The sequence below is a fragment of the Macrosteles quadrilineatus genome, unplaced genomic scaffold, assembly GCF_028750875.1.
Source record: "Macrosteles quadrilineatus isolate MER2022 unplaced genomic scaffold, UCM_ALF_1.0 Scaffold_1__1_contigs__length_201487025, whole genome shotgun sequence".
NCBI classification, from domain to species: domain Eukaryota; kingdom Metazoa; phylum Arthropoda; class Insecta; order Hemiptera; family Cicadellidae; genus Macrosteles; species Macrosteles quadrilineatus.
The window spans coordinates 149,590,033-149,734,211 of record NW_026542594.1 but is presented as its reverse complement, the minus strand read 5'-3'; the positions used below and the strand labels follow the sequence as shown (position 1 = coordinate 149,734,211).

General features: G+C 33.4%; 3 protein-coding genes across 4 annotated transcripts; 1 reads left to right on the top strand and 2 right to left on the bottom strand.

Annotated features, from left to right (window-relative positions):
- Positions 1-89,721: 89,721 nt before the first annotated feature.
- Positions 89,722-111,437, top strand: LOC128987361 (methionine adenosyltransferase 2 subunit beta-like). Its single transcript, XM_054408170.1, has 6 exons — positions 89,722-89,985; positions 93,847-94,011; positions 95,063-95,250; positions 101,757-101,909; positions 106,397-106,590; positions 111,014-111,437. Exons 2-6 carry the CDS (start codon positions 93,893-93,895, stop codon positions 111,275-111,277), a joined length of 918 nt encoding a protein of 305 aa, XP_054264145.1. The 5' UTR covers positions 89,722-89,985; positions 93,847-93,892; the 3' UTR covers positions 111,278-111,437.
- Positions 111,438-112,266: 829 nt separating this feature from the next.
- LOC128982992 (G protein pathway suppressor 2) lies at positions 112,267-140,237 on the bottom strand. 2 transcript variants are annotated; one of them, XM_054402107.1, is made up of 10 exons: positions 140,120-140,237; positions 136,075-136,187; positions 129,397-129,616; positions 128,169-128,304; positions 126,476-126,566; positions 125,128-125,181; positions 124,527-124,748; positions 123,743-123,873; positions 122,685-122,762; positions 112,267-113,332 (listed from the first exon to the last, which is right to left on the bottom strand). In XM_054402107.1, the coding sequence occupies exons 2-10, from the start codon at positions 136,172-136,174 to the stop codon at positions 113,222-113,224; spliced, it is 1,143 nt and encodes a 380-aa protein (XP_054258082.1). In that variant the 5' UTR covers positions 136,175-136,187; positions 140,120-140,237; the 3' UTR covers positions 112,267-113,221. The 2 variants fall into 2 exon arrangements, with proteins under 2 accessions (XP_054258082.1, XP_054258081.1); XM_054402106.1 differs by lacking the exon at positions 140,120-140,237 and adding an exon at positions 139,825-139,890.
- A 2,717-nt stretch (positions 140,238-142,954) lies between these two features.
- On the bottom strand, positions 142,955-143,809 carry LOC129001523 (uncharacterized). Its single transcript, XM_054428850.1, has one exon. The coding sequence runs from the start codon at positions 143,807-143,809 to the stop codon at positions 142,955-142,957; it is 855 nt and encodes a 284-aa protein (XP_054284825.1).
- Between the last annotated feature and the right edge of the window lie 370 nt (positions 143,810-144,179).

Sequence of the window (144,179 nt, the reverse complement as noted above, 5' to 3'; positions counted from 1 at the left end):
GGCTGAATTGATTTTCAATTGATCTATTTAAATAACATTAGGTTTAACGAGTACCTAGGTTTGCTGCTACAAGGAAACTAATAAAGTGTGTGTTTTAAGTAAAATAATTATTGCTTAGCATAAAATGAATATATATGCCAAGTTTGATCTAAAGATATCCATAAACAAGCAAACTACAACATTTTACAATATTCTCCATAAGAATAACATGGGAATTTTAAATTGACCATTTTTTTAGTTTTCTCCGTAACCAATAACCGTACAAAAACACTTTGATATACTGAATTGTTTGTTTTTTTAAGCTCTTTAAGAAGGTTTAGAGGAAAATTGGAAAATTTTGTGTTTTGAGGGTCAAAAGTGAGAAAAACCAATTTTTACCCCATAAAACCCCCCATAAAACCCTGTTCCCATGGTCCGATCATGCTGGATCGCGAACTCATTCAAGTTCATCCCGCCTTACACCTTTAAACCAAATTTCATCAAAATCGGATAAAAATTACTCAAGTTATCGTGTTCACGGACACATATATATATATATATATATATATATATATATATATACATATATAAAAATTTGAACGAATGGTGTTTTTGGCCTCTGGGGACATCAAAATGAAAAAGTAAATCGGTCCCGGGCCTAAGTGTTACCATGAGACCTACGGTAATAGCTACTTCCCTATAGGGAAATTCGCTAAAAACCTTTACTGCCCTCCCTGTAGTAACAAACCTTGGTAGTCGTTAAACCTAATGTTATTGAAATAAACAAAATTGAAAATCAAATCAGGCAAATGGGAATTCGCTTGGTCTGCAGGTTTGCTGCGGTGGGGGTATTTACAAATAATATTGATGATTAATTTTTAACAAGAACAAACAACTGTAAATCTAGTTAAGTGTTAAATTTAAGTATTTCAATAAAACAGTCAAGGTACCGCTCGAGACGAATTGGTTCAACAAAGTTTTGAAAGATTCAGTCAGACGGAACTATCAAATACTCTCCAGGGTAAAAAGTAGTTTCCTGAAACTCAACTACTTACTGAATTATTTACAGACCTTTGTTTCATTTTAGAGCATCCTATTTATCACACAAATGGTAATATACAATTAACCTCTAAAAACTGTGAAGAGTTTTAGGTAGCTAATTTAGTAAGCTAACTTATTATCATCTAAATTATTACTACTTGCTAGCCCTTTGTAACTTGTACAATATGAGAAAAAATTCTAGTAGCAATGGTAGATTTCCCCATAACTTGGCTATATACGACTATTTTTTTTTTAGGGCAAATGAAAGGTTAAAAGGGGGGGGAGTTGTCTGTTTTTACAACCAAATATGCTACATTTTCTCCATTCCAAAAAAATATAATTTCATGCGATTTCAGTGGTATTAGTAATACATCTATCTACTATAAATATACTTCAGTAGTATTACGCACAATGTCTAGTCGAAGTGTATAAAATCTGATCGTTATTATTTTATTTCATACTTTGCCAAAAAGCTTCAGGTATTGTATAAAATTCCTGCATATCCCTGCCTCACCATATCTGCCTACTTCACCTGTGACATATAATGGTGGTAGTATTTACTTATTTTTTTCTTCAAAGGAAGTTCTTTTCCAAAATAACCGTGCAAGAAATAATTGCCTTACAGAATTGCTAAATGTCTAAATGTTTAACGCAATACAAATGCTAATAACTTTATTTAGTTTTCTTATATGTCTTTACGGTCACAATAATCAACCTGTTGTTTAAGAATTTAAATTTAAAGTTCATAACATAAACAAAACGACCAATATGTTTAGTCTAAAAGTATGAATTTTATGTCGCAGTCCTCTTCGAAATAGTCATGAAATAGCATTATACAGTAAATCGAACACCAATACTTATGCGAAAGCTTAATGTTCAACATTTACACTTTTGATGGGCTGTACAAGGTAACATCTTTGTGACAGACTGTTCAAAGAATATCAGTTTAGATGAAACGATGATTTTTCAATGTAGTTAATAGTGGGACATTTATGAACTGAAGACTTTAAACATATCGTCATTCAGCAGCATTGCATCACGTACCTTTGTCAATGATTAAGTTAAAATGAGGGGAACCCGTGAACAAATTAAGAAATTTTAATAAAGTGCAAAACTTGTCTGAGAGTCAAACATATTGGTAAAATATCATCTTGCCTTTCCAAGACAATACAGGATGGTGAAAAAATCTAGAAACAGCTTATATTTTTAACTAAATCCGTTTGAAAATTCAAGCCTTTCACATCAACTTATATTCATGAAACTAATTTTTGCAAGCATTGCAATTTTTAGACCTCCACCAGTTAACGACCTATGAGGAGTAATTACGTAATCTTTAAGTAAGCATAGGTTAATATGCACATAATTTTAAAGGGCTGGTCAAGTGGAGTTCTTTGCCGGAAACCGCGTCTCAAAAAGTTAATCCGTTACAAAATGGCGGCTGTCCAAAGTTCTTGCAGGGGGGTTCTGCGGGAGGAATTGGTAAAAAAGCATGTCTGAATCGTAGTCAAAATTAGCTATAGAGCTGAAACCCGGTTAGTTTGTTTTGAATATTGAATTTTGAAAAGAAAAAACAATTTGAGCCGCGGTTTCCGGTGATGAAATCCACTTGACCAGCCCTTTAAAATGATGTGCATATCAATCTATGCTTACTAAAGGATTATGTACCTGCTCCTCATGGGTATTCCCCTGGTGGAGGTTAAAAAATGGTAATGCTTGCAAAGAGTAGTTTCCATACATATAAGTTAGTTGATGTGAAAGTTTTGAATTTTCTTACGGATTTAGTTTAAAAGATATTAAGCCGTTTCAAGACTTTTTTGACTATCTGTATTTTTGAAATAGCATTAAACTACAAATGTTCAATAAAGTTAAATGTTTAAACTAAAAGTGGCTTAAATACCTGCAATTAAGTAATTCGCCAGGTATTTTAACCACTTTAAGTACTGTACAGTAATTCGGAGGCTAACGTCCATCAATATCAAATTAAATTATTTGCTTATTGATCTATGTTTAATAAGTTTGAAAATCGTTATCAAACCCTTTTATTTTGCAATGCCTTATGTAAGCCCCTAACCTCTAATCATAATTTTGAGTTTAAATTAAAATATTCTTAAAGAATAACATAGATGATTTATTTATTTAAAATTAGCACTGAATCATAGTGACAGTGCAAGGAAAGAAAAAATAACAGTAACGCAGGTTTAATATAATTTACTTTTTATAAACAAAATTTAAAAATTTAAAATCACATATTTTACACTAAAATGTACTTATTTTACACTAAATTACTTATTTAGCCGTTCGATTGGGTAGTTTTCAAATAAATGTATTCAAAATTGAATGCAAGCATTAATGGATACCGGAATCACATACATTATTATAACACAACCGTATATTGTTCAATCAAATTAGTTGAATTTAATTCTTATAAATGATTGATAAATAAAAGAACGGAATTTTTATTCAAAGAAATTCAAGACGTGAAGAACCAAGACACGACTTCAATATTACTTATGTTTAAATATAGCCCTCTAAGCAATCTTCCTAAAAGTAAAGTTTTGTTGAAAGTTGATAACGATGTGTGAACTCCTAACTCGCGATCTTGCTGTGAGAAATGTTTCAATCCAGCAAACTTGTCTCGCTGTCTAATCGGTCTCCTCCCTTATATGATTCTTACACAATCCATATCTGAACTTCTACTCGTATAATATTACAACAAAATCTAACGTTGTCTGTCTGTGAGTGTGTGTGTGTGTGGGTTTTACATTTCATTTCTTACTTAAATAACACATTCTTTAAATCGTATTCTACCACGAGATCCAATGGCTTTAAAATATCATACAAATATGTTTGATGAGGTCAACTCCACCGTGTGATCAACTGTTTGTATAGGTAATCTGCCATGTATGTTTCGCGGTGAACCAAATACAAACAATCAACAGACCACGAACCGCAGACCGCAGACCGGATTATAAAGACAATAGGTGGTATTCAATGTCCACTGTTCACACTGTTATATTGTTGTTGATAATATGTATTATAACAAGTAAATGAGATTAGTATTCACACCTTACTTAGTAACTGTCCAAATTCCATAATTGGATTATTTCATTTCATTTTCGTTGTTTAAGTTTTTTTTTACAATATCACTAAATAAAGCTCAGTTTTATAATTGTTAATTTACTTAAATCAGTTAATAAGAGCACATTCTAGAATATATTTATAAATATCAAAGGTGTATAATGTATAAAAATAACTAGTGGCGTTTGAGTGGATTTTTAAATAACTAAAACAACTCCAATAAATTGATAAACGATTACTTTGTTGCTTACCGCTTTGAATGCATACAATACTCAACCAGAAATTACAAGTACTGTACTTCTTTCACAATTTTACAAATCTAAACCAACTGATAATTTCATGTGTCACTATTATACATGAGATGGTGGAAACTAAAATGTTTAAATATTTGTTCAAATGTTATGCCACTATATGGGTTTTACTTATAAAAATAACAAGTTTAATTTTATAAAAGAAATAAGAGCAAGCAGTGTAAAAATTGTATACGTACCTCAAAGCCAAATCGTCAAACCAAATCATAACTAGGTTATACATGGTTATTTTTTGTAACTATAAACATTTCTTTTCAATTCCAAAAATAAACCTTCAATGGAGTTCAGAAGGAATCCGTTGGTAAGGTAGCAATTATCATGGTTGGAAAATCATCTCCGCGTTATCACTTTTTCTGAATTGCAGATGCTTGAAGCAGTTCGTTATATCATAGTATTTCTTCAACACACGAACCTTTCTTACGTACAGAAGTATTTTTGTATTTATATATAATCATAAATTATTCAAGCTATAGCTTAGTAAAATATAAAGCATAGGTACGATTAATTATCTTATCCACTTTGGTATTCTCAAATACTTTCGATTAAAAAAACGCTCACTATATAACAATGCTCACTATATCATATATCAAAGGATAGCCAATGGCATTGATTAATTATTACTTGCAGCTCGCTTGATCGTACACATTCCACTGATTAGCTGATTAAGTCTTCACTTAAACATGCCAATTGATAAACATCAAAAACAAAAAAGGTAATTAATGTTTATAGATAGTTACTTAATTCAGTTTTAAGTTAGTAGTTTATCTGATATTTAGTACAATTTAATAATAACTGCAGGGCAAAGAGTGAGAACATTGGACATTAGGAGCTACAAATGTGTGCATGATCTTGTCTGTGGTCCGTGGTCTGTTGATTGTTTGTATTCGGTTCACCACAAAACATACATGGCAGATTGGTAATGTGAGCGTTAAACCACATAGAGCAGTTCATACCGTTTTAAATGTTTATGTTCACTGATTTTTGTGGTGAATATGGTTGAATATGATTTTTTAATGCTGCAAGCAAATGGTTTAACTCTCGTTCAAATGGCGTATAAAAAATACAAACAAACTTTACCTTGGGAACGAAGCCAACGATTGTTTGTATTCACCCTGTGTTCATTTCACAGCTTGTGTGGCATCTTCAGGGAGTCTTCTATTATATTAGGTGAGTCGGTGGCTCAGTCGGCAGCGTCACGGACTTCGGTCGGGCCCATCAGGGCAGCGATGTCGTGGGTTCGGATCCTGGTCACTGCCGAAAACATTTTATCAGTACAGTTCACATTTGTACTGTACCGGGTACCGACGTACCGCCTCACCCCTCGCTTTAGTGGATACGTGCCACGTACAGGCAGTTAGTCTATGTGGACGGGCAAATGCAAGGTTAATAGAGGCCGCCATCCTCTTAAAATATGTATATACTACAAATTATTGTCTATTGTCTACTAAGTCATATTAAACTTGTTATTCGTATTGCCGTCGTGCCGAACAGACACGCGGTGGAGTCAAAGCAGAAAATCTTTCCTTCTCCGTTTCATGTCTTGTATGGGGGCTGTTGAAATTAGGGGCACTGGACTGTTGTGGGTTGGGCCTTTCCAGATGAATGGCCTGGCGGATGTTTGGCCAGTGTTGTTGGTTTGTTGTTGTGTGTTCCAGTTTTGGTAATTTCAATGTCATAGATATTTTTCAAAAACTGATAGGTGATGTAATCTTATTTTTTTGTTTAGGAGACTGTTCAAACCATTGGCCTACTTTTTACATGTTTGTATAAATGGTTGCTTTATTGCACTTTACCTGAATGGTTTTCAGTGGGTTCTGTTTAGAATAGTGGAAAACAAAAAAAGTTTTTGTATGAGTCTGATGTCATACGTGTTTTGCTGCCATTGATGTGGAATTTTTATGGTGACTTGTATTGTATTCTTATAAAATATTTTAAGAAAGTATCTGTTGAAGTGTGGCCTGTGTATTAGTTGTTGCAGGGTGGTTCACAAGAAATGAGTACAACTCTCCCATTTTCAATGTTTCTGCATTTTGTGTTTGGTATTTTGTAATTTTGAAATGGATTTGCTTATTAAATAGTATTACATATAGTTACCTATCAGAGATGTTTGCCGTCTCTTTTTTCAACAAAAACAATAACTCATGATGTAAACTAATTTAAACATGCAAAAATATAGCATTAAATTTGTAAATACTTTTCTGGGTCCTAATCAAAGTACATACTGTACGGAGTAGGAAGTAAGCAATATTAAATAATATATCAACAGTGTTGTGTATCAGTACTGGCCGTCGGGGATTGTAGGAGAGAGTGAAAGGAAATCATCGCTTACATTGAACATTAGATGATGATTTACACATCAAGGCTCTGGGGGAAATCTATCTGCTCGATATCACGTGTAAAACGCTTAAAACTATAATTGAAAGGCGATTCGTTATTTTTGTCGGAAAGCATGTTCATTTAACTGTGTAAAATAAAAACTGGTTTATATTCCTAGAAATGAAAAAAACCTATGAATAAAACAGAAACATTTGCGCTCTTATTATGGTGTTGTCTAGCATGCTAAGCAAAAGGAAATTAGTAATGGTCACCCCTTTCCTTGGAGAAATTGGATGTCTTCATTTTAATAAATATTCAACAACGATGTTGAAATTAAAAACAGGAAACACAGAAAATATTTTGTCCAGAAAATACAAATACAAGCACCCCCCTCCCCCCCCTCAACTTTAATTTAATCACATTCCAAAACCTTCTGTTTTTAAAGCGCAATGACATTCAAATCAACAGTCTTTCGATCATCACCCATATAGTCATTCGTTTTTTTGACTTAAAACTGCGTTGGGAAGGAAGTATTGCTTGTATAGAAAATATTGTTGTTTTTGCTAACTGCATTCATAATTTTAGATATTTCCGAAATATCGATTATCCTTATGATTTGCCAGATTATCTGCAATATACCCAATGCGCTTCCATATTGCTCCATTATATTTCATAAATACAATATATTGTAATAAAGATGGAGATGTTACGTTCCATAGCATGGCAAATCACATTCATACCACCTATACATCGGAATAATCCATTTAGGCTATAACTTCTCTAAATATAATTCGAAATATTATTTCTATAAGCACACATCTGACAAACACCCAGAAACCAAATCTGGCAGTTAGCTAGATCTATAGTGCATTCAATGTCGGATATCATTAGTATGTCACCTCAAACAACTATTCCGTCTCATAAAAGCACTTGTTCAACTATTGCGAATTCAGAGAATCAACGACAAAGGAATAAATAACAGTAGGCAACATATTGCAGCTGTTTAATGAAACTCAGGACCTTTTATTGCCCGGTTGGTCAGAGTTACGATTAATGCCACGACAATGCGGCATCTGACCTGACATAACAACTCTAATATTACTTTGAAGTTATGCTGGAACAATGAAACAGAAACGTAATTAATTATCACCGCTGTCTTTTCATTTTTAATTTTGGTTTGTTAGTATGGTTTCTTGAACTGTTTCCTATTAAAAGTACGAAAATTACTACTTGATTTTGAAAAAAACAAGTTAACATTAAATCAGTTGATTGTATTTTTAAGGATTTATCAACATGGGTGAGTTCAATATTTTCTACCAAAATAGTATTAATTTATGTTACTGAATACATACTGCATTATGGTATCATGGTGTATCTATGTTCACGTCAAAATATCAAAATCAGTTAACAGTTTAGTTGAAGATTCTAACTTGACACTAGAAGAAAAGAAACACCATTATAAGAATACAAGATGTTCAAAAGTATATCCCGAAATGATTTTTATAGAAATTCTACTATTTCCATCGGCCTCGTAGTTGAACGAAAATCAATTTGTCCTATTGAGGTAGTTGAACTACCCTCAGAGAGTCTTTTTGGAGTAACACAACTAACATGGGGGTTTAGTAGAGTTAAACTTTTAAACTATGTTAAAGAGTTAAAGTTTATATCTACTATTGCATACATTTCTTCTGACTATTGAGATTAATGTCAGAGATTGGCTAAGGTGTGTTTAAGGTGAAACGGTTCAGCAAAATTCAATCGAACGAAACTATCATACACTGACTCATATAAAATGTAGATTCTTGGAACCTTACAAGAATTCATTCAAAATATAGAAAACTAGCAGTTACCCAGCACGCGTTGCTGCGCTTAACAACTATTATTTTAAATGGTAATTTGTTCTTTACGATGAATAATAAAAGTGTATACCAAAAATAAAAATTGAATATTTTACTTAATAACCAGTGGATAAATAATAATGTTTTTTGTTTTTTTCATTAGGTGTATTAATATATAAGTTTTTAGGCGTATCTACCACCACTGTGGGTACAGAACAAAAGATAATAATATTAACGCATTGCCATCCCATTTTGTTAATAATACTTTGATAATGGTTTTTATGTTTACATATTTAACATTGGAGAAATTAAATGTCACGTCGTTGAGTGCACAGGTGTGCTGCAATTGGGGTTTACTATATTTGGACTTATTCAAAAAGTAAAATAGTTTTCTGTGCTGCACTCTGTGGAACCATTGTGGCACTATTTCAAATCATGACTAATACAGCATGTTGTGATTATTACAACCTAAAAAACAGTTGCCGGGTAACAGCTAGTTATATTTATTTGTAAACATTGTAGTTCAAAAAGTCTGACATTGGCCCACTTAAAACCCTCAGGGGCGGAGCCCTTTTGACGGATCTGCACCAAACTTCACACAATTAACTATCCTTGAAAAATATTAAATAATGCCTGAAAGTTTCATTACAATCTGGCAAGCGGTTTTGGAGTCCATAACGTACATACATATATACATAGCTCCTCTTTTATAGATATAGATTACATTTATTTAAAAATCAAGATAACATTTATGAAGGGATCTTTATAAATCGTTTAACGAACCTTGATTATAAATTTCAATTATTTAGCAAAGCAATTAATTACCTGTAGCACGTAACGCTTTTAGGTGTCATCTCATCATACTCATGCTTCACAATCACAACGCTAGATTATTAGTAGTGCATGAATTCCTTTACTTATATTACAATACTTTGAAGAAGATTAAATCAAATTGAGAATTTGAGGACATTTCATTATTAATATAATGAAAAAGTCTATCCATGACAACTTTGTTGAGTAAGTAAACCTCAATCAATTGCACCAGTTTTTCAGCAGTGAGTGAAATTTAACATCAAAATGTATCTCTTATTTGTATTTACACTTCAAATCTATAAGTATAAAAGAGGATGTTGGTTTGTATATTTGTATATATGTTTGGCAGTGATAAACTCAGACACCGCTGGACCGATGGCCACGAAACCGGGTACATACATGTAGAATTTCATGAAATAGGTTTATACACCATCAATTTTGTGATAACTTTCAGGGCTTAGCTCTGGGACTATCTTAAAAGTACCCATGTCAGGGATATTGAAAGACTATTTTAAAAGAATCAAAGAAGATTATTGACATCTGTTTCAAATAAACCAACACATTGTTTTCTATGATGTTCAATAGAATTATAATGTTAAAAGGTTTGCCAACAGATTGCAGCACCATTATTTTTTCCCTGTTGCAAAGCATGGGTAAAGCAGCTAGACAGAATAAAGCCTGTAACTTCATAAAAACAGTGCAAATTTTTCTTCTCTAAACCTTTTTTAGTGCTTTCTGTTACCACTAGCCAGCCTAAAGTAAAATCATTGACTATTGGATACTGAAGTTGATATTGATAAGTACTCGTTTTATTTATAGTCAAAGGCAAAATAGTGATAGTTATTTGATTTATATAAAATAGTGATAGTTCGGTAAAAAAAATATAAAGGATGAAATTAAAGCAAACATGCGTACTCACCCGATTCCCAACAGATTTTGATAAAAAAAAAAGAGATAAAATCATGCCAACTAATCAGGTATCATGTTTAAATATTTTCTCCTGTCAAAACAAACTTGTCTATCTAATTTATCTTTGTAATATCTAGCTATAAAAACTTGGATTTAATCCTTAATAACACTGTTACTGCAATAAGATAGAATGGTAGTAACTTCCCTTCATTTCGCAAATTTATTAAATAAAGTTCCCTGCGTAGTGAAGCTTAACGTAAATATAATTTGGCGTACGATTTTACTGCAAGGATAAATTCTACACTTTTACAAAATACAAAAAATATTTAATTCAATAAAATTGAATCAAGCCAAAAATAGTCTTTGTATAAGCTATTTGCACATTACAAATTTTTGCTGCAAAAGAAACAATTTTCTTTGGGTCTTTTTACAAACCCAAAAGAGTCTACTACTGAAGTTACTTAAACTACAAATTTAATAGAATGATATTTGAAAAAAGTCCACGTAACATAAAGAAAATGCAATGAACAATGCTTGTTAGGTAGGTGACTGATCAATAATCAAGAGCTGTCTTTGAAAGCTCGCTAGATATTGGCCTCATTGTTGCGTCTGTCAGACTTATCAAATCAGTCCAACTCTGCTGGTCTGTCATTAGACGTTCAATGGTTCAATTATCTTTCACAACGTAAAGTGTTTCCAGAATTCTTTTACAAGTAAATATTCAATTAAAGTCAATACGTCCTAATCAGGGATGCAATTGGAATTTATTTCCGATTAAAATGATTTAAGAATGTTTTAAGAATGAAGAGCAATGTTTTAAGAAGATATTTGGGCGTTTTGTTAAAGACTGGAAAACCATTAATAGGTTTACATCAGTTCATTTTATGGATTTATTTTTATTAAATTTAGCACTTTTTTATAAGCTATCAACCGTTTAGAAAAATACTCTTTCCTTCCTTTTAGCAGCAAACCCAAGTATTCGATAATCCGTTGTTATTTAAGTACGAAATAAATTTGTCAAGTCTAAGGAAATATTTAAGGGTTAATACATTCAGAAAAATGGAGATTCGCTTAGTTTGCAGGTTTGCTGCAGTGAGGGTATTTTTACTTGTAAAATAAAACTATAATTTCCACAACACAATGTGATGAGTGGGGCATAGTTTTCACAGTAGACAGTTCGTTTATTACAGTACAGAGATTATATTTACATAAAATAAATTTTTGGCAGCTTTTAAATTTTCACTTTCCCAGCTCAAATAATGATTGGAAATATTTATTATTTGTCTAATTAATTGGCTTGTTTTACACCTTGAAGGTTGTGTTAAAACAAAATAGTTATTTAAAGTAATTTTAGTCAGTTATCAAATTAAGGGATGAACTCCAATATTATTACTTTTGGTACCATTTAAGTAACCTACCTAAAAGTAAAGTTTAATGAAACTTGTTTCAGCATAAGAAACTTGTTTTATCGTATATTTGATTAGTACCGACTCACTTAATACACTTCGTATATAGTAAAAATCTAACGCTCTCCGTTAATAATTCTTTTTGAGGCGTTTTAATAAATTCCGTACTTTCCTACATCATACTCTAACATTGTTCTAAAATTAGTTTTCATACTACCAGTAGATTCCTAACGTATTAAACAGTATACAACTTTATTTATGCACGTTAAATTCTTTAAGAAGTTAAACTAATTTGCTTGAAGCTCTTGCCACACTTGGGTTATATGCAGACAACTCATTTCACTAGGGAAGCCGTAATGCACCTTCATTGTCTATGTGCTCCATAATTGGAACTCTGTTCCTCGTCCACAAGATTGGTCATCTATCATTCCTCACTTAGACGACCAATCACTGCATGTGCCTAACCTCAGCTTAGAAATGGTAAGGTTCACTGCTTTTAAGGGAGGTTAGGTCACCTACTCTCAGGACTACAACAATAAAATAAGCACTTGTTGACACAGATTCTAATTTTTTTTTACATTATATACAGTACCGCGGACAAAGGACGTTATGGTCTATGTATTGATTCTTACTATCATTACCAGTAAAATAACTAATATTCTAGCAATAAAACTAAGTTTTGTCTTTAAATAACTAAACATAAATTTTAAATAACTAAAACACAACTCTACGACTAAACAAAAAATACATATACTACATGTTGTGTTATTTTATGTATAAAATTAAACTAAGACATTGCTTTGTCAAGTAAGGATGATAATAAATAACACTTGATTGAAATATTATTCAATGATGTGTTCAAATTGTGACGTATGGGCCACTGAGTAATAATTGGAGCGATCAACAGCTAAGCGCAGCTTACATAGGGCATTACTTGATGATTTACACATCATGCGTCTATGGGGAAATCAACCTCCTTGCTCATCAATATGATATAATACTACAGTGTGGTACTGACTGTGAATAAATACCAAACAGATCAGTAGGTCTAGTATGAAACTGATGCGACACTTCCTTATGAAACTTCATAACAATTTCCCCAGAATATTTGGATACGATACGCATAAGATTTGTGTTGTACTGAATCAAAAGATAACACTTCTCGTAGAAACCCCAATAAGCACGTCGTGTCGTCAAACATCGTAGATCGAGGTACAGCGGTCACGGACGACCTGGATGTAATTTACAGCTGATATGTGACAGAGACCTAACACCGAGGTTTGGATGGCTTTAGGGTTCCATCTTGATATATTGTGCGTTCAACTCACTCACGCTATTTGAATATGTTGTCCTCAAGGATATCAAAAGTTTAACATATGAAAAGGAAAATCTTCACAAGTACAAATTTATCGAACACAAATAGTTTAAACACAATGTGATGTTCGTTTGAAATAATTTTACACTAGAACACATAGTTTCTGAAAGAAAAAAAAACAAAATCTAAATTACCTGTTTAAAGTAGTCTAAATACGATTTGGTTTGATCTAGTGTTTTAAATGTCACTGCGCTCTATTCTATTGGTTATGCATTTTAGTTCGACATTCATAGATGTATTTAGATACACTCTCATTTAAATGTCACTGCGCTAGAATACTAGTCGTTATGCATTTTAGTTTGACATTTTTAGATGTATTTAAATACACTCTAAATTAATTTGGAAAATTTAACAATTTGATCCTCACACACATCATTGGAGGGCAATACATACGCGTTAAGGCTTTATGAAAAATATAAAAAATATAATATTTTGAGTGTGTAACTATTGTGAAATTTATCAGACCATGCTACATAGCGTAATATTATGCTTTAAATGTATGCTTCTTTTCAGGAACAATGAGGACGTTAGGATCTTGTGTTTCTGACAACTGGAAGTGTAAAAGGCAGTTTGGAGGTTCTTATGGCTGTTTCGTCAATTCTTTATAGCCCAAGTTTGAGAACTACACGCCTCTGTAGTTTACCTTATTGGTAACTTATTTCCCAGCAAAACATTCTTCAACAGTAACACAAGGTTATATAAATAAGCTAAAGTTAGCTATATACACATTGATAAATATTATTGATTTACTGAGCACCAATTTCGTATTCCATTCAATACATAAGTGTGATGTTTTATCAATATTTGTAATTACTTGTTCTTTAGTAGTTAATTAATAATGTGTTTGAAGATTTGGGAGTTTACCAAAACCGCATAGCAGTTCAATATTACGACGAAGGTATCTAAATACAAAACTGTTGTATCAAGTTAGATTTCTTCCCGTATCAAATTGAGTAAAGAAAAGGATTTTGAAAAACCAAAACCAATTAGGTCTGATATAAGAGGATCGTGTATCACTTCATTGTTTGCACCGTTCAAAGGATTTGATCAAATCTTGGTCCGTAGACTCTTTTGTGCTCTGATTAAGCATTGGAGAGGAGCTACCTCTCGGATAGTTATTAACAAATATACATCTGTGTAAGCCTCTTTTTCGTACATATGTCTCTTTTTTGTACATATTCTTTTAAATATACTTATTTTATGAACCAAACGGTAGTTACCAAACGGTATTTAAAATAAATTTTTTTATTCAAACCATTCCAAATACTTATTATTATTTTCTCAATAAAAGATTTATAGTTTATAACTTTGATGGTATTTGACCAAACCCATTGTGTGATTATTATAAAATTCTAAGCAGTTAAAAATCAAATTAATTATAATTTTAATGAATACAGCTTTAAAATAGTTGTATTTTACGAAGCCACACTAAAAATAAATATTTTTTTACAATCTGCCAAAAAAAGATAGAGTAGACTCAAACAATGAGGTTTTCAATTAGTTTGAGGATATTTACAAAGGTTTTTTTTAATATTTTCTTTTTTAAATATTTACAGATAGGATTAACTTCAGGTATAATCATGCTTTGCCCTGTATCACTTCTGACTACGTATAGGTCTATAGAAGTATGTAAGTGTCGTGTTATAAAGTAGTTTGTATCTAAACTCGGTTAGGAAGAAACATTATTTAATGTGTATGAAATATGACCGAAACGTTTACCACACTGGGTTCTCGTCACTCGCACTTCGTAGGGTAAATTCATAATGTCTTTATCTCATGTCTCTAATTTCCAGTACTCAAATAAACCACGTGCTTAGCATAGATATTGCTTCTTCAATATCATCAGTTGGCCTACATCTTTAAACTGTTTCCATAAACGTCATCTACATATCACCTGTTCCGGTTTTAATCACATTATCAGGGTTACAACAATCAGTTAACATTACAGCAAAGTATATTGAAATTTCAATGGTATATTTACATCACTAGGGCCTAAAGTGATGGGCGAGGGTAAAAAAATCACTTTTTTCCCGTGTGGTAAACTATATTTTTCGTTATATTGCATCATTAATTATGAAAATTAGAGCTAGAAAATGAAATCATTTTTAGTAAAGACAATCTCTCAAAACGACTTCCTGCTTATTTCCAATTCTGCTAATGCAAATAAGCAGCTGTTTAGTAAAAATTCAATTATTTCGTCTATTACGATTGTGTTATTATGTCGAGCAATCAACAACAATAGGCTAAAAAGGCTTACCTAATAAATGAATCGATAAATAATTTCGATCAATACAATTGCCACAATCTAAATTTACAGCTGTTTACAACAGCTGATTCTTACACCCTAGAAACTAAAAATGATTAGAGAGTAAAAATGCTACTTTAGACCCGCAAAGCATGCATTAAAACGTCTGTTTTTGCTGCAGTTTGACGAAAAAGTAATTATATGACTTGTTATATTAATGTGATATACAAATATATCATTGAATTTGTGTGTTAAACAGAGGTGCCAGTTATAGAATGAATCATACAAAATGTATCATGCCGATTAGTAATATCACCTAATCAACTACTATAAAAAGTACAAGTATTGCTTAATATGGCCCAATAAATTTAGTTTTCTCTTTACTCTTTGGCTGTAAGCAGTTTTTAAAAAGAAAAATTCAATACATTACTCCTTCAAATTACAACAAATCAAATATCAGTCCACCAAAGAGTTTAAATTAGACTGAATCATCTGACTGTTATAACCAATGACGAGTGATAAACATTTCATACCTAATTAGTTTAAATATCTGGCCGAGTACCATTGAATGAATGCATTCAGTTGGCCCGCAAAATCTATATCTGCATAAATATACACAAACTTATTAATTTATTTTTCTCTTTGGAAAGGTATGTGTAAGATATTTTTATCTACGACCGTTTTTAAACTAGCCTTTGCAATTCAGTTCATCGATTTGAAAAAAATCACGTAACAGTATTGTTTACTTACTTAACAGCATAGTTTTTTTTTGTTTTTTTTACTTTACAGAACAAGTTTGTTTGAACCTATGATGATCAAGGATCGACAGAAAATAAGTGGTTTATGCTTCGAACGTCAACTTATCAGCTGTTAAGGCCAATTTAATTGATTATACAATGAGTGAGTGGTTGGGACAATGGGTCGTTGCATCATAATCAGTGGCAAATGAGAGTTATAAAATATGTTATAAACGAAAACATAATATCTCTTAAACTTTGTAAATAGTGATTGATAGTCATTAAAAATTGTAATTACTCATTGTGTAGTAATTTAAAAAAGGTCGTAGGTAAGTTAGTGTATGCAATTAGCCGTAATACACTTGTAGAAGTTTAAATTAAATTGTAAGTTTATTTAAATTTTCTACTTGTGTCGTGAAGACTATCTTTACGTGATCATTGCGTGAACTATAAGCAAAAATTTCTTAACTATTACCACTCTTTAAACTGATAGTTAACAACATGAAAACAGATTTAATTTTCACAAGCTTTTTAAGCTAAGTTAATCATAAACCGTTGACTAAGGCAAATCTTAATAGAAATATAACATCTTCTGAATACTAGACTCAGCGTTCCATGTTCCTCAAATGTCATGCATTTAAACTTTTAACAGGTGACTTTTGTATGTTTGAAGTAGAATTTCGTTTAAACTTACAAACTTTCTGTATAAATTGAGTTTGTCTAATGTTCTTACAGTTTTAGGATTTCACTGAAGTTAACATACTTACTCTCAGATACGACCAGCCCTGTAGATCTACTACCAATGCAAAACCATATTCATAGTTTATCTCTTTGTTCTTTGACTCATTTTTATAGGTAAAGGATAAAAACGCATTTTCTGAATCAAAAATAATGGTGATGTCTTAAATCATAGTGCATATAACTAAAAACATTAAAAAAAACTACTTTGTTATTGAAAACAAAGCCTATTAGATTACGTCAAAACACAAGTGAGACAGTAAAGTATTAATTTAGTTGATGTAGCTTAATGTTTATAGACGTAACAAAGTGGTGCCGAGTGGAATTGGTTCAACAAAAGTTAGAAACATCCAGTCAGACGGAACTATTAAATACTCTCTAGAGTTTAAAGTAACCTGTAGTGTTTCTTGATCTGAACTACTAACTGAATTAAGACATCATTCTTGGATCAACGAAACATTAGTTCTAATGCAATTGAAACTTATCGTCCACAAATATGTATTCCAGGAATTAAAATATTGTTAATGTATATAGTAATTCTTATTGTAGAAATACATATTTATATGGAACAGATATAATGCAATAAATCACTAGATCATATAAAAGTTATTAGCTGTGTGTGAGTTATATGTCTGTTTGTTTTTTTTTTGTTTTTTTTCATAAAAGGGTGTTTTGAGGCCCTTACCCTTTATGGTATGAAAATACTTATAAACCAAATGTAATATTAAAACCAAATCGGATATCAAAAATCTATATTATAACTACATATCACCATTAGTTCCAAACTTGTCTATAGATTTAATATCAATAGTTTTGTTTCAGAAAAGTAATGGATTTATAATATTGTAGTGTTGTTATAAGCCTTTAGCCTCTGTGTGGAATGAAAAATGATCTTGATGTCGTAGTACTGGAAATAAAACATGCACATAGCTTTTTCCAGTGTGAGCTTCTTACATGTATTCACTAATTGGTTTGATTTTTTTAATAGTGTAGCTATTTACGAAAAAGCTCCCTTAGTCTCACAAAAGTATGCTAAGATCGCAGACAAATCACATTATTTACACTCAATTTTTGTGTAGGGGTTTTTAGTACATCCATATTACCAGTAAAACACCAGATATTTATACCTACTACAAAGGAGTACTTTACTAACAGACAACACACTATATTGTCATGTAGTTAACAGCAGAATCACATACTGTTTCTTTGTAGGCTGATTTCCCAAAGGCTTCATACAGAAACCTTGTCTTGTCTCTTATTCACCTCGCTGCATTAAACGCAAGTTTTGAGTTCCAAAAAGATAAGTTGAGGCCCAAAAAAGGACAAACAGATGTTTTCACTGTAGTCAAAACACCACAAGCTAATGTACTTGAACTAAACTAAACATTGACCAAGACCTTAATTCAATCACCATTGATACAGTACAGAAATTTAATAGGGACTCCTAACTAGCATTGAATTTATTCGTAATCACTGGTTTAAGTTAAATTAAACATACTTATGGACTGCAAAAACAACTTAAGCGTAAAATGTTTATGAATTCTATACTTTTTAGCAAAGTTTATTTTTTAATGTTTCAAGATATTCAAGTTTAAGATAAATAAAAAATAAATGACTTATAATAGATTCACCCAGACATTTTTTTTTACTTTAACAAAAAAAATAACTGTGATTTACTCTTTTAGTCTCCCGTAAGCTGAGACTACGTGTGAGGGGAGTTATCCTTCCCTGCTTAATCCCCTCTTTAGAGGAGATTGTCAGACTTTTACATCAGACGTTTCAAAGAATATGTTTGTTTCTAATCATTTTCTTTAATATGATTGACTGATTTATTACTTACACAAGATAAAAAATAGACCAAAGAAGTGGATAACTATATCAAGAAGTAACCCCTAGTTTTGTGTGACCGCAATGGATACTTTCGACCTAAAATAATACTTGTCCAATGAAACCATTTCTCTAGACACTGCTGTTTCTTTAGGTTAGCATTTTTAAACTGTAAATTTTGCTGTTTAATTTTTTAAATATGTTTACCTTGAACTACAATTATTGGTATTACTCCGCTGCAGTAATAAATTATGATAAATAATTATGAATATGCTGAACTCGTAATCCTAGTAGTTTTGATAAACACCATATTATTTTATTAATTATTGTTGTTGATCTCTGTTTTTTTCCGTGATAATATCATTTAATCAAAAAACATGGCACTCATTTTTCCTAAGGGTTGTTTTTTTATTTGTAACAACAAACCCAGGAGTTTTTAACAAAAGAATTAGTTAAATAAATATTGTTTTATATCAATTAATTAGTTATGTTTCCAAAATTAAATTTTTCCTTTGGTATTAAATAATTGCATGAACGAGTTGTTATAACGGCAAAAGGCTGTATTTAGAAGCAATTTATAAAACTTTAGGAATACCTTGAATATTGATTGGCTTCAATTATTGCCTTTCCTGCATAGACTGATCAAATCAGTCCAAACCTAAAAATTCGTCAATCAGCTTTCAAGAAATTACTGTCCTCTTCAAGAGTTTAAACAACTTTTTGTATAACTTTTTTTGTAAAATATAATAAGCAGTTAGATACTTACCGTTCAATATAAAACAAACTGTTATATTTCAGTAATTTTATAAAAATTACAAATTAAAAACCAGATACGATCGACTATTAATCAAATATGCATTTGACTTTAGAGTAAGAAATATTAATAATAAGTGTCTTTCACACGTTTAGTCAAAAGTGACTTTTTTTTAAACTATGCTGTCATTTGATTAATTCGTAGGCCTACAATCGTAGTCATTGTAAGCAACTCTCTAAAAAATCAATGGAGAGAAAACTTTAAAGTTTAATTATATATATATATATATAAATATATATATATATATATATATATATATATATATATATATCCAATAAAATTGTATCCATCACTGCATATCGGTTCACAACGGCTGTATAAATGTAATAGATTAAGCGTTGATTTGAGTATTTCGAATAATCTTATGTAGATTCAACACTATACCTTGACCATTGAGCATGTTAATGTTGATATAAAATATGTTTTCTCTGCTTATTTATTATCAGCTTCTGATTGTTTTCAAAAAATTGAATCTCATATTTGCAGTAAAATATAATTTTATAAGCAATCTGCCTAAAAGTAGAGTTCTGTTGAAACTTGATAACGATATGAGAGCTTATAACTTTTTAAACTTGAGAAATCTTTCTTTCATACCATCTACGGTAATAGCTTATTTCCCATAATAGGACAATCACTAATAGCAATATTAAATAATATACGGATTGACATATTATGCTGTATGTGATTGAAAGAGAAAATTAAGGGCAATATTCAATGTTAAAAAGGCGTAATTCTTTGCCTGGATTTTTTGTAAAATTTCCTGCGACAATTTGCCCAACTTGTTTTACGTGTACAATATAGTCATCTTGGATAGATATCTGGAGTTGTCGTAGCTTAGAAATTATAACCGTTTATGTAATTGAAACACTGCTATAAAAAAGGTTGGGGTTCGTTATAAAAAGAAATGTGTAGAAACCAAATTTACAATAGATTTTACAATAGAAACCACATAACATAACAGAGTTGGTACTCAAAGATGAAACACGATAAAAAATGGGAACTGTACCTCAACATTAATGATTGTGTATAGGACTTTATGAAGCACGTTTAGCTAGGTACATTAATAAAGAAAAATATGGTGAAATCTTCTTACTTCATAAATTTTACTTTTATCACCAAACAGAACAACAAGGTCAAGGTTTCGTATCTTATTGCAGATTTCAGTTAATAAATTAGTATTCTTTTAAAAGTACAGTAGCTACATTCCACTAGGAATTCGATTACTGCAAGCCAATTATAAGGGTAATCCTGCATAGTATGACTTGATTGAACTTTAATGGGCAAAGGAATTCTGGAAACAATTTGTCGTGTTAACGTTTATTGGACGATTGAACGTGTAATGACAGATCAAGAGTTGGAGTGATTTGATCAGTCTGTAAGACACAACAATGGAGGCCAATATCCAATCATCTTACAAAGATACCTCTTGGTTCCTTCATCACTTGTTATAATAGAGTCGTTTACTAAATCTTTGTTCCACTCTTGTATCTTAACTGAGAGAACTGAAGAGTGAAGAGCCTCTGATTTGTATGAGTCCTATTTTTTGCTATGTAATTTGTGTGTGTTTAATAAATTCATAGTACTGTACTCTATCTAAAGTGATACAGCATGATAGAAGATATTATCATTCATCATTCTAATAATAAGTTATGGTTTAATTTAAGTTTCCTATTCCTGGTGTAAGAAATAATACAAACCATTTGACGAATGCGTAAGTATTACTTATAAACAAACTTTTTGACATTTAAAATTAACATTGGATAGCTTTATTACGCGATTGGCCACCTCTAGATCTTCTATAACAGTTGATTCTCTCAATCTAATATTTCTATGACCTTGTAACAAACAATTTTCGTGGGTATACATACAAAATGTGTCGTGGTGAACGTCTTTCAGTGGTAACCTTTTAGGCATGGAATTTCCTCGCGGGTGTTACGTAAGGATTTTCATTGACTCATAACTGGCCAGTATATTAATTAAAATACCCAGATGTTGATTTTCATACAAAATTGATCAAAGGGAGCCTTACTACATTTGATAATTGATAAGAAATGATCTGAATGTATGCCTAGTAATTGAAATATAATTGCACTACTTTTACTTATATACTTGTTATTTATGTTAGTATATATATATCATACAATTCTGTGACATGTTAGAAACCTAATTAAATAAATAGCGATTTTATTTACTGTAACCTGAAGAAATTATTTACGCATCGTGCCAGTCACAAGCACAATCATAATATAACACTGTCCACTAGCTATTTCGACACAATTGCCTAATAACTGCCTAGGAATGTCTAGGTTCTCTATTGTAGTATAAAAAATATAAATTAAACTAAATTTCTTTAAATCCAAGGATCACGTTACAACAATTGGCTGAAATAATTTTCTAAAATAGACTATCTTAAAAAAATGTATTAGCTGACATTTAGCCTAGAGTAAAAAATCAAAGATAAATGAGTCAGTTGAAGTATTGATTTTATAAAATGTCACATATTTCGCAACACAATAACATAATTCACGAGATATGTCAGAGTCTTGCTTGAGCTTCTGTTGCTGTTACGGGATTTCCATGTGTTAAATCACATACAATCTTTTGATCCCCTCAGAAACGGAGCTTAGTACAGTATCTGCAAACCACATTTTGAATAATCCCTCGATACGTTTGTTTAATACCGTCTCTATTGTAATCTAAAGTCAATATCACTTTTACATTCTAGCTATTACTTGCCATCAAGGCTACTAGTACTATGGTATATGTAACCAGTTACATAGTAATTGGGGTAATTATATTTTAAGAACTTTAGGAGTTTCTGCAGTTAGTTCAACATTTTTACGTTTTTTTTCAACGCCAGTGGCATTTCACGATAGAGTAACGAGAGAATAAATGTTTTGTGGATGTGCCGGGGATTGAACCCGTCCCTCCCGCACCGAAGTCCGAGACGCTAACCACTAGGCTAGCAACACAACCAAAAAAATTACAACCGTTAATTTACGTTCCTTTTTAGGTGAGGCATAATTCAATCGTAAACATTTTATAACCTTTACTCATCAGGTACGAAGACAAAAAAATCAAGACACCCACACACCACACCGCACACGCTCTTGTGTGTGTGTGTTTTTTTTTTTCGGGACTGTCGAGCTATGTATATACACTAGACAAAATAGTTGAGCATTTTTGCCTCAACGATATGTCACCAAAGGTGGCTTGTAGAATTATCTGAACACATTGTGGGTTGGTGTGGGTCAATCAATCTTATTAATTACTTTATTAGTATTTAAATACAATTTATTAAATATCAAAATTAACAATACTTGACTTAAAATACCTACATTCATATGGTTGCCATTTCATAAAAAAGAATTAAGTATTAAAATATAAAGCACAATACGGAATGGTTTCATGAGCTACCCTAAAAGTAAGTAGCAATTGCCTCTAGATATATGAGTGGATGTTAAAATGAACGAAGAAATTGCATATTTTATCACAGAATTATAACTTCTGCCTTTTCTAATTTCTCTATTGAATCTATGAAAATTAACAGAGTCACTCTGCATTGAATGAAACAATGTTTTACGAGGTAAAAATAGAGAGATAAAAAAGAGATGATTGCATAGACTGACGCTAAATAAGCAATCCTCATTCTGGAAGCTCTCAACAGATGCCTCTCATTACCGCTTAAGCCCAAAGCCTTTCCAAGTGTCAACAACAAACACAACTTACAACACAAGTCCTCTTTTGTAGTGCGAGCTTCTAATGATGGCTTCGGGGGATATCTTTTCTAAATACACATGTATTTTCGTACAGTTCTTAAGTCTAAAGGACTCAACTTGATTATTCGAGGAGTCATGAGTTCTCGAAAATTTAACAAGCAAAGCTTTTTTTAACTTTACTGAAATAATAATGTTATACTAATTTAAGTTTTTTTTTTATTTATCTTATTGTGATCATTTATAAAATGCTAGGACATACACCATAAAACAAGCTTAAGTTAAAAAAGTATACACTATTTTATTGTGAATATACTTAAGTGTTGACTAGGACCAACTAAAAATGTATTCCATGTCTTTCTCACTTTAATATCCTTTAAATACCACTTTACGATTATCTATATCTATACTTATAAAAGGCAAAGCCCTCACTGACTCACTGACTCACTGACACACTCACTCATCACTAATTCTCCCACTTCCCATTTACCTAGGAGGCTGAAATTTGGTACATTGATTCTTTGGGCATTAAATAGGAAAACTAAGGTGTTTTTATTGTGATCGGACTCTCGGGCTCCGCCCCAGTGGCTCTGGAGTTTCCCATGTTAGCCTTATGATTTTTCATATTTAAAAGGAATTAATGAATCTTAACAGCTGTTTCAATTAAACAAGTTGGTTCTGTTCTATGATGTTCAATAGCATTAAAGTTACAAGGATTACCAACAGGGTGCAGCACTATTATTTATTTTAATTTATGACAACAGCTAATTTGCAACCAAAAGGTGAGTGAGCGTAGCGAACGAACTTCAACCTGGAGACGAGTTAGCGTAGCGAACGAGCTAACCTGAAGGCAAGTGAGCGCAGCGAACGAGCTCCAACCTAAAGGTGAGTGAGCGTAGCGAACGAACTTCAACCAGGACGTGATTGAGCCATGCGAACGAGATCAATTAAGAAGTTAAACGGGGCAAAGCCCGCGGGTACAGCTAGTTTTATATAAAAGGCAAAGCCCTCACTGACTGACTCACTCACTCACTCACTCACTCACTCATCACTAATTCTCCCACTTCCCATTTACCTAGGAGGCTGAAATTTGGTACACTGATTCTTTAGGCATTAAATAGGAAAACTAAGCTGTTTTTATTCTGATCGGACTCTCGGGCTCCGCCCCAGTGGCTCTGGAGTTTCCCATGTTAACCTTATGAGTTTTCATATTTAAATGGAATTAATGAATCTTAACAGCTGTTTCAATAAAACAAGTTGGTTCTGTTCTATGATGTTCAATAACATTAAAGTTACAAGGATTACCAACAGGGTGCAGCACTATTATTTCTTTTACATTTATGACAACAGCTAATTTGCAACCAAAAGGTGAGTGAGCGCAGCGAACGAACTTCAACCTGGAGGCGAGTTAGCGTAGCGAACGAGCTAACCTGAAGGCAAGTGAGCACAGCGAACGAGCTCCAACCTAAAAGTGAGTGAGCGTAGCGAACGAACTTCAACCAGGACGTGATTGAGCCATGCGAACGAGATCACGTATGAAGTGGGGCAAAGCCCGCGTTTACAGCTAGTTATATGATAAGTAAAAAGGTTTAAAAATATCTACACTGATGGAACCTTAATAGTAGTTTTCTTCACTAGGAGCAAAAGTGGCTCTTTATGACCGAAAAGACACTTTCACTCTTTGTGATGAACAACTACTTTCATCAGACTGTGGAAATAACCTTCTAACGTTACAAAATTTGATCACACAATTTGAGATTATACAAAGTCATCATCAATGTTAACATTTCTGTTGTTTACAAACATAACATTAAGCAGCGTTTCCATAATAGTGAGCACTTTTTCGTCTAAAAACACCGTGCGATTTCACGACTATCGTTCGTTATTCTATCGAATCACGACATAATCTACTATCAATGCGATTGTAGTTGTCGTTTGTCACAGATCCTGTCAGAGGCTTATTTATTGTGAAACAGACGAAATGAGAACATTCTATTATAAAATTAAAATGTCATAACCTAACCTAACTAACTAAACTTGCTGATAATGACCAAATCGAATGAAGGTTTACTACGGACGAAATGAGAGCATTCTATTATAAAATTAAACTGTCATAACCTAACCTAACTAACCAAACTTACTGATAATATAAAATGATATAAGATAAAATTCGAATGAAGGTGTACCAATCGAAAATATAGTTCTATTCATAAAATAATAAAATTATAAATGCCTCAAATTCTGACAAGAAATTTAGTACAGTTAAGAAGTAATCGGATTCTAAGCAAAATCTTAGTGCCACCGGTGGAATTCGATCTGGTTACCTCTTGGTCATCAGACTAGTTCTCTATCCACTACACCACGAACATGGATGGAGGCACTTCGTATTGTTGCGGTAATGGTTTTTATTATATTTATTCAACCATCAATCGAACCCATTTGATCCGAAATAATATCGATATTAGTATTTCGATATTGAACCGATAGTACATGGCGTTATTGTACGAAAAATGCTCACCTTCCAGGGTGCACTAATAAAATTTTGATGTTAACGAACTGAAAAATTTTACATGTTTTTTATGTTCCCTATTTGTAGCTACCCGAAAACGATGATTTTTTGACGGTTTAGAGAATTAGAAACGGCTGAAAGTATGAGGAAAATTATGTTTTTGGTCTTTATTATTCTACTAGTATTAGTTAAATTGGTTTGTAAACAACCTAAGAAAAATTTATTTCACAGCAAGTAATATTAGACGAGTGCACCTGTTGCTCGAGTTCGAGCAATTTCAAATTATTACAAACGTTATATCAAAACAAATAACAATCATAATATTTTTCCGATGGCTTAAAAGAGTCAATTCAAAAATAATGTAATCAATCGCTCCACTCCAGTTATCGAAACTGAAAACGAACTCACTCTGAAAAAGGATGTTCTTGTGTGTAGGGAAACATGTTTTTACTATGAACAGCTGTTTTAGTATGCAATAAATACAAATTATTCGTCTGTTTAAGAATACAACATCTTTTCTACATAAGAACAGATTTTTTTAGATTTATATTTATATATTTTTTATTACATTGGGATTTTGATGGCCTGGGTAAAAGCCCGAGATTTTTTATTACAGAAATTGGTGAAAGGAGTGTCTACACAAAAAAATACTTAACTTTGACACATCGTTTGTAAAAATCCGTCCATTATTAACGGAGTAGTGTTTCGTAGAAATCGCCTTCAGGATAATAATATTTTTACTGTTTCATTTGCAGACTGTAACGTTACAAATAATTACAAATTTTATATCAAACAACATTTTATTATTTGTAAAGTTTCTTTACACAGAAGTTAATGTATTTAGGCACACTATGGTACCATCTTTCATGTATTGTATAAAATTATAAAATATGTTATTTACATAAAATGTTTATTTTATTATTTTTAGACTAACAACACTTTGTGCAACAATGACATATTTTTGCAAATTTTAACACCATTAAGAACTATTTTACGAGTGTACAACGTATAGAATTTCCAAGCATGAACATTTAGTTGCTATTCTACGTCCATATATCACTGTAGACGCCTGGTCCAGGCTAGATTATGCACTCAACGGCTACCGTACCACAAGAACATAAAGTAGAGTTGTGAAGAAAAGAAAATTAAGTTTAAGCATTCATTGAATGCATTTGTTCATATGAAACAGCTACATTTAAAGGGTTTACCTAATTCTACAAGCTGATTTTATTATCGTTTATATTTAATTGCAAAGCTTTTACGTTGTTATAAACTTATCTGTAGGTAGATCTTAGAAAACTTATAACTATAATATGTTCAAAAACTTATAACTATGAGAGGTTGAAAAACTTATAACCATAGTTATAATCATAGTTATAAGTTTTTTAACGTCTCATAAGACGTCAAAAAACTTATAACTATGAGATGTTAAAAAGCTTATAACTATGAGATGTTAAAAAAACTTTAGTTCAGCACACAAGTATAGATCCTTGAGTTATAACAAAATAAATATAGGTATCCTGTTTTGTATTTTAGTACAGTAATATAAGAAATATTAATTTCCAGGTAATGTTTCAGTTGTAGAAACAAATAATTATCCATCTTGAATTGTTTATAAATGTCACTAAGTATATTTTTGATTAACACAAACAAACTCTTACACGTGATTATAGAAACTTTAAAAATAAATTTAAACAAACAAAACAATCGGGATCATTTGAAGGTGAGCTAGAATAAACGAAATTTGTTGATTAAAGACATATTCATATTGCTGCGTTATATACTACGTTCACAGAGTTTGCACGGTTTAGCGGAAGCAATATTCTATCCCCTCCACCTTACCCTACCTTTAAAACAACAGCTGGACAGCAGTTCATGAGCTCAAACCGTCAATTAGCTGGAAAAAATAAAATAAGTGGTAGGGGGGCCCCAGAAAAACTTCCCATCAAAACCTAAACGTTGTGAACTGACTATAGCTAGATTATATTATGGAAAATTACAACCACATTTCCACAGAAAAACTTCTCAAAATGATGGGACTGTAGTTCATTGCAGCATATAAAGGCGGGCTACAAGCAACCTGCACATTCAATCACATAACTATTCGAGAAGTGTAATTATAATTATATTCGAGTATACGTACGTAAATCATGAAACTTAAATAGTTTTGGTTCAAACTATACCTTTCAATGTGACCTAAAAGTTTTTTTTCAAATGAGTTAGTTAAAAGACAGCAAAAAAGTGTTAACAAATTTTAAAGAAAACTTCAGAGTTATATTTAATTTATAAAATATAAAGTGGAAAACGATTTATTGTTGATCAATTTTTGCTTGAATATGCTACTGAAAAAGGATTGATTGAACTGAAAAAAGACTAACTGAGCGTAATTAATTTGTGTGTTCACAGCTTTTGTTTTAGATGTTCGCTTAGCTCGGTAACTTAATTCTAAAATACAGCTGTGTTTAATATTTATGCTTAGTACTAATAACCTTGAATACAGAAGTATTGTTTGCAATAATGCTAAGAATTGAATTTTTGAGAGTACTTGTAGCGTACCAAATTCAATATGTACTCATCTTTAATTCAAAGATAAGAGGAATGTCACATTATTTGTTTATTAAAATTTACATAAAGAAATTTCATTAAAATAAGTGGAAACCATAATAATATAAAATTTAAAAATAATTCTAAAACATATATGAAAATTACATCACACAATTATTATTACTATCTTGATGTGGTTACCAGTAGAAAAGCATTATTAGGTTTAGTAATACAGTAATACATTTTCTAATATGTACCTATCTAATGTGTACCCTTAAATGTCATCATGACTATAATCCGTGATTGTGGGGGCAACAAAATCGTGAACATCTCCTACGATCACCACCGTATCACACCTCCGAAGAATGCAGAAAAGGCGTGAACATCTCTCGTGATCATGGCACCATCACGAGAGATTCGTGAACATGTACCGCCATCATGACACAATCGTTAACATCTACCGTGGTCACGTGACAATATCGTCTCCTGAGTTCACGGAACCATCGTGAACACCTCCCGCAATCTTGAAGACATTATCATCGTCATTCACATCACCACATAATCGCTGATGACCTTTCCCGGGGAAATCCCAAATTAAAATCCCCTCCTGACGCAGATGACAAATCTATTTTCTTTTAAAATTTCCTTAAATTTAGGTACCCTTCCATCCCTACCTATTCAATACAATTAAATATTATTTTCAATAATCGAAACATCTTGAACACTAATATCAAAAACTTCATATGATTCTTTAGCACGTATATGCTCTGATAATCATACAGGAGAATGCAGAAGCCATCACTTAAAATAGATGAAACTTTATAAAAAATATGTGTTTCTATGACACATCCTCCACTCATTAATTAAAATCCTTTTTCACCACAATATGATGTTTTTAGCTGTTTTACATATGTTAATTGGTGGCTGAAAGTTACGTTTTGCTGGCCATGCCAGCTGTCACCGTCATTTGGGGACCGAGCAGGTCTTTACATCCCTAGGGCCGCAAAATCAGCTGCCCACAATACTTTCTTAAAACATTAATGCATATTAAATATACAGGCAGTAACCATAGCATTGCAATAAAATTGTTTTATTATCACCGGTTGCCTAGCAACTATTTATTATTATTTTTGCTGAAGCCTCAAATTATTTCTTCACATAACCTTAAGGTTGTAGTTGTGTTGACTATCAGTGTGCTTTATTATTGTGGTAAATAGTGGTAATAGGGTATAGTGTGGTGAAAAATAGCGTTCGTACCACGGGCCGACATGGTTTTGCAGCTCTCGATCGATTTAAGTTCTCGACTTCGTCTCGAACTTAAAAACTGTCTCGAGCCAGCAAAACCTCATTGTCGGCCCTAGGTACGAAATATACTATTATTTAGTTTCAGTAAAACAAATAGTTCATAAAAACACAACAAATAGTGTAAACTACTGTTTCTTGGCTTTTAAATTAATTTATTCCAAAAAAGTTGTTAAGCAGTTAACCAAATTTTCAAAATACAAAAAGAGAGTAAATATTTTATCATTTAAACTAATCTAATAAATAATTACAGCAAACGTTTCTATTAATTTAAGCTATTTTCATAGCAAACTCCCTTTAAAATAATGTATACTGTTGGCAAACTGGGAGTTCAATTAACTAAGTTCGACAATTTACTAGCTCAATAAATAAACTGCATAAACCTGAATATCTGAATTTCATAAGAAAACATTGATCAAAAACACGTCTTTATGAAAAATCAGGACAATGTTAGCTAATCAAGCTAATCAATGAGGTATTAATTAAATAGTAACCAACGTGTATTTTAACAAAGTAATGGAATACAAATGCTTATGGTAAGAATTAAATAATTGTTGATGTGGAAACCAAATTGTTTAGCAGTAAACATTTTTTATTCTTTCTGTTTAACCGAGTATTACAATCTTTCAGTGATATATAATGTAATTACTAAACCACTAATTATCCAGTTTAAAATATTTAGTTTATCAATTATACAAAGGGGTTTTCCAACGAATCCTCTGTTCAAAGTGACTATTTATGGTTTTATAACAGCTGTTTAGTTTAATCAAAAATACATAAATACATAAATTCATAAAATAAAACATATATATAATTATTCCAGATCAGGGTTAACTGGTTTTCATTACAGGCATGATATAGCTTTTAGGAACAGTTTATAAGGCTTGCAATCTAAAACATGAGGTAAGACTTCTCCCCCTTTTAATTTTAAATTTCCTTAGACATACCCACACATAAACATTAAATACACCCAATCGCCAACAATAAATAGCCCACACAAGATATAGGTGTTTTGCTATTATAGTCTTTTAAAAGGAATCGTTTTCTATCACCCCAAAACCTACCCAAATAGGTTTACATTGCAGCTAGGTGATTGTTTGAATACTGCTTGTGTGCACTAACCATCAAATCCGTATACTAGATAGTGTATCCTGTAACAACTATACATAGTATTTTGGGTATTGGAGTTAGTAGAAAGATTTAATTTATTTTTTTGTACTAGACAATGGCGATTTCTTATTACAATTGGACGATAATTTTCATATGAGTACAAAGCACTATTACACTAGACACCTTATAAACTAGACATGAATATTGGACTCTGTGGACACTGGATATTAGACACTAGAGAGCTCGATATTGCGGCTGTGGCCTCACGATTGTTAGGATTTGGTTTACCACAAAACATATATGGAGCAAAGATATAATTATCAGGCCACCACAGCATATTATCCTCATGTCCCGGTTACATTATCTTAATTTATCAGTAATTTGGCAATCCTGTAAAAGTGTTAGTTTAGATTTTACTATGCGTATGTAAAAAATAGGTCAAAATTCCACAACATACATAAATGTTAAATGTTTCTAAGTTTTATCACCAGACTATTCATGAATGGATAACTTTTTTTATTTTTTATCCAGAGAGACATTGCATTATTTGATCACTATTCGGATATGTATGTTAATTTCCTTTTAACATACTTTAATCCGGAAGACATAAAAATAAAGTCCAAAGTCCGAAAAAAAATTTTATCACATTTTTCTATAGTTATTTTTTTTCGACATTGTCTCGAAAGTAGGTACAACAAATGTAAGAGTAGTTTATCTGGATCGAAATAAGCCGAAAATCTACATTTACGTATGCCTCGTTAGCGAGGTATCCGCCATTATTTTTGCTTTTAATTTTTTTATCTTAAAATATTTATGATATATTTATGAAATTTAGAATCACATTTTAATAAGTCATATATCTGCAAAAAAGTAATTAGTAAAAAATATTGCATTTTCAAACTGGTGGCCATTACAGATTGTATTACTTAAATTACTAACGAATGGCTGGTTTTATAGAAAATTGTCAATTGCCTTTTCTTTATCATTTAAAATTTTATACCAAACTACACCAAGTTAAAAAATATCGAATGTATGACTTATTCGATCGTCAAACGATGGCGACTAACTTTAACTTCAACAATAACATTTAACTATGAGATATCCAGTATCCGAAAGTCAATTACTGAAACTGCTGCAAACTACTGTTGACAAAACTCCGATGAAAAATACCAAGAGTAAACTAAGTGTTATGTTGTCTTAGGACTGCTATAATTTAGTGGATACAAGTCATCCAACTCCGTTCCTCAAGTACCTAAAAGGTTGTCTACTGGTTAAGCTTAATCAAACAGACCTCTAGATGAAAGAGAAGGAAATTTTTTCTTAGCATACCCTTTAGGTAATTTATTGTTATTGGTAATGTTAATTGCCAACACAAATCCCTATGAAGAAGAGTTGAATCTATGATCTTTTAATGAAACCTGATTTGCCTCATGACGTACGGTTTTTTAGAGAGAGGAATTGACAAGTACATGGAAACTCAATGCCTTTACACACGCATTAGCTTTTTAAATTATCAGAAGCATGATGAATTAGTGTGCAAAACTTAAAACATAATACATCAAGTATACAAAGTAACAAAACTATAAGAGACCATTGTGTATATGAAGAAAGTAGAAAATAATCACGATTCACACTGTCAAATGGTATGGTTTGAGATGTCAAAATACTGAAGTTACAACTATATTATCTTACGGGATATTTTTGAGCTATCGAGGTTATTGCAGTGTCACGATATCATCTGCAGTACCACAAAATCGTAGTCAGTGTTTAGGTAAAGATATTTCTTGATAAATGTCTCTACTCCTGCAGTAGAATTATTTATCTCGTTCAAAGAAACCGATCAACCATTACTTTACTGAACAATTACTAAAGACGAGCATTTGAAACGTCTGATGTAAAAATAACAGTCTGACAATTTCCATTAAAGTGGAAAAGTCGAACAATAACCTTTCGCAGAAGTATTGGTGCTCAGCTTTCAATAGGCTTTTGTGATCTTAACAGACAAGAAACTAAGAGTGCGGTCGGCGACATTATTCTTGGTTAAAATTATTTATTAATGTGGTGGAAAGTATTATATTTCTTTCCTTCAATTACAATTTATTGTCATAATGAATAACTTATTGGCCGATAAGTAAGAATAAATGTTAACGTATAGTGATGTTCATTCTTCGTGGTTTGATTAGTTCACTCAGTTAATTCTCAAATTCCAGCTATGACACCAAGTAAAATTGTTTTGAGTACGAAAAAAAATAATGGTCTACTTCATTTATATTTATTATTTTGTAAAATTAATAATAGAGTCTTTATTGAAGCCTCTACCATACACTCGATGGTATCTATTTCGTATTCTAAGATCTATTTTGTAAAATTAGTCTATTAAAAAACATATTTTGCTCAAGACTGATGATATCTATCATTAGCCAGTGCCAAAGAATACTCTATTGCTTGTCGTTCTAATAGAAAACAATTATATTGTTACAACAAACATCTTAACTCAATTAGTAGTTTAGTTCAAGAAACACTACATTTAACCCTGGAGAGTGCTTGATAGTTCCATCTGACTGTTTCTTTCTAAACTTAGTTGAACCAGTTTTTCTCGAACGCTTCTTTGTTAGTTTAAAAAAAACAACAAGCTACGTGAACTGAATTGTTATTTAGATATTTAATTCTAAGTGTTGAGTTACTTGTAACTTAATTTTACTTATGAAGTTATTATAACTCAAATTGTTTAAGTGTTATAACCATGGGTTAACGAAATAAAATCATATCTTGCAAACTAAATTTGGATACGGAGTTTTGCAAGGAGATGTCCCCAAACATTTAATATAATGCCTAATGTTTGGGATTACAGTTTAGGTCACAAGTAAAACTCTAGGTTGCAACAGGTTAGCCTGGATACATAATTTTCATGAAATTCAAGCCTTAATTTGTTGTATTTGTAATATGTGTGATATTTCTATTTCGGTAATAAACTATCATTAGGGAGGCTATTATTACTATGGTAGGAGGCACGGCAATACCTAGACCCGCGACCGATTTCCTTATTCATTTTGAATAGGTCCCCAGAGGTAAAAATACTATTCGTTAAAATGTTTATATATTGGAGTTGGTTCAATTAAGTTTTTATTTAATAAATTCCTAGGTCCATATTTCGTAGTTTACTTAACAAAAATAGTTTCAAACAATAATGAATATCTTGTTAATAGTAATCTAATATTAAAAGAATCATACTAAACATATCTAGATCTACTTTGGTGAAATTTATGATTTCCTTGAAAACAACATAGGTCATTCAAATATTACACGTGAGAGGGTTGAACGCACAATATATCAAAATTGAACCCTAAAGCCATCCAAACCTCGGTGTTAGGTCTCTGTCACATATCAGCTGTAAATTACACCCTCCGTGACCACTGTACCTCGATATTTGGTATGCGACTTTGATGCTTTGCCAATGCGGAAGCTAGGAGGACATTATTTTATTAATATAAATTAAGTTATATCTTTGGTCAAAGGCTCTCTAGTAATTTTGATCAGTTTTTATCATATTTAATACGAGACTAGTGTAGTGAAACCCCTGCTTAAATTTTACTTATTTTCGTCCTGTCAGATGCTGCATTGCTGTAAGACCGAGTAGTAAACACGCATGTTAAGGCGAGTTGTAAAAAATCTGCATTATTTTTTTAACGATTCCCCAATTGGCTGATCGTGGAGAAGACGCCGGATGTAAGATGTAAGATGAAAGATGTAAACTCTTAGCAATTTAACATCATCTTGAAAAATACACTTCATCAAAAGATAAGAATTCTTCACGTGACCATTCCATTATGGCCACTGAACATTAGATGAATACAAACCTCCCGTTACCTATTAACTACAGCCACCCATCCTTCTCCTCAAACAACAGTGCAGCTACAGCGTGAATTATAAAAGAGCAATATCCCACGCTCCACACTGTACCAGTTCGTTAAAACACATTTACTAGATCTAGAAACAGGTTTTGTAAACTGTTTGTATTTACTATGTTATCATATAACCTAGGTATTTAATCAATGTATCATTTTGGAGATGGGGAACTTTGTATTATTATGAGTACATTCAGGTAGGTAAAAAAGAACAAGCAGAGAGATAAATATGTGTTCATTACTTTAGTAGTTCACAATAGCCTCTATAAACCTATTACAACCGTTGAAATGTCAAAGTACACTTAGAACTGATAGTTTCTACCACTAATGTATTTCAGGTGTCCTCCAGTGAAGTGCACTCTTCGTAATTGAATTGACCAGGAATGGCACCCGTCGTGTCGCAGTTAACACGATCGACTATGTTGAACGTTAAACACAATTATTGACTATTGCACAACAACAAACATGTCACATTGATGGGAAACACGGCCATCACAATAATTTTTAATCCCTAGAGTATTTCCAGGTAATAGACAACCCAACTCCGAAGCCATCCCTTAAAATAGACGAAACTCGATAAAAATATATGTGTTTCTTTGAGACATCCTCCACTCATTAATTAAAATCCTTTTTCACCACACTATGATGTTTTTAGCTGTTTTACATATGTTAATTGGTGGCTGAAAGTTACAATTTGCTGGCCATGCCAGCTGTAATCGTCATTTGGGGACCGAGCAGGTTTTTACATCCCTAGGGCCGCAAAATCAGCTGCCCACTTACTTTCTTAAAACATTAATGCATATTAAATACACAGGCAGTAACCATAGCATTGCAATAAAATTGTTTTATTATCACCGGTTGCCTAGCAACTATTTATAATTTTTTTGCTGAAGCCTCAAATTATTTCTTCACATAACCTTAAAGTTGTAGTTGTGTTGACTATCAGTGTGCTTTATTTTTGTGGTAAATAGTGGTAATAGGGTATAGTGTGGTGAAAATAGCGTTCGTACCACGGGCCGACATGGTTTTGCAGCTCTCGATCGATTTAAGTTCTCGACATCGTCTCGAACTTAAAAACTGTAACTCAAAAAGAGAGTAAATATTTTAACATTTAAACTAATCAAATAAATAATTACAGCAAACGTTTCCATTAATTTAAGCTATTTTCATAGCAAACTCCCTTTAAAATAATGTATGTTGTTGGCAAACAGGGAGTTCAAATAACTAAGTTGGACAAATAACTAGCTTATTCAATAAATAAACTGCATAAACCTGAATATCCAAATTTCATAAGGAAACATTGATCAAAAACAGGTCTTTATGAAAAATCAGGACAATTTTAGCTAATCAAGCCAATGAGATATTAATTAAAGAGTAACCAATGTGTGTTTTAACAAAGTAATGGAATACGAATGCTTAGGGTAAGAATTAAATAATTGTTGATGTGGAAACCAAATTGTTTAGCAGTAAACATTTGTTATTCTTTCTGTTTAACCGAGTATTACAAACTTTCAGTGATATATAATGTAATTATTAAACCACTAATTATCCAGTTTAAAATATTTAGTAAATTATACAAGGGGTTTTCCAACGAAACCTCTGTTCAAAGTGACTATTTATTGTGTTACAAAAGCTGTTTAGTTTAATCAAAAATACATCATGTTAGAGTCAAAACAATTAATTATTTTCCTTCCTATGATGACAAAGCACATTTTAACAACACGGAACTACAACCCAATGCCGTTCATCAGGTTGATTTTGAAATTATTTGACCAGTAGCAGAGTACCCGTCCTTCGTATGGGGTTGGCGGGAAGTATAAAATGGTTATTGCAGTTATACTCGTGCTTTGTGTTTGCAATGGGAGAGGACATGGTTTAAGAAAATTTTGTATACTATAATTTACGGTATACTATAGTAAAGCACATCTACTATAGCCATAATGTTCTGCCACTGAACATACAATATAAAAATAGTTCATAAAATAAAACATATCTATATTAATTTCAAATTTATTTATTTATTTATTTATTCCAACGGTTTCTCCATTAATACAATTTTGTCAAACTATGTGTATATAAGTAGCAAATAATAAGTTAATATCAGTGGTTACAAAAATCGTGCAATAATAAAAAATAAGGATGCTGGCAATAAATACATGAGTGGGACCTAAAAACTACAATAAATAACAACACGAAGACTATGCCTAGTAATAATGGTAACAAGTAACAAGCAGTAATGACGGTAACTTTACAACAGGCAATAACAACAACGATTAAATAAGACCAACAAAATAGACTACGGCAACAAAGATAACAAATTATAAACTGTGAAAATAATAACAAAAGACAGCAAAATATTACAGAAGTATTAACAAAAGTATAATTTGTGGGAGTGTGTGTGTATGTGCAAAAATCGTGCAATAATAATAAATAAGGAAGCTGGCAATAAATACATGAGTGGGACCTGAAAACTACAATAAATGACAACACGAAGACTATGCCTAGTAATAATGGTAACAAGTAACAAGCAGTAATGACGGTAACTTTACAACAGGCAATAACAACAACGATTAAATAAGACCAACAAAATAGACTACGGCAACAAAGATAACAAATTATAAACTGTGAAAATAATAACAAAAGACAGCAAAATATTACAGAAGTATTAACAAAAGTATAATTTGTGGGAGTGTGTGTGTATGTGCAAAAATCGTGCAATAATAATAAATAAGGAAGCTGGCAATAAATACATGAGTGGGACCTGAAAAGTACAATAAATGACAACAAGAAGACTATGCCTAGTAATAGTGGTAACAAGTAACAAGCAGTAATGACGGTAACTTTACAACAGGCAATAACAACAACGATTAAATACGACCAACAAAATAGACAATGGCAACAAAGATAACAAATTATAAACTGTGAAAATAATAACGAAAGACAGTAAAATATTACAGAAGTATTAACAAAAGTATAATTTGTGGGAGTGTGTGTGTGTGTGTGTGTGTGCATGCATGACATGGGAAGAACACTGTGTCAAACACCAAACACCATGCTAAAAAGCACCAACTTTCATTTGTGGCCCTTTAAAGGCACCACCTATATTGCACTGCACCTCGCTGAGGTAACACCAGCCTCAAAACAGAACTAAGGTGTGGCCCTTTAAAGGCACCACTTAAACAAGAACTATACATCACTTGTTCCCACAGGAGGGCAGGAAAATGCTTCTAAGATGTTCTCTCTTGTAAATATCTTGAGGCGTCTCTCTTGAATGAGGAAGAAGAAATCCCGAAGAAGTCAATGTGAGTCGAAGCCTCTCCACCCAACCTCAGCAACCTTGACAACCCATGATGGTAGTAGTAATTCCTTGCTTGGAATCCTCTGGCAAATAACGTTTTGGATCTGGTTCCTCTAGGGGCAGAGAATTCTATATTATTCAGCAAAGATGTGCAGTCGATGTTACCATTCACGAGTTTGAAGAGAAACTGCAGGTCGTAACATTTCCTTCTCAGACTGAGTGGTTGCAGATCATAGTATTTCTCCAGGGTGATAATAGGAACATCCTGAAAGTGGTACCCCAGTCTAAGACCAATCAGTCTAATAAATCTTCTTTGTATCTTATCTAGTATATCGATGTGCAAAGACTGATAAGGAGACCAGACAACAGAGCAGTATTCCATCACGGGACGTACCAAAGTCTTGTAGAGGATTATAAGTGTGAGAGGGTTCTTAAGGTCTTTTGTTGTTCGAAAAATGAAGCCAAGAAGTGATGAAGCCCTTTTTGCTATTTGGCTGATATGCTCTTAGGGACTGAGGGTAGGAGTAGTTATGACGCCCAAATCTTTGACCATATCAACCACTTTCAGAATGGCACCGTTTATGCTGTAGTTGTAAGGGTGCACTACAGTACTGCGACTGAAGAACATCGTAAGGCACTTGGCAACATTCAACTCCATAGCGTTTTCATCACACCATTTACTGATTTTATCCAGAGATGACTGGAGTTGGTCTTGGGAGTCTGAGCATGTCACCTCCGCAAATACCTTGATATCATCAGCAAAAAGAAGAAAATTGGATGATATTACCTTGCTTATGTCGTTTATGAAAATATCAAACAGCAGAGGACCCAGGTGAGATCCCTGGGGTACCCCAGACGGAACAGGGAACGGATAAGAAAAGCCTCCATCACACTTGACAATGAGCTCTCGATCACTCAAATAACTTCTTAGCCACCGCAGTAGGGATCCACATATACTTAGCCTTCCAGCTTTGCTAAAAGTAGACGATGGTTAACCTTATCGAAGGCTTTGCTGAAGTCAAGATATATGCAGTCCACTTGTGAAGACTTATTAAATGCTGACATAATGTAGTTTTGGAAGACTAGAAGGTTTGTAGAGGACGAACGACCACGTAGAAAGCCATGTTGTTCAGGAATGATAAAACTGTTAAGTTGGAAGAGTAAATTATCCAGGACAAGACTTTCATATACTTTAGCTAAGCATGGTTGAATGGCAATTGGCCTGTAATTCTTTACATCGTTGCTACTACCAGACTTGAAGATGGGCACAACATAACTTTGCTTTAGCGTGGAAGGAAAAATCCCCTCATCAAGCAGTTTTTTAAAGTAGATTGCAAGGTGTGGGGCAAGGACTTCTTGGGCACAATGTTTGAGAATTGCAGGTGGAATTCCATCAGGTCCAGCTCCCTTGTTAGTGTCAAGACACTCAAGTTTCTTTTGAACATCAATCGCCGAAAAAATACAGCCGTTGATGGTTTTGTTCAGACCAAAGTTGAAGATAGGCACGTTGACGTCCATGTCACCAAACACCGATGAGAAATACTCTGCAAAGAGATTACATTTTCCGTCAGCTTCGGTAGCGTTTGCAGATTCGAAGATCATTCTTGAGGGAAAAGTAGAAGAGCTCTTTAGGTTTTTCACATGTGACCAGAATGACTTTATATTGTGAGGGATGCCTTCCTCCACTCTACTGATGTAATTTGAGTAGCAGATACTGGTTAAAACCTTGCAGTCTCTTCTGGCACATTTAAAATCTTCATAATCAGAGGGTGATAGAGATGACTTATATTTCTTATGAAGTATTTTCTTAAAAATAATTAGTCTCTTCAGATCCTTGGTAAACCAGCATGGGAAGTTACAATTTGCAGTCTTCTTTAGGGGAGAATGTAGTCTGATACTCTTTCCAAGAAAATCCGAAAACCAGTTAAATGTCGTTTCAGCATCATGAAGCTCATCAAACACAGGGTAGTTGAGGTTATACAGGTCTTTCAATACTAAGTCAACATTGCATCTGCGATAGTTGATGTATTCCCTAGGGCCATCAGAGGAAGTAGACAGAGTGGCATCAAAAGTAAAGAACAAGGCAGGGTAATGTCTATCCTCCTCTAAAAGGACATCCTCAGCAGTTTCAACTTGCAGCCCGTGAATCGATGAGAAAATCAAATCCAGCAACACGCCCCGAAAATTTGGAACTCGGTTGACTTGTTTCAGATCATAAGAAGACGCAGCCTCTAGAAGAAAATGGGAAGAAGGAGATATAATCTTGGAAGATTCGTGGTTGATCCAGTATCGGGCTGGTTGAAGTCACCCATTAGGAAAATGATAGTAAGATCCTTTGTTAGGTTCATAACCTCATCAACAATATCAGAGAAGGCAGAATATGTTGAGGAGGGTTGTCCTGGAGGTATATACACATTTCCAATCATAGTATAATATGATCCAATTTTGCATAGGATAAAGAGGCACTCGACTGACCTATTTGAAGGAAAGACCTGAGTGCAGGATATACTTTTTCTGATTGCGATGAACAACAAATCAGGGTTTACTAATTTTAATTACAAGCATGATAGGTTTCCTGAGTAATGCGTACAGTCAGGGTTCCTAGAACAGTTTATAAGGCTGGCAATCTAAAACATGAGGTAAGACTTCTCCCCCTTTAATTTTAAATTTCCTTATACATACCCACACATAAACATTAAACTACTATCTGGATATTATAGATTGCCTAGCCCTTCTTCCTTATTAATCACCAACAATAAATATTTTCCTATTATAGTCTGTTAAAAGGAATCGTGCCATTTTCCACCACCCCAAAACCTACCCAAAAAGGTTTACATTGCAGCTAGGTGATTGTTTGAGCACTCCTTGTGTGCACTAACCATCAAATCCGTATACTAGATAGTGTATCCTCTAACAACTATACAGAGTATTTTGGGTATTGGAGTCAATATAAAATTGTCATTGACTTTTATGGTACTATGTAGACAATGGCGATTTTGTATTACAATTGGATGTTATTTTCATATGAGTACAAAGCACTATTACACTAGACACCTTATACACTAGACATGAATATTGGACTCTGTGGACACTGGATATTGGACACTAGAGAGCTCGATATTGCGGCTGTGGCCTCACGATTGTTTGTATTTGGTTTACCACAAAACATATATGGAGCAATGATATAATTATCAGGCCACCAAAGCATATTATCCTCATGTCCCGATTACATTGTCTTAATTTATCTGTAATTTGGCAATCGTGTAAAATTGTTACTTTGGATTTTAATATGCGTATTGAAAAAATAGGTCGAAGTTCCACAACATACATAAATGTTAAATGTATCTAAGTTTTATCACTAGACAATTCATGAATTGATAACTTATTGTTTTTTTTTAGTTTTTTTTTTTTTTACCCAGAGGGACATTACATTATTTGATCACTATTCGGATATGTATGTTGCTTTCCTTTTAACATACTTTAATCCGGAAGACAAAAATAACGTCCAATCCATCAAAAACAAAAAATCTGCCTGTAGCTTCGTAAAGATACAAAAAAAATTGTATCACATTTTCTGTAGTTATTTTTTTTCGACATTGTCTCGAAAGTAGGTACAACAAATGTTGGAGTATCTGGGTCGAAATGAAACGAAAATCTACATTTACATACCTCGTCAGCGAGATATCTGCCATTATTTTTGCTTTTAATCTAAGCCTACATCTAAAAATATTAATGAAATTTGGAATAACATTTATTGAGTCTACATCACTCTGCAAATTACAGATTTTATTACTTAAATTACTAACGAATGGCTGGTTTTATAGAAAAATGCCAATTGACATTTGTTTATCATTTACAATTTTATACCAAACTACACCAAGTAAAAAAACCGAATGAAGGACTTATTCGATCGTCAAACGATGGCGACTAACTTTAACTTCAATAATAACATTTAACTATGAGAACTTCAGTATCCGAAAGTCAATTATTGAAAGCTACTGTTGACACAACTCCGATGAAAAATACCAAGAGTAAACTAAGTGTTATGTTGTCTTCAAAATTTCTTAGTGGATACAGTCAATGATACAAGTCAACCAACTCCGTTTCTCAAGTACCTAAAAGGCTGTCACTAGTTAAGCTAAGACAAACAGATCTCTGGATGAAAGAGAAGGAAATATTTAATTAGCATACCCTTTAGGTAATTTATTGTTATTGGTAATGTTAATTGCCAACAAAAATCCATATTAAGAAGAGACAAATCAATCATATTTTAATAAAACCTGATTTGCTTCATGACGTACGGTTTTTTAGAGAGAGGAATTGACAAGTACATGGAAACCCGATGCCTTTACACACGCATTAGCTTTTTAAATTATCAGAAGCAAGCTGAATTAGTGTGCAAAACATAATACACCGAGTATACAAAGTAACCAAAGTAACTACAAAGTAACTATAAGAGACCATTGTGTATATAAAGAAAGTAGAAAATAATAACAATTCACACTGTCAAATGGTATGGTTTGAGATGTCAAAATACTGAAGTTACAACTATATCATCTTACTAGATATTTTTTAGCTAACCAGGTTATTGCAGTGTCACGATATCAGCTGCAGTACCACAAAATCGTAGTCAGTGTTTAGGTAAAGATATTTCTTGATAAATGTCTCTACTCCTGCAGTAGAATTATTTATCCCGTTCAAAGAAACCGATCAACCATTACTTTACTGAACAATTACTAAAGACGACCTTTTGGAACGTCTGATGTAAAAATAACAGTCTGACAATTTCCATTAAAGTGGAAAAGTCGAACAATAACCTTTCGCAGAAGTATTGGTGCTCAGCTTTCAATAGTCTTTTGTGATCTTAACAGACATGAAACTAAGAGTGCGGTCGGTGAAATTATTCTTGGAATATTTCTCTGTGGTGGAAAGTATTATATTTCCTTCCTTCAATTAAAATTTATTGTCAAAATGAATAACTAATTAGCCGATAAGTAAGAATAAATGTTAACATATAGTGGTTTTTAATTCTTCGTGGTTTGATTAGTTCACTCAGTTAATTCTCAAATTCCAGCTATGAGACCAAGTAAAATAGTTTTTGAGTACGAAAATAAAAATAATGGTCTACTTCATTTATATCTGTTATTTTGTAAAAAAAATAATAAAGTCTTTATTGAAGCCTCTACCATACACTCGATGGTAGATCTATTTTGTAAAATAGGTCTATTAAAAACCCTATTTTGCTCAAGACTGATGATATCTATCGTTAGCCAGTGCCAAAGAATACTCTACTGCTCGTCGTTCTCATAGAAATACAATTGTATTGTTACAACAAACATCTTAACTCAATTAGTAGTTTAGTTCAAGAAACACTACATTTTACCCTTGGAGAATGCTTGATAGTTCCATTTGACTGCTTCTTTCTAAACTTAGTTGAACCAGTTTTACTCGAACGCTTCTTTGTTAGTTTAAAAAAAAAAAACAATCTACGTGAACTGAATTGTTATTTTGATATTTAATTCTAAGTGTTGAGTTACTTGTAACTTAATTTTACTCATGAAGTTATTATAACTCAAATTGTTTAGGTGTTATAACCATGAGTTAACGAAATAAAATCATATCTTGCAAACTAAATTTGGATACGGAGTTTTGCAAGGAGAGGTCCCCAAATGTTTAGTAATGCCTAGTGTTTGGGACTACAGGATAGGTCACAAGTAAATCTCTAGGTTGCAACAGGTTAGTCTGGATACATAATTTTCATGAAATTCTAGACTTTAATTTGTTGCATTTGGAAATATTTCTATTTCGGTAATAAGCTATAATTAAGGAGGCTATTATTACTTTGGTAGGTGGCACGGCAATACCTAGACCCGGGACCGATTTCCTTATTCATTTTGAATAGGTCCCCAGAGGTCAAAAATACTATTCGTTAAAATGTTTATATTGTAGTTGGTTCAATTAAGTTTTTATTTAATAGATTCCTGGTTCTATATGTCGTATTTTACTTAACAAAAATAGTTTTAAACAATAATGAATGTGTTGTTAATAGTAATCTAATGGTATAAGAATCATACTAAACATATCTAGATCTACTTTGGTGAAATTTATGATTTCTTTGAAAACAACATAGCTCATTTAAATATTACACGTTAGAGGGTTGAACGCACAATATATCAAGATGGAACCCTAAAGCCATCCAAACCTCGGTGTTAGGTCTCTGTCACATATCAGCTGTAAATTACATCCAGGTCGTCCGTGACCGCTGTACCTCGATATTTGGTATGCGACTTTGATGCTTTGCCAATTCGGAAGCTAGCAGGGGCCTTATTTTATTAAAAGAAATTGAATTATATATTTAATCAAAGGCTATCTACTATTTTTGATAAGTTTTTATCATATTTAATACGAGACTGGTGTTGTGAAACCCCTGCTTAAATATTACTTCTTTACGTCATGTCAGCTGCTGCATTGCTGTAAGACCGAGTAGTAAAGGTGACAAATCGGGCAATAAAAGGTCCCGAGTTTCATTAGACCTGAGGCACTGACAACATGCGGCTTCCCTCTCTCATTTATTGTATACAAACCATAACTGACGCAAAGAATAAGTGGTAGTCCTACTTTTGTACCACTGAAATCCTGCAAAACTTAGTTGTGTGATGAGGAATAATGTCTTAATAAGGGAACCTTATGTGAAATGGTACACCTACAATTGAACATTAAGCAGAATGACGTAGCATCTATTATTTTGAAGTATTTTGGCAAAAGCCTTATGATTCTTAATATTCTAGGAAAGAACTGATTTAATCCTTTTTTTGTACATATGTAGGGACAAATTATTAGCTGAGCAAGTCTATTTCGATCCTACTATGATATATCACAGTTTATTCAGGCAGCTAATATGATTTTAAGAATGTGCGAAGTCATTAGGAAGTTTGTGTTTATTAATATATTTTAAGGTAACTTTTTTCGAATTAAGTCGTAAATGTGACAAACCTACAAATACCGGTGTTTTTAGTTAAACAGTTACAATCACCTAAGTTGCAACGATATGTTTCTTGATGTACTAATTGTTTCCTCTAAATATACGCCCTTCATAGACACGCGTGTTAAGGCAAGTTGTAGTGAATTGCTACATCATCCTTAAAAATACACTTCATCAAAATTCATTCTTCACGTGACCATTCCATTATGTACCGCTGGGGGACTTGGCAGGGCGGAACGCTGCCGCGTTCCTTAATTACCACTGAACATTAGATGAATACGAACCTCCCGTTACCTATTAACTACAGCCACTCATCCTTCTCCTCAAACAACAGTGCAGCTACAGCGTGAATTATAAAAGAGCAATCTCCCACGCTCCACACTGTACCAGTTCGTTAAAACACATAGATCTATAAAGAGGTTTTGTAAACTGTTTGTATTTACTATATTTTCATATAACCTAGGTATTTAATCAATGTATCATTTTGGAGACGGGGAACTTTGTATTATTATGAGTACATTCAGGTAGGTAAAAAAGAACAAGCAGAGAGATAAATATGTGTTCATTACTTTAGTAGTTCACAGTAGCCTCTATGAACCTATTACAACCATTGAAATGTCAAAGTACACTTAGTACTGATGGTTCCTGCCACTAATGTATTTCAGGTGTCCTCCAGTGAAGTGCACTCTTCATAATTAAATTGACCAGGAATGGCGCCCGTCGTGTCGCAGTTACATAGACTACGATGAACATTAAACACAATTATTGACTATTGCACAACAACAAACATGGTACATTGATGGGGAACACGGCCATCGCAATAATTTTTAATCCCTGGAGTGTTTCCAGGTAATAGACAACCCAACTCCGAAGCCATCCCTTAAAATAGACGAAACTCGATAAAAATATACGTGTTTCTATGATACATCCTCCACTCATTAATTAAAATCCTTTTTCACCAAACTATGATGTTTTAGCTGCTTTACATATGTTAATTGGTGGCTGAAAGTTACAATTTGCTGGCCATGCAGGCTGTCATCGTCATTTGGGGACCGAGCAGGTTTTTACATCCCTAGGGCCGCAGAATCAGCTGCCCACTTACTTCCTTAAAAAAATAATGCATATTAAATACACAGGCAGTAACCATAGCATTGCAATAAAATTGTTTTGTTATCACCAGTTGCCTAGCAACTATTTATAATTTTTTTGCTGAAGCCTTATATTATTTCTTCACATAACCTTAAAGTTGTAGTTGTGTTGACTATCAGTGTGCTTTATTTTCGTGGTAAATAGTGGCAATAGGGTATAGTGTGGTGAAAATAGCGTTCGTACCACGGGCCGACATGGTTTTGCAGCTCTCGATCGATTTAGTTCTCGACTTCGTCTCGAACTTAAAAAACTGTCTAGAGCCAACAAAACCTCATTTTCGGCCCTAGGTACGAAATATACTATTATTTAGTTTCAGTAAAACAAATAGTTCATAAAAACACAAAAAATATTGTAAACTACTGTTTCTTGGCTTTTAAATTAATTTATTCCAAGAAAGGTGTTAAGCAGTTAACCAAATTTTCAAACTACAAAAAGAGAGTAAATATTTTATCATTTAATCTAATCAAATAAATAATTACAGCAAACGTTTCCATTAATTAAAGCTATTTTCATAGCAAACTCCCTTTAAAATAATGTATATTGTTGGCAAACTGGGAGTTCAATTAACTAAGTTCGACAAATAACTAGCTTATTGAATAAATAAACTGCATAAACCTGAATATCTGAATTTCATAAGAAAACATTGATCAAAAACACGTCTTTATGAAAAATCAGGACAATTTAGCTAATCAAGCCAATAATATATTAATTAAAGAGTAACCAATGTGTGTTTTAACAAAGTAATGGAATACGAATGCTTAGAGTAAGAATTAAATAATTGTTGATGTGGAAACCAAATTGCTTAGCAGTAAACATTTGTTATTCTTTCTGTTTAACCGAGTATTACAAACTTTCAGTGATATATAATGTAATTACTAAACCACTAATTATCCAGTTTAAAATTTAGTTTGTCAATTATACAAGGTGTTTTCCAACGAAACCTCTGTTCAAAGTGACTATTCATTGTTTAATAAAAACTGTTTAGTTTAATCAAAAATACATCATGTTAAAGTCAAAACAATTAATTATCTTCCTTCCTATGATGACAAAGTGTATTTTAACAACACGGAACTACAACCCAATGCCGTTCATCAGGTTGATTTTGAAATTATGTGACCACTAGCAGAGTACCCATCCTCCGTACGGGGTTGGCGGGAAGTATAAAATGGTTATTGCAGTTATACTCGTGCTTTGCGTTTGCAATGGGAGAGGACATGGTTTAAGAAAATTTGGTATACCAGGTGTTTCAAAATGAATGACCTGATTTTAACGTTTTATAACTTTTATACTATTAAACTTACCTTTATAAAATACACATCAAAAGAAACAGCGACTCAAAGAGTTTATGCCTTCCAAAGACACATTATTTAACAAAATTGATCCAGAAGAACAGTAGATTTAATTGCACAAAGTTAAAAAGTAATCTCCAACTTTTTTCACCACTAGAATTTTGGAGGTTGCTTGACGTTTTTGCAAATAACTTTTAAATGGTGAGGAAATCGACCAAAGTAGAAGGTATTATTCCGAAAGAGAATACAATTTCCTACAATCTACTATTATGCATTTCTTGAAAATTTTACTTAATATTATAAATATGTGAAAGTTTGTGTGTTTGTTTGAAGTTCAATCACGCATAAACCACTGGACGGATTGTGCTGAAATTAGGCATGATGATAGCTCACATTCCCGATTAACATATCGACATAATCTTATCTCAAAAATCCTTTCGGGCTCAGCCCCAGTGGCTCTGTAGTTCCTCATGTTAACCTTATGAGTATTCATATTTAAAGGAAATTGAAGAATTTAGTCAGCTGTTTCACTAAGAAAGTTGGTTCTGACATACAAAAGCATTAAAAAGTTATTAGATTTACCAACAGGGTGCAGCACTATATTTTTTTTTTGCATTTATAGAAACATAGGTAGAACATTGTGGCTATATGGTAGATGTGTAATACCATTAGTATACCGTCAATTTAAAGAAGCAAATTTTATCAAACCTTGTCCTCCCCCATTGCAAACGCAAAGCTTGAGTTCAACTGCAATAAGTATTTTAAACTTATATGCTAACCCGTTCAATAGATGTAGCCTAAATTTGCTATGTCTATTGTCTACATTGAAGACGGGGATTTTAAATTCTTTTTTTCATTTTGAGGCATTGTATGGTACCTTTATTGAGTATTTTCAAGAAATGCATAATAGTAGATTGTACGAAATTATATTCTCTTTCGGAATAATACCTTCCACTTTGGTCGATTTCCTCACCATTTAAACGTTATTTGCAAAAACGTCAAGCACCCTCTAAAATTCTAGTGGTGAAAAAAGTTAGAGATTACTTTTTTAACTTTGTACAATTAAATCTACAGTTCTGCTTAATCGATTTTGTTAAATATGTGTCTTTGGAAGGCACAAACTCTTTGAGTTGCTGTTTCTTTTGATGTGTATTTGATAAGGGTAAGTGTAATAGTATAAAAGTTATAAAACGTTAAAATCAGGTCATTCATTTTGAAACACCTGGTACTATAATTTACGGTATATTATAGTATAGCACATCTACTATAGCCATAATGTTCTGCCACTGCACATACAATATAAAAATAGTTCATAAAATAAAACATATCTATATTAATTCCAAATTAGGATTAACTGGTTTTCATTACAGGCATGATATAGCTTTTCTGAGTAATGCGTACAGGCGGGGTTCCTAGGAACAGTTTATAAGGCTGGCAATCTAAAACATGAGGTTAGACTTCTCCCCCTTTTAATTTTAAATTTCCTTAGACATACCCACACATAAACATTAAATATACCCAATCGCCAACAATAAATAGCCCACACAAGATATAGGTGTTTTGCTATTATAGTCTTTTAAAAGAAATCGTTTTCCATCACCCCAAAACCTACCCAAATAGGTTTACATTGCAGCTAGGTGATTGTTTGAGCACTGCTTGTGTGCACTAACCATCAAATCCATTACTAGATAGTGTATCCTGTAACAACTAAAACCAGTATTTTGGGTATTGGAGTTAGTAGAAAGTTTTCATTGATTTTTATGGTACTAGACAATGACGATTTTTTATTACAATTGGACGATAATTTTCATATGAGTACAAAGCACTATTGCACTAGACACCTTATACACTAGACACGAATATTGGACTCTGTGGACACTGGATATTAGACACTAGAGAGCTCGATATTGCGGGTTATGGTTTCTCGATTGTTTGTATTTGGTTTACCACAAAACATACATGGTCCAATGATATAATTATCAGGCAACCACAGCAAATTATCCTCATGTCCCGATTACATTATCTTAATTTATCAGTAATTTGGTAATCCTGTAAAAGTGTTAGTTTGGATTTTACTATGCGTATGACAAAAATAGGTCAAAATTCCACAACATACATAAATGTTAAATGTTTCTAAGTTTTATCACTAGACTATTCATGAATGGAAAACTTTTTTTATTTTTTATCCAGAGAGACATTACATTATTTGATCACTATTCGAATATGTATATTAATTTCCTTTTAACATACTTTAATCCGGAAGACATAAAAGTCCAATCCATCAAAAACTAAAAAATCTGCCCGTAGCTTCGTAAAGATACGAAAAAAATTGTGTCACATTTTTCTATAGTTTTTTTTTTTTGACATTGTCTCGAAAGTAAGTACAACAAATGTTGGAGTAGTTTATCTAAGTCGAAATGAAACAAAAACCTACATTTACGTACGCCTCGTTAGCGAGATATATGTCATTATTTTTGCTTAGAATAACATGTCACTGACTGCAAAAAAAGTTAATTAAAAAATATTGTATTTTCAAAATGGTGGCCATTACAGATTTTATTACTTAAATTACTAACGAATGGCTGGTTTTATAGAAAAATGCCAATTGACTTTTGTCTATCATTTAAAATTTTATACCAAACTACACCAAGTAAAAAAATATCGAAATATCGAAATATCGAAAATATCGAAATATCGAATATGGACTTATTCGATCGTCAAACGATGGCGACTAACTTTAACTTCAATAATAACATTTAACTATGAGAACTCCAGTATCCGAAAGTCAATTACTGCAAACAACTGTTGACACAACTCCGATGAAAAATACCAAGAGTAAACTAAGTGTTAGGTTGTCTTAGGACTGCTATAATTTCTTAGTGGATACAAGTCAACCAACTCAGTTTCTCAAGTACCTAAAAAGTTGTCTACTAGTTAAGCTGAATCAAACAGACCTCTGGATGAAAGAGAAGGAAATTTTTCCTTAGCATACCCTTTAGGCAATTTATTTTGAGAGACCATTGTGTATATGAAGAAAGTAGAAAATAATGAATACAATGAACGCAATGAATACAATGATTTTATTTGGCCAATCAACAACATTGTTACATGCTATGTCAGTGTACAAGCATAATGTACAACCATAAAATAAAATAAATATCAAGAGTTAGAAATCAAACCAAGCAAAAATCGATCAAAACCAACCATGTGAAAAAAATATGTTCGAGACCATGCACAAAATGATACAAAGCAAACCAAAGCAGTTCATGCAAAATGCATGCACTATGCAAAAACAGCAAACAGGCTGTTCAGAGGAAAACTTACTCAACTGACTACAGTGTCAAAAAACTCTTTAAATTTGATTAAATTAATTACAATTCACACTGTCAAATGGTAGGGTTTGAGATGTCAAAATACTGAAGTTACTTATTAGTTATATTATATTTTTATATTATTAGTTAATACAACTATATCATCTTACGGGATATTTTTTTTAGCTAACCAGGTTATTGCAGTGTCACGATATCATCTGCAGTACCACAAAATCGTAGTCAGTGTTTAGGTAAAGATATTTCTTGATAAATATCTCTGCTCCTGCAGTCGAATTATTTATCTCGTTCAAAGAAACCGATCAACCATTACTTTACTGAACAATTACTAAAGACGATCTTTTGAAACGTTTGATGTAAAAATAACAGTCTGACAATTTCCATTAAAGTGGAAAAGTCGAACAATAACCTTTCGCAGAAGTATTGGTGCTCAGCTTTCAATAGTCTTTTGTGATCTTAACAGACATGAAACTAAGAGTGCGGTCGGCGACATTATTCTTTGTTAAAATTAACTATTTATGTGGTGGAAAGTATTATATTTCTTTCGTTCAGTAAAAATTTATTATCAAAATGAATAACTAATTAGCCGAAAAGTAAGAATAAATGTTAACGTATAGTGGGTTTTTATTCTTCGTGGTTTGATTAGTTCACTCAGTTAATTCTCAAATTCCAGCTATGAGACCATGTAAAATTGTTTTAAGTACAAAAATAAAAATAATGTTCTACTTCATGTATGTTTGAAATTTTGTAAACAAAAAATAATATAGTCTTTATTGAAGCCTTTACAATACACTCGATGGAAGATCTATTTCGTATTCTAAGATCTATTTTGTAAGATGTATTTTGTCTATTAAAAAACTTATTTTGCTCAAGACTGGTGATATCTATCGTTTGCCAATTCCAAATAACGCTCTACTACTCTTCTGCTTGTCTTTCTAATAGAAATACAATTATATTGTTACAACAAACATCTTAACTCAATTAGTAGTTTAGTTCAAGAAACGCTACATTTTACCCTGGAGAGTGCTTGATAGTTCCATCTGACTGCTTCTTTCTAAACTTAGTTGAACCAGTATAACTCGAACGCTTCTTTTTTAGTTTGAAAAAAAAACAACAAGCTACGGGAACTGAATTGTTATTTAGATTTTTATTCTAAGTGTTGAGTTACTTGTTACTTAATTTTACTTATGGTTATTATAACTCAAATTGTTAAGATGTTATAACCATGAGTTAACGAAATAAAATCATATCTTGCAAACTAAATTTGGATACGGAGTTTTGCAAGAAGAGGTCCCCAAATATTTTGTAATGCCTAATGTTTGGGATTACAGGATAGGTCACAAATTAAACTCTAGGTTAGGCTACAGGTTAGCCTGGATACACAGTTTTCATGAAATTCTAGACCTTATTTTTTGGTATTTCCGAATATTTCTATTTTGTCAATAATTTATTATTAAGAGGGCTATTATTGCTATGGTAGGTGGCACGGCAATACCTAGATTCGGGACCAATTTACTTATTCATTTTTATGTTCCCAGAGGTCAAAAATACTATTCGTTAAATGTTTATATATTGTAGTTCGTTCGGTTAATTTTTTATTTAATAGATTCCTAGGTCTATATTTCGTAGTTTACTTAACAAAAATAGTTTTAAACAATAATAAATGTGTTGTTAATAATAATCTAATTTAAAAGAATCATACTAAACATATCTATGTCTACTTTAGTGAAATTTATGATTTATTTGAAAACAACATAGCTCATTCAAATACTACACGTGAGGGGGTTGAACGCACAATATATCAAGATGGAACCCTAAAGCCATCCAAACCTCGGTGTTGGGTCTCTGTCACATATCAGCTTTAAATTACACCCAGGTCGTCCGTGACTGCTGCTCCTCGATATTTGGTATGCGACATTGATGCTTTGCCAATTCGGAAGCTAGCAGGGGCCTTATTTTATTAAAATAAATTGAGTTATATCTTTGGTCAAAAGCTCACTAGTATTTTTGGTCAGTTTTTATCATACGAGACTAATGTTGTGAAACCCCTGCTTAACTTTTACTTCTTTACGTCATGTCAGCTGCTGCATTGCTGTAAGACCGAGTAGTAAAGGTGACAAATCGGGCAATAAAAGGTCCCGAGTTTCATTAGACCTGAGGCACTGACAACATGCGGCTTCCTTCTCTCATTTATTGTATACAAACCATAACTGACACAAGGAATAAGCGGTAGTCCTACTTTTGTACTAAAGGAATCTTGCAAAACTTAGTTGTGTGATGACGAATAATGTCTTAATAAGAGAACCTTATGTGAAATGGTACATCTACAATTGAACATTAAGCAGAATGACGTAGCATCTATTATTTTGAAGTATTTTGGCAAAAGCCTTATGATTCTTAATGTTCTAGGAAAGAACTGATTTAATCAATTTTTTGTACATATGTAGGGACAAATTATTACTAAATTGAAAATTTACCTTTGTCATCCAGCTCCTGATTTATTATCAACTTGTTACGGCCGTTTCAGCATCACTGTGCCATCGTCGGACTGTTCAGCCAAAAGGCGTCGTTAAAACACAAAAACATATACACGAAACACACACATATTTGTCAAAACGGGGTTTACAAATTATTAGCTGAGCAAGTCTATTTTGATCCTACTATGATATATCACAGTTTATTCAGACAGATGTGATTTTAAGCATGTGCAAAGTAATTAGGAAGTTTGTGCTCATTATTATATTTTCAGGTAACTTATTGCCAAATGAAGTCGTAAATGTGCCAAACCTACAAATACCGTTGTTTTTAGTCAAACAGTTACAATCACCTAAGTTGCAACGATATGTTTCTTGGTGGACTAATTATTTCCTCTAAATATACGCCCTTCATAGACACGCGTGTTAAGGCAAGTTGTAGCAATTTAACATCATCTTGAAAAATACACTTCATCACTTCATCAAAAGATGAACATTCTTCACGTGACCATTCCATTATTGCCACTGAGCATTAGATGAATACAAACCTCCCGTTACCTATTAACTACAGCCACTCATCTTTCTCCTCAAACAACAGTTCAGCTACAGCGTGAATTATAAAAGAGCAATATCCCACGCTCCACACTGTACCAGTTCGTTAAAACACATTTATTAGATCTAGAAACAGGTTTTGTAAACTGTTTGTATTTACTATATTGTCATATAACCTAGGTATTTAATCGATTAATTACTTTGGAGACGGGAAACTTTGTATTTGTATAAGTACTTTCAGGTAGGTAAAAAGAACAAGCAGAGCGATTAATATGTGTTCATTACTTTCGTAGTTCACAGTAGCCTCTATAAACCAATTGGTACAACCATTGAAATGTCAAAGTACACTTAGTACTGATAGTTTCTGCCACTAATGTATTTCAGGTGTCCTCCAGTGAAGTGCACTCTTCGTAATTGAATTGACCAGGAATGGCGCCCGTCGTGTCGCAGTTAACACGATCGACTATGTTGAACGTTAAACACAATTATTGACTATTGCACAACAACAAACATGGTACATTGATGGGAAACACGGCCATCACAATAATGTCCAATCCCTGGAGTGTTTCCAGTTAATAGGCAACCCAACTCCGGGAAATAGTTTTACGGGTAAAAAATACCACCGCCGCGTCGCAGCAAACTTGCAGAATAAGTGAATTTCTATTAGCTTGATTGAATTTTAAAATAAATCTATTTAAATAACATTAGGTTTAACAAGTACCTAGGTTTGCTGCTACTTCGTGGAGGGTAATAACGTGTGTTTTTGGTAAAATAATATTAATAACTTTGGATAGAATAAATTTGATTTTATTTAACAAAATTTGTTTTCCATAAGAATATCACGGTAATTTTAAATTTACTATTTTTAAATTTTTCCCATAGACAGTAACCTTGAAAACATAACAATATACGGTAATAGCTACTTTCCTATAGGGAAGTTTGCCAAAAGATACTCAATAATGATATTTTTCTAAAAAGTTTTGTTAACCAGATATCCTTTTAACTCCATTTCTTAAATATACAGTATTTGTCTTTTAACTTTTTTATTTAATTTTTATCAAACTTGGTATACGTATTTTAAGGTAAAAGGTTTTTGCTTTGCCAGAAGAGATTTGGTTCATTATAAATTTTTAAATGTCAACATTTTTAATTTAGCCTATATTTTATATTTTTAAGGAATCTCTGATTTAGTGAATATGTCAAGAGTATTTGTATCAAAGAAATATCAAACAAAACCAAGTTAAAAAAGAACAAATAACAAAAGCTGAAATATAACGATTTGCTATTGAAAGATAAGTCAAAATAAGGATAAACTAGTCACGAGGCACCTCATTTAAACTTATTTTACAATGAGAAAAACGTTATTGGAACATTTAACAAGACTGTTGGCTATTGAACTGAAAACAAACGGGAAATAAAAAGAGAGGAAACACTCAGCACAATCATCTATGATCTCAATTTTCAATTCTTATTTGACAAAATATTCTCTTTTTTGTCCTAGGACGCTAGGCACAAGCCCGGAATTGTTTTTCACATTACTTCAGACTAGACCTAGGGGTTACGGTATTATCACTTAGATAAAATCCATTGGTGATTTGGTGGAATTTGAACCTGGGACCCCAGGAACCGGTGTCCAGCGCTCTAACCACTAGACCAGCTTTATCCCCAAAATATACTAAGGAGTAAAAAACTATTAAGCGAGCTCTTATTTTCTAATTTGTATATGACTTGGGAATTATATCCAAGAAAAGCTTTATTATTGGTGTGTTGCTAGCATATTGGTTAGTATCTCAGACTTCGGTGAGGAAGTGTCGGGTTCAATTCCCAGCACACCCACAAAACTTTAATGGTTATTAACCGCTTTCCCTTAAAAGTCTTTAAACTAAACTAACATTTACTTCAATATTTAAAAAAACACTGGCGTAGAAAAAAAAGAAAAAACTGTAATTTCATCCTAAAATTCATAAATCTGTAAAAACGTATATGATTTGTATGATGTGGTGTATATGATGTTGGTTTCAGAAGTGAAAATAAATTATCTAGATATAAATAAAAAACCTTAAGCTTTTTTTTAATGATGAAATCTTAATAGACATTCCATTCCTATGTCAAATTTGTAGCCAGCTTTTTATCAAAATCATCGTAGTTGATGTGAGCCACCTGCAGATTGCGCAGATCTAAATTACTAAATTCTGCCGAATTCACAATCTTTTTAACCAAGTTAAACTTAGGGAATGACTTATGATGAGTTATAGCAACTGTTATGACTCATCAACCTGGTCAGCAACAAAAAATAAGGTATAAAATAGAATTTTAGACACTAGAGCATTCTATGACTGGCTTACACAACTAGATTCTTTTTTAATAAAGTATTGGCTACAGCTAGTCCATATGGATGGGAAGTCTACTTCAGTATCCAATAGTCAATGATAACACATAAAACATATTTGTGTTGTGTTAAAGATTAATGCAACGATTAATTTGAAAGCGGTAATTCACACGATGTCAATTCCCCTCGAAAATAGTCAGGGAACAATCAAACTAAAAAAATGTAACTACAGTATTTGCTAATTAGATTCCAGCACTTTAACAATTTAAGTATCCAGTTTACCGTTTAAATGATTTCGTTCTGAATATCCTATAAAAGCAAAAGAAGCTTAATATTTATTCCAGAGCTCTATGCTAATGTAATATATGCAACTGATGCGCCTTAAGGCTGTTTATCATTTTAAGTGAGCAATTTTAAAGGTAATTTTCTTCAGCGGATTCTACCTGTTATGGTTATAAGCCTTATTAAACTGTATATTGCATTATCCAATTCTAATAACAACTAAAACTTAAACAGCTAGACTTCAATCAAAGAGTCGGAATAGAATCTCTAAGCTTGACTCCTCGGAACGCTTGTCCCCACAAATTGCTACTCCAGTTTTTAGAGGTTGGACGAATGGGTTGGGGGTTTCAAGGTGTGACCCTATATCCCGCATAGGATTGTCATTACTTTTTTGTTTGCGTTTTGTTTCATGGGCTGTTTGGCTCCAGTGTCAACGTCGTACATATAAATCTGTGTTTATGATCACAAACTTATTGAGAAATGACAGGACCTACTAAAACATGTCATGGATCTTGAAATTTTAGGTCGCATCTGTGATACTCTCATCTAAATGAGCTTCGGAGCTGATCGTGACAAAGGCGGAATTGAATTTGCGATTGCTATCCAAGTAATTAAGTCTCTCACTATTTTTTTTAGATTGACATGACCAATAATTTCCTGAAAGTATGATGAATTCCACAAATGAGGCAAACGAACCTTTCCTTAGGTCAACAAAGAGTAAAAGTTTAACTGTCTCGGCCAGTCTTTTCTTTCTTAAAATGTAAGACATTACTGGTACTGTACTGTAAGCCCACAATGTAAACATTTCAAGTTAATTTGTCCGAGGTTGGATGTAGCACCACGGCGGTCTAGTACTGCTGCTCTGTTCCGTCAAATGCAATCGAAATTGGGAGGGTGATGGAACAGGTTACATTCACGTTCCCTCTGGCCACTCTCAGCTTTCGTCTTAACACGTGGCATTAATACATAGATTAATATAAAGCACTAAAGTTAAGCAAACAACAGAAAACAATCCTACAAATAATTGTTGATACAAATTGTAAACTACATGATAAAATGTAACTTAAATACTTTAATACTTTACTTTGAAATAGTAACCATACGAATGTAGGTATTTTAAGCCAAGTACATTTTACAATAATTTTCTTTACATTTTTTTGTACTAATGTGATGAGTAATGGGTAGCTGCACTGCTAATAAGACCTTTCAAACATTCACTTCATCATACCAAACTTTAACCAAAACTAAATGATAATTCAGTAAAACACCATGTATGGTTTATCAATAGTTTTAACTATTACTAACAACTTGTCGTCAGGTCTTGCTAGGAAATACTTTAGGCCTATTTATGAACTAGCCTTAGTAAACAGGTGTTAAAATTAAAATTAAAAAATCTGGTTTTGTTCATACCAAACCATATCCATATTTTTAGTCGTAAATAGAATGCATTTACGGACAGCACCGCCAGTTGGTAGCCCGGAGTTTGTTGTTAGGTACCTAAAAAATCGTACATATTAAATGGTTAATATCACTTCACTTTTCAGAATTCCTTAATAGAGAGAATCCTTTGGTTTAGAGGAATGTCTCAAATCAAAGAAATAAAATTACCCAGCTTAAATTTACTTCACACAGATTATCAGTGAGACAACGATTTCTTCAGTTCAGAACATATTTTAGACATGTTCACTCGAATTTAAGGTGAGTGTTTGGCATTCATTAGCAGTAATCGTGTAAAACAAACTAAGGGCAGAAAGTTATGTAAACGTTCATTAATACAGTTATACTATAATTTAAGTACAAATTTTTCCTCGACGTTATGTTTCATACTATGCAGCTCATTGAGCTGCACGGGTTCCCTAGTAGTTACTATTAAACGATCTAATAACTGGAAAATTATATTTTAAGGTCGAAACTCGCTTCAGCTGTGGTCGGTGTGTGTTTGTTCCTAACATGACTGATTCCCTGGGAATAAGTCTTCAAAATCGATAATTCAAAGAAAATACTAGCTTGTCATTTAGTTAGACTAATTAATTTTAGGATATAACATTCAGGTATTTAACCACAAAAATTTTATTTATAAAATAAAGAGTAAACTAATCAATGAACTGTGTAAAATATTGATAAGCTTTATAGCCTACTATAGGACGAAAATAAAGTTAAAGTTTAATAGTTAAGAAAGATATGATTCAAACAAAATTCAAGGACCCTACCAATGAGTTCACTTTGTTTTAAATCCACAGAAAATTGCATAGAAGCCCGTCTTAAGAGGACTGATAAGTTTCCTGATAAAATTCAATCGACTTTAGCTGCGCAATTTGTGTCCTTTGACATTACATATATTTACAGGAAATCTTTAGGTAAATTAAATTTATTTTAGATTACATTAACTGGTGTACATATTTCTGTATATTATCATTTTGAGTTTCGATTATAAGTGTTCAATTTATTTACTAAACATTTTAATAGTAAGGGGAAAATATTTTAATATGTAACGAAGGAATCCTCTCCAAGAAAGTAACTGCCACGTATTAATGTTCTTTATATTTGAATGTCGATGGTACCTAGTAGTCATAAGACGTTTTAAAGAATCAGCAAGTCTTTCTCCCGTACGTATTACACTTTTTGCATATGGAGTAACAACTCTATGTGTTGGATTTAATTACAACATGTACAGTGAGAGATCTTGAAAGCAACCTTGTAAACTTGAGCCCTAAGTAGGATTGCCAGCTTTTGACAGATCAATTAATGCTGGAGGCATGTGTCGGAAGCACTTCAATCTTGGTAAATGTAATCAACGTAGTCCATCTACCTCTCACATTCACATTCACATCCATGTGATTATAGAGCCTAGTTGATTAAAGCATACGTCTCAAACACACGTTATATGTGATTTACACTAACGTTATTGAGTGGAATACTGTTTTGGGGTTATAAGACCAATATGATTTACTAATATGTTTAGAACATTGTAAAAAACCTTGACTTTTTTAGATTGAATTTACTGAATATAATAATCTTTTAGTCATATGTCAATCAAAGTTCCAACACGTTTACCTTTCCAAAATATACATATTTATTAATATAGAAGTTCCGCAAAGTTGAGTAAAGATATGTGATTTCTATCAAAAAAATGTCTACTGCTTACAATAACAACTGATAAAAAACTTCGTTTCTTGGACTTTTTTTGACATAATCATTTGCATTACATAGTAAAATGGACTTAAAAAATGTGTAAATTGAAACAGTGGGCACTCTTCAAGAAATTTTACTGTAGTCACTACGTCGATACGTGGATATGCAGCACAACGTCGTTGATTTGCAACTGAGGACATTAAAGACCTTAATTTAGTACTACGCACAGTATTATCGCTGTAGCGATTGGTAACTAAACATTAAACTTTTGGTCACTGGTTATTTGACATTTAGAGAATCGTCTGCGGTTAGTGATCTGATCATTGTTTGTATTTGGTCTACCACAACGCATACATGGTGTACAGATAACATTGTCAGTCCACCAAATCAAATTTATCTCTCGTTTGGATTATAATTATCATAGTCTAATGATAGTTTGTATTCCTGTCAATCATACACTCGTGTATTCTTTTATGTAAGTTTTATATGACAAGAAACATGTGCTTAATGTAAATGCAGAATGTGTTTTGCTACAAGCTTAACTGGCACATGGGCAAATAAATAAAGTGTGTTTTAGTAAAATATTAATAGCTTAGTATAAAATAAATGTAATAAATTTCCAAATTTTTATCAAAATATACCAATAAACAAGCAAATAACAACATTTAAAAAAAGTCTCCATAAGAATAACAAGGGAATTAAAAATTTACAATTTTTTTAATTTTTCCATTACCAATAAACGTACAAAACACTTTGATATACTAAATTATTTGTTCTGTTACACTATTTAAAAAGGAGAAATTGGTTAATTTTGTGTTTTGGGGGTCAAAATTGAGAAAATCCAGTTTTTACCCCTTAACCCCCCCCCCCCCCGTACAACCCCGCTCCCATGGTCCGATCATGCTGGTTCGTGAACTCATTCTAGTTTATCCCGCCTTACACCTTAAACAAAATTTCATCAAAATCTGAAAAAATACTCAAGTTATCACGTTCACGGACACAAACATATATATATACGTAATAGCTACTACCCTACGCTAATAACAACCTGACAATTTTCATGGAAGTGGAAAAATCGTACAGTAGCCCCCCCCCCCACCCATTATTAAAACTGACTGTTTCTGTTGTCAAAATATAAACTTTAATGACAGAAATAACAATGTTGTGAATATTTGAAGGAAAATTTCATTTTATAAAATGTTTTTCTACAATCGATTCTAGCTCACTGAAGATATCACTCAATCATTACTTCACGGAATCAAACAATAAAGATGATCTTTTGAGAACAGCGTTTGAAACATCTAAAGTATAAATGACAGTCTGATCATTCCATTAAAGTGGAATAGTCAAACAATTGTCCTTCTCAAAAAGTCAAACAATTAAAAATCGCAGAGATTTTTGTGCTCGAATTTCAATAGTCGTCAGTCTCTAGGAGCACAAAACTAAGAGTGATATGACGGGTTAATTAAAACCGGTTGTTAAATTTGGGTTGTTAAAACTGCGCATGCCAACGTAAGTTATGATATTTTCCCTTTAATTTGTCTTAAAATTATAAAAATAAATAGTTTTAAAGTACATTAGACTTTCGTTCTGCGTAAAAACATGTAGTTAATACTTACAAAAGTTTACCTTTTCTAAACTTACTGATAGTAACTCTTTTGGAAGAGTTCATATTATGAAGTTATCCATAGTAGTACTTACATGTTACAAATATAGGTTTTATTCAACAAGGTTATTAAGTACCTTATTACTTTGCGCTGTATAATTGTAGATGTAGGTTAAGGAAATTTATGTAGCTTAGCTTGATTTTTTATGCTTTAATGTTTTAGCCCTTCATTTTGGTCTTAGCCAAACACTTAAGCTCTCAGAACGTGGCCTTTACTGTGATATGAATAAGGAACAAGATGAGTCTGTATGAAGCCCTCGGGAAATCACTTCACTATCGGCCTACAATTAATTGAACTATGTAGTTCTATTGTTATTACACCGCAATCCGGTTTGTTATTTCCTTTGCATTATATTATACATGTCAGTTGATTATAGTCGTTATAATCAACTGATATGTATACTAGCAATCTGCGTCACTTCGTGACTTCAAATCCGTGATACATAGTCGATAAGGATGAAAACTATTATGTCTCATCATATCGCTATCATTTGCATTATGAGCCCTATTATTTTCGTTGCACACTCTTCGAGGCGTCTTAAAAAATCTTAAAAAATTGCAAACACTTACGAAGCATACTATGAAAACACAAAAAATAATTACCATATTTTACTTGAATTCCCTAAAATATCAATAAAACATTATATAAAGACACAAAATCCTCTCACAACACAATAGCTAATGTAAGCAATGTTATTGTTTACATTTTATGCAACTACTATTACAACATTTTACTTGAATTCACTGAAACACCACCTACTAATACAGATAACCCACGATTACTAGAAAAATACCGGTATGGATCATAAACATAAACAAATGACGTTTTTGGTCCGAAAATAAACATGATTTAACATTGCTTGAATGGAACTGCCAAAACATATGTTCAATGCTATTAGTATAGGATTCTGGCCAACAACGTCATTTGTTTATGTTTATGATCCATACCGATATTTTTCTAGTATTAGTGCAGATAACCCCATTTTCGTATGGATGTAAACAAAATTGTATCATGGCCATCTGTTTTGAAGTAAAAAAATGTAAACTTGAAAAAGTTCAGATGATTGACAACAGAATTAATTAAGCACAAAATATGAAATTTTAAAAGCCTATAGGCATGGGGCTTTCACGGGATATCATCTAAACCCGCAAAAGGCACATCTAGAGGCTAAGAGCTGTAAATTGATACCCAATATGTCTATAAAAATAAATATTTAGGAGTCGATTTGCTGCGCACAAAAATCCAACAAAGCACTCACCTGGAGAATATAGACACAGCTTTCCACGATTCGAACGAAACATAAGATGAAATGTTTCTACTTCACAGTCAGAACTAGCACGAGCTGTGACTTGTGCTAAAAATAAATCCTGTGTCTAAAAGTAACAAGGAAATCGATAGGTCAATCCTAGAAAATAATGGAATTACCACTTATTAAAAAAATATTTTGATGTATAAATCCTTGCGTTATCTTACTGTTGAAGAATGCTTTGCTGGGAAATAAGTTACCAATAAGGTAAACTACAGAGGCGTGTAGTTCTCAAACTTGGGCTATAAAGAATTGACGAAACAGCCATAACAACCTCCAAACTGCCTTCTGCACTTCCAACCGTCAGAAAACAAGCTCACTACATCTTTATTGTTTTTGAACCAGAAACAAACGTGTAATGTTAAACGGTTCATTTATGCTACATCATGAATAACTATAATAATTTTAAGCAAAACTGTATACTGAAATATTTTTTCAAACCTATTAAAGTCAATGCTATAATATTAAATAATAACAAAAATACACATCGCATACAGTCTCACTTCTGTAAAATCATAAGTTATGTTCCATTGTTGTAATAGAACCCTTGACCCAACATTAGCATCAATAATTGAACTAGAATAAAGTGACATAAACGGTCCCAAACACATAGCTGCTTAAGTTATATCAAATGTGACATAATACTACCAGTTTATATGCGACGAGTACAAAAAGTCCACGAGCAGATGTAAAGTCAGCTCCTGTATCATTGGCGTATCCAGAGGGGGTAGGGGTTTGAACCCCCACCCCCCATTTACCCAATGAAGTGAATTTTATACAATTATTTTCGTCTTCAATTAAAAATCTCCTATATACCATGTCTCTAGATACACAAAAAGCGATGACTCTCCAGACTCCCCAGTGTTACCCCCCCCCCTCACTGGATCATCCTAGTTACGCCTATGTTCTGTATTGCTGTAACACCGCGACTGTGACAAATCGTAAACTAGAAGGTCCCCAAATTTATAAACCTAAGTCATATACAATTTTTCTACCTGCTCGGCTTAGTTGTTACATTTTTAATTGTGACCGGAGCAATTAAAAAGGGGTGGTCTACTGTTTAATCAATTGAAACAAATTTCATTCTCTTTGAAAAATATTAATTTTTCTTTCAAATATTTTTATTACGTTTACTTAGAAATGACAAACAAACAACACTCATTCTGTGCAAGGCTGTAATAAAAACAGAGTAATACATATAGAATAAATACAAGTATTGTATTTATTCACAGTCAGTACAACACAGTAGTATTATATCATATTGATGAGCAAGGAGGTTGATTTCCCCATAGACGCATGATGTGTAAATCATCAAGTAATGCCCTATGTAAGCTGCGCTTAGCTGTTGATCGCTCCAATAATTTCCCAACGGCAGTTACCCATGCGTCACTTTTATACACCATTGAATATTATATAATAAGTGGTTCTGTAAACTTACCAAGCAATATTGTGTTAATACTGTATAATTGCTATACCTTTTTATACAAAAATGTTGGTCATCATTTGGAACAAAAACTATGAATGTATGCTGTTTAGGATAACAAATATTTAGTTACTTAAGCACAATATATTAGACTATAAGGCTATGCAAGGATGGTAAAAATCATTATTTATGTTAGTATGTTTCTCGTGCCAGTGCTCTGTCGTATAATGAATTCAACCTGAATTCAATAATGAACTCAACCTGTTTTAATGCAATAAAGTTGCCTCAAGACAGCCTTTTAGAATTAATTTTACCTAAGTCAGGGTAATATTATTTAATTTTATCTTGTAATAGTTATTAAATAAGTCAAACCCAATGCTTACCAGTAGTTAAATACGATACAACTCAATAAGCAATCCGAATTAAACCTCATCTTATATTACCTATCGCTTAATACAACTCAATAAGCGATCCACCTAAAAGTAAAGTTTTGTTGAAACTTGATAACGTTGTGTGAGCTCCAAACTTGCGAACTTGTGAGAAATGCTTCGATCCAACCAACCTACTTCATTGTCTGATTGATCAGTCCTAGAACATGTAATTATCAAATTCATCTGCTTCATCTTTTGTAAATATGTGGAATCTGTAGTATTTTTATCTTAACCCACATGTTTCAACTTTAAATACTACAGATATTTAAAAATTGCAAGTGACAACCAAATCCTTTCCTTTTAAGCTTCCATAAAGTAAAACGTCAAAATATGTTTCATCACTAGGGCGTGAAATAAATCTTTTCGACCCGAGCTCAAGTTTCACGACCGAGGTGAAGCCAAGGTCGTAAAAAGAGCTAGGGTTGAAAAGACACTTTATGCTCTTGTGATAAACGTCATATAGCAGCATTAATTAACAAACTAAGCTAGAAAACAAGAATAAAACTAGGTAACCTCTCAACACGAATCCTGCTTGTTTTCGATTCTGGTAATGTAAATAAGCAGTTGCCCCCTAGGGACTAAAAGTCTTTTACTGCCTAGGGAGAAAAAAATGCTACGCGTGTATTGAAAACAGATGTTTTAATGTATTATGCAAAAATATTTGTCACTTAGAAAACACAGATCATTTGTACGTGTTTATCAAACTTTGTCAGTCTTCTTTTAAGCTCAGTGGTGACTAAATGTCAGTTATATAAAATATTTAAAAGAAATACGTTCAAGATTTATAATTTAAGTTGATGTTTGCTTGAATGCCACAAGTTCGATTGGGTACTTTGAGACTGGTTTTATTAGGAATGCAATCATCGTTTCGCACTATCTGTGAACATAACGCTGGTATACCCTAAAGCTATCCTTTGTCAACTTCGTCTAACTGCGAGTTGCCAACTCCACGTGCCGTCTCTGAGGAGTTTGAGTTAACCAAAATAATCTATTGTCCCACAACTGCCCTGAAACTAGGCATTTAGTTTAGAGAACACAATGTTAACAGTAATTTGCACATCTCACTACTTTATTATTTTCACATTTCTATACTCGTTTATCTTTCTAGTTAAATGATATGTTTATAAAGTGCCTGTAAATTGCATTGATATGTCCGAAGTGCCTAAGAAAAAAAACAATGAATGCCATCATAGACAATATTTATTTCTTTTTGTCTATGATGCCATTTACATTTTTTAGTTTGCAGGTTGGCTGGAATGCAGTTAGTGATTCAATTGTAGTAAAATTGCATGTTATTAAGGATAATTTGCTGTGGCGTACTCATATAATTATATCATTGCACCATGTATGTTTTGTGGTAAACCAAATACAAACAATCGTGAGGCCACAGCCGCAATATCGAGCTCTATAGTGCCAAATATCCAGAGTCCAATATTCGTGTCTAGTGTATAAGGTGTCTAGTGTAATAATAATTTTTGTCTGTAATCAAACGTTAATTTTTTTGTGCCCAATATTAAAATGAATAGTGTCAAGAATCCAAGAATTGCCAAAGTCTAGTCCCTACAGAGACTTTCTTTTTTGTACCTACATGACCCAAAGTGATTTTTCCGTCCTCTCAATATACAATGCCTAGTGACCACAATCCAATGTCCAATGTCCATTTTAGTACACACAGGTTTTTTTTCGCAATGCTAAACGAAGAATGCTACTGTCTAAGACCACACTGGTAATACTCTATTTCGAATAACCATTTTGAATATCAAACCTTTTCTATTAATTCCACTCCTATCTTATTTAGTTAAATGCAAAAGTCATTGGTTTAACCTTTGACTATTGTTAACTATGGAACATAAGATATGTATACGCGATTTTCTATAATTTCGTTAACACGTTAAAAAACCCTTAGTGGTACTCAAACCTCTGAAACAGTATTCCACTCAATAACGTTAGTGTAAATCACATATAACGTGTGTTTGAGACGTATGCTTTAATCAACTAGGCACTATAATCACATGGATGTGAATGTGAATGTGAGAGGTAGATGGACTACGTTGATTACATTTACCAAGTTTGAAGTGCTTCTGACACATGCCTCCAGCATTAATTGATCTGTCAAAAGCTGGCAATCCTACTTAGGGCTCAAGTGTTGTACACTGCATTAAATATCTCTTCGTCTCGGTATGCATTTTTCTTTTTTATTTGAGCAATGTTTATCATATAATGCGTCTACAACGTATCTATAATGGTCAATAATATACATTTATTTCAGAGAGCAAAGGCATATATACAGTACATGGAACAAAGTGCATTGTTTTGCGTAGGAACTACACATTTAAAATTTCCTAAGGATGGGCTAAAAACCAACGACTACGTAAGAACAATACTGATTGAGCACGTTGGCCGCGACGTGAAGCACGGATTTTTCACGGATTTATCTTCAACAAGACGGCGGCTGCCGGATGTGTTCAGCCTTAGTAGAAAGCGAAACTAATTAAATGTTAGTTGATATCAATAAAATCCGCTACAATACGCCTTTGCATTATAAATATTTCCATTACTAATACAATGACCTTCAAAACAAGATTTTAATTTTTTTTCTAGCGTTTACAGTTTCTCAGAAAACGTTAACTTACATAATTAACGACAAAATCATTTTTGGCTTAATAATAATTCTGAAAATTTACACATTAGTATAAAATACATGTATCAATATTGTATTTAAGGTTAAAAAAGTTTTGGCTTTTGGTTTACAATGTAAAAGTTTTCAAAGTCACAACATTAATTCTGACTGTCATATCAATTTTTATAAAAGAGCTAAAAAAATATTCATTTTTACATTCATACAAAGAATAAAACGATTGAAATTTAAATGTAATCCGAGTTTTTTTTTTTCAAATAGTTTAGTAACTTTTCTTTATAGCTCCAAACTTGAGTAAGCAGTTTAATGTGAGATTGTAGTCAGAATCTGTTCGCATTACACAGCAGAAAGCCCCTATCGTACAATTTAAATTTCAACCAAACTACATCAGCAAAAAAAGTATAAAAAATATGATTTAAAAAATGTAACTCTTTAGCTACGAAATCCGCCGTTTTTTTACTTACCTGACCAAAAAACAAAAAAAGTAGTAGCTGACGAATTTTTTCATGTAATGTGATTTTTTAGTATAATATAAACAAAGATTGGTCTTAGTAAGATAAACATTTTTGAAAAATCTCGACGCTGTATCTCAAACCGTTTAGTAGTTATATATTTTTTTTTTTGTAAAAAACACTTAAATACAGACAGACGGAAAACTATGCACCACAGACTATGTTCCTATGGTGAAATGGGTTTGTCTTGACCTAAGCAATAACGCTATATACATTTTTCTAGAGAGCTACGAGACACCCTGTATTAGATTGGGATGTATTCTCCTGGAATACATCCCAATACATCCTGGTTATATTTGAATAGTTCATTAACTTTAAACACGTTATTTTAAACTGTTAACGCAATTTACAGTTTCAGAAAATATATTATGGCTATACTTATGGTTTGTAAGGGTCAGCTATATTTGTTTATTATATTAAACTCTCAAAAACCTTTATAATTAAATTTCATCTTAAAGTATCTAATCTCTTACACATTAACTCTTTCGCCGAGGAGTCATGTTTTACTACAAATTATAACATTTCCCTTGTAATGATGAAATATTTTGACATAAATAACAGTCTTACCTAATTAAAAGTAATATAAAACCTGTCATTTCACTAAAATATGTCTTGTGAGTATAATTTATGTCAAAGGATACAAATTGCGTGACTAAAGTCGATTTAATTTTATCAGGAAACTCATCAGTCCTCTTTTGACGGGATTTTCAAAAAGAGTGACGCCGTTCTTCTGCGGTCCGAGAACAAAGTAAACTCATTGGTTTTTTTATCACAGTATATCAATTTGTATATTGATAATCTATATTTCAACTAATTTTTTATTCTGTATTATTATTTTTCGATATTTTAATTGTAAGCTATATGATTATATTTTACCAAAGAAAAGTAGTAAATAAAATCAACATGTATCTTAATCTTGTAGTCCAATATGGGTGCATACTTAAAATTTCCTTCAGCTACGTGAGTGCCGGGTAGGTTACTGTTAACCGTATAGTATATATGAAGTACCAAGTTTGTCGGAACAGTAAAATCCAACGTGTGTATGAATAATTTGTCGTGTTTGGTTTTATCCATTTTTACTAATCTAACACCAAACCTTGGTTTTGACTTATTTTCTATACTTTTCTACGACATAATGTAAATATTATTTACAGTTGAGTATGTCTGTTCATAGATAGTAAACTACGTTCATAACAGAGACAAATTAATTATCATATTCTTTTCAAATAAATAACGTTGTTAGCTACATTTATATGTATGTTCATATAAATTATAAACTGTACTAGCAGAGTACCCGTCCTTCGTACGGGGTTGGAATATAAGTATAAAATGCTTATTGCAGTTGTACTCAAGCTTTGCGTTTGCAATAAGAGAGGACACAGTTTGATAAAATTTGCTTTTTTAAATTTACAGTATTCTATGGTATTACACATCTACCATAGCCATAATGTTCTACCACTTCACCTAAACAATAGAGAAAAATAAATTATCAACAATTCGCAAAATATCACAAATTATTCATGAAATGAAAAACATAATCATAACTGTAAACAATCCTACTTTGACAGTTCTCATTGCGAATCACAGTTTTTTGTTGCTGCTTAGTTCAAATTATCTGTTTTCATTAATGCAAAAAAATATAGTGCTACACCCTGTTGGTAAATCTTATAACTTTTGAATGCTTTTCCATATCATAGAACCAACTTTTTTAGTTGAAACAGCTGACTAAATTCTTTAATTCCCTTTAAATATGAATACTCATAAGGTTAACATGGGGAATTACAGAGCCACTGGGGCGGAGCCCGAAAGGATTTTTGAGATAAGAATATGCCTATATGTTAATCGGGAATGTAAGCGATCACCATGCCAAATTTCAGCCCGATCCGTCCAGTGGTTTATGCGTGATTGAACTTCAAACTTACAAACAAACAAACAAACAAACAAACAAACAAACAAACAAACAAACAAACAAACATACAAACAAACACACAAGCTTTCACATTTATAATATTAGTAAGATAACATGTGTTTTTATAAACTAACCTAATTGAAACTAGTGTAGCCGACATTGCGTTGTGTTATTTTTCTTTTATATATTAACCTAATGACACCCAATTCACCTGTATATTCAATGACAGCAGTTAAAAAGAATAGACCTATATTTTCATGGTTACAAAGAATAACGTTAGTAAAAAGGTTAATAGTGAAAAGTAGTAACAGTAGTTTCTCAGGTCAGTAAAACTGAAATTGTCTTTGATGTTTTGAATGTCTAAGAGTAGGCGAGTGGTTGCTGTGCTCGCCTCTGACGTCACCTCGATTTTAAGAGGGATTATTCCTAGTCACAGATGTCAATTATTATCATTGAGCTACCAATTAACGATGCTATCTAATAGAAGAATATGCGTTAGATCTTAACAAGACCAGGGATGTAACTTTCAATATAAAAAATAAACATGAATAAAAGCAGCATTCAATTCTACTGTTGGTTGTTGATTTATAGTTATTTATAAACTTATAGGCTACTATCTGTTGTACCCATGCCTTGCAATGGGAAGACGACACGAAATAGAAACATTTTGATCTTTAAATCTGTTGTATAAAATAGTTGCACATCCGCCAACGCTTTTAGAGACAAAATCCAACCTAAATACTTACATTATCCTCAGCTATATACTCTTCTATGATTCGTAGAAGACATTAATGTGAAATATTTAGGAAACTACTTATTGTGACATATGTTAATTAACTAACATTTTGCCTAGTCATACGTCACGTTTGGAGGGTAATTGGTAAAATAACATCGGAGTTTGACTTATTTTTTCTATAATTAACTCTGAGGAGTTACTGCCACGCCATATACGATGTGATCTAAAAACATATTCACTCTACTGACTGTTCTGTTGTTTGGATTGTAAAGAAAAAAAAAATAATATGTCTGCCTAATACATGTGTAGTTAGTCTCACCCAGTAATAGAAATTGTATTTTTATTTCGTAGGCTATTACAATACAGGATTGGATGGGTTAGACGATTTTAGATCTTATATTTTCAATCATTATTTGATATTTTTGTTAAGATCATACAGTAATATGCATAATTAACTTTTTTGTTAAGGTAATATGCAGTTTAATAAAGCGAATAGCGATAACAGGTTGAAACCGCTCAAGAAAATTAGTTCTAAAATGCCTCAGTAAAAATGATAAACAGTCTCAAGGCGCATCGGTTGCCTATATTACATTAGCATAGAGCTCTGGAATAAATATGAGGCTTTGTTCCTATTTTAAGTATTCTAGGGGAATGTTGAATGTACATTCTGAATTGAAATATTAAAGACCAGAACTAAAAGAGAATATACAGAGTGTTCCACGAGGAGGTTTAAACGTTTGATTTATATTTCTTGCCCATTGATAAACCGAACATTTTGAAACTTTACTCAATTTAAAAAGTAAGTTTTAAAAATATTCTGAGAAATATTCAGCTTTTTCACCCTCGAAGAAACAAAATTATGGCATATCGAATGTTTTTGATTAACCAATTGTATTATTTAATGTATTTATTATTATTCATTTACTAGTGATAAATCACGCCACTAAAACACATAATCCAACAGAACAATACAACAGAACAATATATATATATATATATATATATATATATATATATATATATATATATATATATATATATATGTATTGATTTTGTTAGTTTTTGGAATCACACTTTGAATAATTTTGGTTTTAGTTTTAGATTTTCCATTAGACTATGTTCTAATTTTTTGATGAAAAAATTCCCAAAAATTTGAGAATACAATATAAAAAACACAATTTTAACGTTTAAAAGTATCATTTTCAATATGCCACCATTTTGTTATTGCAAGAGGATAGGAGCTGAAATTCTCCCAGAATATTTTTAAACCTACTCTATAAATTGTGTAAAGTTTCAAAATTTTCGAAGCATAAATGACCAAGTAATATAAAATCGAACGTCTAACCCTCTTTGTGGGACCCCCTGTGTATTTCACAATTTGCAATCGTCTTCTTAATTATATTCGAGCCACTGTTAAATCTATTGAATTATTTAACTGAAGGTTAAGATAAATAGTTTAAGGTAATTATTTTCAATTACAAAATATATTTTCAAATATAAATCTATTACTTATAGTTCATTCAAATATCTTAAGTTTATTAGTTGAACTAATTTGTGTTTGAAGTATTCGGAAACCAATATATTGACGGATTCATGAGATCAGTTCAAAACAGCAAATAATATGTACAAATTACAAAATATCAGATATTTAGCGTTTTAGGAAAAAAGGTATTCTTGATTTTTATTTCTCTGCATTGAACTAATAGAAACATTTCTCTCAGTCTGGCTATTTAATAACTGGAAACACTCTAAGGATTAAACATTATTGTGATTGCCGTGTCCCCCATCAATGTGCCATGTTTGTTGTTGTGCAATAGTCAATAATTGTGTTTAACGTTCAACATAGCCGATCGTGTTAACTGCGACACGACGGGTGCCATTCCTGGTCAATTTAATTACGAAGAGTGCACTTCACTGGAGGACACCTGAAATACATTAGTGGCAGAAACTATCAGTACTAAGTGTACTTTGACATTTCAATGGTTTGTAATAGCTCCAGAGGCACGGCTATAGCCAGGCTATAATAGTGACAAACTTTCAGTAATTTCGTAGCGAGTGCTCTCTTTTATGAAAGTCCTTGTTACAACGTCCAAATGACATTTTGTCTCCAATAATATCAACATAAAATTTGAGGCTGTACGATTCATACTGCATGATAGTAATGATTGCTGTTTTAAGCTTCAGAACGAAGCCACTTAAGATATATTTTGTTGAAAAGTAGTCTGAAAAGTCTTTCCCTCCGATGGTCTAAATACAGTAACAAAAACTAACTAACTACAGATACTTTAACTAATATGTTGTTCCCAGGGCGGTTTCAATTTGTTACTATAATTTAACCTTAATTCAACTGAAAGAGTACTGCTCTTGAATGCGGAGGAATTTAAAACATTGTAAATAATTAAATAATGTATTAATGTATTGTGTTGTACTATTAACGATCAATGTATCGATGTGTTTGATTCTACCAAAAACTGCGTTGCGTAATAGCTTGCTATAAAAATTACAGTGTGAATAAAACGAAAATTTTGTTAATCTATGTAGAGCTATTCTATTCCTGTAATTTTTAGTTTTATTTTATTTTCTTTCGTTTTATTTTGGGTCACCAATTAGATTAAATAAAATTGTTATGAATTAAAAAAAAAATCAAACTGAGGCAAAGGAGTAAGAGAGCTAGAAATAAATCAATCAGTGATATCTTGGTCGACACTGACGGGTACAATCTTGCTCTCTTGAGGCAGCTAATTCTCTTCCTGTCTGTTAAAAAATAACGGTTATACTTAGATCCATCCTATTATTTCAAGGGATGAATTTTAAATCTAGTTAAAATATATTTGTTACAAGTATCATATTCTAAAGTGGGACAGGTATATAATTTGAAAGGAATTTATCAACTTATTGTTGATCCAACAAACCCCACACACACAATTGTCGTGTGCTTACAAATAAAAAATTGTTTGACATATTTTTTATACAACAATACACTGTTAAACTTTTACAATTAAAGTATTTAGCTAAACCTAAACCATGTTAACAGAATATTTGCCGTGTTTAGCAAGCCGATAGACCTAATATGAAATTTTAAAGCTCCACCGTTCATGTAGTAATACGCTATATTAGTTATTTGGTGATTACATTCATTACGATTTCAAGATTTCTATATACAAATACATGATTTAAGGCCCTACAAATACCCCTATAAATACACGTGGTCTTGGGGGCCTTCTGCATTATGCTTGGTACATTCAGTTTTCCGACGAATTCGTTAGATATTACATTCAATGAACTGTTTACATATATATTGGAAGAATAGGTAATAATTTATTGGAAAATCCAGCAAGTAACTTTTTTACAGAATAAGACTTTGAACCAACTAAAAACTAATAAATAAGTTCGAAAAATCACCAAGCGCTCTCACCAGTTATTCTTCACCTTAACTACCAGGACCTTCTTCCAGCCAATGGGTTCCAGAAGCCTTCAAAGGGTTCCAGTGTAAATCTTTGAAACATATTATTCGATTTTTGCTATGCAAAAGCTGGCATGATTAAGATGGCATATGAAGCATCGTTTTATGGATTTAAACATCTCAGTGGGAAAATACAAAGATGCGTTGTCATACTAAGCCTTTTTCTTATTTGGTGGAATATGCCATTCAAATTAATAAATTTGGTGTAATACGCTTGTTTAGGTATTTACTAAGCTACTTTAAGAGGTATTATTTTATAATGTCCAGTCATATAATTAGTTCTGTATAGTGAATGCTTTTATGTAATAGTATTCCTTCAAGTTAAAAATCTGTCAACAGTGATTGACAAAAATGGTCTTCTTAACCTAATTTTAAATTAAAGTAAAAAAATCAATTGAAAGCATTTGGAACAATTCTATGAAATTGGCATATTTTTCTAGGATAGCAGGTTTCCGATTTGAAATTTTAAGAAGAAAATGGATGTATTAGGACCACATCCCAGGAGGTTTAATGCTTGTATCAATGTTTGCTGGGTTAAGCGCTCTTAGCTCGTTTCTCTATGAACACTCGTGGTACGAACGTTTAGTTGTTTATCGCCGCTTTGACTCAGGTGGTGCCACCATTCGAGGCAAACTCTCTCCTAAATGAAATCACTAAACTGTTTCACAATAACAGAGGTAGTTTAAAAAATGTTTTCATGTTTAGTATACTAATCCTACTTTATTCTCCAACCAAACTTCTTTATTGACGGCCCGGGTAGATAGCTTCTTTAGATGGCACATGATGAGGCAATATTTTCATATAAGATATTATTTATAACGAGTTAAGGCTCCCATAAAACCTCTTAACCACTCAGCATTTCAACGATTTCTTTCGTTTGTTTCACTATGCTTAGTTGCTCACTTAAAAACAATTATTCAAAACTATATTTTTTACTTCCAATGCAAATAATACAACAGCACTTCATTTTTTTCAAGATTTTATGTGTTTTATAGCATACAGACCAAGAAAAATCTAGAAATAAAAGGTATTCAATGGGGGCTATAAGATATTCTGAACCACAGACATATGAACTAGGTTTGGCGTAGAGATTCAAGACTTTTCAATCAAATTTAACAAGTCAAATTTAATAAGTTAAATTTCGGAGCTTTTGATTCGAAGGAAGCAGTTAAAGCTACGAAAAATCATTAAATAAATGAAGAATCTTTGTTTAACTACTTTGCTACCAAATCGAAAATTTAGCATACCAGCTAGCAGAGCCAAGAAGTTGAATCCAAATATTATTATTACTATTATTAGTAGTATTTTACTATCATATAATATGAGCATAAGCGTGACTAATTTAATATTTGAGTTAAAAAACTAATTTACACGTGAATGCAAGTTTATTAACTCAATACTCAACGTGAGATATGGCAGGCTTCATGTGATACTGCGATAAACTTTTGTTTGTTTTGAATTCATTAACAATTACAACTGAGTTGACGATAAAAGCAAGGCGTGGCTAGTCAATTAATTTAAGCTTGTCCATGTTATGTTACCAAGCCCCAAGTCTGGCCTCAACACTGTTTGTCACAGGGAAAGTAAGGTTGTCACTGGAAAGGACCTCTCAAAGACACATCGCCAGGTCCATTGATGTATTATTCAAATAAGGTAAGACATGTCACACTGACGCCACAAATCGTATTCTTTGAGGAAGGACGACCTTTGCTTCCGCTTCGAGGAACTGACTTTCTTCGTAATATGCAGTACGTGGACAAGGCTGAATTATATTTTATTTTCATTCTAATTTATTTGTATTGAGAATGTCATTACGAAGAGTTATAGTTCCCATTTAAATAACTAGTACGAGAGGTAACTTACTGTTTGTGTAGTACAACTGCAAAATGGTGTATGGCTGAATGAGGCAAAATTAGATTTAAATAATTAAAGACGTTTTTATTTTCAGTAATTTTAATTTCAAAAGTATGATGTGAAAAAAATATCATCATTTACAACGAGCAGTAACATCTCAACAGCACGGTTTGGTAATAAATGGCGTAGGAGCGAGACGAGGACTGGCGTAATACACCTCCTTCCCTATATACTCTTATGCCTCTTTGCACCGATTCAGAGTGTAGTATGTTATACACTTTCCTTATTATACTCTTGAGGCTCAGAGTAGAGCGTTATACACTTCACTCGCCACCCTAGTGCTCACTGTTCAGTGGGAGAATTACAAGGTATTTCATATAGAGCTATTATTTAATACATAAATACAATGAACTATCTTGTTTTTTATTAAACATTAACTGCATAAAGATAATCTTTTGCTGAGGTGGAATAGCATCCCTCTTGTATGTTTCAAAAATGTTTCTTGAATGTGTCCCGAATCAGACACCTGCCGAGATATATGGATGGACCAGGTACTACAGTATAAACCGTGTAAAATTAGTCCATAAATACTTTTGAATTTTTTATTGACACTTTCAGCAATGTTAAATTAAGTATTATAAGCAAAATGATTTAGAATAAAAACTTTGAAATTTTCTCACCTCATCAAAATGTTTAGTTACCGGTAGCTTGATTTTTTGTAAGAATGAGGGACTCATAAACTAAACAGAATGTGGGATTAAGAATTGAGATTTAAGCAAAAATAGCTGTGTTTTTACAGAAGATAAGCCTCGAAGCCATCATTAGAAGCTCGTGCCGCGAGAGAAGACTTGTAAGTTGTGTCTGTTGTTGACACTTGGAAATGCTTTGGGCTTAAGCGGTAATGAGAAGCGAGAAGCATACGTTGAGGGAGTTTAGTATGAGGATCACTCATTTAGTCTCAGCCCATATAAGCACCATGAAACATCGTTTGGTGTAATGTATAGTGAATGTCAGTTGTTTTAAGAAACTTAAACATGAATGTAAGGTAACCATTTTTCTGCTATGAAATGTCTTGGTTACTACTAAATATTTTGGTTCAATGTTCAGATTATCAGGCGTACTGTCTGTGACGACTATTAGTTATGATAACTTAACAATAGTATATTTCGTACCTAGGGCCGAAAATGAGGTTTTGCCGGCTCGAGAAGAAGTCGAGAACTTAAAACGATCGAGAGCTGCAAAACCATTTTGGTTCGTGTTACGAACGCTGTTTTTCACCACACTATACCCTATTACCACTATTCACCACAAAAATAATGCACACTAACAGTCAACACTTTAAAGGTTACGTGAAGAAACAACTTGAGGAATCAGCAGGAATAATAATAATAGTTGCTAGGCTACGGTGACAATATAACAAGTCTATTGCAATGGATTAATGTTTTAAGTAATTAAACTAACAGCTGATTTTGCGACCCTAGGGATGTAAAACCCCGCTCGGTCCCTAAATAACGATGACAGCTGGTATGGCCAGCAAAACGTAACTTTCAGCTACCAATTAGCGTATGTAAAACAGCTAAAAACATAATAGTGTGGTGAAAACTAATTTATTGCATACAAATATGTAGCAAACTACAGACTCTCACTACAACATTTAAAGCAATTACCATACAACTGGATCCTACAACGTACAATATGTAAATCAAAGTAACTTTGATTCGAAATATCTATAATATACAGAGTGTGAAAGTTATATTGACTTTGGATTACAATAGAGACGGTATTAACCAAACGTATCGAGGGATTATTCAAAATGTGGTTTGCAGATAGTAAGCTCCGTTTCTGAGGGATCAAAAGATTGTATGTGATTTAACACATGGAAATCCCGTAACAGCAACAGAAGCTCAAGCAGGATCATATACGGACTCTGACATATCTCGTGAATTATGTTATTGTGTTGAGAAATGTGACATTTTATAAAATCAATACTTCGACTTACTCATTTATCTTGACATTTTCCTGTACGGTAATCTGCCAATTTTCGATAAAATACAAGGTGACCACTAACTTGGCTTTGACAGTCTGTCAAATTAAAAAAAAAACTTAAATATTAAACGATTTAAAAAAAAATAGATTAAAATAATAAATAGAAGGTAAATTGTTAAAATCTATACTATTATAAAAAAGAGGTGGTTGCTGTATGTGTGTATGGGAAAAGTAAACTCGAAAAATACTGGTCGGATTAGGCTGAAATTTGGCATGATGATAGCTCACATTCCCGATTAACATCTAGGCATATTCTTATTTCAAAAATCCTTTCGGGCTCCGCCCCAGTGGCTCTGGAGTTTCCCATGTTAACCTTATGAGAAATGGAATTATTGAATCTTAACAGCTGTTTCAATTAAACAAGTTGGTTCTGTTCTATGATGTTCAATAGCATTAAAGTTACAAGGATTACCAACAGGGTGCAGCACTATTATTTCTTTTACATTTATGACAACAGCTAATTTGCAACCAAAAGGTGAGTGAGCGTAGCGAACGAACTTCAACCTGGAGGCGAGTTAGCGTAGCGAACGAGCTAACCTGAAGGCAAGTGAGCGCAGCGAACGAGCTCCAACCTAAAGGTGAGTGAGCGTAGCGAACGAGCTCCAACCTAAAGGTGAGTGAGCGTAGCGAACGAGCTCCAACCTAAAGGTGAGTGAGCGTAGCGAACAAACTTCAACCAGGACGTGATTGAGCCATGCGAACGAGATAATCTTGAAAATTAAGAAGTTAAACGGGGCAAAGCCCGCGGGTTACAGCTAGTATTATATAAATTATTAATTCAATTTGCATATTTATATGGCCCTATTTTACGCATTACTATAACGTCCACTGGATGACTAATTTTTAAATCTATAATGTGATTTCCAAACCATTGTAACTAATTTGAACAGACGTTTGTGCCAAAAATGTTCAGGATTTGTAACTAGACCTTACTTTCCCTTATGATGATACCAAATCGGGTTTTTTTAAATTATCAATCAGCTATGAATAAAAAAGGAGTAAGTGGTTGACTTTGCTGAGGAACCAACGCGCACTAGTAAAAGATATATATTTATATTTGGCGTCTTCTACAAAATTTAAATCATATAAATTTTCCTTGCGATTAATTTATTATTTTTAAATGATATTTAAACTTATTGTTACAAGTTATTATTTTCAATTATGGTCTGGAATTGCAATTATATAAAAATTCTACCTACTTCTCCTTCATATATGTTTCTTGTGCATGTTTGAGTACTTGATGCCCAATAAAAGATTACAAAGCACTTGGATTATCTCATGTTCTTTAGTTTTGACATGATATTTACTGAAATAAAATTCCATATACACAGTTTGTCCCGTTAGTAAGTACAACAAGTTTATGCCTATGATGTGTTTATAAAAATGTGTAACTGTTTTAAAAGGGCATTACACAAATTAGCCGATTGAAAAAAAACATAAAGTATCGTTTGGCTTTAAAATACTGTCATTTAAAAATTATTATCTCAAATTACAAATAGAAATAGATGGCTTTATGAAAAAAAATCTAGAACAAATTCGCATTTTAAATATTATTATCAAAAAATAACACTAAGTTAAACAATATCTAATGAAAGTAAATGCATGCAATAATAAATACGTACAAAAAGTGTGATTTTCAGTTGGACAGGCAAGGCAAAATAAGGCATAGCTGTTAGGGCGTGTTTTTTTTTTTGCACCTAAAAATAGTGATTTCTCAGTAACAACAAATGTTTACCCGATTGACATTAGTTGTTCATTAGCACAAACCCGAGGACATATTATAGCCCAAGGTCTGCTATGGACATAAAGAGACATTTAATCACATACACACATTTAATACAAATTTAACATTTAATGGACATAAACAATAATGTTCATCTGTGCCCGAAATGAACGCGAAGTTTGTCCGAGATTTAATTTCGCAATAATAATACATATTGTCATTCATTTTCATAAACACACATTTTCATAAACACACAGTGTAACGGAGTACAAGTAAAAAGCAATTACAACAGAAATTAAGAACGCATACGTCTTGTTTTGAAAATACAACTGTTTTAGTGTATATAGTGGAATATGCAAGCAAATTTGACTCATTGAGTTTGGAGATTTCTCGGAACCTATGATATATTATCTTAATATTACTCGCATATTCTCTCAATATTTACTTCGTAAATAAACGTATTTGGTTGATTTACTAAATAAATTACGTGTTATTACAAATTATACATACGCTTTATTCTTCTTCTCTTTATTCTCTAATTTTATTACTGTGTTTCATATTTTACTGCACCCGCTGAGAACTAATTCCTAAAAGATGTTTCAGGTTTATTTAGTGAAAATGCTTTAGGAAATGTGCCAAGTACTGATAGTATAAAAACATCCACATTTCTGCGTTGAGATATACGTATTGAACGCAATCCATTTTATAAAATCAAAACAGTTGGTTTGTAGCGGTTATCACTGTTTTGACATAAATCCCTAAAAGCAACAACAGACCGTAATTACAATATTTCACTTATTTTGACGCTCATGATATTGAGATGTTGACTTTTGATGCAAAATCTTTCCATAATAATTACATTGAATACCGAATTTATTTATAAATAAAATATTTTTGATATAGAATAATTGAATAAACGCTAATATAGCTGGAAACATAATACTTAAAAAGGTGGTATAGCAATATAAACAGTTAACAAGCAATTTAATGAAATGTAAATGTAAATGTAATATAACCAATACAATATATAAAATACATAACTATTTAAACAATAGGTTTTCTTTTTTGTCAAAAGTGTTATACGAATCAAAAAATACTACAACGTTCTATTTGTATCAACTTTCAGAGGAATACAAAAGCATTATAATGTTGTGAAGTAAAAAAGGGGCTAAAGTACCATTTTTTTAAGCGTGTTTTACCCCTGGAGTAAATTAGTGAAATGTTTTTGTTGAGTTGAAAACAACTGAATTTACTCCAGGGGCAAAAACGCGTTTTTAAAAATGGTAATTTAGACCCTCAACCCATACATTAAAAACGACTTTTTTGCTGCAGTATGACGAAATAGTATATTACGTACCTTGGGCCGAAAATGTGGTTTTGACAGCTTGAGACAGTTTTTAAGTTCGAGACGAAGTAAGACGAGAGCTGCAAAACCATTTCGGCCCGTGGTACGAACGCTATTTTTCACCACACTATTCAATATTACCACTATTCACTAGAATAATAATAATACACACTAATAGTCAACACAACTACAACAAGGTTATGTGAAGAAATAAATTTAAGGAATTAGAAAAAAGTAATAAACAGTTGCTAGGCAGCTGTTACAATAAAAAAATTATATTGCAACGCTATGGATACTGATTGTGTATTTAGTAGGCTGTGCATAAATTTTTTAAGAAGTATCAGGGTACGGCCACCTTTAACTTCAGGCCGCGGTCTGGTAGAATTGGCAACGTTGCAAGTAGTGTTGTCTAGCACGTGAGACGTCTCATAAAATAGCATGGCAGATATACTTTTTTATACTTTTCAATGAAATGGTGACCATACAAAGAAGTAATTTTAAGCCAACGAACTAATGAACTAACGAACTAATTTGAAGCCCATACAGCTAATGTCAACATAGAGAGAACCAACATCTCATTAATTTGCGTATTATCAATTTAAATTTAAATTTGTGGATATACATTTATTAAAAGATTGCAAATAAAACACATAGAATTGAAAATTAAAGCAATATTTAAATTTCAAACCTATTTTTGTACATTTAAAGTGTAGTAAATATTTTCATAGCCCAGTAACCAAGCTTTCGTATTAACATACGCAAATACCATTAGATGCCTAAAAAAAAACAGCTGTTACAACCCTACTTGCGATGTTGCCACTTCGAAGGCTGCGGCCTGGAGTAAAAGGCGGCCGTGATCAGGGTCATCAGCTGATTTTCGACCCTAGAGATGTAAAGACCTGCTCGGTCCCCAAAATGACGATGACAGCTGGCATGGACAGCGATACGTAGCTTTCGGGGTCCAAAAAATAACTGCTAAATACATCGTAATGGGGTGTAAAAGTGTTTTGATCACATAATTATAGTATATGACTAAATTAATAATTTTGATTAAAATATCCATAAACGACAGTTTTCTTTTTTTACATAAGTTACATGGCATAATTAAATGTACAGATTTTCTTAATATTCTCCGTGACCTTTAATTAATGTATTCTAAGTAGCCATTAGTTAACTGTTAAAACAATGGTAAACATTTTAAATCTAAAAATGTATTCCCTCTACAAAGATTAAAGGACGTTCGTGTACTTACGTATTATACCGACCACACCGATAAATCGACTTCCAAATGAGATTTTAATTATTTTAAAATCAATGTTCACAGAATGCGCTAGGGTCTAAAATTCTATTTTCTACCTTATTTTGTCGCTGACCAAGTTGATGGGTTAAACAGCTGCTATGGCTCACAATATGTCATCCCATTAGTTTTAACATTGTTTGACTTAGTACAAAAGTTCGTGTATTCGACAGAAATTAGTATCAACAAAGACAATTTTGATAGAAAAACTGGTGACCACTTTAACATGGGAATCGAGTGTCTTAGTCAAAGTTCTAGGTAGCTAGTCCTGCTGTCCCAGAGGTATTTTATTAGACATGAGGATAGTTATTTTAAGACGAAGTATTCTAGATTAAATTAGCTAATAGGACGACTATTATAAAATTGTTTAACCTGTTTATTAATTTTAGTTTTGATCCACTGAATATGTGAGTGTTAAGTTGAAAACAGTATCAGGAACTACATTATCCAGTCATGACAATAACTACTGTTTTAAATGTTTTAAGAAACGACTGCAATAAATACAGTAGGCTACTGCTTTATATTAGACAGCCCAGAAGAGGATTTTACTCCCTAAAATAAATAGTTTACCTTAATAATCTCTGAATACTGACAAGTGTAATTTTTTAAGTTTTATTTGTTTAGTTTTTATGTAGTTTATTTCCTGTGTTTTCACTCACACTATGCTCGTACATTGAATTCTGTACCGAAATAATTCTAAAAGTCTCTAAAGTGGTTTGAGATAAGTATTTCTTGTGAACGGTGTGAAATTAGCTGCCCGAGGGGGCCAGATAGCTGTAGACTCAGATAAAACTGACTGATTTATCGGTGGATATTCAACTTCCTTACCTCTGTCTTGTCAATTTAGCATAAAACACTGTTATATATGTATGAGAGTTTTAATTCATAATAATGTATGATTTTTTAAATACTAGTATATAATAGTGTAAAATCGCAAAATCACAATTAATGAACAAACATGTTCAATTCGGTGTACTGCACGTGTGCTCTTTGGGTGTGCTCTAACGTATAATCATAGATAAAACATATATGGTATAATGTAATTAAATTTGCCTTTATACTTGATAGGAATATATATGCCTAAATTATTGTGAAAAGAATCACAATCTTTTGTTTTTCCTGTTATTATGGGTTATAAACATTGTAGGAAAAGTAGCTAAGAGACAATATTTAAGGTTATGAACCACTCTATCGTTAGATATAGAACACACGTTCCTGCATCAAAAACACAGGTTTGCCAATCAAAATTCCCATAAACCAAATTTCCCTACTGACTAATGAAAAGCATGTTTTGTATTGCCAAGTGGCAAAACTAAAACAATTGACTTATACATAAGATTAACATTAGAATTCCAAATTTATAATTTTTGGGAATTTTCTCCGGAACCATTAGCCGTGCAGGACACACTTTAAGGAACTAAATTATGTTAATTACTTGTTGTTTTGCTATGTATAAAATGGTTTGGAAAGAAACTGCAGTGAAGTATTATATTTTTAAGTATTATATTGGAAACCCCAATTAATACCCTAAAAACCCATATAAAATCCCATTCCCACACATAGTCCGATCATGTTGGTTCGTGAAATATTTCGAATAAACGTAGTTTAACAGGTTTGTACCGAATTTCATAAAATTTGGACATATATAGTTTAATGAACGGCGTTTTTTGTCTTTAGTTATATCTAAACGAAAAAATAAAGTGGTCCCTGGTCTAGGTCTTACCATAAGATATACGGTAATAGCTTATTCCCTATGTATGGGAAATTCACTGACAAAATTAACTGATTACAATATAAAATATCGCTTACAACTAAAATAAATAAAGAACAAAATAACAGAACGTTCGATCTCAAGAAATTTTAATCCCACCGCTGTAAAATCTTGGGCGATTGAATAGCAAAACTATGCAATCGGAAATTCCCTCACAAAGCGTTCAATTAAGAATATTATCTCAGAGTAATAACACATAATTATGTATTATTACTCTGAGATATAGTTAAGAGCCGTAATTTCTCTCTTGGCTCCTGCAATAAAGGGAAGAATTATGTCATTTTTAGGGTATAGTTTGTCTTAAATGTCGGAGAAAACAATTTGACATTAAAAATATAACTACTTAGAAACATTAGAATTGGTCTCACTTTGGGAACAGCTCCAGACATAGATTCCTTTAGTGGAATAAGTTAATATAAATTTTGTAAATAATATAATATTTACAACTATATATCAAGTGTAATATAAATATTTTAACATTTTTATAATATTTGTTCAGCTTAAATTAGTAAAACGTATTTTGTTAACCACACTGATAAAATTGTGGTCAACCAAAAGTTGGTAGTATAATATACGTATTGAGTACGTATTGGTAGTATAATATACGTAAGTATTGAGAATATCCATACTTCCTGATGAATACATTTAGATTTCAGAGGTCTGATTGAAGCTGTCCACTCAGTCACTACGGTAATACTGTATGTTGTGCCGTAAGTCCCGATCTGTGTCATGTGTCATGGCTATAAACATCAAGCCCTCGCTAGTCACTGCTCAGAGCTCAGTACTCATCTGTCACATTGTGTTAGGTCAGATTTACATCGAACAATACGTCCTTGTCCGCAACATGTTTTCAACTGAGTCACTCTAAATATTGATGAGCTTTGCAAAGCAAGTGGTTCATCATAAGAAGGGGTTTTAAGTAGTATGCATGGTCAACGATTTTCATTTGTAACATTTATTTATTAACATACAATCATGTAACGATTTGGGGTTTATTGATGATGAATTTTATATATTCTGAATATTAACACAGAACACAGATATGGAAAGTTTAATCCACTGTCACTGGTATCGCCAATTTCACAATGGAATCGTGTTCAACTCCATTAGCCTGAATTATCTTGACATTTATTTGGAATTTTGTTGATTGTCACAAGGTATTAATTCGATACATAGATTGCTACATCGCATTCAATGGTTTATTGTAGCATGGAATACAAGGCCTGACTTTCCTGCCGACAAGAGGTGTCAGCATTTCGTGTGACGTGTATGACCCGGAACCAGAGAGGCGTGGATGGGGCAGTTAATCGGATTAGAAGAGAATCAAATAGCGTGTAATATTGGGAACTCGTGGTAGCGTCTTGCTATGTTTCCTTCTACGGCTGTCCACGGGGTATAAACATGAAAAAATTAAATAATATTTTGTATCGATTACATTAATTAGTATAAGGCAGTAAATTATTTCAATATATAAGGATAGATCCAAGATGTATCAGAGTAATTAATTATATAACCGATTACTATTAAGAATAATTCATCATCTTGAAACAGGCAGCTCTATAATAATAATTAGACCTATTTCATTTGTTTACAAAATGGCTTGGGAAGAATTCACATATTTTATATTTTGAGGGTCGAATTAATGGGGGAACACCATTTTTCGTTCAACCATAAGCCCCATTTTCCCAGGGACCTCTAGTGCTGGTTCGCCAACTCGTACGAATAAACGTAGGTTTATACGTTTATTGTACCAAAAATTCATCAAAATTGAATAATCTTTACTCCAGTTCTTGTGCTGATGGATATATGTATGGGTGTTAGTATATGAATTTGAATGGGTGGTGTTTTTAGCCTCTGGAGACCTCAAAACGAAAAAAATAAATCTGTCCCGGGTCTAGGCACGTCTAGGTCACAACTAGTACAATAAAATTATGTTTTGACCCCAAAAAATTAGCACAACCAAGGAATTTGATACAAATGTTGGGTGTACCTTCCTTTTGAACATACTAAAAGTCCCCTAAAATTGAAGCTGTGCTACGGCCGCCATATTGGAAAATGGTGGCATATTTCTGTATTTTTGGCTATAGCGACTTTATTATTAGAGATACAGGAAAAAGCTAGGTTTACAAAATGTAGTCCATCTAAAAATACACATTTTTTGTGTTTATCATTTTTCTCTAAACCCAACGATTTTTGAGTTATTTTTGATTAAGTATATTTAATTTTTCTATTTTCAAAAATAGACGAAAAACATGGAAATTGACGGTTACTTTCAAGGCTTACGATAATTCATCCCATTTAGTTAAATAGTGTGATACTATAATTTCTTAAAATTATATTTTATTTATTGAGCAAAACAACTCCGCCACAGCAAACCTGCAGACTAAGGGAATTTCCATTTGATTGGATGTTTTATTACATGTATATAAATAACATTAGGTTTAACACGTACCTAGGTTTGCTGCTACAGGGAGGGTAGTATAGTGCGTTTTTTTAGTAAAATGTCAATAACTTAGTATAAAATAAACAAATTTTCCAGGTTTGATCAAAATAAATCTATAAACACGCAAACTACAACGGTTAACTAATTCATAAGAATAACATGGGAGTTTTAAATTTACAATTTACAAATTTAAATATTCATTATGTTACATTATGTACAATAAATATGTATGTATGTTGGTTGTGCTGACCATCGACATCAACGGTTACTTTCAAGGTTTACGACAATTTATTCATCCCACTCAGTTAAACCGAGTGAGTGATATCATGGACAAAACGTTCTCCCATAGATTTTTTATCCCTATAGATCAGCCAAAGTATTTTGTTGTTAGTTCCGTCCGGTGGGCTGTAGAGGTCGCAGGTCGTGCTTTGTTTACAAATTGTTTCTAGTTATTTCAGTCATAGAAAACCTCATTAAACCAAATAAAGCGATCTAATCGTGCTTACCCTAGTTCTATAACCAAACAGTACAGTACAAATCACAAAATTGTCCCTAAAATAATAGAAACTCTTCGTCACTAGCGTTCAGTGTCACCAACATGAACTAGACACGAAAAACGACCTTCCAAACTTGCAATGGGATGTCAAGTCTGCTTGTGTTAGTTAGTGTAGTAGTGTCATCAAAATATTAAAATGTTACTTTATTTAATGGAAATGGGTACAAATGAGGATAAAATATTAATATGACTGTTGCGTACTAAAAGTTCCAAAATATGGTTGATTACCTCACCACATACTATATTTCCGGTACTTTGGTACGAGTTAATATCACTTAAATAACTTGCTCCGTTTCCTTTTGAAAACCCCTTCGGTTAGTATTCGAATCATGACGAATAATCGCCATCCTTTTGTTAAACTCAACCACAATTTTAAATTGTAAATTTAAAACTCCCATGCTATTCTTATGAATAAGTAAACTGTTGTAGTTTGCTTGTTTTTAGATTTATTTTGATCAAACCTGAAAAATATGTTTTTTTTTATACTAAGCTATTGATATTTTACTATGAAAACACACTAAAATACCCCCCCCCCTGTAGCATCAAACCTAGGATATTGTTAAGCCTAATTTTAATCATATACACTTAATAAAACATCCAATCAAATGGAAATTCCCTTAAGTCTGCAGATTTGCTGTGGCGGAGTTGTTTTGCTCTTTAAACCGTCAATTTCCATGTTTTAGCGAATTTCCCTATAGGGAAGTAGCTATTACCGTAGGTGGCACGGTAAGACCTAGACCCGGGACCGATTTACTTTTTCATTTTGATGTCCCCAGAGGCCAAAAACACCATTCGTTCAAATTTTTATATATGTGTATATATATATATATATATATATATATATATATAGACTTATATATATATATATACGTCCGTGAACGCGATAACTTGAGTAATTTTTGTCCGATTTTGATGAAACTTGGTTTAAAGGTGTAAAGCGGGATAAACTTGAATGAGTTCGCGAACCAGCACGATCGGACCATGGGAACGGGGCTTTACGGGGGGTTTTATGGGGTAAAAATTGGGTTTTCTCACTTTTGACCCTCAAAACACAAAATTTCCCGATTTCTCTTTAGACCTTCTAAAAGAGCTTAAAAAAAACAAATAATTTAGTATATAAAAGTATTTTTTACAATTATTATTAGTAACGGAGAAAATTTAAAAAATTGTAAATTAAAAATTCCCATGTTATTCTTATGGAGAATATTGTTAAATGTTGTAGTTTGCTTGTTTATGGATATATTTTTATCAAACTTGGCAAATTTATTTATTTTGTACTAAGCTATCAATATTTTACTCAAAAACACACTTTATTAGTTTCCTTGTAGCAGCAAACCTAGGTACTCGTTAAACCTAATGTTATTAAAATATATTTAACTGAAAATCAATTCAGACAAATGGAAATTCGCTTAGTCGGCAGGTTTGCTGCGGCGGGGGTATTTTTTCGTCTATTTTTGAAAAATAGAAAAATTAAATATACTTAATCAAAAATAACTCAAAAATCGTTGGGTTTAGAGAAAAATGATAAATACAAAAATTGTGTATTTTTAGATGAACTACATTTTGTATTCTTAGATTTTTCAAGTATCTCTAATAATAAAGTCGCTATAGCCAAAAATACAGAAATATGCTACCATTTTTCAATTTAGCGGCTGTAGCACAGCTTCAATCTTAGGGGACTTTCAGTATGTTGAAAAGGAAGGTTTCTATTCTGTGCTCTCTGGGGACACCCAACATTTGTACCAAATTCCCCGTTTTTGCTAAATTTTTTCATGCTAAGGAATTTTTTCTTATTTTTACTGCACTAAACATGATTGCTACGGTAATTATTGCTTGTTCCGTTTGTGGCAAATTCGCTAACAAGTTCAAGCGAATTAAATAAAGCATATGCTATTAATACGGCCAACTTTAACTCCAGGCCGTGGCCGGGTAGAATTGGCAACGTTACAAGTAGTGTTGTTTAGCGCCAAGACGTCCCATAAGATAACATGGCAGGCAGAGGTGACAACAGCTCATTAATTATTGAATTATTCATTTAAATTTATATTTATATACATTAATTTATTAAAAGATTGAAAATAAAACATAGAATTGAAAATCAAAACAATATAAATTGAAAATCTAGCTATTTCTAAAAATTTAAAAATTGGTGTAAATATTTTCATAGTCCAGTAACCAAGCTTTCGTATTCTTAAAGGCAGAGGATACGCGTCCGGTAACCGGACGTGGATTAGACGTCCGGCAATTACTGTCATAACCTAACCTAACCAACCAAACTTGCTGATAGTGAAAAAATCGAATTAAGGTGAAATTCTTTCTCTATAAAAAAAATTATAAATGCCAAAAATTCTAATAAAAGATGTACAGTTGAGAATAAATGGTATTCAATGCAAACTCTTCGACAAAAAGTTAAAGTCATCAATGGGATTCGAACTCTGGACCTCTTGCATATCAGCCGAGCACCTTATCCACTACACCACGAACACCGATGGCTGTTCATTGTATTGTTGTGGTAAAGGCGTTCCAGGCTCCCGCAACCCCATGACGTCATTGCCGTACGCCTTATCCACGTCCGGTTACCGGACGCGTATCCTCTATGATTCTTAAAACATACACAAATACCATTAGCTGCCTCCAATCAAAACAGCTGTTACAACACTACTTGCAACGTTGCCATTTTGAGGGCCGTGGCCTGGAAGTGGCCTTACTAAGCAAATGTACACTTCTCCCCCGATTGTAAATTTGGAAGTTCGTTTTTTGTATATACTAGTTCCCATGACACTGATGGCTAAAGTCAAGTGTCGACAAAATTCTGTTTCTATTATTTTATGGTTAATTTAATGATTTGTGTTTTACTGCTTAGTTATATAACTAGGATACGAGTCGTAATATAATTGGATCGTTTTATTTGGTTAAACGAGGACAAATTGTAAACAAAACACGAACTCTTCAGTTCACCCGACGGAACTAACTTGCCTTCAGCTGATCCATAGGGATGATAAATCTACTAATAAGGGAGTATGTTTTGGTGTTATCTCTATGATAAAAAGCTGTGTACGGTTTAAATGACTTTCAAACCGGATCAGCAACTGAAATAAATATTGCACTGCACAACGAAGTTACACAGCATGTTAGCAAAGCTTTACATGCTAACCAGCAAACGAGGGGAAAAAGGTTTGTTTAATGAATTTGATTTGTTGACGTTGTTGTTCTTCTTCTTCTGTTGTCTCTTGTTTAGTTATTGTTATTGTTATTAGTTGTTTTTGGTTTTTGTTTGGTTTCGTTCGTTATTGTCATTCGTTTCGTGTTGTTTGTGTAGTATAAGTTATCATCTTGAATTGAGAATGAGTATTGAGAATTGAGAATCACAAAAAAAGTGAGCACTGAGCAATAGTCCAACTCCAATTGCGTGTATATACTCAATGTCAATACAAGGGTCACTATAAGTTATATGAACTTTGATTTTAACTTCTTGAGTGTAACATAGGCCTAATAAATCCTTAACTAATGTGTTAGAGCCCGTACCCAATTTAAAGGTAAGTTGCGTTTGAAATAATTTATTTTTGGTATTTGTTTGCTTTAGAAGCTTCTAACAAATTTTAATAAAAATATTTTTTTCCCATTATTTGGTCTACATAATTTGGACTTTTTATTGGCACTTTTGCGGGGTACAGTTTCTTAACTGGGCTATGCTAGATTCGATTAGTAAACCTTCATGCGATGTTTTCACCATCAGCAAGTTTGGTTGGTTAAGTTAGGTTATGATAGTGCTTGCGCATTTTTGATAGGCTATCGTTATTTCATTGTGTTTCACCCACTATTTAATTGTGCAAAAACAGTCTGGAAGTTGCATAAATTAATGAGTCGGTTCATTATAACCTAACCTTTACCTTCCTAATCTAACCTCACTTCAAAACACAATACAGTCATGAATCCGCATAGAACCCGACCTACCTTCCTCACATGCCTAAATAAGAACTGATTAGGCCTATTTGGTTTCAAAAATCAAAACGAATTGATTTGATTTCATTCTGCATTAGATCAAGTATAAACAGTTTTTTTTGCTCTTCTCACTCAGTCCTCCTCACTCCTCGCTCAGTATGGACCTATATAGTCCAGACCACACCATATTACCATTACCTTCATTCAATACCGCTTAATTATCCTTAGATTCGTAATCCTAACCTTTGTTTTACGGCCACTATGGCAACTTAGAAAATCTCTCTGACAAAAACTGATTGCATTTTTGGATTCAGCGTTAAAAATACTGGGCTGCACTTTACTTGACGTCCTACACTCATTTGATTGTTTTTTTCGATTCGATATTTTCATTCGATTGTTTCATTCGATTAATCGATATATCGATCGATATTTTCATTCGAATGAGTGTAGGACGTCAAGTAAAGTGCAGCCAAATACTGTAAGTAGACATAGGCCTATAAAAATTACATCATATCCCAATGTAAATAAGTTAGGCCTACAGTAAATATTTGCCTATAAGAGATAACTTAGGGTAACTTAAGTTATATTTAAAAATATCGATTATTAAGTTTAATCAATATTTCCAATTCGATAGTTTCAATCAATATTAGCATAGCCCAGTTAAGAAACTGTACCCCTTTTGCGGCAAACGCCTAGGCTAGGTATTTCACCTCGGTAATCGGACGTGGATTAGACGTCTGGCAGTTAAGCTGTCATAACCTAATCTAGCCTAACTATCCAAATTTCCTGCTAATGAAAAAAATCGAACGAAGTTCAAAAAATCAAATGCTTCAAATTCAATCAAAAGATACAGTTAAGAATAATAGGCATTCTAAACAAGATCTTTGACAAAAATTTAGTGTCCCACCCATGGGATTCGATCTAGATAGGCCTAGGCTAAGTTACTTTTTGTACATCAGTCGAGTACTCCCCTGTGAGTAAGTTACTCTACTTATCCACTAAGTTAAGATACACAACGAACACCGATGGCTGTACATCGTATCGTTGTGGTAATGGTGTTCCGGCCGCACAACCTGGTGACGTCACTGCCGAACGCCTAATCCATGTTCAATTAATGGATGCGTATCCTCTGCAATTTATTTATACAGTAGACTCCCTCTTATCCAGACTCCTCGGGACTGATACCAGTCCGGGTACCGGGTTTTCCGGTTAAACCAACGTCCCCAAAAACTCGTTAAAACGGACTTTTTACTGTGATATTCGACTTAAATCTAGGAGAGCATTGTATTTAGACACGTGATCACTGGTCTCAAATATTTCCCACGAGAACAGACGTTTCAGTACTGCCCACTTCGTGCCAATCTAGTCCGGTTAAACCAATGTGCTGATAAAAATTGTCCGGTTAAAGCGATGTCATTTCCGCCGAGTGTAGTCTAGTTAAACCGATGTCCGGTTAAAAGGTGTCCGGATAAGAGGGAGTCTACTGTAACTAGCCTTACCTAACCCAACATAACTAAACCTAACATACCTAACCTAACTTTAAATTAACAAAAAATCAGTAATTTTCTGGATTTTGCTAACAAGCATGGGTTAGGTCGGATTAGGTTAGATTAGATAAAGTTAGGTTCCATGGATTAAGTTATATATTTGCTTAGGTAACTTAGGCTACTCAAAACAGGCAATTTCTTTCAAACCTGATAAACCTGGTAAAATGGCTCTTGCTGAAAAAGTGCCAGAGGGAAAAAGTGTTTAAATTGGGGTAGACTTCCGTATCTGTTGTCATAAACAACCGAATGAATTGATTGTTCGATAGCCTATCGTTTGGTAAGTTAGGTTAGGTTAACCTGACCAACCAAAAGATATATCGAATGAACATTATCGAACATATTGAATGAACATTATCGAACATATCAAATAAAACAAAATAGCCTAGTGGATACTTTTATTCGATTGTTTTTGACAACAGATACAGAAAGCCCCCCTACTTAAATAATAAAAAAAAAAAACTAAAGAAGAAAAACTCCAATTTTTAAGTTTAGCACTTTTTACGATTTTCAGGATCAAATAAGTTAGGCATTTCCCCCAAAAGTGCCAAAAGGGAAAAAGTGCTCAAAATAAACAAAATAGTGAGAATTTTTTTAAAATTTGCTAGTAACCTCTACCTAATTCTAACAAATGTAGGGAACAATATTTTTTCACTTATTATTTGGCCTAATTTGAACACTTTCCCGTTGGCACTTTTGGGGAAACGCCTATTTTACCCTGAAAATCGCGTTTGAAAATGGCAATTAGGTAGCGTTTTTTTTTTCTCTTTTTTATTGGTTTTTTTATTAGGGCCTAAGGCAAAGAATACCCGTCCGGTAATTGTAAATAGTTCAGACCGTTTTGCGATTTTTCAGGGTTAAATAGTTGTTTGCCCCAAAAGTGCAAAAAAGGGAAAAAGTTTTCAAAATAAGCCAAATAGGCCTAATAGGAAAAAATATTTTTTTCAAAATTCTTTAGAACCCCTAAAGGGGAGTGTCTAAAACGCTGACAGACTGACTGACAATGTTATAACTCCATAAGACACATAAACGATGCCACAAACGACCTACACCATTTAAATTTGAAATATGTGTTGGGAATACAATTATTTATAAGGTGTATGCATTTCAATAGGATATATTAATTGGAAGTTCTTAAAAATTTATTTAAGAACTATTAATGAAAAGAGTGCCACATGTTGCCACAAACGACTTACAGTTTTGAAATTCAAAACATGTGTTAAGAGGGTACATATTTATCTCCTATATAAATCTAAACAGTGTATCTTGGCCGGAAGTTCTTAAAAACGCACCTAAGAACTATTTATAAAAAGAGTGCCACAGACTGCCACAAACGCCTTACAGTATTGAAATTCAATACTGCGTTTTTAAGAACTTCCGGTTAATGTACACTGTTCAAATTCATGTAGAAGATAAATATGTACCCCCCTAACACATGTTTTAAATTTCAATACTGTAAGTGGTTTGTGGCAGTCTGTGGCACTCTTTTTATAAATAGTTCTTAGGTTCGTTTTTAAGAACTTCCGGTTAAGATACACTGTTCAGATATTTATAGAAGATAAATAAGTTCTCTCCTAACACATGTTTTAAATTTCAATGCTTTAGGTCGTTTGTGACAACCTGTGGCACTCTTTTTATGAATAATCTTAAATTCATTTTTAAGAACTTCTGGTTAATATATAGTATTGATATGCCTATACAGAAGATCAATATCTCCACCCATTACACATATTTCAAATTTCAATAGTGTACGTCGTTTGTGGCACTCTGTGGCATCGTTTATGTGTCTTATGGAGTAATACCATTGTCAGTCAGTCTGTCAGCGTTTTAGGCAGTCCCCCCCTAAAGTAAACAAATAGCCTACCGCCAATAGTTTTAAAGCTGACTTTAATTTTGATAACATTTTTTTAGGTACCAGCCATATTAAGTTATAGGTCAACAAACTAAGTCAACCAAAATGAATTCTAAACCAAAAACTAAAGTCTTTCTTACTGGAGCTTCTGGGTTGCTTGGCAGAGCAATAAAAGCAAGATTTGAGCAAGAAGGCTGGGTTGTATATGGAGTTGCTCTAACTAGGTAGGTAACCTAACTGTAAAAGTGAAAATGCTAGCCACTTAGGCATAATGTCCTTAACTAAAGACAAATTTCAAAATAAATACATTTTAATGTTAAATTAAGAACCATGACTCATTTTAAAATTGTCAGATTTTGTTTAGTGATTAATCAAATCAAAGCTAAACATTCACTGAGTAATTTGAGACCAGAAAGAACTTGGTGACGTATTAACAACCTGAGTTATAAATCTTTTAATAAAAATATATTTCTAAAGTTAAATTTAATATTGTTCTGAGGTTCGTAGCTGGTCTTTAACTCGTCTGATTTTAATGATCAAGAGCTCAAATGAAAGCCCTTACATTACTGAATATTTTAAGCCTAGAACGAACTACAAGCGTCAATAAGAACTGGAGATATAAGAAAAATAGTTTTAAAACAATGATCAAACTACGAAACGTCCATAAGAAATGTATGGTGGAGAGTTTTCGTTTTAATATATCTTCTAAATGAATAAAGATATTTAAAAACGGATTTCGGCATTGAAATCAGTGTAAAAATGTAGTTGGTAATGATGTGTCACAACACTATCATTACATTGAAAAAAAATTATCCATGTCCAATATGGCGGATCCAAGATGGCGGCCAAAAACGTGTTCCCTATCAAAATGAAGTACTAACCACCCAATAAATACAGGCGGTGGTCCCAAGTCAATATCTCGAAAAATGTGCATAACAAATGCATGTGAAATATGTTTTTTTTAATTTGTCCAATGTTGGAAAAAGCCGCCATTTTAAATTGTGATTTTAGTGGTTTTCTCGTACACCGATTTTTGGCAACTTTTATTATGTCATTCTGCAAACCCAACTCTACAAAATAAAAACCATAAAACATTTTCTTGCAATTTTTTTAACAATCCCTATGTAAGTTTGTTTAGTTTGCTTGGACTATAGATACATAACAAAATAATGGCCAAGGTATTCATACCAGTGGCATTATTTTACATGTTCTTTGTAGGAACTATCCAAATCCTGGAAAGAACTTATCTAATTTTGACTTATTTGGTGTGTACAGGTTGAGTGAAACAGTTCACAAGTTGGATCTGATGAGTCAAGCAGATGTAGAGAAGGCTATTACAGAGAGTAAACCAGATGTAGTGATTCATGCTGCTGCTCAGCGGTTCCCAGACAAGGTAGATGCTGACCCTGAGGCAGCTAGACAGCTCAATGTTCAGGCTACTTCACATGTCGTTCAGGCTGCAGGTAATATGTAGAGAAGGCTATTACAGAGAGTAAGCCAGATGTTGTGATTCGTGCTGCTGCTCAGCGGTTCCCAGACAAGGTAGATGCTGACCCTGAGGCAGCTAGACAGCTCAATGTTCAGGCTACTTCACATGTCGTTCAGGCTGCAGGTAATATGTAGAGAAGGCTATTACAGAGAGTAAACCAGATGTAGTGATTCATGCTGCTGCTCAGCAGTTCCCAGACAAGGTAGATGCTGACCCTGAGGCAGCTAGACAGCTCAATGTTCAGGCTACTTCACATGTCGTTCAGGCTGCAGGTAATATGTAGAGAAGGCTATTACAGAGTGTACAAGCCAGATGTAGTGATTCGTGCTGCTGCTCAGCGGTTCCCAGACAAGGTAGATGCTGACCCTGAGGCAGCTAGACAGCTCAATGTTCAGGCTACTTCACATGTCGTTTAGGCTGCAGGTAATATGTAGAGAAGGCTATTACAGAGTGTAAGCCAGATGTAGTGATTCATGCTGCTGCTCAGCGGTTCCCAGACAAGGTAGATGCTGACCCTGAGGCAGCTAGACAGCTCAATGTTCAGGCTACTTCACATGTCGTTCAGGCTGCAGGTAATATGTAGAGAAGGCTATTACAGAGAGTAAACCAGATGTAGTGATTCGTGCTGCTGCTCAGCGGTTCCCAGACAAGGTAGATGCTGACCCTGAGGCAGCTAGACAGCTCAATGTTCAGGCTACTTCACATGTCGTTCAGGCTGCAGGTAATATGTAGAGAAGGCTATTACAGAGTGTAAGCCAGATGTAGTGATTCGTGCTGCTGCTCAGCGGTTCCCAGACAAGGTAGATGCTGACCCTGAGGCAGCTAGACAGCTCAATGTTCAGGCTACTTCACATGTCGTTTAGGCTGCAGGTAATATGTAGAGAAGGCTATTACAGAGTGTAAGCCAGATGTAGTGATTCATGCTGCTGCTCAGCGGTTCCCAGACAAGGTAGATGCTGACCCTGAGGCAGCTAGACAGCTCAATGTTCAGGCTACTTCACATGTCGTTCAGGCTGCAGGTAATATGTAGAGAAGGCTATTACAGAGTGTAAGCCAGATGTAGTGATTCGTGCTGCTGCTCAGCGGTTCCCAGACAAGGTAGATGCTGACCCTGAGGCAGCTAGACAGCTCAATGTTCAGGCTACTTCACATGTCGTTTAGGCTGCAGGTAATATGTAGAGAAGGCTATTACAGAGTGTAAGCCAGATGTAGTGATTCATGCTGCTGCTCAGCGGTTCCCAGACAAGGTAGATGCTGACCCTGAGGCAGCTAGACAGCTCAATGTTCAGGCTACTTCACATGCCATTCAGGCTGCAGGTAATACAGGGTGATTTGTACTCAGTGTGACAAAATTTTTTTGATGTAGGCTAAGTACAAAGTAAATGAAGTGTGATGATGCATATCAAATGTTCCAAGTCTCAAAATTAGCGTCCCAAAAAATTATTTTATGTTTTTCAAAAATAACCATGCTTTTAAACTTAATACAGCAGTTTCTCAATTACTTGTATATGGATTTGAGTAGATAATGTCATTTTCGTGTTCTACATTAAATTTTGAAAAAGTATAATGGAAAATGACTGAAGATCAGTTGTAAAAACTCCATTGTAAATAGATTCAAATATAAAAATTAAGATATTTGATAAAATTTTTAAAAACAATGGTCCATTGCATTTTTCACACCCTGTATACAAGAAAGTGTCGGAATATGTTAAAAACTGCGCCATTTTATAAGCTTTCCAACCATATGCTACATTATCGAGATTTAGAGATTTTTTTGTTTGTTTTAGTGGTTTGAATACCAGAAAACAGGGAACTTTTTTACTGTTTTTACTGTTCAAGCTGACTCAAAAATACAACTTTTGCTTAATACATGCCGACTTTCTATGTTTTAAATGTTAAAGACACCATGCTTTGTAGTCTTCAAACCATTAAAGCGTACATAAGCAGACATAAACCTCAATAGTGTAGCATATCGTTGGAAAGCTTATAAAATGGCGCAGTTTTTAACATATTCCGACACTTTCTTGTATACAGGGTGTGAAAAATGCAATAGACCATTGTTTTTAACATCTTAATTTTTATCTTTGAATCTATTTACAATGGAGATTTTACAACTGATCCTCCGTCATTTTCTATTATTCTTGTTCAAAACTTAATGTAGAACACGAAAATTACATTATTTACTCAAATCCATTAACAGGCAATTGAGAAATCGCTGTATTAAGTTTAAAAACATGGTTATTTTTGAAAAACATAAAATAATTTTTTGTGAAGCTAATTTTTAGACTTGGAACATTTGATATGCATCATCACACTTCATTTACTTTGTACTTACAACCAAAAAATTTTGTCACACTGAGTACAAATCACCCTGTATGTAGAGAAGGCTATTACAGAGAGTAAGTCAGATGTTGTGATTCATGCTGCTGCTCAGCGGTTCCCAGACAAGGTAGATGCTGACCCTGAGGCAGCTAGACAGCTCAATGTTCAGGCTACTTCACATGTCGTTTAGGCTGCAGGTAATATGTAGAGAAGGCTATTACAGAGAGTAAGCCAGATGTAGTGATTCGTGCTGCTGCTCAGCGGTTCCCAGACAAGGTAGATGCTGACCCTGAGGCAGCTAGACAGCTCAATGTTCAGGCTACTTCACATGTCGTTTAGGCTGCAGGTAATATGTAGAGAAGGCTATTACAGAGAGTAAGTCAGATGTAGTGATTCATGCTGCTGCTCAGCGGTTCCCAGACAAGGTAGATGCTGACCCTGAGGCAGCTAGACAGCTCAATGTTCAGGCTACTTCACATGTCGTTCAGGCTGCAGGTAATATGTAGAGAAGGCTATTACAGAGAGTAAGCCAGATGTAGTGATTCGTGCTGCTGCTCAGCGGTTCCCAGACAAGGTAGATGCTGACCCTGAGGCAGCTAGACAGCTCAATGTTCAGGCTACTTCACATGTCGTTCAGGCTGCAGGTAATATGTAGAGAAGGCTATTACAGAGAGTAAGCCAGATGTTGTGATTCATGCTGCTGCTCAGCGGTTCCCAGACAAGGTAGATGCTGACCCTGAGGCAGCTAGACAGCTCAATGTTCAGGCTACTTCACATGTCGTTCAGGCTGCAGGTAATATGTAGAGAAGGCTATTACAGAGAGTAAGTCAGATGTTGTGATTCATGCTGCTGCTCAGCGGTTCCCAGACAAGGTAGATGCTGACCCTGAGGCAGCTAGACAGCTCAATGTTCAGGCTACTTCACATGTCGTTCAGGCTGCAGGTAATATGTAGAGAAGGCTATTACAGAGAGTAAGCCAGATGTTGTGATTTATGCTGCTGCTCAGCGGTTCCCTGACCAGGATAAAGGAAAGATAAGTGGATCAACAGTGTTTCATTGGGTTACAGAAAAGCCTAGTCTGAAATTATATATAACTAGCAGAGTACCCCGTTCTTCGTACGGGAGTGGCATATAAGTATAAAATGCTTAGTACAGTTATAGGCTACTCAAACTTAGCGTTTGCAATGAGGGAGGACAAAGTATGATAAAATGTTCTTCTTTAAATTTACGGTATACTATAGTATTACACATCTACCATAGCCATAATGTTCTACCACTTCACCCAAACAATAGACAAAAATTAATTATTAAAGATTCATAAAATATCACAAATTATTCGTGAAATTAAAAGCATAAACATAACTGTAAACAGACAGTTCTTATTGTGTATCGCAGTTTTTTGTTGCTGCTTAGTTCAAATTAGCTGTTTTCATAAATGAAAAAAAAATAATAGTGCTGCATCCTGTTGGTAAATCTTAAAATTTGTAATGCCTTTGCATATCATAGAACCAACCTTTTTAGTTGAAACAGCTGACTAAATTCTTTAATTCCATTTAAATATGAGTACTCATAAGGTCAACATGGGAAACTCTAGAGCCACTGGGGCAGAGCCTGAAAGGATTTTTGAGATAAAAATATGCCTATATGTTAATCGGGAATGTGAGCTATCATCATGCCAAATTTGAGCCCAATCCATCCAGCAATTAATGTGTGATTGAACTTAAACAAACACACAAACTTTCACATCTATATAAATAAAATTACAGTTTTGTCTGTACATTGCTTAGAATCATGCAGTTTTTGGTTATTTTTACGTTTCATAGCCTAAGAAAGCCGAAACGAATCTTATCTCAATTTCTGTCTGTATGTCTGTCTGTTTGTCCATTCTGTGACTTCGTCTGTAACGCCAAAATGTCATTTTACGCGGCCTACTCCTTGAAAACTAGAGTACAGATCAAGATTCCAATTATTTTTCTGTATTCACTGGATTGGCGAGAGTGTCTTTGGCTATTAAAATATGGCCTAACTACTTTTGAAAAAATATAACAAACCATCAAAAACCCAATTTTGTTCGATTTTTGTCAAATTTTCCCCCAATGTTTACTATTACATTTTATGAAATAACGATCAGCTGTTTGGATTAGTTCTCATTTCTAGCTGTCACTGATATGTTTACAATAAATACTGTTTACAAATACCGCAACCATTTCCGATAAAGTTTTGTTAGCACATCCAAACCAAGTTAGATTAAAACCGTTGTGCCTTACTTAACCGGTTTAATTAATCGCAAGTGCAACGATTGTTCTTGAGTTTTTATAACCAGGGAAAATACTGAGAATCAGTGTTGTGAATCAGTGCTGGGAAACTTGCATTTTTTTAATCATCGACACCAATAGTTTAAAAAAAGGTTTCCATTCAATGACGGCGTAACAAAGACAGTTGTGTAAAGTGCAAAGTAAAAAATCAACTGCAGTGGGTGATCTTGGATGTTGCTGTGATCTTGGAAGATCTTTCTAATTTCACTGTGATCGTAACATATGTTTAACTTACAGATGTAGCTAAAATCGCAACTCGCTTTTTCCAATGTGTCACTTTCGGTTTCTAGTTACCGGTACTTACATTTCGACAACGACATCGGTACTTTTTCTACTTAGGAAGTAAAACGTAAAAATTATTCTTGCTGCTACCACCAGTTCTAAGGAAAAGTAGCAGTACCAAAAACCAACGTTTACATTTAAGAAAAGAACTATAGTACTTACGATTACGACCAATTCAAACTGTCCTTCTAATCAAATTGTATTATAGGTGGTAATTCGTTGGAAAATATGTAAATAAATAAATACACAGGCCACAAAACATGTAACGTTAACAACGTAAAGCTTTAAAAACTCACTATGGTTTGCTAAAAAAAAACATTCACTTGATGTGGTGCAGTACCGAAGCTATTAATCTCCCTTGGTTTTACATTTTTTAAGTTTTCGAAAATTATAGTTATTTCCCATTTAATTGTAAGCAACTTTTAATGTTAACATATTAATGACAGTTTGAAGAAACCACCTTTATCCAAACAAAGGTTTCTTTTTTAAAAGATTACGTAATCTCTAAACTATAATCGGTACACATATCTAGCAAACATTCGGAGGAAATGTGACAAAAAACGCACAAATCTGGGGTTTTGGATGTTTGTAGTTTTACAAACACATCACTATTTACAACTATAGTTATCGTTAGTGCTGTACCTTATTTCTTATTAAATTTAATTGATGTCTTACTGTATAATTTTATTGCGTTTTCTGTCTGGACTCCAAAATGTTACTTTATGCTATGAAAATTATAATACATTAGTGAACGATTTATTTAGCAAACCATCATGAATTTTTAAAGCTTGGCGTTGTTAACGTATAAATGTTTTGTGGGCTGTGTATTTATTTAATTATTTATATATTTGCCAACAGATTTACACCAATTTTACAGTTTGATTAGGCCTAAAAACGATTATTATAAAATTTGATGACACTATCAAAACTTTCAAATAATTGTAATTTGCTTTGGTTAAAGCGTAGTAAATCCCCTAATTCATTTCTGTATTTGTGTGTGTAAGCCTGTTGGTAACGCATTAATGTCCTTATTTCTCAGTGTTTCGTGAAAAAAGAGCACCTTTGTTAATGCAAATTTCAACCCGAATAAAGTGTGCAGTAGTGAGGTTGAGGTAGTATTTTTACTACTTTTAACCAGTGTGAAAAGTAACTTTCAATTACAGGCCTCCGTAAGGGCTATGCCTCATAGATCTATAAAGCAGTTCCTTTTGTCATTAGATATAAAATATGGACTAACATGATCGGTTGACACTTAATTGCGAAGCATTCGTTTTGGCTTTGAAACTGTCAGATATTGTGTTTGCGAAGGTTTATTATGTATTCCTATACAGTAATAGTTTAACCAGCATATCTGGAAAAATGCACACTAAATATGCAAACCAACTCCTGTTCTGAATATAAGGTTTCAACTTACTACAAGATTCCCGTACGTAGAACGGGCAAACAGCTAGTTTATAATATTAGTAAGATTATCATTGTGATGTAAAGCTTTTAAACATCATTTGTATCGTGTAACCTAGGGTATGAATATTGTTCATTAAAGTAATGTCAATGTTTTCAGCTAAACATAATATTCCTGTTATATACATCAGTACAGACTATGTTTTTGATGGAAACAAAAACGCACCATACAAAATAAGTGACATTCCAAACCCTCTCAATTTATATGGAGAAACAAAACTTGAGGGAGAAAAAGTGACACTCAGGCAGGAAGGTAAATTAAATTTGAACTATTAGCCTACTATTACAGAGACTAATATTAGTTATATTATGTACTAGCAGAGTACCCGTCCTTCGTACGGGGTTTTCATATAAGTATATTATGCTTATTGCAGTTTTACTCAAGCTGTGCGTTTGCAATGGGGGAAAAAACAGTTTGATGAAATTTGCTTTTTTTAATTTTACGGGATACTACAGTATTACATATCTACCATAGCCATAATGTTCTACCACTTCACCTAAACAATAGAGAAAAATAAATTATTAAAAATTCGCAAAATATCACAGGTTATTCATGAAATTAAAAACATAAACATAACTGTAAAAAATCCTACTTTGACAGTTCTCATTGCGTATCACAGTTGAAATTAACTTTTATCATAAATGCAAAAAAATAATAGTGCTGCAGCCTGTTGGTAAATCTTATAACTTTTTAGCTTTTGCATATCGTAGAACCAACTTTTATAGTTGAAACAGCTGACTAAATTCTTTAATCTATATATTTAATACACAGTTGTAACACTGTTTTCTCAGTAATTACAGGACCGATCCACAAGATCTATGTGTCAAATTAAAGGGGATAATGCATAGATTTGCCGAACTTCATTAGAATTCACGTTTTTTCTAAGGGTTAAGACCTACAGCCTTTCAAAGGTTGAGTCAGTACAATTCTTATTGAAGAATATAATTTACAGCTGTTTAATGTTTGTTAGATTTGTTATTATTTTTATAACCTTACTTTCAGTATGTAATTATTAATCTAGGAGTTCCTGTACACACGATTTCAAACAAGGAAAAGTGAATTTGTTAAAGTTGTATCCACAATGTATTATTTGTAAATGTATATGAACATTATTTGTATTTTTTAGTGTCAATTTTGTATTTTCGAATAATGTGTTAGTTTTCCTGCAAAAATGTTGCTGAAAGTGTTTCTGAAGGAATGTGTTGATTGAGTTTTCAAGGAAAAGTGTATTTGTTAAAGTTGTATATCACGATGTATTATTTGTAAATGTATTTGAACATTATTTGTATTTTTAGTGTCAATTTTCTATTTTCGAATAATGTGTTAGTTTTCCTGCGAAAGTGTCCTGCGATGTAAACACAGCTGTTATTCACAGAATGGGTCAAAGATCCGTAAAATGCGACCAACTGCTGATTTAAGTGACTATCTTTATTCCACACAACGAATGTAATGAACAAGAAAACAACAAATTTAGGAATATACATGAAAAAACTATCTCCATAGCATAAGTAGCTTATTAGGTTATCAGCATTGCGCAGTTTATACACTATTTAATTTTCAAATGTAGCTCGAATTAATTTAAAACATTCATTTGGTTAAACTAATATATGGGTTTGATTAACAACATAAATAGTTTATACAGACCAACTATCCGTTCTACTTCATGTAAAAAAATTAAGCAGCCCCTAAATAAAATACAAAGATAAACAGTATTTGTTAATTATTATATCTTTTATTACTGACAATATTCCCGTGGCGGAGCACGGGCGGTTAACTAGTTCCCTTTAAATATGAATACTCATAAGGTTAACATGGGGAGTTACAGAGCCACTGGGGTGGAGCCCGAAAGGGTTTTTGAGATAAGAATATGCCTATATGTTAATCGGGAGTGTGAACTATCATCATGCCAAATTTCAGCCCAATCCGTCCAGTAGTTAAAGCGTGATTGAACTTCAAACAAACAAACAAACAAACAAACAAACACACAAACTTTCACATTTATAATATTATAGTAAGATAAGATTAAAAAAAAAAAAAAAACAGCAATTAATTTTGCAGACAAATGTTGTTTGTGTATATAAAGGTAAGTGACACAAGAAACACAGAGTTTGTACGGAGCCTTATGTGTTCCAACTGGGGAAAAACGCATCTTTAGATTATTTATACTTTGTGACATTGGACATTGATAAAGTTAATTTACATCAAGAAGAAGCGCTTCATCAACTAGCAGTTTATATTGGACAAAGCGGTGAAGAATCACCATATGTTCACTGTGTTCTCTTCCCGTGGCAAGACACGGGCAGAACAACTAGTAAAAATAAAGCTAACAAGGATCACAAACTTTTGAAAAAACCGCAAGCCGCACACCTATTAATCACATACTTGAATGAAAGTTCTTGATTTGAATCTTTCCTGAATAATATAGGTTTTTCAATAGAAGGCACAAACCTGAATCAAAGTGCTCTATTTAATCACATTTAAAATGTTGAAGATGCTTCTCTATATTTAAGTTTTGACTTATTGTAGATGTTTACAATACAATAAAGTAATTACTTTGTATCCTGCCAAACAGTTAAATGCAAATAGGCCAGAGATTTTCATTAAAATAAGCAATAAGTGTGATTGAGAATCACATTTATAATTTTGCATGGTTAGTGTGTGTAACTGTATATTTTTTAGTAGATTTAAAGACCCACATTATTCTCTTAAGTGCTCTTGCCCTGTTGCGAAGCACTGGGAGAAGAACTAGTATATATTAACACTAATACCGAAACCCCGGTCTGACAGGTCCACGGGAATTTTCACAAACGCATTATAGCAACATTTACTTGGGAGATTCCATTCCCCCAATAACTTCTCCCGTTTTCCACCCTCCCTATTGATATACTATTTGTTCATTCGCATGGGTGCCGCGACCTCGACAGGATGTCTGTTCATAACATGCCCGTCTCAGACGCACAGCGTTAGTGTATTTTAAAGCGGGGTCTCACAGGCCGAGGGTTTCGGTTTTTGTGTTTCTAAGTGGGGTCCATCATTTTTTAAATGAGGTCTCATAGACCGGGGGTTTCGGTTAGGTAGGGTTTCGGTGATAGTGTTAAATTTGCATTAGCACAACTAGATTAAGAATGGTCAAATTTTTTTTGATTTGGTTAAAACATATGAAAGGTTATTTCAGATAAGTTTGCAAACCAGCATGACTATGAGAACAGGATTTTCCCCTGTTTCTTACTCTAAAAATATAGAATTTTGTGTTTTTTTCTAAACTATCTAGAATTTGAAAATGCTAAATATGGATCAAATACGTGATAGAGAATGTGAAAATGAAAATCCGTTATAAAGAATGTTCATCATATAGGGGTAACTGTATATTTTTTAGTAGATTTAAAGACCCACATTATTCTCTTAAGTGCTCTTGCCCTGTTGCGAAGCACTGGGAGAAGAACTAGTATATATTAACACTAATACCGAAACCCCGGTCTGACAGGTCCACGGGAATTTTCACAAACGCATTATAGCAACATTTACTTGGGAGATTCCATTCCCCCAATAACTTCTCCCGTTTTCCACCCTCCCTATTGATATACTATTTGTTCATTCGCATGGGTGCCGCGACCTCGACAGGATGTCTGTTCATAACATGCCCGTCTCAGACGCACAGCGTTAGTGTATTTTAAAGCGGGGTCTCACAGGCCGAGGGTTTCGGTTTTTGTGTTTCTAAGTGGGGTCCATCATTTTTTAAATGAGGTCTCATAGACCGGGGGTTTCGGTTAGGTAGGGTTTCGGTGATAGTGTTAAATTTGCATTAGCACAACTAGATTAAGAATGGTCAAATTTTTTTTGATTTGGTTAAAACATATGAAAGGTTATTTCAGATAAGTTTGCAAACCAGCATGACTATGAGAACAGGATTTTCCCCTGTTTCTTACTCTAAAAATATAGAATTTTGTGTTTTTTTCTAAACTATCTAGAATTTGAAAATGCTAAATATGGATCAAATACGTGATAGAGAATGTGAAAATGAAAATCCGTTATAAAGAATGTTCATCATATAGGGGTTACTTTAGATATTATAGGCAAATTTCCTACAAAATGTCTAAATATTTCTTATATGGAGGGTTTGTAAGTATTATTTTTGCTATTAGCCTAATAAATTTTTACTATTCTAATATGAAGGGCATAGTGTTTTAAACAATGCCTCATACTTTTATAATACATATTTAGGAAGTTATATTTTTCATGTGAAGAAGCTATGTTTATGTTAGGCCTACTTTTTTAAACATATGTTTAGTATAATTATGGCACCGATTCAGGCCAGGCACTCTCTAGCCTATTACTGGGTTTTAAACATAACTCCCGCACAGGTTCATAACCTTAGGGCTTTATATAAATAAAAGCTTCAAAGACAATATTCGGTGCATCGATAGAGAAACAATCCATAGAATAACCGAATTACTAAAGCCATTTAATATAATAATAGTAGGCATATTTGTCTATTCCTACCCCCCGTTTTTGTTGAAAACTTATTAATTTCCAAATATTCATTAAAACTATCATACACGCAACTTCATTTACACATTCATTTACACGCAACTTGGACCGTGTAAGTCCGCAGAAAACTTTTGTATTTTCCAAGTCATCTGCAGAAAGTTGTAAAAAGTTCTGCTTTGGGCCAGTAGTACTAAGTAATATTAGTAAGTTTTCATCAGACTTTTTCCAATATATTTTTATCTACTCCTCAGGGAATATTGTACTTCGAGTGCCAGTCCTGTACGGACCAGTCGAGTCACTGAAGGAGTCAGCAGTCACTTGCTTGCTTGAGCCTCTGCTCAACAATGGCACTATTGTTAAAGTTTCCAACGTAGAGCGCCGTTGTCCTTCACATGTAGACGACATTGCACTTATCTGCTTTCAACTAGCGACTGCACGACTTAAGGTCTCTATTTGTTAAGTTATCATAGGCCCACTTTTCCTAGCCTACTATTTAGTCCTCCAGTAAATAGAGACAAAAAATAGGGGGGTTAACTTACAAACGGTCCGGTAGTTCTAAATTTGTTATATATTGTCTATGGTGGCTAGTAGGTGTTTAAAATGCAAAATGCACAATTCTCCCCCCTCCGCGCCTGCCACCATATTGGAAAAAAATTGGTACTTTCTAGAGATTTTCCCCTATATCTCCGTTGAAAAAAATTGAAAGAATTGGTATATTTTTATGCTTTTGTGACTTAAAATTTTACTAATTATTTTTCAGTTTTACCTTTAATTTTAAGGTAATAAAAACCATACTTACATGTAACAGTGCAATGCTCATGATACAGGTACTATATTCCCCTTAAAAATATCCACTGTTGAGAGGAGGTGTTAGGTATTTAAGATTCATTTATTTAAACAAAATAAGATCATATACTGTAATAATCTTTACAAACATTTAAAAAATAAGTAAACTAATAACTAATAAAATAAAATTAAATAACTAACATATTAGAACACTACGCAAATATATGTCAGCACCCCCTTCTACCTTCAAACAAGTCTTAAGTAGGGTTTTATTTAATACTAGGTGAAACCCGTCGAAATCGACGGTTAGGGGCCTCCTTGTTTATATGGTCGTGTGGCTTCATTGGCAACAAATAATGCAAATGAAATAGCAATGTGACATTAGCAAAGAGAAAAACATACTGTAAATTGGCTGTTACGTAAATATTGACGTTTACATGCATTGTTAATCAACGTATCTTATTAAGGATAATGTAATCTAGTTTAAAAGGAATATATGACCTTTCTGTCATGACAGTATCTGCTTAAATAGTATTTACTCTCACAGTCAAAATATTGTGTTACTTTCAATAATGTTACCAACCCAGTGGGCCACGGTCCGTAATATAGGCCACTGCAAATAATTTGTCAAGATCGGTACCATTTTATAGGCAAGGTTTTTGAGTTTGGATGTTATTAGACACGATAAGAGCACACTGAACTTCTTCTGCAGATGAATAACTGAGAAATATAAGCCTATTCATAAATTTCACAATGCGAGTTTGAACATTTTGTAACTATATGATGAAGTTACATAGTATTTTTTAGGCTGCTGCTCAGTGCACTTTAAAAATATATTTTTTAGAGATGAATTAAATTGTTTTTGTTGCTGAGTAGCGCTAGTAAACATGCACAACCCTTTTTCGTTAAACTAATAACATTCAAAGGCTCTCTAAGAGTTTAAGAAAATAACATTGCAAATACTTCCTTTGGATAATTCAGTAACTCTCAATAAATGTATGTTGTTTAAAATACAATTTAAAAATTAACAGCTGTTTCATTAAAAAGTATTATCATAGACAAAAAGAATGAAATATAGACCGTCAGCTGTGCTGCGGTTACCATAGGTTCTGGCGCACACCGCTTGGAGCACCACGGTGGTTACGGCGTACGCGCTACGTAAACTACAGCGGTGTGCGCCGGAACCTATGGTAACCATGGCAACCGCAGCACGGCTGACAGTCTATATTTCATTCTTTTTGTCTATGGTATTATCCACATGGCCAAAATGTAAACAAATCTGTGGAGGTATCTTTTAAAGGCTTCTGGGGCAGAGCCCTAAGGGAATTTACTTCGTTTTTCTTTTGATAACTCATCTACAGACCAAGACCTTTCTTTGGACACCTCTACCAAGTTTCTACGCCCAGCCTTCTCTGAAATTAGTGGAGACAAAGTTTCCAATTAAATATTTAGATTCCCCCATGTTAAACTTATGGGAGAAAACCCAACTTTGATGGAAGATCCAGCCCGAACTAATAAAGATTTCAAAAAAATAAAAACACTTTGCAAAACTACAGATCAGGGCCATTCTTTTGACACTTTAATCATCAAAATCGGTCCGAAAATGAGGGAGGAGTTCTGTTTACAAAAATCGGCTTAGCGTATTATATATATAATAGATTTTATTTAAAGCATGTCTGATATGGTTACCACAAGAAAAGCAGTATTGGTTATACTAGACATCAATTTGAAACATGTACATCCATCACAATGTCAATAGAGTGACTGGAGCTTTGCTTGTTTAGTAGGGGGTGAGAGAATTAAGACTGAGTATTCATTGTCCTCCTCAAGTATAGGAGTTAGTAGTTCGGCGTCATCTTCGTCGTCGACGGTGACTTTATTCCTGTTGATGCATTCTTGGCTACCACACACTTTGTAAAGGGCGGAACAATTTAGGCCCGCCTTTCTACAGCCACACGCCCCTATACAGCCTGTTGTGCATCTGCATGAGATGGTGTTTAGCAGGTTTGGGGAAGCAGCGTCTCTACTCATTCTGATGGGTTCCAGCCAAAAAGTTTGATTTGTTTTTTTTTTTATTAAATATTTTTTTACATATAAAAACATGTAAAAAATTTAGAACTATCGGACCGTTTGTAAGTTAACAGACGTTTATAAACTGGACCATATCCATTTAAGTACTAAATCAATTGTTATCACTTTCCCCAGAATAAGCTACTTACCAGAAATATATATTAGGCCTACATGAAATGTTGCAAAAATATTATTTATTTTATAAAAATCAAGCACATTAAAAAAGTGTATTTGAGAATTATTCCTGTCACAAATCTTTGCCAAATTTTCAAGAATTGTATAGAAACTAGAAACCCCCCTATTTTTTCTTTCATATATTTGTTTCCCCTCCATATTGTGCTGATAGTCTTTAATGAAGGCATTTGTAAAAAAAAAACACTTTGGTGTCACATAAAAGTTTGGAGGGTTAAGTTTTCATGGTGTAACCTGTTGTATCCATACTTTTGCCTAACTCCGGTGTCCCCAAACTCTCTACCAACATTATTCTATCTCTACCATCTCGGGAGATATTCAGGACTTAGCCACTATGGCAGAAAAAATCACAATAGTGCTGCAATCACTCTATTGACATTGTGATGGATGTACATGTTTCAAATTGATGTCTAGTATAACAAAAATATCGATATATCGAAAAAATCATCGGTAATAATGAATGTTCCCTTTAATAGGAAAGTACCCTTTTCTTGTGGTAACCATATCAGTCATGCTTTAAATAAAACCCTAATTAAGACTTGTTTGAAGGTAGAAGGGGTGCTGACATATATTTGCGTAGTCTCTCTTGAATTGTTCAAAAAGAAAGTGTATTTTTCTGTTACAGTATAACTTATGAAAAGTTCTTATGCAAGTCAATACTACAAAAGTACTATATTTATGAAAGCTCTGGTAATTAATTCACACATCACTCTTTTCAAATTTTAGGTATTAAAAATCTTTTTTTCTATCTTATTGAAAAAATTTGCTGGCGGCTCTTATTTGTCTTCTTAATCTGACTCCACCAATCTCAGAAAATGACCCCCAAAATTAGGTGACATTTATTTTAAAATCAACCACTTGTTCCATCATACTGTACTTGTTGATAGGCTACTTTGTAAATCTACATCATAACATTAAGAATTTTGTTAAATGGTATGTTAAAAAAGAGAATTGTGACAAATTTATTTTCCTACAGTTACCTAACATTAGTATAGCATGTTCATCTATTTACACTTGACTCTGTACATTGTACTTTGAATTGTATATTATCTCCATTGTCCTGGCCTATTGTATGACATGTATACTTAATGGCAATAAACTATTTGAATTTGAAATTTGAATTTGACACTTAACAATGTACATGTTCTCTCACTGATTTGAGAAAGCAAAGTGGCCAATTCGCTCATCAGTGAGACAATGTTAACATTGTCAATACAATTGTCAATAACATTGTCAATTGACAATGTTAACATTGTCTCACTCTAATTACTTTGTCTCACTCCAGATTTGCAACGTGAAGGCACGAAATAGTGAGCGCGTAACATGCAGGCAACGTCGTATGCGCGTGAAATACGTTTGGCAGCACTGGCTGTAAATCAGCTGGTCAGCTGTTGTACTGTTGTATTTGTCACTTCACATTAAATGTTATATTAAAAGTTCACTTCTGTGTAAAAATAGGTTATGTTTCTATACAAATTTATTTGTTTTATGGTAACTGTAGGAAAAGTATAATGTGCAACTCGAGTTCAAAGTACAATTGCCTCACTCGAGAAACCATTCCTAAGGATTAGTAGGATGGTAAGGATTTCTCTCGAGTGAGTCAATTGCTCACTTTTCTCACTAGTTGCACAAATAACTATTATTGTAAGGCATTAAGTTATTACATAGTTTAGTTATTATGCATTAAAGCTTAGCTAAATAAAAAATGTCAGGCCTGCAAATTTAAAAAAGGAATCAATTTTTTTAACCTTATTGTTTGTTCTAATAGTCATTATTTAAACTTCAAAAACTAATTTGAATTATATATATTTTTCCTTTAGGACCAATCTGTAGCGGGAGTTTTTATGTGGTGCGGCAAAGAAAAAATGACCAAACATCAAATGGTTTTGGGCATCGCAAAAATATTTGAAATCTCTTGTAAGCACATCCAACCAGACGAGACGTCAGGGTCAAACACAAAACGGCCCTTGGACACCGAACTCTCCCGTTCTAGACTGGAGGAACTGGGGTTTGGACAACACACCCCCTTCAACACAGGAATAGCTGCTGTGTTGAGTCCGTGGGTAAATTCCAAGCACAACTAGTTGAAATGAAAATAGTTGTCAATATTTTACCTATGGTAAGCAATTACGGTGCAATATTCATCTTGTTGAAGATATTTTATATTTTGATACTTGTTTATACAATGTTATGTAAAGGCCTTTATTCTATTGAAAATACTTTAAAAAATAAATAAATAATTAAAAGCATTAATAGAAATTTTTATTCAGCAACCCTCTACCATCCTAAACAGGAGTAAAGTTTTATATATTACTTACAGTATAGCTAAGTTCTGCTTTAAAATAAGTTCTAGAGACTAGTGTTATAGCCAGGAAAATCTCTTTATTTGTAGAGTATATATACAAACTTTTGAAAAGTTAACATGTGCCTTATGGGTTATCATGCCGCTTGATGGTTTTGCAAGAACGTAAACTGAAGAATCGTAACATTTTATAGAGAAAAAGAACATAACAATCAGATTTAATACCACTGAACATATATTATACTTTTTTTATATTTGTAATTTATAGAATGTTGTAAATAGTTGAACTATGCAGCACTTTTGTCCAAAATATTTTTGTTTTATTTTTTTGTTAATTTTTTTTCTTTTTCTAGAAAATCATTCCTTGTATATCGGTTTAAGATATAATTGGATAAAAGACTGTTTTTACGAAGATTAATGTTGTTATATATAATCAACTATGACAATAGATGTAATAGTCCACCAAAAATAGATGGGCGAATATATTCACCTACCGTCCTCTATGCACAAAATAATAGCGGATATAACTGCCTACAGTCCGGGAGGGGAAAGTTTCCTGGGTTCCTCAACCACTTTTTTTAGCTTGATGTATTTATCAGCTGTCAGCTGTGGTTTCAAAATTAGGGTGAGCAAGTTTTCTTAACAGTGGATACTCTATACTAGAGATGATAGACAGGTAGTGATTCACACAGCAGTACTTAAAAAGAAACATCATCTTAGTTTTGTTAAAAGAACATTTTATTAAATAGAAAACAATAATATTACATAAAGAAATAAACAGTTAATTCACAACTTAGGCTAATAATAAAAACTAATTTTGTCCTTTACTATTTGTAAAAATATAATGCAGATGATTAATTAACAAAAGAACATTCTTTAAACTAAACACCATTACCATTACCATTACATTATATTTAATAAATGTAAATTTGTAAATTTTGTAGTTTGTATTTTAACAACAAAACTTGGGTTTTCAAACCCGACCAAACTTAAAATTATAAAATAATGGGGCGGAGCCCTTTTAAGAATTTCGAAACGGGAAATAGTTTACTTCCTATTCGCATACCTACAGAATTTACACACCAAATTTCATAACGATCGGTGAAGTCGTTCCGGAGGAGTTTGCAGACAAACACTGTGACACGAGAATTTTATATATTAGATATTTATCTTTGAAATTTAAAATAAATCCTGGGTGAAATGGTAGACTTAAAATAAGGGGAATTTAGCTTTCCTAATACCAATATTGCTCAAATTACAAATGATTTTTTTGCCAGTAAGGATCTTGTTTATGTTTATGTTAAAATATCTCAGTTTTATAATACCCAAAACCTAAAAATGGGACACTGAATAAGAAAGCACGTTTTGGAATGAGGATTCCCTGTGCCAAACCATAAATTATAATAATTAACTTAAATACTAGATTTTGATGTATATATATTTACAAAACCTTTTACGAGCTTAGAATCTGTAAAAGCTTAAGGAAACTAGCTCTAAAATTAAAGAGTATTTTACGTTGATGACAGGCAAGTTACCTTTGGTGGATATATGATATTAAACAATAATTAAAACAAAACAAAAATATGAACATAGTAGGTAATTATAAAAGTATAATGTGAAGCATAGAAATTGAGGTAAAGTGTAAAGCTTTTAAACTCCTCTCAGTCATACAAGCAACTGAAGACTATCTACAGTGCTTGGGCCTGTACAGTACATGTTGTGAAAGTTAAGTCTCACGTTGCATTGGCGGCACAGAGTACCTGATGCTGGGCTGAGAGGTGACTGGTTGGCTGTAAACAAGACGACTGCCACTGGAGGTCTGACTCACGTACACACTCTGCAACAACATTTACAGTTCTATGAATAGTATAACAATAATTAAATACTATGTATATTTCATCACTAGAGAATAAAATAACTCTTTTTAACCTGAGCTCCCAGAAAATGAGCGAAGGTTGAAAAGACACTTTTTTCCCTTGTGATGGAACTATATTATTTTCATACTGCACCATTGGACAAACTATGTTACAAAACTGAAATAGTTTTCATTTAAGATAACCTTTTAAAACTACTTCTAACTTGTTTTCAATTTAAGTTGCTAATGGACACAAGCAGCTATTTAGTAAGTGATTCAATCGTTCCGTCAATTACAATTGTGTTTATGTACATTATTATCGATATGTCAAACTGAATTGAATTGAAAAATTCTCTATTGCTCAATATGCATAGTTATAGTTGTTGTAAAAGTAAAAATCACAAATTTGAAACTGTTTTTCTTTGTCATAGCTAAATTGAGAGAACGGCTGGGCGTAGAAACTTGGTAGAGGTGTCTAAAGAAAGGTCTTGGTCTGTAGATGAGCCATCAAAAGAGAAACGTGGTAAATTCCCTGCCTTTGAATTCCCATCCCATGTTATTCTTATGGAGGAAAAACTGGGTTTTTGTCCCAGCTAATTTGAGAGAACGGCTGGGCGTAGAAACTTGGTAGGGGTCTCTAAAGAAAGGTCTTGGTCTATAGACGAGCCATCAAAAGAGGAACGAGGTAAATTCCCTTGGGGCTCTGCCCCAGAAGCCTTTAAAGTTGCCTCTTCAGATTTGTTTACATTACGACCATATGCATAATTCTACACTACTTTTTAATGAAACAGCTGTTAATATTTAAATTGAGATTTATTGAATTTTTCAAAATGAAGTACAGTATTTGCAATGGATTTTTCTGATTTTAAAATCGATTTTATCGTGCATCAAGTCATGTTTTGCATAATGTTCTATTACCAAATCAGTGGAAAATCCTAATATCACAGTAAGTCTTAAAATTATTTCTTATGGAGTGATATCATTGACTATATAATACAGTCAATGCTTATATCTATTGTATGGCTTGGTTTCTGCCTTTTTTTACCACTTCTTGGAGATTGTACGTAGGTGATATCATTGACTATATAACACTACTAGATTGAAGACTATGCGGGAGGACGCGTGAACAGGAAATTTCTACAATGTACTGTGTTGTGCACGGTGGATGCACGTAGTACTGACCCCTCTACTTAGATCGCAGCACCGTCACCACGAAGTTCATGGAACCGTCGCCTGGCGCGCTGCAGTTGCTGCCAACTGGACTGGACTGAGCTTAGCGGCGGACTAGACTAGACTAAACTGTTGGACTAGACTCGGCGATGCGGAGTGAACGATTGCCCGCGCTCGGGTGGGCAGATTTTCCGATCCTTGTTAGTCAGTCGAGACGTCATCGACCATCGTCGATGCGATGCAATTACCGTACTGGTATCGCATAGCTCCTCAAGTCAAAATAGTCAATAATCGAATACTCCTAATTTACTTATACTAGAGAAACGCATCCTTCTAAAATCTATCTTTCTGGGGCCCATTTCATAATAAACTACAAGCTACAAGTTACAACTTGTAACTTGTAATTTCCATTAGATTTGCATTGGGCGATCAGCTGATTTACTAATAATATTAGTTTGTACTTTATTATGAAATGGGCCCCTGGAATCTTGAATCTCGTTCTTTGGTTCTATTCTCTGGTTTGTTCTCTTTCTTTGTTTGGTTGGATTGGATGTATGTCGACAAGCGTAACAAAAGAAAATTTGTTAATCTTTTTTTCAGATACGGTACTATAACTGACTAGTTTGTTTAATTTTCACTTAACTTACGAGATGTTGTTTTCTGGATAGTTTAACTTAAATTATACATTTTTATATTTACATATATGACTTAAGTACCTATTAACTTAACTTAGGCCTAGGCCTATTAGAGGAAATGGAGGTGACAGAAGATAATAATGATGGTGATCAAGTGGAATCGAAATTACTTTGTTAATAACTAATTTTTTGACCTTGGTGAATTCTGAATTTCCATAAGCTGGCCATATTGGGAATAGGATATAGAATCTAATAAGTCTATGTTAATAGATTCGGAAGCTTTAAGCTAGCTGGGTTCAGAAGTTGTTAATACTGCTTTTAAGTTTATAGGCCAGGCCTAAACTGTAAATTATTAGAGGTTTGGATCTTCATTGCTTTGATGCCATGCCTTTGAATTATAAAGGGGTTTATTACCAAAATAATAGGACCTAGGACTTGCAAAGTAGGCTACATAGCCTATGACATCCTCTTGATGTTCAATTAATTAGGCTATGCCTGTTATGTTATTTTAGCCTACGTCTAAAATTAAGCATTTGAAATGCCCAAAACTTAATAGTTACCGGCAATAGTTTTATAAGCACAACTTAAATTTCACAAATCTTTAGCTAAAACCAAACACAAAATATCCATATTAAATTAATATACTAGGGGTAACAAATGAGAACAAAATACATTTTAATAACTTAAATAGGCATACATTGTTGAATGAAAATCAGTAAAACAAAGTATAATCTTGTTAAAAGATCCCGAAATTAAGTTCCATTAGAAATAACCAATTTAGTAGAGTTAGTGGGCACGTGCGGATTTTGGCTAGGTTATGTGGAGTATGTTTTATCTATGGTTATGTATAGCCATAAGGGAGTATGTTTTATCTATGGTAAAGCTTTAAGTCTTTCTTGTTTATTATATCTTTTACTTTTGGTCACAAGCCACGTCCAACTTGGATTAAGCTCCTTATTTCCGATCCGATAATACAATTAGATTTGCATATGAGCGGTAAATTTAAATTACAGACCGTCCTATAAGTTTAAAAGGTTTTTCTACTGTGACTATCAGATTCATATTCATAAAAATGTAAAGAAACAACCTGAACCTAACAAACAACGAAACAACCATGATGATAAACGAATTCGACGCGAACACGATCAAATATCGATAGACGATATGTCAAAGTGACTATGTTGCAAAACAACATCGACTTCTCGAATCGAACGAATCAACGATGACGTCACGACTGACTAACAAGGATGGGAAAATCTGCCCACCCCGCGCTCGCGATGTACTCACTCGGCGGCGGCGGCGCAGCTGTGTGACTGTGAATGCAATGTAGGTCATTGCTCCTGATGTAGTAGGCTACTGCTGCGATATCTCGGCTTTTGTAAGCTGGGGTACGGTGAAAGTTTACGATCCTTCGTTTATGGCCCTATGATTTAGCAAATGAAGACCCCACATCGGCAGCTACAGACAACCCAATGTATAAAAATATAAAACACCCTGGTCAAAAATTTGGTTCTGCTGTATACAAATAAATGTTTTTTTTTTAATGCGTTAAAAGAAAATATACTCCTGCATACGCTGGGGTTCTCGTTATCTGGTTTGAAAAATAATGTGACAAATCTGCATTGCAAAATAATTCAGGCATTTTGCATTACACTTTTTACAAAGTGGCATGATACTTAAACTGAAATAGTGGTAAATGAAATTAAAAAAATTGTGTAAAAATAATATTTATTACGTATAACCATGAATATAATTAGTGTAAATAGTAATAAAAAAGTATAAATAATAGCATGCACAAAGAACAAAGCACATATCTACAGTTACAAAAAGCAAAAAAATAGTGATTCAACGATTGAATAATTTAAATCGCGAATATAGTTTATATTGTAGACGATTTTTTTATATTTTAGGCACTGAGGAGGTTAGTTGAATTGGCTTATAATTTGTAAATAATTATATTAAAAATACTATGCATTTGTGTTTATTTAATGAAATTAAATGTGTGAATCATTTTTTAAATAAAGCCCATAAAGTTGAATACGTATACTGTGACACCTATGAAAGATAACTGAGACTTATAAAAAACAAAAAAAAAACAAATACAGGCCTTGCCGCGGTAAGAAAACGTAAAGTACAAATTATTAGATGTGTTTAGATGTGTGTTACTAAAACTTTAAAAGTAAACAAATTTTACTTAATAGCGTAGTTTTTCAAAGTGCATTCAATTCATTGAGATATAGTACGAAATAAGTTGTATTTCAATATAATATTACAAGAAGTAACATTATCAACACAAGTATTGTTAATTGGCCACAATCACATAACATATATATATAAATATATGTTATATTTGATATTGTTCACGTGTAGGGCTACTGTAATTAATATTAATAAATAATACACCATAGTACCCTTTTTAAATTACTTTTAATGACTGATGCATTTCAACACTAAGGTCATGGTCACAGTCTTCCAATCAGTAAAATCCAACAACATGACAACTCAAAAATCAATGTACGCGGAACACATTTTATCACATAACCATAGTTATGGAAAAATTGAAGATACAGTAGTGTCAAAATTTTTGAATATGAACAAAAAGGAGAAAGGATGAATGTAAAAGAAGAATTACACATATATCTAGCAACAAGAAAAAATGAAAACAACATCCTTAACATAATGCAAACACAAAATTTAAAACCCAATTTATGATAAGATCCAAGAATTAAGACAAAATGAATAAGTAAAACCATTGGTATAACGATATTCTTATATAAATTATATTATTATTAATTATATTAATTATATAAATTTCCAAGTCAAGATAGATTTAGTTAAAATTTAAACATGTGATTGTATTTATTTTCTTTGTTTACATATTAGATTTAATAACATTGTGGAAGACTGTGACCATGACCTTAGTGTTGAAATGCATCAGTCATTAAAAATCTATATTACTTATTTAATACGCAAGCAGGTTTTTTGTGACAATTACTCCTCCGAAACTACTGAACCGATTGATATGTTTTTGGTGTCATTGGAAAGAGCGTAACGTGAAGTTGTGCAGGAAACTTTCTTTTTAGGGAAATAATTAGAGAGTGAGGCCCTGGGACCCTTTAAATTTTCGTATTTCTCCATAAGATTAACATGGGAAACAAAAATTGTTATGAAACTCCAGCTGTTTTCAGAAATTAAAAGTGAGAAGAAGAACATGTTAATTGTAAACAGTCTAAGTTTGCCAATTTAACAGTTTGCTACAAATATTTACTGACTTGGTTAAAATGAAACATTTACTATTTGAATTTGGGTTGGCGTAAATATTACAACGGAAAAAGCGAGAGAGCCTGGATAATTTGATATACTAAAAAGAAAACTGAATTAACACTGTGCTGCATTTCTTAGTAATGATTGAAAGAGCCGATTTGCAAACTATGGAAACATAGGAAAGTCATAGAACACCACCAAGGAGAAGAAATAGAAATAATGTTTTTTTTTATATTTGTAATCATTATTATAGACAACCGAATGCGGCTATGACTTAGGCCATTTGTAGAAAACACAAAAAAGATAATTTTTCAAAAGTACATCATTTATCATTTTTGAAAAATGATAAGATATATTCAAGAAACGTTGATTATATCGATCTGTTATGTACTTGAGTATTTCCATAATCTTTGAGTCTAATCTTTTAAAGTCATCAGAAATTATAACTTTCATCCGTTTTAAAATAACTCCCGTAATACTTAGAAATTGCTCGAAATCGAGCAACAGGGACACTAGTAATTTAAAAAGGGTACTATGGTGTATTATTTATTAATATAAATATATGTATATAGTTTAATGGGTTTTAACCCATTAAGTCACGAATAATACAAATGTAACAACTATAATACTAAGCCTTATCTAACGGGCCAGCTTTGAAATAAGAATTTGGTTAAGAACTCAAATAATTTTAACTTAACCTCCAAACAGTATTGAATCCTTAGCAATAATGTACTTTATCAATAAAATAAATAGATTTATGCTTAAGCGTTTATACTCAAAATTGCTGATATAGTAATAATTAAAATAGTTAAACCTATTAATGAAAAAGTAATAACATTCAAAACAATCAGGAGCAACCACTAAAATACTTTTTGCAAAACAATTGAAGAAAAAACGTTTTAACGTGGCAACAACGTTTGTCATTTTTTGTAAATACAAACGAAACGACCAAGTAACTTTATACCTTAATGGGTTAGTAATGGTAAGTTTTACTTTTAAATAGTTTTAAATAGTGTCTCCAGTAACTCAAGTATATACCAATACTTTAATACTTGTCAATCAATTAAAAAAATAAATGTTTGTATTTTAGTCTTAAAAATGCTAATAATTATCTTATTACTAAAATATAATATGATACATTGCTGTATTGGATTTAAGAGTAGGACCACTTGTCATTCAGCTAGGGCTTTTAGCAGGGTAATAAAAGTTTCTCTTCTGTGAACGCTTCCCTCGCCAGTCCTTGGAAATTTGTAATCCCAATCTTGGGCGAGCGTGGTTTCTTTTTCAAAGCGTGAAAGATTAGCATGCAAGAATGATGCAAGTGTTTTATATTTTATTGTTATACGAACAATGGTTTAAAAAATAAAGAATTGTAAGCTGTATGTACACAGTGGAGAAGTATACATGCGAAATGTCAATTCTATCTCTGAAATCACCAACCAAAGGATATTGTTTAGGTAATGAACTTCAATTATGTATGAAACACACTTGTGATATAATAAATCACCATGTTGAGGGTGAAGGTCGTTTCGGATTTTTAATTGTTTGTAATATATTCCCACTGGTATATAATAAATACCATAATATAATATAATAAATACCCGCTGGTAAATACCCATTTTGGTTATTTTTTCCCATTGATTTGTGAACATTTATAAACATCTAGTATTATAAAAAGCTGTGTATTTTGAAGGCTATTTCAATTATACGTTAAGCAGTGTAAATTTGATATCACAATATCAAAATCGTCCAAAACACAGAGACTTTGTACAGTTCCCTACTGGTTTCGTAAACAAATATTCACAAGACTATTGTTACACCATTATTATTATTTGAACTTCATCAATGTTTCTTGTGTTTTATAGGATACTCAACGTTTCTGGAGTTGGATCAACTCCTACTGTTTAAAGTAATAATAATTAACATTTAGCTTGCAGTATTATTTTTTTTAAAGTCCATATAATAATAGTAACATGTTTTAGAACCCAATTAATTATGATATTTTCCCCACTACACAGTTTTAATAGACTTTCCACGTACGAAATTTGTCCAAGTAGGGTAGTTAATAAACCTAAAACGTTCATAGGTCTTCATATTGACTACATCGGTTTAACATTTTTAGCGGTTGCAAAAATGGATGTGATATAGTGGAGACAGACTGACTCTCACCACCACGTTTTATAATACTGTAGTATAGATACATATTTTTTAATGAGAAAGGATGGAGTTCTGGTCTCTGGGGACATCGAAACGAAAAAGTAAATCGATCACAGGCTGAGCGCCTATGGCGATAGTTTATTATAAATATAAAATTGGCTGATAACGGAACTAAAGGACGTGTTTAACAGTTATATCACACTTCTAAATTAAAACTGAGGCTTACCATAGGCCTATCAAATATTTAACCCCGTTTTACAGCAGCAATGTCTCATATTACTGACACATCAACTGGTGCCTTTTTCCCTATAGCAGCCAGATGTTGTAAATCATAGTGTAGCCTAGGGGTTGTCGGGTATTGTGTGAAGGCAATGCCCTTACCCGAACTGAACGAACGCTCTGCCACCCCCCATGTTCTGTCATTTCACTTTCTCTTTTTCTCTGAGCACATTTTGCAGTTTTTATTTGCTTTGGGTGTTTTGTGTGGTCGTTATTTCAAGCTCGTTCACTAGTTTCAAAATGTTAGGTGGGTGTATTCTACTATACTTAATAGATTAAAATTTAATTGTGATATGTGGATAAATAAATTTATTTATTTATTGATAAAATATCACACTTTCTCAATTCATATTAAATATTTGATTATAAATTCTTACAACAAAACATTTACAACATGACGCGTTTGATTACGAAAATTTGTATTTAAGTTATTCTCATCGACGTTTTAAATTTGATTAGATAGGAAATTCATACATATCTAAAGGACATCTTTTTTATCAATCGAATTCACATACCACTAAAATATCACGATGAATATTAGGATACGAGTCCCTGTCTAATATCTCAGATTCTTAGCGAAGCAGTTTAATTAATGATCAGTCGCGCTTCACTTCTAAACAACACGAATTCGATGCGAGCGGGGAGCGGATGTGCAGTTCCGGCAAGTCACGTGGGTGCGGGTAGCATGGCTCAGCTGTCGGCTGTCTGTACATTGCGTCGTAACAGCAACAGCAGACAGCAATATGTTTTCATTGCCCGCCACATCGTGGCAGCACCTACTGGTCAGTGACGTCAGCGCTATGATCGCCCCTTCCCGCCAGAGTGTGCTGATTGCTTGTTCACAACCAAATGCATGGGGCTTTCAATCTAGTAGTGTTATATAGTCAATGGTGATATTCTTTGGCGTATTGCATCTGTAGACGAAACTTGGGTTGGTGAAATTATTACAATGGAAAAAAGCGAGAAATCCTGGACAATTTGATATAGGCTAAAAATAAAACTGAATTAACAATATGCTACATTTCTTGAGCAATCATTGAAATAACCGATTTGCAATTTGCAAAAAAGAGAAACATAGAAAAAAATCATAGAACACAACCAAGTAGAAGAAAAGAAATAATGTTTTTTTTTTTCATTTATAATCGTTATTATAGACAACCTAATGCGGCTATGAGAGAGAAAAATTTGTAGAAACACTAAAAAACAAGATCAGCTTTTTGAAAAAAAAAGATATTTACAAAAGATTTTGATTATATCTAACTGTTGTGTAGATCGTGAGTATTTCCATAATCTTTGAGTCGCCTGTAATGCTTTGCAATTGCTCGAATTCGAGCAACAGGTACACTAGTAGTAGTTGAAGTTGAAACACAAATCTGCCTAGTTCTACAAATATGCTTACATAGTTATCTAAACACAATTTTTTTTACTTTAAACTGTTTACAAAACATGAAAATAGCATATAACAAAACATAGAGCAATAAAGCCCAAAGGTTATAAATCTGTGCGGGACTATTTACAATAAGCTATAATCTATACATACTTTTGATACATGGGATTGTTTACATAAAAATAAATTTACAACTGAGTTGGCAACAGCTGATTTTTACTCACTAATGGAGTAAAAATTTGACTTAAACCCGCAACGCATGCATTGAAAACAGCTGTTTTGCTGCAGTATGACGAAAGAGTTTTATTCCTAGGTTAAGTTTGCTAACTTTAATTTTACCTCACATTGTCGTAGTAATACACTTACAGGTTACAGTTGTAACAGTTCAAATTTTTTTTCTAATAGTCTGTACACTGTATAGTGTTGAAAGATGAATACTCACATGAGGGGTGGTAGCAGTAGGGGCTGATGCTGGTGGTCTGATCGGATAGCCTGATGTTATACCTCCAGTCTTTGCTCCCTGTGAACAAATTGTGTATTTCATAATATTTGTATCACTATTGTACACTACTCAATTAGTAAGGATTGTTTGGATGCTTGAAAATGTCTTTAAGAAATGGCACTAATACTTTTAACAGAAGGGATGGACGGGTCTCGAATTTTCAAGAAATTTGTTTATAAAAAAATAAGGTCTTCGCAAAGGAAATGCAACAACAACACACTCCTGTACTGCGGGTATTACAGACTTTTTGACTGTGTCTGTAGCGTTTTTTAACTGTGTGCATTTCTAAAATCGGTTTATCCAGTAATTCTTTTATCCTTTGGTCCCGTCTATACCACATATATAATGGGTTTTACTGTAGGCTATATGATATCATTATCACTGAAGTCAGAGGGATGTGTATTTTATTGTATTTTGTCATATTAAAACTGCTGTTGCAGGTTAAAATCCCAATGTATCAAACGCTTTAACAGAGACTATGTTTTCAGCACGGACTGTATTATTGGCTCAATGAGAATTTTGACCTACAGACACTGCAAACATTGTAGTTTTTGACCTATTGGCACAAGTATAAATTATTTGACCTAGCGAACATTTTACCTCCAGCAACATTCCCGTTGAAAACTATGCAGTGTTGACTAATATTACTAGTTTGCCATGAACAAAACATTGCTAACTTGAACCCTCTGACAGTCTGTTCCTACTAGCTTGCGGCCATGTTGTGTTTATTTCTGAGACAGGCCTATTTTTTTACAAATATTAATTCCTATGTTGTATGTGTCATGTGTTGAATGAGTGTGCGTGTTAAAACAATCAAGGAAGCTAATCAAGCAGATTTAATATATTCCCTGGACTGATATGTTTGACAATGTCATCTTCGTGTGAAACATACAACACGATCGTTACTTTTGGTGGTGCATGACAGGTATTGTAAAAACCCCCATGAATAAAAAGTGTTAACGGGAATAATTAGCACAAATGATTAGATATTGTCTTACTTGTGGAGGCTGCTGTATCGGAATAGCCCCTCCATGTAGGGGTACATGAGTAGCGGGTCGGATCTGTGCACTGGAGTAGAAGTTGTCTTCCGGGAAAGGAGACTTGGCATCAATAGTGACATGCAAGTAAGCTACAACACAACCATAATTAGTTTACTTGATTGTTGTAAAAGAATAATATTTGCAAAACACATTATATTAATCAAAACAACATAATAAATTGTGGAAAATTAAGTTTGAGAAAAGAAAATTTGTAGCAACCTAATTCCTGTTAAACATTAAGTACTACATTAGTAGGCTATCAAATCTAATGTGTAATTAAGATGGGAATGTAAATTTATCCCAATTAAGGGAATGTCGTTAGGCTACTAAAAAATCATCAAGGAAATTAAAAAATAGTTCAAAAAATGTGCTGGAGTGCCAGCATTTATTTATAGGATCGGATTTTGTACTGAGGAGATGCAAACTTTCTTACATCATCACGCAGTAACAATTAATCATATTTCAATCAAATTTACCAAGGTTGTTACCAGAAATGATGAGAAGGTTTGTGAAGACACTACTTTCAATTTAATAATTCCTACAGAATACAATTTGAAAGTAACTTAAAAACTCACTAACTATTTTTTTAACAATAGGGTTATGAGTAGCCATGATGGTTACAAAATAACATGTAGTGGTTAGTATGTTTGGGAGGCTGGGTAGGAGGGTTCACAAGCTGGACTGATGAGTTGGATAGTGGCTAGAATGTCAGTCTATGGTACCTAAAGATCTAATGGCTTACATGGGTTGTGTGGCCTTTGCTGAGCCATGTAGTGGTGCTTGGGAGGCTGGGCAGGAGGTTCTACAGGCTGAGCTGATGAAGGGTTGGATGATGTTTGGAATGCTGGATTCCCATAGGTTGTATACACTGGCTGGGGCTGAGTGGGTGCTGCTGAGTAGCTGATCGTAGTGGATGTTGTGTAGAAAGGCCCATACTGGCTATTCTCTGTTAATCCATATGGTTCTGAAAACAATGTAAGTTACTTTGTATAGCACTACATGTTATTTAAAAAATGTTACATGGACACTTAAGATTGTTCTTTAGTTCTATCTTACACATCTGGTAGATAAAGTCCTTGGATCCAAGACGGCTGTTTAAGAATTAATCTACCTATTACCGAAAAGCTAAGGAACGTGTGCGATTATTATTGCTAAGTAACATCATTTCCCACCTCTAATGCCAAAGAATTGGCCATGCATGGGTCCATTGTATGTAAAATAGTTAAAAAAAGTAAGAAATTTGCAATGAGGATTTTTTTTTAGGTTTCAATTTAATTAAAATTCTGTAGACGGGTTTCAAACATTTGAAACAAGGACTATGAAGTATATAATAAAATACTCACTGTTCCATAATACTGCACGAACATACTCATGACCTCTACGATTCTCATCCATTTCTGAAACAAACAATTCTGTTACAATAGGTTTACCTACTCTCAAGCTGTTATACATTTTAATATACAGGGTGTCCATAAAAAAAGTTTCAGGACTTTGGGAAATGAATCCTCATACTAAAAGGAAGAAAAAAGTTTATGTGAAGTTATGTCCAAAAATGTCTATTTACTCAGTTATCTGCCATTTTGTTTTTTATACAAAAATATTTTTATCTTTGAAGTTTTCCATTCAATGATTGAGAAATTTGGTAACCATGTTACACAAGATACACAAGACCTAATAAAAAAATAATTAAGTTGTTCCGATTGTAAATTTCAAAATGGCGGCCGTTTGAATTTTTCTAACTTAAATAACTCAAAAACGGCTATTTCTATGAAAAAATGTCATGAATACCTTTTTTTAGAATTTTTAATTCCCTATCAAACGGTACCAAGATCAAAAAGACTGGACAAAAGATAACTGAAATATAACGTTTTTTTGTGTACAAATAAGGTAAAATTAAGGTAAAAATCCTTTGCCCGATCTTTTTGATCTTGGTATCATTTGATTAGGAATTAAAAATGCTAAAAAAAATTATTCTTGGCATTTTTTCATATATTTAGCCGTTTTTGAGTTATTTAAATTAGAAAAATGCAAACGGCCGCGATTTTGAAAATTACAATCAGAACAACTTTATTATTTTTTTCTATTATAGGTCTTGTGTATGTTAACATGGTTACCGAATGTCATAATCATCGAATGAAAAACTTCACAGATAAAAATATTTTTGTATAAAAAACAAAATGGCGGATTACTGGGTAAATATGCATTTTCGGACATACCTTCACATAAACGTTTATCTTCCTTTTAGTATTAGGATTCATTTCCCAAATTCCTGAAACGTTTTTTATGGACACCCTGTATAATGTACTATGTGGTTTATTCGGTTGCAATGATATAAAAGTTCTCTGAATTATTGATCTTCATTGATTTCTTTTAGAAAAAAAACTTATTTTTAATTCTTGTTACTTGTTTTCTTTGTTGCAAACTGGTTTGCAGTAGTTTTTATAATCTGCACTCTAGCAATCAAAATGTCTGCTTAAACCATACAGTGCTAATAATTAGAGTCAATAATTAGATAGTGCTATTGCAACTTGGTAGGTTTCATGGGTAAGATGAGTACTGCAAGAACTGAAAAACTTTACTGTTCTACAATACTCTATATTGGTATAAGAACAAGAAGTCTGTTACACTTTGCATTTTATTTTATTAAAAGTCACACTTAAAAGCCTTTTATTAAAAGATGGAGTGCCTTACTCTGGTAAGTTGCTTGGCTAGTGGCTGGCTTGTATGTGCCATACTGAGGGTAGTTGGCTGGGGATGGACTCCTCCTCCTCTTCAAAGTACCCTGGATAAACAATTACACAGTTGCCATTAAAGTAGCATATGTAAAATATGTGTCCATGTTTATCTCTTTTTGTTAGAAAAATGAAAGAATGTGCTATATCCAACAGTTTTATTTATAACTAAAAATACCAAAACTATACCTAGGCCTACTTTGTGGATTTTACACGTTGAAGGTAAAATTTAACTTTAAAAATTCCTTTTCATTCATGGACATTTTCAAAATTAAACAGATTATTAATGAACAATTATTAGATTACATTCATACACTAGACATAGCCTACAAAATTGATTAATTAAGAATAGACACAACATCTATTGTCAACGGATGAAACTGTGAAATTATTTGGGCCTAAAGAGTATGTCTAAATCGTTATATAAAATAAATTATATAAAAATAGGTTAAGATACCTCGACAAAATACAAATCATACATTATCGTGTTGGTTATTAACATCTAATATTTTTAAAACTCCCTCTTAAATCCCAGAAGTATTGGACATCCGTAAACAATAAGAACTGAAAAACACAAGTGCTTGTCTGAGTTGACGATCTAGACGAGCGTAGCAGACAGCTGAGACATTAGTCCACGGATGCCAGATGCCGGTCCCAGTCCCATGCCACTAGACAGAGTTTAGAGTTGTTGTATTCATTCGCAAGTTGCATTGTCATTCATAAACCGAGCTCTGTCTAGCAGCCCAAATCCTGGCCTTGGGCTGGACGGCATCGAGAAAATGTTGTTCGTAGCCTGTCATCTTCGTAACATTTACTGATTTAGCTTTTTACGCTAATAAATTTGTCTGTATGGAGAGACATTTTACACATGTTCTGTAAACTCTATATAATTGTTGAATATTTACAGTAAAAAAATCAATCAAAAAAAAATTCCTGCACATTACTGCCATAATTACAGAATTCCTGTATAATTGCTACTTTTCCAGGACGCCGGACACCCTGTATATATTTAGAAAAACAATAAATGGAGAAATTCAACCATTGTTTTTAATGTTTTTATGATAGTAAAAAAATGTATTCAAAATTTTTTTAATGGCCGCCATTTTCCAGTATGTTGACTAACTTAAAAATAGAAGAAAAAGGAGGATAGCAGCTAGCTTACCTTGAAAGTGTGGGTAGGCCATAGAACAAGTAGAAAAACACTGTGTACACAATATTTCGTCCCCTAACACACTGTGTACACAGTGTTTTTCTACTTGTTCTATGGCCTACCCACACTTTCAAAGTAAGCTAGCTGCTATCCTCCTTTTTCTAAAATTTAAAATCCTGGCCTAGAGCCTTTCCTTAAACAAAACTTAAAAATAGAAGACCTTGTATATTATGATTTTTTTAACTTCTAATATAAATGTGATCTAAAAAGATTTTATTCCTGAAATATTACTTTAAAACTACTTGTTTAAGAGAAGAGCATTACACCTGGGAAAAAGTGGGTTTTCTGTGAACATTAAGCATCCTGTAGCTCCCAAACACGAGAGTTTGGAGAGGAAATGCAAAGAAAAAATAATGTCAAAATTCAAAATTAATCTACACTCTAAAAAAACCACTGTAACACCATTGGCAGTTAGTATAATATTATGACATCTTGTACTCACAGCTGGCAGTAGTGTGTGTGAAGGTGGCACTTTGTACAGCGGGTTACGATTGGCAAGCTGCATGTTTTGTTGAAGAAACAACTGAGGATTTCCCAAGGTAACACCAGGATACCCATACATTTCTATCATGTCACTACTGAAACATTAAGGGTTATAATATTTACTTGTGTACTAGATAAAAGTAATTTTGTTACACTACAGCCACGGCTATTCAAGCCCTGACTAACCAAGTTTTGGTTCAACCAAGCTACTGCTGTGTGCCAAACAAAAATTTTTCTTTCCAAACTAATTTTGTAAACCTGCTAATAAGAGAGTTTGTAAATATTTAGTCCCAAATCACAGTTTTGGGAATTCTGTTTGTAAAATTAATTTTGTCCAAACTTTTAGTCATGCTTTTAAACATAGAGTTAACACAGTTAAAAATTAAATGTTTTTACCTTCTACCCTTAAGTGTATGGTACATGGAAAAATCTTTATTACCTTTTTACTCTAACAAGACCCTTAACCTAACGCATGTTAATTAAAAAATACAGTGAGCATTTCAAATAAGGAAAACAATGTACTGTAGACTCTCTCTTATCCGGACTCTTAAGGACGAGGTCAGTCCAAATAACGGGTTGTCCGGTTAAACCGACATCCCCAAAGACTCGTTAAAAAAACCGACCGTTTAAATACATAGGCCTACTGTACACAGTAGTTGACTCAAATTTAGGAGAGCATTGTATTTAGACAAGTGATCACTGTTCTCAAATCTTTCCCACGAGAACAGTCGTTTCAGTACCGCCCACTTCCTGCCGATCTAGTCCGGTTCAACCGATGTTCTGATAAAAATTGTCCGGTTAAAGAGATGTCATTTCCGCCGAGTGTAGTCTGGTTAAACCGATGTCTGGTTAAAAGGTGTCCAGATGAGAGGGAGTCTCGATTTTGTCACTGTTTTTCTTTGCTCAAATATTTTTAAATGTTTAAATAATATTTTACCTAAAACTACTCAACATGAATATAATAAGTTTTCAAATTATACGTTATTTTAGTTACAGTATACTCCCTCTTATCTTAAGTTACTGCACTTGTTGTGTTGACTGTAGGCCTACTTGTCTTGTCAACTTTAAGAAACAGAAAAGAAATGCATACTGACAATTTAATCTGTCAATCGTATATAAGCATAAGGTAATGTCCACATTTAAAATTCATAGAATGAGGTCTGAATTAATAACGGGTTAACACTTACTTGGACGACTCTTTAACAAGTTGTCTACGTCGGTTATCATCTTCATTTAATACTTTTTTTAGCTGCAAAAACAACTGGTGTTTTTCATCTTTAAGCTGTTGGAGTCGCTGTTCAAGCTGAGAGATTTGTTCCCTTGTTTCTCCCAGTGTCATCTTATCCTGTTTCTGCTGCCTTTCTCTCTCTTTACGTTGTCGTTCCACTTCAGCATCAGCCTCTTGTTCTGTTACACAATTCTAATGATAATTACAGCATCAAGTGTCCATAAGCCTAAGTATGTAAAAAATACAAAAAACCAGATATCTGCTTAACAAAGCGATTTTGAAAAAAATTTCATTGTTGATTTTCTCTTAATGTTTACCCATAGAACCATTGTCCAGAGTTTGTCTTAGTTAAAGCTGGACACCCTGTATATTTTTATTAGGGTAAGGGCCTAGGCCTGCATTACAGTTTTTCTCATCTGTCTGATTCTTTTCTTTTATTAGGCTTACACCATTATCTTATAAAACTGGCTTCCCCTGGATGAATTCAAACAAATTCACAAACCACCATGATCAAGCTAAGAGAATAGGGTTTTAAATAATAACATGGGTATAAAGTATAGGGGTATAAATAACTAGGTTTGTCTCAGGTCCGCCAATTGGGGGGAGTGAACAAAATGGTTAACAAAAATATTTTTTCAAAAATAAAATTTTAATTTAAAAATAGACTAACATAAAAACGTTTATTGATCAATACAATGCTTCATCATACGAGTAGAGCACTTAACGTCCATTTTACTGTTTTTTTATTCTTGTAACTCTCCCTATAAAATGGCTCAGTTAGTTCTTGATTTTACTGTCGACAACGCTATATAAAAGTTTGATTTTTCCAGTTCAACCATAGCCTTATCACGTGCACCCTTGACTGAGATGTACCGAAATCGCACAGGCAAGTTCTAGTGAGGATTATTAATGTAAACATTTTCTCCATTTAATTTAATGGAAACAGTTAATTATAAAGAAAAGATAACAGCTTGTTATACAAAGCCAGTCCAATGCATTTTTTAAATTGCAAATAAGGAAATCTGCAAGGTAATTTCCATTGTTGGCAAATTTGTACATGATTTTAACTGCAGTAGGCTACCTAGGCTATGCTACCAATACATAGGCATGCACAGGTACAAAGATTATTCCGAAGTACTAAAACGACAACCGTTTTAAAGTAAATAGGTGTTGTTGAGGTATTGGCAGTGATGATGTTCATGACAAAGGACACGGTACACGTACATTACTTGCTTGTTCTTATTACACCATAATCAATTTATTTGTTTGTAATAATATGTATATATTTTTTTAATTTTTTATATTTTTATCATTATGGTTCATAAATTATGAGGCAAAAATGTATGAAACATTCCATGCAATATTTTTAGACATACCTACTCCTTTTACACTATAGAATAAAATATATAGACATGCAATCCTTTTGGATCAGCAAAACTATTGCATGTCTTCTAGTAGGCCTATATTTTAATTTTAGAGCAAAAATCTTAAAGTATGGCATAAAATTAGAGTGAAACATTTTAGTCAACACACTAAAATGATGCCAAAACATATACATTCATCAACAGGTTTCCAGCAGGATGAGAAGTTTATTGTAGGTACAGTTTAGCCCTTCAATGTGTATTGCCGTACGTGATACGTCGCCATTCCTAACCTCGCCGCCGTGTTTTGACGTATTGCATACGCTCAGTGACGTTCCAGTAGATGCTGGCATCTAGTGAGTAAATACTCAACTACGTGGACTTGTACAATACTGCAGTACATTGTAGATGAAATGAGCTACACAAACCACTAAAATAAATCCTTTTTACGTTTTTTCTGTTGTCTCTGGATGACGAAATTCATCAGCTGTTTTTAGCAGGTGATTGTCCAGACTTCTGCCTTGTTTGTTTTGCTTACATGCGTGTGTTGTTCGTACGTTTTATGTGTGTAATATATTATTTACTGGTAAAACATTTTCTAAAATCGTATTTGAGTATTAGTATAAGTTTTTTTATTAGTTTCAACCGCTGACTGTATGTATGTATGAAGTGTTGTTGTAAAATAGGGATGTAAAAGTACCAAAAGTGTTGTGTTTTGGAGCTGAGTTTTAGTGTTTGTTTTACAATGGCAAGAAGTAGTGAGATCGATCACTGGCTTTTGGATACGGATAATGCATCAGATGTAAGTGATAACGATTCATTTGATGTAGACTATGCCCAATTTCAAACGTTAGGCCTAGAAAATAATGATTTAGAGAGTGACGATGAGATTCCTCTCCTTATTCCTAGACATAACCTCCGCCAAGACAATGGTGAGCCTAGGCCTATTTCTCCTATGGAAATTGAAACCCACACTATTCCTGTTGAAATGCACATTCCTCAACAAAATTCTGTTGATGTGACAATCGATGAAGTTGTATTAGGTGCGGGAGATGTACCCCTTAGATATAACTGTAGGCCTACAACTGATGTGCCTTCTATGGTTTGGGAGACAATTGAGGACTACATTCCTCACAGAGAAAATTTTGTTGGGTTTGGTGGTGTTGGTCCTCAAATTCCTGGTGAAAATCCCCTAGATCTGTTCCATTTTTTTTTTTTTTTTTTTATGACAAGCTTTTGGACATAATAGTAAAAAATACCAATCTCTATGCGGAGCAACAGCACAGAAAGCTTGGCATGATTTTCCCACAGTTTTCAAGGAACTGGAAATGGAGCCCTGTCACCAAAGACGAAATGTATTTGTATTTAGCTCTAATCATGCTGATGGGTGTGGACCAGAGGCCTACTATTAGATCTTACTATTCCAAAAACCCCTGTTTGCGCTCAGACATCTTTCCAAGTACAATGCCATGTGAACGTGTTGAGGCCATTTCTAAGAACTTGCACTTCTGTGATGATACAAAGATCAGTGATTATCAGGGCCAAAAGGGTTTGTTCAAAATTTTTTCTGTAATTGAACATCTGAACGCTAAGTTTCAATCCTCTTATAGACTGTCTCAAAACATATCCATCGACGAGTCTCTGACATTGTGGAAGGGCCGTTTGGGCTTCAAGCAATATTTGCCCCTAAAAGCAGCCAAATTCGGGATAAAATCGTTTGAGATATGTGAATCCTCCTCAGGCTTTACGTGGTCCTTCATTGTATATACCGGAAAAGGCATGGTCTTTGATAATCCTATCATCCCACCTAAATCAAACAAGTCCACTGCGATTGTTCTCTCCCTTATGGAGCCACTTCTTGATAAAGGATTTACTTTGTGGATGGATAATTGGTATAATTCCCCTGAGCTTTCAAAATTATTAAAAGAAAAAAAGACAGACACATGTGGCACCCTAAAATTATCAAGGAAAAATGTTCCAGATGAAATCAAAAGTCAAAAATTAGAAAAAGGAGAAATTGTAGTAAAACACAGTGGAGATGTGATGGTGATGAAGTGGCGCGACAAAAGAATCGTCACTCTCATTTCTACCTTCCACTCCCATGAAATGGAGCAAAGACTTAGCAAGAATGGGAGGCAAGAAATTAAGAAAGCATTGGTGTATGAATATAACAAGCAAATGGGAGGGGTTGATATGAGGAACCAAATGCTGCACGCATATCAGCTAGAAAGAAAAAGGGGCCTGAAATGGTACGTAAAAATCTTTAAACGCCTTCTGAATATTTCTGTATCGAATTCCTTTATAATCTGGAAATCTAATACCCAGAATATTGACCACCTAGCCTTTCGATTAGATCTTATAAAGATGCTTTTTGAGACCCATGGCCCTGAAGTACCAACACCTGTTTTCGGAAGACCTTCAATTGAGCCGAGACCTGCTAGACTTAGAGAAAGGCACTTCATTTACCTGATACCACCTACAGGAAGTAAAGTAAATGCACAAAAGAGGTGCTGTGTATGTGCAAAACGGGGAGTAAGAAGAGACAGCAGATATTGGTGTCCCAAGTGTGAAGCAGGACTGTGTCTTGGAGCATGCTTCGAAGACTACCATACAAAAGTTAACTTCTAAGAGGTATGTAAGTATTGTATCACATACAAACTTTTATTTCAATCATATATTTTTAAAGCCTATAATCTGCTCTTTATTTTGGTGAAAGAATTATAAACATACATGTATAAATAAGTTAATTATTGACGGTTTTATGTAAACATATGACGGTCCCACTAACAAAAAACTTCTAAGAGGTATATAAATAATGTATCACATTCAAACTTTTATTTCAATTATATATTTTTAAAGCCTATAATCTGTTCTTCAATTTGGTGGAAGAATTATAAAAATCCATTAATAAATAAGTTAATTATTGTAGGTTTTATGTAATCATGTAACGGTCCCAGTAAAAGCTTTGGAAAAGTGCCGCGGGAGGGGGTGGTCTGCCATCTAGAAAGTCACACGTTGAAGGGTTAAATTCAATGGTAACCCCTATGTTTCTATTAGCCTATCAAAATGAACATTGATTTGACAAAGTGCTCAATTAGTAAGACAACCGCTAATTTAAATTTAATCCTTAGAGCCTTATTATGCGTGGCCACTCAGGTGGCGCGCAACCGCGACTGCTCAAAGGCCACTTTTAGCGGGCCATGTTATCATATGGAGCTTACTACGCGACGCGACTGCGGTGGCGAGGCATGCGACAGTCCCCGCGACTGGCCATTCCAGTCGCACACCCTCGCTACTAGTCGCAAGCCCACCCGCCTGTCACACCACCAGCGGGCCATGTTCTCATATGCTGCTCATTACGCGCTGCCACAGTCGCGGGCCACAGCGCACCCCCCACTCACCCTACCACGCCTCAATCACCGTTTTTGTGTCAAAGTTTTATTATCCCCCCCCACTCACCCTACCACGCCTCAATCACCGTTTTTGTGTCAGTTTTATTATATTTATATTGTAAGACCTAGACCCAGGACCGATATATTTTTTTTTGAGGTCCACAGAGGCCAAAAACACCCTCCGTTCATATTAATTTAATAACTCGAGCAAAAATGGTCCGATTTAAATTAAATTTGGTACACACGTGTAAACATACATTTATTCGTATGAGTCCGCAAACCAGCATGATTGGACTAAGGGAACGGGGGTTTATGGGGGGCGGGGGGTGTATAAGGTAAAAATTGTTTTATAAAGGTAAATTTTTCCCATTTTCAACCCTAAAAACACAAAATTTCTCAATTTCTCTCCAAACCAATTGCTAGAAGATATTAAAAAAAGAAATATTTTTGTACATTGAAGCATTGCTTTATCCCTAACAGTTACGGAAATAGTTTTAAGATTGTAAGTTTAAAATTCCCATTAAATTCTTATGAAGAATAAATAAAATGTTGTAGTTTGTTGTGTAAAATGTATGTTTTTCGTGGATCTGGGGCCCTCCCTTCCCATAGCATTTTAGGATTGCAGATACAATATTATAATTGCCACAAACGGTTCCCACACTCCGTACTGCTAGCCTTTACAACTTCCTTCACCACTTCCTACGTTATGGACCTGTTTTCTTTCCTTCCCATAGCATTTTAGTATTTTATATGTAGCCTACATTAATCTAACTGCCACAGACGGTTCCCACACTCCGCACCGCACTCACCACTTCCTTCACCACTTCTTATGTCATGGACCTGTTTCCCTTCCTTCCCATAGCATTTTAGGATTGCAGATAAAATCAGTAAGATAGTGTACCTCTTAAATACAATAGTAGTTTTCAAATGTCCTGTAATACTTTCTCTGTATTTTTTGATCAAAGGTTGTCACCTGAGTGGTTTTTCCTTTGAGCAGTATTTAGATCGTATATTAGTTTGCTAACAGCCTAACAAACATATATGCCATGATCCTTTGTTTACATCGACGTTGTTATGTTGTAACTATCATTGCAACTCATAAGGCTAATGCTAAAAACATTAGGAGAAATAGTCTCTGGATCGTTATTAATTATTGTTATAAGTTAATCTAAGGCTTACCTTACAGTCCAATTGATTTATTGTGGAGACCTAGGTTAGCCTAGGACTGACGATAACGCTCCGGCATAGAAACCTAGGTCTTCACAATAAATCAATTGGATCGTAAGGTAAGCCTTAGATTATAACAATAAAAACATTAGGCCAATGTTTAAAACTGTATAGACATTATCAAATTGAAATTTGTTTGTTTAAAATTTTGAACCTTAAAAATATAAAAAGTTGCAGTTTATCTTTTGTTACGGTACAGTTTTGTAGAGCTTAAAAAACAAATGATTTCTAATACCGTACTATGGTGGATGGATGTGGGTAATTGTTAACTGGGGCAATTAATTGTGAACTAGGACTGCAATGCTATTCTTAGTTTATTGTTGATTCAAGTAGAAATCAATGGTTTTAAAATTTATCCAGGATAAAAATTCAGGAAAGTTAAGAGCCAGTTTGAAATTTTTTTTTTTTTTTTTTTTGCTAATAAAATACTTTGCATTTTTCAATGACGAGCAAGCGAACAAGTCATGAAGACCTCCAGGACTACTTTACAATCATTCTTTTGTTAAAAGTGTAAGTCCAATTAACTTGAAAATTAACTAATTATGAAAGAACTTCAAATGTATAATGCGGTTCAGTACATCATCACAAGACTTTTTCCATCTTTGCCAGAAGGTCATTAAGTTGTTTAATAGATAGGGCATATATCTAAACACTTACCCTGTTTTTTTTTCTGTCTTTGCTTGATAATATGCGCTTTTAAGGCTTGCCACATAGCTTCACTCCTTTGAGGAGGCTTGTCAATTACTATAGCAGGCATTTTATTTCCAAACCTTAAAGATAAAAGTCCAAATTAAACACTGTAATCATGATACGTGGTAAGTTAAATACATTTTATAAAACTTAGTTACCGTACGTACAACTTTAAACTTTCAAGAGGTAGGCCCTACAAAATTAACACTGTGAGTTAATACAGATCCTTTTCTGTATAAAGATGGATTTGTTGTTGGCACAAGTAAGTTAGTTGGTACAAACTTAGGCCATAATACACATTGTAACTTACGTAATTGTATTATTTATTTATTTATACACGGTATAAATGACCGTGTATAAATTGTTAATGATACTGTCATTGTTTTGTATGCAGATGCATCGTCTGCATTTATCTCGTATCATAGGCCTAACACAATTTATAAAGACTTATTAAATACTGTAAGTTACTGGTCTGATCCAACATAACTTAGTCAGGCCTAACTAAGTTATCAATATATTAACTTGGGGCTAGGGTACAATTCTGCAGAGAACCTTGGAACAATATTTTATCAGCTGAATAGCGATAAGTTAACTATCAATATTTTATCGGTTGAATAGGGATAGTTATCAATAGCTTATTTATCCGATTCAATAGAAGTTACCTTTTATCCAGTTAAGAAACTGTAGGCTACCCAAAAAGGGTATTTATTCCGTATAGGTGCCTCCAAACGAATTTTTAATTTTTATATCTTACTTTATAGTTTTTTACCTCCTGAATCCAAATATACCATTATTTTTCACCGCTGATGAATATTTCTCAAGATATCGCCGTAAAAACATACTTAACATTACAATAAACAAGATGGGATGGATAACATTTCAAGTGATTCTGTAGTCTTGAACTTAATGTTCTCTATTAATAGGAATTTCGTCACATTATGGAGATATGGATGAACTGGTGGACTAATAATGTAGTTGTTATTTAGGCATGTCAGGGTGGTAGGTCGTGCTGTAGGCTATGTGAATTGGTGACTGCATTAAGTGTTTTGAAGTTAGGTTAGATTAGGAAGGTAAAGTTTAGGTTATAATGTATCGAGTTGTTAGTTTATGTCGCCTGCAGACTGTTTTTGTAAAATTAAAATCCACAAAAAACACTTCAAATTACTATTTCAAAAATTTGCATTTTTGATTTTTGATTTAACTTACCTAATCTAACCTACCTTTAAATGACTTAATGCAGTCACCAATTCACATACAGCACGACCTATCACCCTGACATGCCTTTTCTGACATCAAAAGGAGTTTGCTTACACATTCTAGAGGTTTGGTTAGGTTAGGTTAAATGTTAGAATGGCACCATTTTATTAGGTAATTTCTAAACGGCGAAATATAAATCACTAAATCATTAATAAGGATAAAATACTGGTAACAATAATACATTATTAACTTATTGGTCTTAGAAAATGAAAAGTGTAACTTAATCAGGTAATTTTCATATTGCAGAATCAGAGTTACTTAGCTAAGTAATTAAAGTTGTCACTTCCATTTGCGTGACTATGATTGTAAACAATCAGCTGTTGGTTTACTTAACCCATAGTTCATTCCACTTGTAAATGTCATCCACCCTACCTTGTTTATTGTAATGTTGTATATTATTACGGCGATATCTTGAGAAATATTCATCAGCTGTGAAAAATAATGGTATTATTTGGATTCAGGAGGTAAAAATCTATAGCCTAAAGCATAGACAAAAAGAATGAAATATAGACTGTCAGCCGTGCTGCGGTTGCCATGGTTACCATAGGTTCCGGCGCACACCGCTGTAGTTTACATAGCGCGTACGCCGTAACTACCGTGGTGCTCCAAGCGGTGTGCGCCAGAACCTATGGTAACCGCAGCACAGCTGACGGTCTATATTTAATTCTTTTTGTCTATGCCTAAAGTAAGATATCAAAATTAAAAATTTGTTTATAGGCACCTATACGGAATAATTAGGTACCCCAAAAAGTTTTTCATGCGTCTCAAATTGCCGATTTCTAGCATTTTTCTTGATTTTCAAACGCGATTTTCAGGGTGAAATAGGCGTTTCCCCCGAAAGTGCCAATGGTAAAAAGTGCTTAACCCTCCGAGTGTCCATAGTTTAGGCCTTAATGTCCACCTATTTTTGGCCCCTTTGCAAGGTTTTATTAAAACGGATCTGAGAAGCTTAAAACAATGTTAATTCTAATGTTCTATATACCATTTTGTTTGGAAAATCATGGGCTTCAATATTATATATAAAACATAAGAAACATTTTTTCAAAAAAAAAATTTTTAGGTAAAAAAAAAATATAATTTCGAAAATTTTCAAAAAAAAAATAAGTTCGCGCTCAATGAAATTGTATAAATTATAGGCCTATAAATATTTGAAAATAGCCACTTTGTTCTAAATTTAATGAGGATTACAAATATATAATCATATAGCGAGGTAAGTTATCAAATAAATAAGTTATGAGCGAAAAACGGATTTCAGTACATAGCGTTTAGCTAAGAATGCATAGCCTAACCATAGCTAGGAATCTGGCTGATAATTTACATCAATATCACTACCTACTTCTTCAGGATCATCAACCAGCACTTCAAAACCACTTAAATCTTCTTATAATGCACCACGTATATCACTACTTTTGATTTTTAACACTAAAACAATGATAAACGTAATAAAACACATCAGTCATCGGTCCGGGGGAACCTAGCTGTTTACAAATACACGCACGTCAGCTGTCTGCTACAATATTTTCGGAACTAAAATGAATAGCGCTTGGAGACAGACCTCTGGAGAAAGCTTAGAATATTACGGAAAGAACGATACCTAACTCGATCCAGTTCAATCCGATTCAGTCAGTCATAGAGCCTTCGCCGTAAACGATGTTTGTGCGTCATAAAAGTGACGCGTGACCCTACACAAAGTGTGTTGTGCGTCATTTTTATGACGCGTGACACTCGGAGGGTTAAAATAGTCTAATTTAGTTAGGCCTAGATAAGGCAAAAAAATTCAAGTTAACATATGTAAGTAAGTTAGCATATGTTCAGTATTACCAAGCAATGATTTATATAACGTTATCATATGAAACGTCAAAATTGATCACTTAGTAATCGGATTATGTGTCAAATTCGTTACTCAGGATAAAACGAGAAAATTCAAACAGGATAAGTACCTAGGTAGTGTAAACCAGGGTTTTTCGACCCAGTAACTTAAATGGGATTTTGGTTTTGGTCAGCAAACATGTCTCTGCAAACAAATCTACCTTTGTGGACGGCAAAGGCTGGGCTACCTATCAAGGACATTTAATTCACCTTATCAGCATAAATTATCAAAATCCAAACGGGGCGGAAGGAACAAAGAAGGCTGCACTCTACTTTAGGTCCTACACTCATTCGACTGAAAATATCGATTGATATAGCCTATTGATTAATCGATTGTTTCATTCGATATATCGTTTGGTTAGTTAGGTAAGGTTAACTAACCAAACGATATATCGAATGAAACAATCCACTAATCAATATTTTCATTCAAATGAGTGTGTAGGACCTAAAGTAAAGTGCAGCCACAAAGAAGTAGTACCCTATTTAATGTCCTAATAAGCTGTAGTCTAGATATTTTGGGGATTCCACCCTAGTTAGGCTACCGTCCACCTTTTCGTAACTAGGCCTAGCCTATGCATGCATGGGTCTTACTCTCACTCTCACTCAAACTTGATATAGGCCTAGGCCTAACTTAGCCCAACTAGGCTAACCTAGGTAGGTAACTGTCAAAAAAGGGCCACCAATCTCAATATGCTATAATATTTCAATAATAATTGATTAAATAATCAAAGCATAGGCTAGTATAAGTGAGTATCCATCCATCCAATCTCCAATCACCATCACCAATATTTTGTAAATAAATATCAATAATGGTATTGGTAGAACTACTCTAGTATTTGGTCCTTCCATGCTTGACTTATCTTTAAGTTTTAACTAAGTTACTTACTTTTTCTCTTCCTAATATTAGTTTAGTATTAGCTTGGTATGAGTTAGTATTAGTATTACTAGGCCAGGCCTACTAACTGTCCTGTCACCGCACCGTGTCACTCACACTCAGACTCGAGTCGAGACTCGCGGACTCGGACTCGACTAGTTGTTAGTTGGAGGTTGGAGTTTGTTTGGAGTGGAGAACCAGAACAGAACAGTAGAGTCACTCAAGTGTTCTTCTTTCTAGTATGCTTAAAAACTGGCTTCGTTAAATCACCATGTAGCCACACTATTTCACCTTAAAACACGACTGTTCTATACATTTTTCCCGGGCTTTTTTAAAATGCTAGATACAAATACATAGTGATCCACGAATACTAGAAAAATACCGGTACGGATCATGGTGGAAGGTTTTCCTTCCACCATTGGTACGGAAGATAAAACATCATACTCCCTTGGTAGATTTCCCATCCTTATGGAACAGCTGAAGCCAATTTTATTGTTAGTTCTGTACGGTTTTCTGTAGAGGTCGTGTTTTGTTTACAATTTGTTTCCCGTTATTACAGCCATTTAAAACCTCGTTTAACCAAATAATACGGTCTAATCATAAACAATAACTTGTCCCCTAGTTATATAACCAAACAGTAAAGCACAAATCAAGAAATTAACCCTAAAATAATAGAAACAAAGTTTCGTCGACACTAGCGCCTTTGTGTCACGTACATGAACTAGACACGAAAAACGTGCTTCAAAATTTACAATGGGATGAGAAGTCTAGGTACGGATCATAAACATAAACAATTGACGTTTTTGGCCCGAAAATAAACATTATTTAAAATTGCTTAAATGGAACTGAGAAAACATATGTTCAATACTATTAGTATAGGATTCGGGCCAACAACGTCATTTGTTTATGTTTATGATCCATACCGGTCGTGGCGTGATCAACTCAAGGAGGCCACCATTGGAATATCGGAAACGGTAAGAGTTAGAGAAAACTTTAAAAGGGGGACATTCCTTTATTTTTTGTTTCATTATGGTGTGGGGTAGCCTCCGGATTGCGAATAATAACTATGATAGTGGTTTAAATACCTTATTCATGCAATCCAATTGTTGTCTCCACAACTAGTTTCAACCTGCTAGGAGGTCATCATCAGGTGAGTAACTCATCATCATATGAAGTAATTCATCCTTGTACTCACCTGATGATGACCTCCTAGCAAGTTGAAACTAGTTGTGGAGACAACAATTGGATTGCATGAATAAGGTATTTAAACCACTATCATAGTTATTTTTTGTGGCAGTTAAAAATATGATTTTATTTTTTTTCAAAATTCAGCCGCCATTTTCCAAAATGGTGGCCAACTTGAAAATTTCTTATTGAACACCCTATATTTTATCATGTTTTCGGATAGAAAATGCAATTAATGCTTGACATTTTTTCGATAAACCCACTCGTTTAGGAGTTACAGCCTATGAAAAACGACTTCCGGTGTACATTTTACACCATGTAGCTCATAAACAAGTAGGTTTATAGCGAATCGTCGGTGGACTAGCGATTCCTTCCTGCGTAAACATATACCGCACAGCTGTAGCATCAGCTGTACCGCCTCGCTCACTACGTCACACTTTGGCTGATTGGAGAGGTAGGGGATGCGCAATTGCGCATGCACCACTGAGCTATAATTCTATAATCTGGCTGAAATATTTAGGCGGTTTAAGGGGAAGAACTCTTATCCCCTCCACTGGAACTGACCAAGACAGCTGTTTGCTGTTATGTATAAGACGTAAACAAACCACTTCTATTTTTCATTTTTACCTAATTCATACAGGCCTTATACATGGTTGGAATTAGACGTTTTTTGATTGGAAAAGGCTGATTTTCAAATTATATCCTGGGGGCCTAGGGGGTATTCCATACTAAAATTTCTAAATTTAGGCACTGAAATCTGTGTTTGTAGCTATTATATGTGACGCGAAAAATGTTATCAAATTCGTCTTGATTTAAAAGTTTGTTTAGTATATCATACACAGTTAAAAAAACATAAAAAAAACTAACTAAATTACTGTAACACTTAAAAAATATAGCTCTTTTTATAACAAAATATAGGTTAAATATACAGATAAATAACCTGAACTTGAATTTAACAAACAAATAAATGGACGCAATGACGCCTATCACAAACGTCCAGTACGCAAAAGGAGTCCGTGACGTACTAGGTTTCTGACGGAGCATTTTTCTCCCAGTGACTAGATCACTGAGTAACTAAAGACTTATAGAGATCCATCACCATTAAAAAAAGTTGTTATTTATTCTTTTTACCTGCTCGACAGAAAAGTGGATATATATCCACTTTTCTATTTTCAATCGAGCTATAATCACCTATAAACACCACTATACAACCAATAACGATCTCAAAGGTTCATTTCTGCTCATGGATTGGAAAAAAAGAGCCCGTGGACTTACGTATTTATAAGTGAGCGAATCAGTGTTACGTTTTCAAAAGATCGCTTTGAAAGCGATCCCGCAGATTTGTTACAGCGAGTCTGTGGACTCGCGGTGACATTTTTTCGGCGTTGTAAACTGCTCAATTTGAGCAATATTAAAAAAATAAAATTAAAAGATCAAAAGGTTACAGCTGAAATTTAAAAGCTATCAAAGCTAAATTAGAATAATATTTTCATTAGCAGTATTAAAAATAATTTAATTAAAATAGTAACCAAACAAAATAATTAATTTCTAATATAACATTATTAGTCATTAAAGTCGTTGATGTTGGTATATTATAACAACATTTACATTATTATTCTACAATCAATATTAACCCTTTGATTGCCACGGTTTTCAATATTGTTAGAATTCGATTCCGTCTGTGCTCTCCATATCAATGTCATCGGTACTGTCGCTGTCAGTTGTGTCGTTCTGGAGATCAACTACGATACGCTGGAAGTTGTCATCACGGATGCCTATTTCCTTTAAAAAATCCTCTTTCTGAATATTCTCACTGTGTCGCACGCAGTTTTTCCAATCTTCAACGGTAACACGTTTAATAGACTCTTCCAGTAAATTTCTCACATCTTTAATCTTAAAAGTTTTGTTTTGCTCTGCCACCTCCCCTTTCACCTGTGACCAAATCAATTCTATAGGGTTGTACTGACAATGGTACGGGGGAAGTCTCACCACTTCATGCCCCATCCACAGAGCAATGTCATCGATTTCGAATCTTTTATATTCCTTTCTGTGACTTCTGACGATGTTTAATAATTCTCTGACAGTGTGTCTCGGGTTGTGAGGTATCCCTTTGCTGGTTAGCCATTCTGTAATGTCCTTTTTTTTAGTCTTTGAAGAGGGAATTTTTTCTTTCAGTTTTGAGTGATAGCTGGCATTGTCCATAACAACAATACACCCCTCATCTAAGAGTTTCAACATATCTACAAACCATTCTGTGAAAACTTCGTGGTTCATTTCCTTGTGGTAGTCACCTGTACATTTGGACTGAAACACCAGCTCAGCTCCTTCAATGAAACCGTGCTTTGCTGATCCGGCGTGAACAATGATTAATCTCGAACCTTTACCGATTGGGACACGCAAACCACCTTCGTTTGACGAATGTTGCCAAATGTATTTCTTTGAATGGTTTTGGTTAATCCAGGTTTCATCCAGGTAAACTATAGGCCGCTGTAGTGGATCTTCTCTTAAGTCATGCATTTTTCGGAGGAATTCTAACCTTGCTGTTACTATGTCGTCTCTTTCCATTAAAAAACGCCTACCATCATTACACTTCTTAAATGTGAACCCACATTTTTTTAAAACCTTCCGCATAGAGTCTCGCCCCCCTCTAAACCCGATTTTATCTCTTAAAACATTCTTCAGTTTATCACAGGTCACATATTCTCCTCGATCATAGAACTCTAATACAGTACGTCGCACGACATCTCTGTCAAAGCCGTCAAGGCCTGTATCCACTTTTTATGAGGCTTCTTTTTTGTAGATGATAGAAATTGGTTCCTACAATTATTATGTATAGGATTTTTGTTTCCTTCTGCGGTAATTCTTTGAATACTTCGAAGTGACAATG

Excerpts from the sequence above, each read along its gene's own strand:
- LOC128987361 (XM_054408170.1), top strand. The coding sequence starts at position 93,893 with ATGAATTCTAAACCAAAAACTAAAGTCTTTCTTACTGGAGCTTCTGGG. Across the intron at positions 95,251-101,756 it reads ACATGTCGTTCAGGCTGCAG|CTAAACATAATATTCCTGTT; the intron begins GTAATATGTAGA and ends CAATGTTTTCAG. Across the intron at positions 106,591-111,013 it reads TAGCGACTGCACGACTTAAG|GACCAATCTGTAGCGGGAGT; the intron begins GTCTCTATTTGT and ends TTTTTCCTTTAG.
- LOC128982992 (XM_054402107.1), bottom strand. The coding sequence starts at position 136,174 with ATGCCTGCTATAGTAATTGACAAGCCTCCTCAAAGGAGTGAAGCTATG. Across the intron at positions 126,567-128,168 it reads CACACACACTACTGCCAGCT|GGTACTTTGAAGAGGAGGAG; the intron begins GTGAGTACAAGA and ends TTGTTTATCCAG. Across the intron at positions 122,763-123,742 it reads CGATACAGCAGCCTCCACAA|GGAGCAAAGACTGGAGGTAT; the intron begins GTAAGACAATAT and ends ATTTGTTCACAG.
- LOC129001523 (XM_054428850.1), bottom strand. The coding sequence starts at position 143,809 with ATGCATGACTTAAGAGAAGATCCACTACAGCGGCCTATAGTTTACCTG.